Source organism: Neoarius graeffei, chromosome 11 (assembly GCF_027579695.1).
Source record: "Neoarius graeffei isolate fNeoGra1 chromosome 11, fNeoGra1.pri, whole genome shotgun sequence".
Classification (NCBI taxonomy): Eukaryota; Metazoa; Chordata; class Actinopteri; order Siluriformes; family Ariidae; genus Neoarius; species Neoarius graeffei.
Window position 1 is genome coordinate 71,405,915 of NC_083579.1, and position 144,179 is coordinate 71,550,093.

The following is a 144,179-nucleotide window of genomic DNA, read 5'->3' on the forward strand; positions in this document are numbered from 1 at the left end:
ATATAAATAATAATGTAATTAATTAACTAGTTAATTGCAGAAATTAAATCAAAAATAAAATCTCGGGAGCCGAAAGAGCCGGCTCCTTATAGTAAGAAGAGCCAAAAGAGCCGGCTCCCGAAAAAGAGCCGAAATTCCCATCACTAGAAACGGGTAAAAGGAGCGTCCTGCACGCTGTCCCTGTCTGTTGTGGCAGCCCACAGCACAACAAGCAAACACCATGGTTATTTATAGAGTGCTTACTGACAAATTAATCTATTCTAGGTGTCTGTAACACGTTTTTTTTTTCAAGCTGGTTCTCCCTCTCTGTCTGCAGCGTTAGTATGTAGCTTGACGTTCAAAACGGCGGACACCGGGGCATCACGTGACCCTGTGATGTCAGGTGAAATACCTCAATTAGTGGAAAAATAAAAATGTGGATCTCCTTGTACATATCCTGGCAGCCTGCTTGTTCAGTCTTTGTCATTTGCCCTTAAAATATCCGTTATAAACTGATATGTTGGTTTTTGCCTTGAGAATTTCTTTCTTTCTTTCTTTCTACCACAGATGCATACTTTTTTTGGCCACACGAAAATGTTTCTGGACCTCTGACCATCGCTCCCATATGTGGTTTTTCCCCAAACTGTTGTCACAAACTTCAAAACCCACAATTATGTATTATGTTTGTGTATGCGAAACATAATGTGTAGGGGAAGCCATGGTCTAATGGTTAGAGAAGCAGCTTTCGGACCAAAAGATTGCCAGTTTGATTCCCTGGACCAGCAGGAATGGCTGAAGGGCCCTTGACCAAGGCACCCAACCCCCCAACTGCTCCTCAGGCACCTCTGGGTATGTTGCCTGTCACTCTGGGTAAGGCTCAGACCTTTGTGCATGACAGTGTCACGGTGCACAAAGTGAACTCCATGCCGTTCCTGCATAGAACCCTGACCTCAACCCCACTGAACACCTTTTGGGGTGAGCTGAAACACTGACTGCACCCCAGACCTCCTCACTCAATATCAGTACCTGACCTCACTAATGCCCTTGTGTCTCCAGAAGAGTGGAAATTATTATAACAGCTAAGGGAACTACATCTAGAACGGGATGCTCAAACAGGCACATATGGGTGTGATGGTGAGGTGTCAGAAGAACCCTTAACTCCGGACTTTAAGTATGTGATGACATGTACACACAGAAAATAAAGCACATTATTGTACCTTTAGGGATACAACGGCGTGTCACTTTGGTAGTACCCTCTACGGTACTTGTTTGTACCCTTTTTATTACTGCTTGGGAACATGTTTTTAGCCTTGAAAAGGTACACCTTGAGGTCCAATAATGAGCCCTAGTGGGTACATTAGTGGAGCTTGTACCTTAGGGGACAGAAATGGACCCCTACTGTACCCCTATTTCTGACAGTGTATTACATTATGATAATATAAAGAAGAAGATTTGTCACATTTATCCCATCTGACGCAGTGAACACACACACCCAGAACAGTGTGCAGCTGTCCAGGGAGCGGTTGGGGGTTAGTTGCCTTGCTCAAGGGCTGTTCCGCCATGGATATAGAGGGAGAAAAAAGTGCTGTTCATTCACATACCTTTTCCTTCTGGTCTAGGGAATCAAACCAGTGACATTTTGGTCCCAAAGATGCTTTTCCAACCTTTTAGGCCCTATATGTGGGGTGGTGTAGTGGTTAGCACTGTCACTTCACAGCAAGAAGGTTCTGGGTTTGAGCCCAGTGACTGACAGGGGCCTTTCTGTGTGGAGCTTGCATGTTCTCCCCGTGTCTGCGTGGGTTTCTTTCAGGTACTCTAGTGTCCCCTAAAGACATGCGATTAGGTTAATTGGCTCCTCTAAATTGTCCATAGGTGTGAATGGTTGCGGGCTGCAACCTGCAGACGGTCCCATCATCTCCGCTCTCTGTGTTGCCATGGAACAAGATCCTCCCAGGCCAAGCAGTGTGGATTGACATCATGAACTGACCACCAGTCTAAACAAATTCTTAGCGAAAAGCTCCAAGGTCATGGACTATGTGTTTCTTCAAGCACCCTGTGCCTTGATCTTGGAAAGGATACTCAACTTGGAGCGATGATGACAACCCAATATATAAATATATGCATAAAACACATTTGACATTGCTATTTAATTAGTTCACAAGAGCAAACTCTAGTACACACTTACCCACTTCCATTTCTGACTTATGGCTGTCCATCGATATTCCATACCATACCATACCATCTTTATTTATAAGCGCTTTCACACAACCACAGTTGAAAACAAAGTGCTGTACATGAGGAGTACGATTTAAAACATAAAACATAAAAACAGGTAAGACAATAAAATACAGCTAAAACAAGACCACAAAAAATAAAATAAATAAATAAAACAAGTAAGATCAAATCAATATCTCAGGCTGGGTTGAAAGCCAGTGAGTAAAAGTAGATTTTAAGATATGTTTTAAAAGTGGACACAGAAGAAGCCTGTCTGATATATAGAGGCAGACTGTTCCACGTCTTAGGGGCAGAAACTGAAAACGCTCTGTCCCCTCTAAGCTTCTGCTTTGATTTTGGTACCACCAGGAGCAACTGATCAGCAGACCTGAGCGACCGAGCAGGAACGTACGCTTGAAGCAGCTCTGAAAGGTAAGGCGGAGCAAGACCATGTAAGGATTTAAAAACAAATAAAAGAAGTTTAAAATGAACTCTAAAAAACACAGGGAGCCAGTGAAGCGAAGCCAGGATGGGTGTTATGCTAACTCTCATACGTGAACCAGTTAAAAGATGCGCAGCTGCATTCTGAACCAGCTGGAGACGTGAGAGGGATGACTGGCTAACTCCAAGATAGAGTGAATTACAATAAGCCAGCCGAGATGTAATAAAGGCATGGATTACGGTCTCAAAGTGCTCTCTGGAAAGAACAGGCTTTACTTTCGCCAGCTGCCTAAGATGAAAAAAGCTGGACCTCACGACATTAGCAATTTGATGGTCCAGCTTAAAGTCACTGTCAGTCTTCAAGCCCAGGTTAGTGACTTTGGGCTTTCGATGTAGTGCCAAGGGGCCCAGGTCTATAGGGGGACACTCACAGGAGCCACTGGGACTAAACACCATCACTTCAGTTTTTTTGTCATTAAAATTTTAAAAATTAAGGGCCATCCAGGATTTTACATCATTGAGACGTTCAAGTAGGGGTCTAATTGAGTAGTCATCCTTTCGTTTCAATGGTACATAAATTTGGCTGTCGTCAGCATAACAATGAAAAGAGATACCGTGCTTTCTGAGAATAGAGCCCAGAGGAAGTAAATAAAGTGAAAAAAGCAGGGGCCCTAAGATTGAGCCCTGTGGAACTCCACATACCAGGGGAGCGGAGGAGAACTCCGAATCCAAAATGTTTATGCTCATGATTCTATCTGACAGATAGGACCTCAACCAGTCCAGAGCAGAACCACGAATGCCCACAAGATGCTGTAAACGATATAATAAAATGTTATAGTCCACAGAATCGAAGGCTGCAGTTAAGTCAAGCAGGACAAGAATCACATGATCCCCAGAATCTGATGCTACAAGGATATTTAACAAAGCTGACTCTGTGCTATGAAGGGTTTTGAAACCCGACTGGAAGATCTCCATGATATTATGCTCATCCAGAAATGATTTTAATTGAGCAAAAACAACCTTTTCCAGAATTTTTGAAAGGAAAAGACCTCGTCATATTCGACAATGACGAGGTCCTCCTCTTTGTTAGGACATAGCCTGCGCAAAGGATTTGTTGTTGACGATGGTGATGAGGGTGCGCAGTCCTCGTCCGTACCGCTTTGCTTCCCGCCGGGGATTCAGGTGGCAAGCGAGGGAGCAGGACGACCAGGGCCGACGGGGGGGTTGGCGCCTCCAATGATGGGCGGCACAGTGGTGTAGTGGTTAGCACTGTCGTCTCACAGCAAGAAGGTTCTGGGTTTGAGCCCAGCTGTATGGAGTTTGCATGTTGTCTGCATGAGTTTCCTCCGGGTGCTCCGGTTTCCCCGACAGTTCAAAGACATGCAGTTAGGTTAACATGGGGCGGCCTTGGGCTGAAGTGCCCTTGAGCAAAGTACCTAATCCCTGCTCCCCAGGCGCTGTAGTATGGCTGCCCACTGCTCTGGGTGTGTGTGTGTGTGTGTGTGTTCACTGCTTCAGATGGGTTAAATGCAGAGGATGAATCTCACTGTGCTTGAAGTGTGCATGTGACAAATAAAGGTTTCTTCTTCTTCTTTCCTGGGAGGATGGGGGTACGTGTCTGTGTTGGCCACTGGACTCGTTTGGACCGCCTGGCTTTCAGCCTGTGTTCACCCTTCCACCAGTGGTTCCAGGAATCGCCCCCCTTGCGGGCGTTGAGGTCGCAGGGACTCCCTTTTAAACATAAGCACTGAAAATGACCAAATCTATTTTTCACTGTGAAATTGTACTCTGGATAATAATGGTCCATCATCTGTCAGTGCTGCTCTGTGGAACCAACCCCAAACCAAATCCCTCCTCCCTGTACACTGGACTGAGCTCACTATCTGTCCAAATGGGAGCCATTTTGGGATTTGAGCCCATGTTTTTTTGTTTTTTTTTTTTTGTTTTTTTTTTTCTCCAAAGCCCCGCCCTTTTAGCTGTCTGGGACGCCACTGCTTTATCATCATCATCATTTCACCAGGTTCAGGCAAAGCGCCTGGAGAGCAGAAAGCGCACGCGTGCGCGCACACACACCCATACGCGCACCGACTGCTGTCAGCTGGACGTGCTGTAGGAGGGGAATCAGTTCGATCCCAGTGAGTCCTCCATGGGCTGCAGTTAGAGAGTGGCTCAGGCTGGAGGGATTTACTTCACTGAGCTGTGGCCGCTAAGTTTAAACGCTGGAGTCGCGTCCGACTCTCCTGTGGAGCAGATCCCGCACAGACGCATCGACCCTGCCTCCTCCTGTCTCACCGGGGGCTGGAAAGAAGCGAGAACAAAGCTGTAAGTGTAAGGACCTTCTATACTTTTGACCTGAGATGTCTGCTGCTGTTTTGAATTGAATTTAAACGCACTGTTGGTGCAAAGCAAAAATAATGGCACCCACAGAACCCCTCAAGTCCTGAGAGGTGATTGTTTGTTTTTGTTGAATTGTTCATTATTATCAAGTTATTATCTTGTTGGAACACAAGCCATGGCCAAAATGGTTAGAGAAACCGCTTTGGGACCAAAAGGTTACTGGGTCGATTCCCTGAACCAGCAGGACTGGCTCAAGTGCACTTGAACAAGGCGCCTAACCTCCAACTGCTCTGGCAGCCAGAGAAAAACTGATGATGTGATTATCAGTTTGGGCATTGAACCCAGCTATAACTAACTAAACTAAAGCACACAAGATAATTATCTTGTGCAACAAGATAAAATAATAATAATAACCTGTCATGACTTTAGGGGCTCCACAGACACCAAAAGGTAGATAACAGCTTTTTTAAAAAATTAATTAATTTATTAGTTTATTTATTTAATGACCACATTCCTATACAACAATTCAAATCCCTGGCTCATTGTTAAAACGTGTACAATAATATACAGGCTATTAACTGGAGCCATGAAGCTTTTTAATCTCTAAACTGTCCACTTTCCGAACACATTAAGTCTAAATTGATATTTTTTTTTATAGTTTGAATTGGTTTGGAGTTTGCAGCTTTGGATTAAACCCATCTGATTCAAGCGTCCAATCAAACAGGCTTACAGCTACAGGAAATCAATCATAAAACTCAATCATAAATATAATAACTTTGATAAAAGTGAGCTGTGAGTTGTGATTTCCACCACTGTAACAATAAGGATATATTTTAAAACCCCTGGATTAGAGTACATTGTTACATGTGTATGGATTTACTTTCTCACTTTCTCACCACGTTGTTGAAATTTCTTTGTCCAGATGGTGTAGCTGTACATTTGAATACAAAAGTTTACGTACATCCCCTTCACTCTCAAAGAACAAAGGCTGCTAAACTGTATCTCTGGTACCTTTTTAATATGTGATTATGTATTGTATCATTCCCTATATGTGGATTTCAGGGACATAATCATACTTTAATTGCCTTTTTGAATAAAGTTTCAAAAGTACCAGAACAATCAAAGAAAGAACTCAGTTTTCAAGAACCTCTTGGGGTCCAAATTTGATTTGAAGAAGGTAATGTATGACATCCAGCAGAGTTATAACCGATATGCAGAGAAGAGAAGAGAAGAGAAGAGAAGAGAAGAGAAGAAAAGAAAAGAACAAAGCTTGACCAATTACTCTGGCAGAGTTTGAACAGAGATGTAATAAAAAAGAATCGAGGGTGAATGTTACAGCTCATAGGAACTGAAAGCTGTACAAAAGAGGGTGGAGGCAGTTATAAAGACAAAAGCTGGGCATGCATGTTATAAGAGAATATTATATCACTTTCAAATAAGGGGGTGAAAACTTTTGAATGGATATCATTTGTATAAATTCCACTGTTGGTGTCTTAGCATGCAGTATGTGACATTTCTTTGAAACAAAAGGAGTATCTGTGAAAACTAACACACCGAAAGCAACCTGTCGAGAATAAATTCCCTCGTCTATTTTTTATGTCCTAGGGATATTCAAACTTTTGCACTTTATTTTCCACCCCACCCATAACTCTGCATCATGGTGTTTTTTTTCTTTGCATTTTTTTTTTAAAGTGCTGACCGGTCTGATCAGGATGCTCATTACAGACACTCGGCCTTAATGCTTTCGGTTTGTGTTTGGGTGTTAGTGGGTGGTGCGCTGACTGGAATTCAAGAAAACAGAGTACAGCATGTTCCATAACACATCAAGTGAACTAATGGTGGTGTGTGGATGCTTTCTTTCCTCCGAGTCTCGAGCTGTCAGGATTCATTCAGCCAGAGTCTTGTGTTTCCATCCAACCTGACACTCAGATACTAATCTAGAAAACCCCTCTGAGTACCAAGTATGATTTCTTCCAGCTCTGGAGTTATACACATGGGATGTTATCTCCAAGAGGTCATCATCAAATGTAATAGCTGCTATACTCTAATAATTCATGCACGGTTTGGGAGTACCAGACAGCACGTCTTCCAGACCGTGATATTAATGATTGCCAGGACACCTCCAGATGAAACCTGACAGGCGTCAGCATGCACACACTGGCAGCAGCAGCTTCTTGGGTACCTCCCCAAACTGTCTCCTACAAGTCCTTTTTTTTTTCCTTGCCTGAATGTGTGTATTCTTTGTCTGTGTTTTGGCAGTTTGGGATTCCTCAGATTTGTGTCCAATCAGTTACACCGTGCTAGTGTTTGAATTGATGGTTGTTTTCAGTACCATGCATAAAAGTGTTCTGAGAGTCCTTGTGGTGGTGTAAAAAGTTGATAACCAGTGGGTGCAATTATCAGTTGGGACAATCTCATGCCCTTTTGCCATGTCTAACATGGTGCCAATCCTCAATTGACCATTGGTATGAGAATTTGCCTCTCGAAAGGGCCATTGGGAGCAAATGGAGAGCCGTTCTCCTCCATTACCGGGGTGTGTCACCTTAATAGCATCCTGCAAAAACAAACCAGTTCTCGATCTCTCTGAAAAACAAAAGACATCTGAACGTTATAATATTTAACAGGAACATTTTAAAATCAATTTACACCATAATAACAATCAGAAGGTCTTGATTGATTGTTTATTTTTCTATAGCAGCAGCTTTGGTAGTAATTCCACTGCAAGGCAAAATACAAGTTTATATCAAAGTGCTCTTTCTGGATTAACAACTAATGAAGGGACTTGTATTGCAGATACTGTACTTAAACAACTAAAAAAAACATATTATTGTTGATATGAAGCTGTGGCTGAATGGTTAGAGACGCAGCTTTGGAACCTAAAGGTTGCTGGTTTGATTCCCAAGACCAGCAGGCATGGCTGAAGTGCCCTTGAACAAGGCACCTTACCCCCAATTGCTCCCCAGGCTGTTATATGTTGCTCTGGATAAGAGCGTCTGCTAAACATCACTAATATAATGTAATCAGTTGAAGAAGAAGAAGAAAAAACTTTGTCACATATACACCACAGCAAAATGCTTTTCTTTGCATATCCCAGCTTGTTAGAAAGTTGGGGTCAGAGCACAGGGTCAGGCAGGATACAGCGCCCCTTGAGCAGACACGGTTAAGCATCTTGCTCAAGGGCCCAACGGTGTGTGAGAACCCACAACCTTCTGATCAATAATCCTGTAAAGCCATTCCTTTAAGCTTTCCAACATGGATGGGAGGATCTTTACAGTTTCTCAGTAACATGACAAGCTCTGTTTTTATCTTTTTAACTTCAAGAGAGAGAAAAACAGAGAGCCTGGTGAAAGAATGACTGTTTATAGCGACAGTATAGCTGTCCATGACAGATAAAATGAAAACCTGTTTGCACTGTTGTCCTGTGGGAGGCATTTTGCTAGCATGGTTTGTTTCCAGTCAATTCAATACAAAGTTATTCAGACTGATCATCTTTCAGCCTATGCTGAGACGTTTCTGTCCTGGTGGGAGTCATCTCTTCTGGGATGACCCCACCCTCATCCACAGTGCACAATGGTTGGAGGAGTGTGTAAAAAATGTAAACCTTCACATTCACCAGATCTCAATGCAGTTGAAGACTTATGGGAGCTTTTGGAGTGATGTGTTGATAAAGCTCTCCACCACCATTATAGTTGGCCTCCATCGATCAGAACTGACCATGGATAATGCGCCCGAGTTGATTTGGCTGCGTCTGGAGCAGCGCCATGTGTGGCTGACAGAGGTGGACAAAGAACCCGACTTCATTACTGAAGTCAAAGTACAGATCCCACTGGTCAAATGTTACTCTGATACAAGTGAAAGTTGTCCAGTACAAATTTTTACTTAAGTTAAAGTACTGAAGTACCTGCTTTTAAAAATACTTAAGTATTAAAAGTAAATTTTCTGTCAACGCATCGTTGTATTATTGACACAACGCTTACAAAACCTAATGCCGTTACCAAAGACAGAAATGTGAATTCACAAAATGAACGCATGCTGTGCATCATGGTGGTTTAATGTTAAGCTAGCTAGTCAGTGAAGCTCCGCCTGACATGCTAGCAAACTCTTTTCAAACTCGAAATCATATTGTGTAGCTAACACTACTAGAAAAGAAAGATTTCTACATTCTGTTTGTTTGGCAGGATTATGCTAAAACATATTTCTGAAAGGACTTCAGATAAGTTAACGTTATTCATGTTAGCGTAACTCCGTTTTTACATGCTAACTAACGGTGTCCAAGTTAACTAGCTATGTATTAAGGCCTCTGCATGCTTTTGCGACAAGGCTTTCGCAGATAGCTTTTCGCAGACAGTTGTAATTTATCGTTGAGCGGGGAGTAATAGGCGTGCGCGATGTTATTCACCGCTACAACGCAAGGGGGCGCGAAGTCGCGAAATCGCTAGGAGTAGTTGGTGGGTGTGGTTAGCGGAGTGTTTATCCTCCGGTTACTTATAATGACTAGAACTGGAGTCGTATGGATGTACGTACTTCCTCACTTGCTCGATCAACCGCTCTTCGTGCTGCTCCATCTTCGCTTGTGTTTTTAAAAATGGCGGTCGTGAAAACAAACCAAACCGGGAAAGTAGGGAAGCGGAAGTGCGTGTACAGCGGATGTAGAGTGGACCAATCAGAGCCCTCTTGTCTGCAACGCTTCTGCGGTGGTCACAATTTTTGGGAGGTGCGCGCAGAGCGTCTGCGAAGGGGGGGGGGTACGCAGACGCTATCTGCGACACCGTCTGCGAAGACTGCGTTGTCAGCATAAATTGGCCTTTAATGTTAGCCGTGGACAAGGCTACGGCAACTTGGCGAGCAAATCTATAGAAAGTCAATTGACTAACCAGACTGCATAGCTATTGCAACGCTATCGCTAGCTCTAAAAGCACAGACAACTTTACTGCAAGCTTTCTCTTGGAATAAAATGTTTACAGACCTCAATATGCTTCCACAGGTCGGATGGCGAGTTTTTGGAGGCCGTGATGTGGTTCGTTTTCGGCAAACATTTAAAACAAAACGAATCTTTAATCCTTTCAGAAAACTGAAACATGGGTTCATGGGCCATGGGGGCGTGCATTCTCCAGAAGAACCGCCTCCTTCCATTCTGCCATCAACTGATCGTGTTAAATAACGCTGCTGAGAAATCACTGAACTTGATTTTATCCAGTCTATGGATGTTACGTGACCCTCGTGATTACTGATAGTCTGTCTCAGTGTCACCTGCAAAAAAAACAATCACGTTTTCGAAAAGAAAAGAAAAAAACATCCACTTTCAAAGCTGCTTCATAGTAACGAGTAACGAGGACTTTGATAGAAATGTAGTGGAGTGAAAAGTATGATATTTGCCTTTCAAATGTAGTGAAGTTAAAGTCATAAGTTTCCAAAAAAAAACCAACCTTCAAGTAAAGTACTGATACTTAAAAAGTGTACTTAAGTACAGTACTCAAGTAAATGTACTTCGTTACTGTCCACCTCTGGTGGCTGATGAGTCCGATGCGGGAATGACCATCCCTGCTGCAGTGGTTGCAGATGTGTTTTTCTCTGGACGACTGTAGAAGGCTCGCTGTTTCCTGTTGCGTCTGCGCTCTGCCACCACCATTACCAAAGTACCAATTGAGGGGATATATTTTCGAAGAATAATTTTCATCCTTTCAGTACAGTTCCTTGAGACTTGATGCCAAGATGCAATGAAGCTGTTCTTAGAGCTTGTCATGGCACCTTACTAACTCACACATGATGACTTGTGTTGTTTATTTCCTTTAATTTGGTATCTGCTTGTATGCTAAATAATAGTGTGTTTATACATGTGCATGCATGTGGTGGTTAAAGTATGGGGCTACTGGAGGAAAAAAGATGCCTTGAATGTAAATATGAATGGGGAAGTCATGGCCTGTTGGCTAGAGAAACAGCTTTGGGACCAAAAGGTCACCCGTTCAATTCCCTGGACCAGCAGGAATGGCTGAAGTGCCCTTGAGCGAGGCATCTAATCCCCAGGATGCTCTGGGTATGTTGTCTATCGCTCTGGATAAGAGCATCTGCTAAATCCCTGTAATGTAAATATCTCAATTAAGCAGTTACATCTTTTGCTCATCCCATGGGGCCACTGATTTATATTGTAGGTACAACACCACCATCCCCACCACAGGCATCCGAATCTCACTACAATCTCATCAGTTATCCACATGTATCTGTAGACACATTTTACTGGACTGGGGTGAGTTTCCCAAAAGCATCGGAGCACAAAGATCATTGTTAAATGGTAGAGTGAGCATCACAATGAACACTCTCTCTCCTAGTTAAGATGCTCTTAGCGTTAAGAGGTTTTTGGGAAACCCACACCCGTTTATCAGTCCCACAGTGACACTCTGGTTTTAGATACTTGCATGTGTGTGTGGTTTCATGGCACCTCGTCCGACATGCAAGGCGACATGGTGGTACACCTCACAGCAAGCAGGTTCTGCGTTCGAAGTGGGGTTTTCATGTTGTTCCTGTGCCCATGTGAGCTTCCTCTGGGTGTTTTCGGTTTACTGAGTCCAAAGACGTGGATTAGGTCAACTGGCTCCTCTAAAGCTGGGCATACACTGTGCGATTTTTTCAATCGCGATATTCAGCTGCTGCTCACACTGTACGAGTGAATCGCAGGGGTAAACAGCACGCAGCTTACGATTCCTGTTCTCACACTATACGATCCGATGCTCGGATGCGATGCTCAGGATTTCAAACAGGTTTGATTTTCATCCGATCGATCGGGAGGAGGTCGTGAGGTGTTAATCGCTTGTCGTTACCCCATGTATACTACCCGATCCGAGACGCACGATTGAGCCAAAACTCAGCCCGATCTCCAAAATAGTCGCACAGGTGAAAATCGTGTCAAAATCGGGCCAAAAATCACACAGTGTATGCCCAGCTTAAATTGCCCGCAAGTGTGAGTGTGAATGGCTGTGTGTCTCTGTGTATTAGCCCTGCGATAGGTTTGCGACCTGTCCAGGGTGTACCCCGCCTCTCACCTGAGGTCAGCAGGGATTGGCTCCAGCTCATTATCAAGGAATGAATGAACAGCATGCAATTTCAGTACACATAGTAATGCTTGATGTTATAATATGTAGTTATGGAAGAGTAATGATTTATATTCTATCCACGTTCACTGGATATGAGCAGTCACGCACTCTGATTGGCTACACTACTACAAGACTATCAGCTCATATACCATGAGTAGAGAAAAACAAAATGGCAGGGCGCATCGAGCCAGATATATCACTTTGTTATCAAGTATTTAAAGGAGAACTGAAGTAATTTTTCAACTTGCTTTATTTCTTAATTAACGTGTTATTCAATTACGTTTTCGGTTTTAGTCACCTTATATCGTGACTCGTATTGACAACTAATTGCAATTGAATATTATACTTATCGGCCTATTTGGTTTTTAGCCGTGTTGAATTTAGTTCGTTTGGTCCACGGCAGGCGTCGCTTATCTGCGCGATCTTCACGAGACTTGTGCGAGACTTCGAAACGTGAAGTGTCAGCCAGGTGTCAGCGCCACCATTTTGAAAGCTGTTTTCCAAATGAAATATTGCACAAAAACGAGTTTAAATGACGATTACTGCCTACTTTTTTCAAACTTTCCTGATCGCTCTCAAAACAAACAAAACTTCTGGCTTGATTACGTCAGCATTCGAAAGAGGGCGTGCGCATCTTTTGACAAAATTGGCAGATGTTGGTCACTTTGATTTCCGCTGTACATTTTACTTCCGTCCTACGATGTCTCGCACAGGTCTCAACGAATCTCGTTTACGGCCATTGCTTTGACATATGGACTGATATATTACAGAGCATATTTCAAACACTCATAACTTGCTATAGCAGCGACAAAATAGCGATCAAAAATGCATTCCGATATTTAATAAAATGAGAGAAATAGAATTTTGATGATAATAAATTTGCCTTCAGTTCTCCTTTAAAAGAAACTGAAATAGCTAAAAGAATATAGTCCTCTCCCCACCCCCCAATATCTCCTGTTCCACACTCCAGCCCAGTCAGTGGCAGTAATGCACCTTTAAGTTGGTTTGTCAACTGACAAAAAAAAACCCTCAAGAAGAAGAAAAACAAAATGGTGGAGTGATTTGCTGAAGCAACCGAGGATGAAATAAAAACTCTACTCGAAAACAAAACCCCCAAAAATAAAAAAAGCAACAAAATATGGAATAAAAGTATTTGATGGTAAGAGCTAGGGCTGCGTACCTAAACGTAACATCAGGTACAGGTACCGGTACAGAGGTTTAGGTACAGGTCCGGATCTGTACCTGTACCTGAACAATTTGACAAATTAACATGTGTTCTTCTGAACTTCTTCAATAATGACAGAAGCATTAATAAACTGTTGACAACTTGTCAGTATCTTTATTCAAAGAAAACCGAACATAACTAGGTTTCCTACCTCACTTCTCAGTCACCCTCTCAGTCTCACACTTAGTTAACTTGGGACAAAAAGTCATAAGTTGTCTCACAGGGAGAAGTGACTACACTAGAGTACTACAGACTACAGAGTATAGACAACATATAGTTCAAACTTTCAAAGTACCTGAGAAGTTGTCTCACAACGAGAAGTGACTAGAGTACTACAGAGTAGTACAGACAACATATAGTTCAAACTTTCAAAGTACCTGAGAAACCCTGACTAATGATGGTGTTAACAGTTAAACTAGATATTTTAAACAAAACTATGAGGCCTAATGCCTTATCTAAAGTTGTAAACAGAGTAGACGGCCATATGCCTGTGACATAGTGACAGTGTTATCCAAAGTGGTCTAAGTGTTCTTGTTGAGGAACAGGAGAACGTTCACGTTCTCTGGATCCAGGCAGGCTCTTTCAGCGGAAACTATATCTCCAGCTGTGCTGAATACCCTCTCACTGGGAACACTGGTTCCAGGCACAACCAGGTACCGCTTGGCCAGGCTACTCAACAGTGGAAGGCTTAGGCTCCTTTCCTTCCAGAAGGCCACGATGTCATCGGTGGAACAGAGTTTTGGGAGGTTTTTGTAGGTGTGTATTTCCTGTTGTGCCCTGATTCTAATAGGCAAGGGTGGTTCCACATGAGTAACCTCTACATCCTCATCTTCATCTATGAAGATCTCCTCCATAGCTGATAGCTTTGCCAGCTTCGCAGGGACTTCCTCGTCCTCATGACTGTCCTGTGTCTCCGTCTCCGACTGCGTGGCTGTGACGTCCTTGGGCTCCTTTTTGATGTGGACCTCTTGTCTGGCTTCAATGGCAGTAACCACTCTCTCCCAGACTTCATCTGTTGCCATTCCCTTGAATCTGGGATCCAAGGCAGTGGCTTCTTCCAGGAACTCCATTCTTTGTGTCTCCTGGTAGCGCGTTTCCAGGTCATTTAGGATGGCAGCTTTGATGTCACAAGCGAATGCATCGTCAGCTTCTTCGTCTGGACTGAGGTGTTTTCTCAGTTTGTCCATCATGGGGAGAACTTGACCACTGGTGGGGCGTTTTTCTGCTGACATGGCCACTGTGATTAGGTAGGGAATCTTCATGACACGAAGGAAGGTCTGGATCTTTCCCACATTGTCACTATCATTGCATTTTTGCAGCTTCTTGAATCCCTCCTTGTTTTTCAATCTTTCATCCATGGAAGCGGCAACTATTGCAGGATACAGCGTCTGGAATCTCTCCACCATGATGTATGTACTATTCCACCTAGTCTTACAGTCCAAGAGCAACCTGTGGTTGGGGAGATTGAGAGTCGTTTGTTTCTCCTTGAGCACAATTTTGCCCATGTACGAACTCCTGAAGTATGTAATTGACGGCCTAATCATACCTACCATGGCAGAGACAGATGGCACAGCCATCACCTTCTGTGTTGCCAAGTTAAGGGTGTGGGCAAAGCAACCCATTGACAGACGGACTCCGGCCTTTTGCGTGGCATTCACCATAGCCTTGGCATTATCAGTAGTCATAACTTCCACTTTGCCGGTCAAGCCGAACTCCTCCAAGCAATCTTCTATTTCTGTGGCAATGTTTTCTCCCGTTTGTGCTACTTCTGCTTTTAGGGTTTGCAGTACTTTTACATTCAGCTGCCAGTCCTTGATGTAATGGACAGTGAGGGTGAGAAAGTGGTCTGTGGCTCTTGATGTCCACCCATCCCTGTCAGTGTAGCGCACTCAACATCATTCAGATCTGACTTTAGGGCCTTCAATGCGACATCGTACATGCTGGGGATAATCCTTTCCGCAACGTCATCTCGGCTTGGAAGTTGGTAGGCCGGGTTTAGCTCCTGTACTAGCGCCTTGAAATATGGGTCTTGTACTGTTGAATATGGCCTCAAGGCCTTAACTAGATAATGACACGCCCTTATTGTGATCCGGTGTTTCCTTTCTTCAGATATTTTGGCCTGCTTGGCCAAAGTAAAAGGTGTTATCCTTGTCACAGGGCTAGCACTGGCTGAACTGCCTGACGTACTGGCAACAGCACCACTAGCACTGACGCTTCCTGAACTAGACTCCATTGAAGGAGGGGGGGGACCTCAAGCTTTGATTTTGAGGTGGACTCAGGTGGAGTCGCACTGGAAGCATTGTCCTCGGCTGAAAGAACCAAAAAATGTAAAAAACCAATGACTATTAAAACATAGAATCAGATTTCTTCTATTAACATATGAAAACATAAATGATCTGATAGTGACTGACACCATTGGTATAGAAATGCCACAGGAACAAAACGTGTTATTCCAGAATGTAAACTCTGCGCTCTGTTGACAGTAGTTATGGTGGAAAAGGACAGCAGTGAATGTATATTATATTACACCATTTTTTGGCAAAAATAGGTAATGTTACCGAGATTTTTTTAAACACCATTCAGTCTGGAAAAAAACGTGCTGCTTCTTGTACAATTATCTAGCATGACAAATGGCCCGCTAATAGCGCCCCCCCCCAGCGGGGCCAGTTATAGCCCCAGAGTGGGAGACAAGCCGCTGGCAAACTCCCTTGCTGCCAAAACTCCCCGCCTGAAAGATCTGTTGCGTATTAGTTACGCTGTCCCTAGGTATCACTTTGGTCACGTTTGGTGTCGCATGAGGCCATGAGGTTAGGAGATGAAAACTAAAACATTTTAATTTGGCCCATGTTTTATCTCAGAATTCTACTACATTCTTAGCTTAACAAAACAAAAACTTACCCTTAATGTTGAACTTGGATGCAATGATCGTTCCAGACTCATATGGAGTTGTCTCAATCTTGTGATGCCAGTGTAAATGTTTTGCTATGTTAGACGTTCCACCGCTGCACTGAATGGTGGCATTACAGAGGTTGCACCTTGCGTTCTGGCCCCCTGAAAGCTTTGTTACGTGATCCCAGACCTTACTGATCTTCCCACGTGGCATGACAAACAAATTCACTCCGCGCAGTCCGCTGCCTTTAACTTACGCGCCAAAATTACACAAAGCAACAAAGACCGCCAATGCCAGCAAAGGAAAAAAAGGCTGACCTGCTTTTGAGTCTTTTTGACCAATCAGAACGCTGGATCAGCCAAGCTCTCGCAATGTCTCGTGAGACTGTGGCGAGAGGATCTCAAATCAAAGATGGCTCTGATTTCAAGTTTCAGCGCGGCATTTTACGTCTTTTCCAGTGCTAAATTTTCATCTTTGTGGTAGGATTTACCACAAAGGATTTCTTCAGTCACAAAATAAGCATATACTTGGTGTAAATTTATATCGGTACAGTACCGGTACTTCATGATCCGGTATTTTGGACCTGTCCCGAATCGATTTTCACGGTACAGTACCGGTACACAGCCCTAGTAAGAGCGTATCTTTTTTTTTCAAGAATGATTATTATATGACAATTATTCACAAATTGCTCCTGTCGTTTCGCCGGTTTGTTTACATTCTAAGCGGAAATTATTTTGTCGGACGTTTTGTGTAAAGTTTTTATTTATCGAATTTGCAAAAAATAAAAATGCCAAAATCCAGTGAATCTCGTCGTACATGGCTTATAGCCAACTTGGTGTTACATGCTTCGTCGGCTATCAGCTCATGTACGACTCGATTTCGTGGAATAACTGTTATATGGCCTCACTGTTCACTCACCCAGATGAGGACGAGGATGGGTTCCTGTCTGGTTCCTCTCCCACTACTGTCTATGGCTTTCTCATTAGGGATCTCATTCTACATGCAATGCTGCTTTGTGACATTGTCTATTCATGAATGGTGTATGGAAATAAAATTACACTGAAATTGAACTGATTGACAATGTCAGTTTAAAACTCCTTACTGTGAAAGACTGCAGTTCTTCCTGACATTGACTGACTGACAAAGCTCTCTAGAGATATCTAAGATATCTGTCTTGTGAGATGAGTCCAAATCACAAGGTTGCTAATGCTCCAATTTGATCTCTTGATTTGTTGCAGGATTTTGGGTGCATGACAAATTAACCAGGTAAACCAGTACTCAGCATTTCACGTCAACATTTTGGTCTTGTAATCTATGTTTAAGTTTAACACCTGTAACCTTCTTTAAGGGTTTTGTATCTTTTGGAGGAAAACGATGAAGTTGCTGTTGGCCGTGGCCTCCATGCAGATGCTTCTGGCTCCAGTGTTCATGGTGAGTGCTGTGACATGTCAGAAATGACAAACTCGCATGAGTCATTGTAGAAGTTTACAATTTAATTATGTCTTTATTCAAAGCTATACATACTGCATATTCCAAATGTTCTGGTGCCAGGTATGACGTCATTAATCTTGTTCGTGACTTTAACAAGTGTAGTTACTACTCACATAAATGTGTGTTGTGTTCTGGCTTGTGTACAAAACGATTTACACTTTTACTGCCTTGTTAATTTGAATATATTTGGAAATATTTTCACATAACTGGAATAAACGTGATATTTAACAGTTATTCTATGAAATCGAGCTGTACATGAGCTGATAGCCGATGAGGCACGTAGCGCCGAGTTGGCTATAAGTAATGTAGGACGAGATTGAGTGGAATAACTGTTTTATTCTATCCACATTCACTGGATTTTGAGAAACTGAGCATTTTTATTTTTTTGCAAATTTGATCAATGAAAACTTTGTACAAAACGTCCGACAAAATCATTTCTGCTTAGAATGTAAACAAACCAGTGAAATGACAGGAGCAATTTGTGAAAAATGCTATAATAATCATTCTTGAAAAAAAAGATACGCTCTTACCATCAAATTCCATATTTTGTTGCTTTTTTAATTTTTATTTTTTGGGGTTTTGTTTTCGAGGAGAGTTTTTATTTCGTCCTCAGTTGCTGTGGTAACACGCTCTGCCAGTTTGTTTTTCTTCTTCTTGAGGGTTTTTTTTGGAGGTTGGAAAACCAACTTAAGGTGTATTACTGCCACCGACTGGGCTGGAGTGTGGAACAGGAGATAATCTCGTCTCATCTCATCTCATCTCATCTCATCTCATTATCTCTAGCCGCTTTATCCTGTTCTACAGGGTCGCAGGCAAGCTGGAGCCTATCCCAGCTGACTACGGGCGAAAGGCGGGGTACACCCTGGACAAGTCGCCAGGTCATCACAGGGCTGACACATAGACACAGACAACCATTCACACTCACATTCACACCTACGGTCAATTTAGAGTCACCAGTTAACCTAACCTGCATGTCTTTGGACTGTGGGGGAAACCGGAGCACCCAGAGGAAACCCACGCGGACACGGGGAGAACATGCAAACTCCGCACAGAAAGGCCCTCACCGGCCACGGGGCTCGAACCCAGGACCTTCTTGCTGTGAGGCGACAGCGCTAACCACTACGCCACCGTGCCGCCCACAGGAGATAATCTTTTCGCTATTTCAGTTTCTTTTAAAGCTGTACTGCCTTTCAGATTTTTCAAGTTTAGGTCATAAAAAGAATTTTCCCCGACACCCAATTATTTTTGTTTAGTGACCGAAAGCTACTGAATTTGAATCACAGACTTCCAATTTTATTAGTTTTTTAAAAATAGAACAATTAATGAATTTACAGCCACGTGGCCCTAAATTCTCCGCTATTTTTTCCTGCTTCACCATGACAGAATCCAAGATACTATATCATGCATCATGTGGTGGGCTTTCCCCGTTCACGCAAGGCATTGTGGGATACAAATTTGAAACAAGAGAGAAAAATGGAGGACGTGAGTGTGCGAATGAAATGTGAAAGACTGACAACAGTAACGGAAAACGAGAAGAAAAGACGTTATGTTATGTACGAAGGAAAGGAAACGCAGGACCAAACTAATAAATATCGGCGGTTAGCGAGCACCTCGGTGTGATCAGCTGTTCGTTTAGCGACAGAATGATGGAACTGTCAGTGCACGCTCAAAGGTAAACCTGCGCATGCACACACGGACTTCTTCTGTCTGCTTGACTGCGCGAAGCAAACGATTTCATGCGCATTATTTGCTCAGGAATCCCCTCAAATTAAATAACCTCCCAGCCACAGAATGGCCTGGGTTTTTATCTCCTGCCCAAACGAAGTTTGGCGGGGGATATAGAAACGGGTTCCGTCCGTCCGGTCATGTTTTCGTTTCCGGGCCATATCTTTAAAACTACTGAAGATATCTTCATGAAACTTTGTATACATATCAAGCAACACGTGAACTGTTGTCTTTTGCTTTTTTGGATTTTTGAAAAAAACTTTTACATCAAAAATAGATTTTGATTTCATTTCAAAGAGCAATGTTCGTTTCCAGAGCATATATCCAAAACTATTCATGATATGTATTTGAAACTTGGTATACATGTTAACAATGTGATATAGATGTGCCTTTTCATCCTAAGAAATTTTAATTTTTCATGTTTCCATGGAGGGCGGCAGGGTGGTGTAGTAATTAGCACTGTCGCCTCACAGCAAGAAGGTCCGGGTTCGAGCCCCATGGCCGGCGAGGGCCTTTCTGTGTGGAGTTTGCATGTTCTCCCCGTGTCCGCGTGGGTTTCCTCTGGGTGCTCCGGTTTCCCCCACAGTCCAAAGACATGCAGGTTAGGTTAACTGGTGACTCTAAATTGAGCGTAGGTGTGAATGTGAGTGTGAATGGTTGTCTATGTGTCAGCCCTGTGATGACCTGGCGACTTGTCCAGGGTGTACCCCGCCTTTCGCCCGTAGTCAGCTGGGATAGGCTCCAGCTCGCCTACGACCCTGTAGAGCAGTATAAAGCGGCTAGAGATAATGAGATGAGATGTTATGAGATGAGATGAGATGTTTCCATGGAAACAGTTTCAGACTTGGTCTCTCAGGTTAGTCTTAGGGGTAGGTTTTGTTTCCAGAGCAGAACTTGAAAACTATGAGTGGTATGGTCTTGAAAGTTGGTATATGTGTTGATTAAGTAATGTATTTGTGCCTTTTGATACTAAGAAATGTGAGAAATGTTAATTTTTAGCTCACCTGGACCAAAGGTCCGCTGGGTTTATGCCAAGGGCTGCTGAGGTCAGTGTAAAGAGGTAGGGTTGGTTTCCTGCAGCAGAACTTGAAAAATGTGACAAATAATATCTTGAAACTTGGTATATAGTTGGTATATAGGGTGCGGGATATAGATGACTCTATCTTCTTGTTTTATTTTTTAGATATTACAGAAATAAACATGTATCACAATGATCAAATTTCAGAGAGAACTAAATTTCACCGATTTTACGAAATCGAAAGGCCGTCTATTTTTCAATACTTGATAACAGCCACCATTTTGTTTTTCTCTACTCACGGTATATGGGCTGATATTCTAGTAGTAGAGTAGCCAATCAGAGCATGCGATTGCTCTTATCCAGTGAATGTGGATAGAATAATACTGCATATGCAGTGGATGTGTAAAATGAATGCATTTTGGTTTTTGAGATTTTTCTACAATTTGTGTACAGATCGTGTAAGTTCATAATGCACTAATTAACCCTAATGTATCTGCTGCGTTTTTAGATGCCGAGCACTGATTACTGGGCCGAATGGGGGTCGTATGGAGAATGCAGCCGCTCGTGTGGCATCGGTGTAACCGTGAGGATGAGACGGTGTGTGAGTCAGCGGTAAGCAGACAGCTCTCATGCATATAATTGGGTAGCATCGTGCCTGTAAGTGTCTGTTTGTGTGTTGGTGAGAGATCCCTGGGTGTGTCAGCGTTGCCTCAGGCATGGATTTGTTTTGATGGACAGATTTATTTCGAAGACATAACAGTTTTTTTGAGAAAAGCTCACACTTTAGCCAAGCTGACATGAAATATAAAGGGAGTGGAGCATGAAGTGGCCAGACCTGAGAATTCTCTCTTTCAGCCTTTCTGTTCATGCACGCTTTCTGAAAACAAAAAAAATCCTGAAGTCATCAGATCTATTGTCTGCATCCAGGAGCTCGTTTTTCTTCGCTGTTGAATGTGGAGGAAGATAAAAGCAGACGTTTCCTGTCTACGGTCCTTAATAATAGACATGCAAGTGCAAGTCTTTGTATAAAGAAGAAATGAAGTCGAATCAACTTATTTTTGTCCTGTATTATACATTTTACATCGACTTTACAAAAACGAACAGGTTTTCAGATGTTTAACCAAGAACTAAAATTAACAGGATTCCTTTAAGGAAATAAAGCTGGCACTTGTTAACAGTTTGTTTTATTTTTATTGGCAGTAATGTTGCAATTACAAAACAGTACGGTTGTATGAGAAGGCTGGTTCAGCATAGCGTTGTGCCCATAAATCTTGCCCGAGTTGGAATCTGGCTTGCATGTTCTCTCTTGCATCTGATGATGAGTGTAATGCTTTTAAGGAGAAGGTGGTGTTTGTTAACCCAGTACTCTCCTAATCCTCTCTTCTCCCCTCCATAGTGCCGTATATTGCATTAAATGTCTCGTTGAAACGTTATGAAATATTCTGTCGTGCCTTTTTAGGATTAATGTTGCAACACGATCCTCAAAGCTACATTAAAAGTAAATCCAGTTTAGTTTCCATGTTTGTGGTGAAACTGGTTTCTTATTACATAAAAATCAATGTTACCAGTCGATATTTGCTCTGCCAACTGATTAAGTGACTCCTGTTAGGATTTAGACATTGGGAATGGGAATACATTGTATGTGTGTGGGTGTTTATATACTACTGAGGACCAAATGTCCCCACAAGGATAGTAAAATCTGACAATTTTGACCTTGTGGGGACATTTGGATGGTCCCTACAAGGAAATTGCTGCTGTTGTGTTTAAAAAAATAAAAAAATAATCCAAAAAGTTTCCTTTTCTTGACTGAGTTTAAGGTTAGGGTTAGGTGCAGGCACAGTATTAATTAGCTGCGATAATTATTATGTCAATGGAAGGTCTTCATAAGGATAGTTTGACAAACGTGTGTGTGTGTGTGAGAGAGAGAGTGTGTGTGAGCGTGTGTTCGCATATTACCTGTCACACAAGCATTGCATAGTAACGGCATGTAAATGTGTCAGAGATTCTCAGAAAGAGGCATTGCAAAACCCGGAGTAGAAATTCAGTTCCCCAACACCTAACTTTGCCCACACACACACACACACACACACACACACACACACACACACACACACACACACAGTCTCTTAGGCAGTGTTCCCAAAGCATTTCTGTGTTATGTGATACCAAAGAACAATGTCCATTCATGGTAGTCAATCATATGCCATGTTTGCTGCTGTAGTCACTGTGGAGTCTACAGCTAGGTGAAGGGCATGGAGCCAGGAGAGGAGCCGTGATGGGTGCGGAGCAGCGACTGAAGCAGTGTGACCCCGTCTTTGTTGCTGTACACAAGGAATTTGTTGAGCTCTCATTGTGCTTAGAGATATGATAATAAGATAACCAAGACAAGCACACACACACAATTTTTAATTTCAGCCACCCATTTGAACTAAGTTATATCCTAGAGGCCAGGATTAACCTGCTCAGAGAAAGCACACTGCTCTTTATGCCGCTTTTCCACTACAAACGCGGCTGAGTTGGGCTGAGCCGTGCCGTGCTGAGTTGGGCTGAGTCGGGCTGAGCGGGGCTGTTGGAGTTGCATTTCGACTACAACCGCGCTGAACCGTGCTGGCTGGAAGTGGGTGGACACATTGGGTGGAGTTAGCGAAAGTGGGTGGACGTCACGTGATGTCGTTAAGCAGCGCAAACAGTGACATCAGTGAGCTTTTAAGCGGTAGTCTCACGACCCGAATAGTAAACAATAAACATGGAGGACATGGAGTCGTTAGTGTTGCTGGTCTTGGTGCTGTGGCTTGTTGTCACCGACAACGCGGACAGATACTGGCAAGAGCGTATAGATGAGGCGAGGCGCATAAGGCTTCAGAAATTCTCGTAATTCGTAATTATTCTTCTTCCGGGTTTGCGGTGTTTACAGATCCCAGCGTGCTCGCGGGGCGTGTGTGGGCATGTGAGGACACTCCTCCTCACCAATCAGTGCACAGGGGAGTGTCTGCTCACGCCCCCAGCCTCACTCGGCTCAGTTTGGCTCGCTTCAGCCCCACTCCAAAACCGTGCGAGTTTTAGGGGCTAAGCAGGGCTGAAGCGAGCTGAGTCGTGCTGGTTTTTGGTAGTCGAAACGCGAGCCGTGTCGGGCTGAAGTGAGCTGAAGCGAGCTGAAGTGAGCTGAAAAAGGGTAGTGGAAAAGGGCCATTAGAGTACTTGTGTATACAGGGGCTTACATAAGTCAGAAAACAAGGCAGTGGAAATTTCATATATACCTGTTTGTCTGTATCTGCTGTTAAATTTTTATTTAAATAATGTGCTTGTTATATCAACATAATATATGGGAAGCTATGGTTAGCCTAAAGGTTAGAGAAGCAGCTTTGGGACCAAAAGGTTGCCGGTTTGATTCCCTGGACCAGCAGGAATGGCTGAAGTGCCCTTGAGCGAGGCACCTAACCCCCAACTGCTCCCCAGGCTGCTCTATGTATGTTGTATGTACATCGCTCTGGATAAGAGCGTCTGCTAAATGCCTGTAGCATAACAAATAGTTGGATTGTGTTTCACAGTTACATTACATTCAATTACAGGCATTTAGCGGACATTCTTATCCAGAGCAACATATAATATACCTGGAGCATTTGGGGATTAGATGCCTTGCTCAAGGGCACTTCAACTATTCCTGCTAGTCCAGGGAATTGAACCGGTGACCTTTTGGTCCCAAAGCTTTAGGCTATGGCTTCTTAGGGTTCCTAGTTATTTGGTTTCTGCAGCGCAAAAAAAAAAAAAAAAAGCTCAAGAACCCTGCTTTATGGAGTTCACAGCAATGAGGGTGAATACTTAAGCAGTCTGAACCTTTTTTTTATTTGTGAATAATTTTACAAGCTATATTATTAATCCCCCCTCCCCCCTCAATATTATAGGTTAACTCCATTTACAGATTACAACACTTCAAAATATAGAGAAAAAACCATTCAAAGGGAGGGAATACTTATACAGAACTAATCTAATGTAGTTGCACGAACATATTACGCTGACTAATGTATGGATGTCTTTGTATAACAGTATCAGTAAATTTCAACATCTTCAACATTTGAAAATCCTCTGTGTTTATCCGCCACTTATTCATTGTTATTCAGTGATGAAAACTTTGTCCTTTATGTGGAATCTTCTCTGCTTTCAGGACTGATGGAGGCCACAGTTGTGTGGGACCAGATAAATCCTATCGCACGTGCAATATTCAGGTACACGCTCCCTCAAACTGTATGACCCATATGTCCAGTTAAATGTCCATATGTTTGGAACCAAACTGAAAATCTGGGATTTTTTCAGTTAAAATTAGAAATAAACAAAGTTTAAGCATTTCAAAATGCGTAAAATGAAGAAAGTACATGTTCAATATTTATTATTCAAGATCCTGCATTATTTCTAGGTCCCTATTTAAATGTAAGTGAATTAGTGACACTGAACATGTTAAGAAGAAGAAGCAGTCCTTATTTGTCACATGTCCTCCTCTGCATTTAACCCATTTGAAGCAGTGAGCACACAAGTGAGAAATGAGCACACATACCCAGAGCAGTGGGCAGCTATACTACAGCATCCAGGGAGCAGTTGTGGGTTCAGTGCCCTTGCTAAAGGGCACTTTAGCTATGATACAGAGGAAGGGGAAAGTGCTGTTCATTCACTCAACTCCCCTCACGTTTTTCCTGCCGATCCCAGGAATCAAACAGTGACCCTTTGGGCCCAAGGCTGTTTCTCTAACGTTCAGGCCATGGCTATATGTTAACACCTTTGTACAAAAGATCATATTTTCTTTGAGTCTTATCCGTTCCATTAAAGCACGCAATCAGCTGAAACTCCAGTGGATTTGATACAACATGAATAATCAGGTTTTACAAACTAGGAGTCCATCCTTGTGTCTGAAATTGCTCATTCGTTCACTACTCCCTATATAGGGAATTACTATATAGAGGACTATATACTGAGCTCATTGGTAAAATGAAAAAACACTTTTGGACACTACTCCATCACGCTGGTATTTACATCATTACTGTCGCACAATTAAAACGTGCCAGATCAGTCGGCTGGTGGGTTTTCAAAATAATAAACACATGCATGTGTTTTTGTGATAAATCCGTATTATACTGAGCGTATTTCCCACATTAATCAATACAACGTACCTGCAGCTTTCAGTTCTTTGGTTTTTTTTTAAATCAAGGCTGAATACTTTCTTCTTTGCCGCTGCCTTTTATTAAATCAAATTTGAGAATTTTAATTTGATTTCTTTCAGCGTGACCGCAATGTATGATGGGATATATTGCTTTGGTTAGTGACCATCGGTTGTACACTACTTTTCATGATGCATTGTGGGATACTTTGAGTGCACTATATCAGGTGTAAATAATCCTCACTAAGGTTTCAGACAGCACTACAAAATGGCGTCCTCACTATTTAGTGCCCTATATAGTGAGGAGGGAGCGATTTCGGACACAGGGCATGTGATGTAATTATAGCAAAAGTAGATAGCAAATATTAAGTAAGTGTGAAATTCGTGTACTTATTTCTGTCTCAGGTTACCATTGATAATATAATATAATGACCAAAGTATTACATTTTCAAAATTAAATTTCTAAAACGGGGTGGCACGGTGGTGTAGTGGTTAGCGCTGTCGCCTCACAGCAAGAAGGTCCTGGGTTTGAGCCCCGGGGCTGATGAGGGCCTTTCTGTGTGGAGTTTGCATGTTCTCCCCGTGTCCGCGTGGGTTTCCTCCGGGTACTCCGGTTTCCCCCACAGTCCAAAGACATGCAGGTTAGGTTAACTGGTGACTCTAAATTGACCGTAGGTGTGAATGTGAGTGTGAATGGTTGTCTGTGTCTATATGTCAGCCCTGTGATGACCTGGCGACTTGTCCAGGGTGTACCCCGCCTTTCGCCCGTAGTCAGCTGGGATAGGCTCCAGCTTGCCTGCGACCCTGTAGAAGGATAAAGCGGCTAGAGATAATGAGATGAGAATTTCTAAAACGAATGCAAACTAGAACGATTTTCACTTGTGGTCTCAGACTTTTGGACCCCACTGTATGTCTTTGTACATTTGAAACATGCAGACGTGTCTCTGCCTGCTTTAGTTTCCTCCGATTCTTTATCAGTCAAAGTTCATCTTTTCAACACTGCCTCTCTGTGTCTCAGCCTCCATAAATATTAATGGTATCTTTCCTTTTTCATGCTTCCTGTTTTGTTTCTTTGCCTTATATTTCTTGCTAGGACTGCCCCGAGGGTTCCAGAGATTTCCGAGAGGAGCAGTGCTCTCAGTTTGATGGCACTGATTTTCATGGAAAATACTACAAATGGTTAGCGTACTATGGAGGTGTGTATGTGACACTCTGTGGCACTCAAGGCTTCACTGTATATACATGGGAGTGAGTTTCATCAAAATTTTGCAGCCATAAAATCTCTCGATTAGTATCTCTAATAGTCTCTCAAAGTACTTTCATGCTTATGGGAACTTTGGGTTTTGTTTATTCCCGTCTTGAGAAGTGTAAACCAACTGAGGACATTTTAACTTCTCAAGAGCCAAAAGACATTCATTGCTGTGGGAATTTGTTTTACTTTGTTCGAATAGCAACTTGAGCTGGAACAGCTGCCTAAGCTGAAGCCCATAAGAAGACAAAAAAGTCTTTTCCAAATTTCTTCTTCTGCTTTTCCAAGCATAAATATCAGCAATTTGCTCTTGTATTTGCATTTTCTCTTCTCCAGCGGAGAACCAGTGTGAGCTGAACTGCATCCCCAAAGGAGAGAACTTCTATTTCCGTCACCGGAGCTCGGTAATGGACGGCACACCCTGTCAACCGGGAAAGAGGGATATCTGTGTGGAAGGAGTGTGCAGGGTGAGCATGGATGACCCAATACCCATTAATAATTCTTCATGATTTGTTTAAGAAGTTATAAGGCATGCTTGTTAAACATGGATAAAACAGGTTATAAAGAAATGTGTTTCTTCTTAAATGTATTGAATCTCACACTGAAAATATGAAAGAAATCTAAACTTAAATTGAAGTGAATATGTTCTAAGAAAATAATCCCTCAGCAAAGTGTAACGCATGGTGTGTTTTCATTTATTACCTCCGCCAAGGAGGTTGTTTTCGGTAGCGTTGGTTTGTTTGTTTGTTGGTTTGTCTGTTAGCAACATTACGGAAAAAGTTATGAACGGATTGCTCTGAAATTTTTTCCAGAGGTGTGACTGGGCAGAAGTAACAATCCATTAAATTTTGGCGGTTATCCGGATCACCTTCTGGATCCCGGATTTTTTTAAAGGATTCTTGGCGGAGGTCTACGCTCTCCGAGTGCTTTTCTAGTATTGTACTTTGTTTTTGTTTTTTTTTAATTTGCCAGAATGTTTGGGAACTCTTAAGTGGTTACCAGTGGAGAATATCACTGAATTATCACTGTTTCACTGGGGTATAAATACGAGGTGATACAGAGGCCAAATTCCAAATTCGTTATTCATCAACATGGGGAATATTGAAATAGTATTGGCTGGCATTGAGTGGTATATCAGATATATTCCATTCAGCTAGCATGATATTGAAAGAGTCGAAGATGAGTAGCTGAATGGAATATATATGATAGACCATGAAAAAAAGCCAGCCAATATTATTATTATTATTATTATTATTATTCATACACACTCTCTTCATATCAACATTCTCGAAGGCCAGCGCTAGCTTATCCATGAGTTAGCGCTGTCAGAGTGGCAATGAAATCACCTTCCAGCCGGTGTAGCGTTCATCAGGAGGGTTAGCGAATGTTAATAAAGCAGTCAAGCCAGTGTGATCAAGAGCAAGTAGCACAGGCTAACGACCAAGAAACTAAGATTTATGTCTCCAGACTCTTCTTCCACGCTGCTCACAACAGTATTTTTCACTCACACATAAGCATTTAAGTGGCCTAGTGGCTAGCGTGCCCGCCTCTCGATCGGGAGATCATAAGTTCTACTCGTGGTTGGATCATACCAAAGACCATCATAAAATGGTACCTACTGCCATCTGGCAAAGCATGCTGCAATAAAGATGTGAGTGGGGAGTCAAACTCTTGCGGTTACCAGAGGACTAGCCCCCCATTGTAACCCCAGCTATGTAATATAGGTAAACCTGGCAGCCATGTTTGTGTACAAACTGTCACAGTTGCTCACTAGCGCGGAAGTTTTACCTCTCCGCTGTGTCTCTTTTCCAGTTTTTCGATGTCTGTTGGTCTGTTTTTCTCTTGTAAATATGCATGAAGACTATATAATGAAATTTTGGTAGCCTTTCGGGTGTTCAGCGCATCTTTAGTTTCAGTTTATTTATTTAATGATTAATTATAGCATAGCTAATCCTAGCAGTAGCACTGGATTAGCCTTATCTTCTCTCTTTCCCGGCGAACAAAGAAATGGTTCTGCGCATGCACAGCAGAAAAGTTTTGTCACTGAATATTCGCATCAGCGCCGACATGTGACCTCGTGTTGTCTTGACAATGTGCAATATTATAGCAATATTGCATGCTCATTTTCCATTGGGGAGAGTGGCGTAATACATGGAAGATAAATGATATGATAACAATATTGCATGCTGTCGAACCAAATGAATTAAACCCGCTAGAAGGGAATAGAATACATGTTTTTATCCCATGGAAGAAGTGTCCTGTATGTATAATAATAAAGAATATATAAATAAAGTAAGACAAAAGTGTACTGTCCATCTGAAATCAGGCAATGCCTCTGAAATATACATGCCTGAAAATGGCCAAATCCACTATTAGGGCAATAGTTAAAATGTCGAGAGTACATTTATGAACCTGGCTGGAAGAGGACATATTTTTATTTTGTCTCTAGACACAGTGAGAAAGGTTAGAGAGATTAAAATTTCTCCAAGGATCACAGTTGGAGATTTGAAGAAGCATTTTGGAGTCACCAAGTGTCCAAATATACAATTAAATAACACCTCTGTGTCTTTTTGTTCACCTAACTACAAACGTAAGTTCCTGAAGTTCACTATACACTACTTATGCTCACTTTGTACACAGCGTCTGGGATGTGACAGCATGCTGGATTCTGGGCAGCAAGAGGATGCATGCCTACAGTGTGGAGGGAATGGCCAGTCCTGCCACTTCATCAGGAACACCTTCACCATGCAGGCTCTACCCAATGGTAACACCCACACGCAACCCTAATCACCAGAGATCTATGGTGGTAAATGCATTAAATGTTTTTTTCTTTATGCCTGTTAGGTTATAATCAAATGTTCATCATCCCTGTTGGTGCTACCAGCATCCGTATCACTGAGAATGTACCTACTCGTAACTACTTGGGTGAGTGTGTGTGAGAATTTAGCTGTGTTATGGCAATCACTGTTAACCCTCTGGAGTTCAAGTGGATGGTATTCCTACTGCACATACTGTTTTATAGTTATTGATGTTGAAATGTTGAAAGCTTGCAGTGAAGAGATTGTGTAGTAGCAGTCCTAGGAATAGAAGCAGCTGCATGAGTAATACTAATAATGTTTGCAGTATTAGTAGTGCTAGAAGCTGTTATATAAGGGCTGTTTCACAATCAGGGTATACTTTTCAGGTCCACAATAGTCCAAACATCAAACCTATTTGTGTTTCTCTGCTGTCAAAATTTATCTTTAACTGCGCAGAATTTCAGAGTTACAGGTCATATAGTGGTCAGGTTACTTGTGGTGAGAAGATGGCATATAGTGTACTCGTATTTCTAAAGTTGACCCACGTTCTTATAGTCCACAAGAGTAAAGTATACGAAGTGAAAAACCTTTGAAATGTATGCGATTTTAAGTACAAATTTTCAAGTCCTGTGCAGCAATGTGTCTACATGGTGGTATCTGTAATAATAACTAAAGTGGTGACAATCCTTGTGGTTTTCCGGAGAGGACACTTTTTTGACAGACTCACATTTCAACCACATGTGAAGCTCTGCTGCAATTTTCTCACATCTGTTTCAAGTCCTGTTTTTTACTGTGCATCAACAGAGTCTTCTGCTTCTAAATTGACAAATATTTTCTTTAAAAAATCATTTGCAACCTCATAATATGGTGAGTTTTCCAGAGAGGACATTTTTGACAGACAAAGGATACTCTTGGAGGCACTTAGTTTACAAAAAAAATTTAACTTCTACTTAAATATCTTACTATTGTGAATGAAAGTATGATATACATCCCAAAGTAAAACCTAGTTAGTGCTAAAAAAATGCAAATCTGAATTTAACCAGTAAAATCTAAGTGTCATAATTAAAGTAGAATAAAATGAAATGACTATGTAGCACCTTCACTCAGTTTAAACTTATATGTAACGAGTGGTCTGCTAACGTGGACTAGGTTCGGTTGAGGGGGAGCAAATTGACAAATTAAATACTGTAAATATATGAACAATTATACAACTCATCTCATCATCTCTAGCCGCTTTATCCTTCTACAGGGTCGCAGGCAAGCTGGAGCCTATCCCAGCTGACTACGGGCGAAAGGCGGGGTACACCCTGGACAAGTCGCCAGGTCATCACAGGGCTGACACATAGACACAGACAACCATTCACACTCACATTCACACCTACGGTCAATTTAGAGTCACCAGTTAACCTAACCTGCATGTCTTTGGACTGTGGGGGAAACCGGAGTACCTGGAGGAAACCCACGCGGACACGGGGAGAACATGCAAACTCCACACAGAAAGGCCCTCGCCGGCCCCGGGGCTCGAACCCAGGACCTTCTTGCTGTGAGGCGACAGCGCTAACCACTACACCACCGTGCCGCCCCCAATTATACAACTTTATTAACAAAATTCAGAGTTACAAAATACCTCTGTTCAGCAAGTATCAAAAATTAACACAAATAAAAGAGAGCTCTTTCAAAGTAACAAATAAAATAGAAAAAATGTAATTGCGTGAAAGTGTGACCAATGTTTGCGTAAGAGAGTGAGGTTCCTGGTTATCTGTATCATGTGGTGTAGACTACGTTGATCTTTAAAATCCAAGGGTCCCAGGTTCTTCAAACCGGTGTACAGAGTTCGCTCAGGATCCAGTGGGACTGAATTGCCATCGAAACTCATCCGTAGAAAAAAAACCCAAACAATCGGAGTTCTCGAGAAACGACCAAAAAAAAAAAATGCTTCAAGCTTCGGAACGGCCAATAGTGATACAGTCCTGAAAAATAAACCTATTTTCAGTCAATATGCTTCGAAATAACCAAAAGTTTCCACTTTATGTTTCTTTACAGATCAGTATGCTTCAGCTGCACTTCTCACATGTGTCTTGAATGTATCGGAGAATGAGAAAAAAAAGAAAAAAATCCCCCCTTACAGGAAGTGACATCAAAATAAAAGACTTCCGGAAAATGTTTACTTTTAACTAGACTACAAGATAATGAAATACAAATAAAATATATGCAATTAAATTTATTTCCTTCTGGTTCCTTCTTAGTTTTTTATTTATTTTTTTACTTAAAATACTTTGGCACAACTTATATTGGAATTGCCTTTAGTAACCAATTTTAAGGTCGGTTACACCCTCCCCCCTTAAATCACCCTGAGTCCCTTCATGGGTCTCAATAAAGTTAGATCCTTAAGACTGAATGAGTATCTAGCTCATTATATGAGAGCAAGGCTTTGTTAAATCCCTCTAGCAATGTATGGACAAAAGAAATAAGGAGATTGCCTTGCTGAGGATAGTGAAAGTGACATGGAGTGCTCCTAGATCTTTCAGATCTCCTTCCAGGACAATCTTCAACAGTTTCGTTAAGTACTTCACCTTCATCAGGTACCTCATCGCTTAGCGTGTTCTGTGGTTTAGGTGCTCCAGGGATCTTTCTCTCCCCTTCCTCTCCACTTTGCCCACTTAGGTTTCCAAAGGCGGAATCATCTTGAAACTCTTCTACCATCTCTGTCAAACAGTCATCAACAGCTTCAGTAGATGCTTTAGGCACAGGTTTAGTTTCATTTTCAGTAACAACTTCCTTTTCAGCTTCTTCAGCAGGATTTTCCACTTCGGCAACAGGAACAAGTGAGACCTCGTCATCCATAGATGGGACAGGTAAGTGATCATCGTGATTTTCTGGTCTGGCTGTCTGGACAGCCGTGAAGCCATCCTGACTCTTTGGGATCTCATACACTTTGGTAAATCTTTTGTCAGTAAGAGGTGGAGGATTTTCTGACCAACAGGATAAGTTGTCATCCTCTGATTCCAAAGTTTCTTCCTCTGATGCTTGAACTGGATTGTTCCTGGTTCTGGGTCGTCGTACTGCCCTAGTCTCAGTGGACTCTTCTTCCTGCTCTTCAGCCAAAACTCCACAGGGCAGCAGAAGGTCTCTATGTAGAGTGCGGGTTGGACCATCTATACCCTCAGTGAGGGTCTATACCCACATACACAGGTAAGTAGTTCACCTGTTTGATCACTCTGTTCACAATAGATTCCCACCAATCGGCCAGTTTATGCTTATTCCGTAGCCGCAGGTTTCGAACCAGGACTCGGTCTCCCTCTTCCAGAGCAGACTCCCAGACAGATTTATCAAATCATTTCTTATTCCTGACAGCAACCTTTTCAGCATTCTTTATGGCGAGTTGATAACTGTCTTTGAGATGAGACTTCAGGTTTCTCACATACTGTGAGTGAGATGTAGACTGAATTCCTCGAACTGGCAGTCCAAATGCAATGTCAATGGGTAGCCTGGGTCGTCTCCCAAGCATCAGTTCATATGGGGAGAACCCGGTGACTTCATTTTTTGTGTAGTTATATGCGTGAGTGAGTGGTTTGATAAAGTCACGCCATCTGCCCTTCTCTTTATCTTTCAGTGTTCCCAACATACTTAAGAAGGTCTGGTTGTATCTCTCAACAGGATTACCTCTTGGGTGATAAGGACTGGTCCTCACCTTTCGAGTTCCTGTTATTGTACAGAGCTCTTTGATTATGTGTGACTCAAAGTCTCTGCCTTGGTTGCTATGGAGTCTTTCAGGGAAACCGTAATGTACAAAGAACTGCTCCCACAAACATTTTGCAACTGTATAGGCCTTTTGATCTTTTGTTGGTATAGCTACCGCATACTTAGTAAAATGATCAGTAATTACAAGTATGTCTTTGGTGTTTCTGCTGTCAGCTTCTAAAGACAGGAAGTCCATGCATACCAATTCCATCGGCCTTGTGGTCTGTATATTGACCAGAGGTGCGGCTTTCTCCGGATGATGCTTCCATCTGATGCACCGACCACAGGACTTGACTTTCCTCTCGACATCAGAAGCCATTTTTGGCCAGTAAAATCTGGACCTATTTGGACCTATCATTTTTGGCCAGTAAAATCTGGACTAAGTCAAGAGTGCGCTCAATTCCAAGATGTCCCATGTCATCATGGAGACTTCTGAGTACAGTCGATCTTAACTCTTTAGGTAGCACAAGCTGACAAACAGGTTGGGAGTCACATTGCCAGTTTCTGTACAAGACACCACTTTTTAGTTCCAAACGACTCCATTCTTTAGCCATTAGTCTGAGGTCAGGAGAGGCAACCATAAGATGAGGTGTGACTTGTTCACCAGATTGCATCAGGGAGATGACTTGACCTACGACGGAATCAGCCTTCTGGTGTCTCCTAAGCTCATTCTCAGAAAACATGGGGATTGTTACTTGTCCATCCAGACAATCATTTTCTTCAAAAACATCTGGCATGGCTTCAGGATGGACTATGAAAGATTCGACCAACGTCATGGGCTGGGTGTCTTGGTAAGTATGATAGAGGAAATGTTTGTGACAGGCAGCGGAAACCACATCAGCAGGTAGGTCTGCAAGGTTGAATGACGATGACAGGTGATGAGATGTGAATTGCTCAATTCTCTGACTTTCTTCCAGTGATACAGGGTCACCTATCACTTCACCTTGAAGGTGTCGAGAAAGTCCATCAGCATCTTGATTTTGCTTTCCCGGTCTGTACTTTATATTGAAGGAGAATGTTGAAAGAGCAGCTAACCAACGGTAGCTTGCTGCATCCAATTTTGCTGAGGTAAGAATGTAAGTTAAGGGCTTTTTGTTGGTTATGACAGTGAAAGTGTTTCCATAAAGGTAATCATTAAATTTTTCGACAATAGCCCACTTTAAGGCTAAAAATTCCAATTTGTGCGCAGGATATTGTGATTCGCTATGTGACAGTCCTCGACTAGCATAGGCAATAACACAGCTTTGACTGTCTTGCTCTTGATAGAGAACTGCTCCCAGTCCAGTGGTGCTGGCATCTGTGTGGAGCACAAAGGGCAACTTTTGATCAGCAAACCCAAGGACTGGAGATGATGTCAGTTTCTCAATGAGGGTTTCGAACGCCTGCTGACAAGAAGGGGTCCAGCGGTCTGCAAAAGGTTCTTTGGGATGGAAATATTTTCCCCCGCTGCTTGTCTTGTGCTTATGCCCTTTACGTATAGGTGGGTATCCGGCGGTGAGGGCATTCAGTGGTTTCACAACCTTAGAATACTCCTTGACAAAACGGCGTTAATACCCGGAAAAACCTAAGAAAGACTGAAGTTCTTTAAGATTTTTAGGCACTGGCCAGGTGGTTATTTTTAGGCACTGGCCAGGTGGCTCTTATCTTCTCAGGATCAGTGTGAACTCCATTCCTTGAGACGATATGTCCCAGATAGCGGACAGAGGTCTGGAAGAATTTACACTTCTCTGGGGATAATTTGAGCCCGTTCTCCCTAAGTCGGTTCAGTACATTGATCAGTCTAGTTTCATGCTCCTCTAAAGAACTAGAGAATACAATCAGGTTATCTATAAACACTAACACCTCTTTCAAGTTAATGTCTCCCAAACACTTCTCCATTAGTCTTTGAAAGGTGCTGGGGGCATTAGTTAATCCCTGGGGCATACGATTAAATTCCCAAAACCCAAATGGACAAACAAAAGCAGTTTTGGCTTTATCTGACTCATCCATCTCGATTTGGTAATATCCGGATTTTAGATCCATGACTGAAAACCATTTAGATCTGGAGAATGCAGAAAATGTTTCCTCCACATTTGGCAGTGCGTAGGCATCTCTGATGGTTTGGTTGTTTAATTTCTGGTAATCCACACACAGTCTGACATCTCCACTCTTTTTCCTGACGACAGCGAAAGGGGATGAGAATGGAGATTCAGACTCCTGTATGACACCAGCTTCAAGGAGGGTTTGAAGGTGCTTTCAAACTGCTTCGTAGTCCTGGGGGTGTATGGGCCTAGACCGCTGTTTGAATGGCGTTTCATCTTTGAGCTTGATACAATGTTTCACTCTAGTTACATGACCAAAATCTAAGTCATGATGGGCAAATACGTCAGAGAACTGATTTATTTTCTGCGTGATTCTGTCCTTCCAGGACTCTGGTAGTGGAGAATCACCAAAGTCAAACACCAAGTCAGAGCTTTCAGCTGAACCCGACTGCTGGGAGGATAACTAACAACACTTAACCATTTTAGGCTGATTAAGGTCTGAAGAGGGATTGTAAATGATCTCATGGGGAACAGTCAGCTCAGCAATGACAGAGTTTGTGGGTAGAGTGATGTCATGATCCATTTCATTCCTGACCCAAACAGGTAATTTGTAAGGGTGCTGTAATGGCAAAGTGACAAGGCAAGTATCCACAAAGATTCCACCTGGCAAGGATGAAGATGTTTGTTCGATCAGAGCACATCTCTCAGCAGTGATTTTGTTTGTGCTCACATAACTTTCAAGAGGAACCTTACATCCAGCAGGAATAACTTCTGGTTTCTTCCCTTTCATCATTAGCATACCAATGTGTCTACTGGCATGCTGCTTCTGCCGAAGTGCCAGCATTCTGAGGACTTGCGCATAACCAAGCAAAGCTGAAGTTAAATTGGAAGTCTTTGATCCACAGTGCTCATCATATAACATGCCAAGTGTATTGGTGCCAATCAGGACGGGTATGTCCTCTCTGGAGTGAATATCAGGGATGACTAAAGCCAAAGTAAGTATTTCAGGCTCAGATTCTATGAACTCTTTGGGAAAAGCTATATTAAGTTCTACATATCCTAAGTATGGGACAAACTGTCCGTTAGCTCCCTCAACCTCAAGGAGATGGTTCATGGAGTTAATGGGCTGGTGCGACAAGTGGTTTATGTAGAACGACCAAGATACTGTGGTCACCTGAGAGCCTGTATCAAATAAACTGTTGCAGTTCACCCCAGAAACAGTGACATTAGCAGTGCACTTATGACCAATAAGCCCTATTGGTAGACTGCTCTGACGCTCTGAACCTGCATAGCTAATTTGTGCTTTAGTCTTTGCTGTTGGTGTGGGACAAGGGGTTTTATTAGTTTCTGTTTGTCCCACAACAGAAACTAATTTTGGTTTAAATGGGCAGAATCTGAAACACCATTGACTTTGTCCCAGGCCCGCTGCTTCTCCCCCAGTTCTTTCCGTTTCACATCAACAAGCGTTGAATTTAACTGGCCACTGCATGCAGATGAAATGTGGCCGTCTTCTCCACAATTGAAACAATACCATGGTTTCGGTCTTTTGGGCGCCTTCTCCCCATGGGCGGGTACTACTTTGTCAGTGTTAGTCTTGGTCTCAATTCTGTTGACTTGTTTCTTTTTAGCAGCATCCTTTGACGGGGAAGCTGTCAGGGATGCAAGCTGAGCTTTAAGTTGAGCAATCTCTTTCTTCATTTGTTTGGCACCAGCAGATAGTGTTTCTGTGGGCTGATTGTCCATGTGAAGCTCATCTACACTGCAAATCACACACATGGTGGGTTTTAGACTGGGCTTTGGTCCTTGAAATGCCCAAGTGCTGCGACATTCGGCTAGATTTGGCAACTAGTCTATCCTCTTCAGTCCTCAGTAGGAGCAACAGATCAGGGAAGGAAGGTGGAGCATTCCTTTTATGCTCTAACTGGTGATTAGTGATCAGGTGGTTATTCCAGCAACCTTTACAGAATTGCTTCAATAACTGGTGGTCAAAGTCACTTGCTACAGAGCCTCTTCTTCGCACAACAAGGTTAAGGGCCGTTTGTAGTCGGCTCAAGTAAGACGAGGGCTTCTCACCAGCATCCTCATGGGTGCTAAGAAATTTTGCAAATAGCTCATTGCCATCTTCGACAGTGCTGTAAGCAGAATTCAGGAGGTGAAGATAGACCTTAACATCAGAATGAGGTCCTAAGTGTTTGATGATATTCGCAGCTGGAGGTAACAAGCTCTCCACAACTTTTCTAGCTACCTGCCTTGCACCTACACTTGGGTCTGAAAGAAGGAACTCTGTGTGATTGTGCCAAGTTTCATAGTCAACTTCATGACTGGGGGTAGGCAGTCTGCCAGAGAAAAATCTCAGTTTACTATTATGAGAATGCATGGTCTCATTTCCTCGAACAATGTGTTCAACTACCACCTTTTGCACTTCAGGAGTAGTAAGCTGATTCAAAGGAAACATATAAGTAGGTCTCCTGCCTTGAGGAGGAACTTCGACATCAAGCAGAATCGGAGGACGAGTGCCATCAAGAACTTGAGCCATTGCAACTGACGGTGGGGCTGAGCTAGTATGATCAGGAGATGCTTGACGTTCATCAAGTCGCTGCTGGACTCTGCATTGCAATGCCTGAGCTCTCAGTTGAGTTAGAAGGAATAGAAGGTGTTGCTTCATTTTCAAGAGAACCTTGAATTCGAGCGAACTCATCACTCAGCAATGTCTGCAAGTCCATGCCACTCAATTTAGCAATATCTTTTAGAGAGTCCAGGTAAGTCTGAGTTAAATTAGTGCTTACATGCCTTGAGTACTCACTAGAAAGGAGCTTAATGCAGTGAACAGTGTTAGGATTATCTGGGGAGGGCCTATAGGATGGTAAGGTACCAAGATTTTGTATGGCAACCCCTGACTCAAACTCAACGATGACTGTGTTCTGTAGCTCTGGGTCAGAACTACTAACTTTGATCACCCTTGAGAAAGGCCCATGTCCCTCTAGAAACCTGAAAATCTCCCCATCAAAATCACTATCACATAAGCCACTTACTATGACTGAGTTGGGTATTTTGATATTCTGATCTATCACCACATCCATTTCCGATAAAGGTTTTATATTCAAGCTTATGACTCCAATGAAAAAATTAAAAGGAAAGGAGAAAAAAGGAAAAAAATATGAAATGTGCTTTACAAAGATAAATCTTCGCTAACAGATAATAGAAATTTGTCAATACTGCCCCCTCTTGGCTGGCTCGCCAAGTTTTGTGTAGCACCTTCACTCAATTTAAACTTATATGTAACGAGTGGTCTGCTAACGTGGACTAGGTTCGGTTGAGGGGGAGTGAATTGACAAATTAAATACTGTAAATATATGAACAATTATACAACTTTATTAACAAAATTCAGAGTTACAAAATACCTCTGTTCAGCGAGTATCAAAAATTAACACAAATAAAACAGAGCTCTTTCAAAGTAACAAATAAAATAGAAAAAATGTCTTTACCCGGGTAGTTATTGCGTGAAAGCGTGACCAATGTTCGCGCAAGAGAGTGAGGTTCCTGCTTATCAGTATCATGTGGTGTAGACTACGTTGATCTTTAAAATCCAAGGGTCCCAGGTTCTTCAAACCGGTGTACAGAGTTCGCTCAGGATCCAGTGGGACTGACTCGCCATCGAAACTCATCTGTAGAAAAAAAACAACAATCGGAGTTCTCGAGGAACAACCAAAAAAAAAATGCTTCAAGCTTCGGAACAGCCAATAGTGATACACTCTTGAAAAATAAACCTATTTTCAGTCAATATGCTTCGAAATAACCCAAAGTTTCCACTTTACGTTTCTTTACAGATCAGTATGCTTCAGCTGCACTTCTCACATGTGTCTTGAGTATATCGGAGAATGAGGAAAAAAAAGAAAAAAACGTCCCCCCTTACAGGAAGTGACCATCAAAATAAAAGACTTGCGGAAAATGTTTACTTTTAACTAGACTACAAGATAATGAAGTACAAATAAAATATATGCAATTAAATTTGTTTCCTTCTGGTTCCTTCTTAGTTTTTTTTTTTTTTTAATTTTTTTATTTTTTACTGAAAATACTTTGGCACAACTTATATTGAAATTGCCTTTAGTAACCAATTTTAAGGTGGGTTACCAGTACAACTACAAGGTAAAACTGAGCCTGCATTTGATTCCATCCATTACCTGTAGCCACTTATCCTGTGCAGGGTCGCGGGTAAGCTGGGGCCTATCCCAGGTAACTATGGGCGAGAGGCAGGGTACACCCTGGACAGCTCGCCAGGTCATCACAGGGCTAACACATAGAGACAAACAACCATTCACACTTGCGGTCAATTTAGAGCCACCAGTTAGCCTAACCTGCATGTCTTTGGGGGAAACCAGAGCACCTGGAGGAAACCCATGCAGACACAGGGAGAACAAGCAAACTCCACACAGAAAGGCCCTTGTCAACCACTGGGCTCAAACCCAGGACCTTCTTGCTGTGAGGTGACAGTGCAAACCACTACATCACTGTGCCACCCCTGGATTTAACTCATACAAACACATTTATAAGAACTTATAAGAGACATTACTACTGTAGGTAGGGCTGGTGTATCCCTGTAAAATAAGGTATAAGAAACTCCAGCATATGGGGGAAGCTATGGCTTAATGGTTAGAGAAGCAGCTTTGGGACCAAAAGGTTGCTGGTTCAAGTCCCTGGACCAGCAGGAATGACTGAAGTGCCCTTGAGCAAGACTACTCTGGGTGTGTTGTACTTCACTCTGAATAAGAACATCTACTAAATGCCAGAAATGTAATATATATGTTATTCAAAAAGATGATTGTGAAACAGTCCAAAGAAAAGTTTAACCTCTTTTGAAAGCTAGAACCATTGTCCAAGTGATACTTGTACTGTTAGAATAGTATTAGTGGTGGTACCACGGGCGATTGCTCTAAGACAACAAGGGAGGCTCAGCCTCCTGTAAAAATGACAAACATCGTGTAGGATGAATTGCGCTAAGCTTATGTTATAGCCGACCTTATAACATTGCTATTTCAGATCCAGAATCATAGAAATATATGTGCTCAACCCAACTACAGTGCGAAATCATTCCGTTATAACTTTCCCCAGTTCGCCTAATGTGTGCGTGAGTTTTTCCCCCTCGTGACAATGCGATGCAGCCCAGCCTCAGTGGACTCCAATGGCATTTGGGAGCTATGCGCTTTTCAATATCAAAATGCAAGATGATTATTGGACAAATACTGCGAAAACGCCCGCCCACGGACTCCCACGGACTCCCAGCCTCACAGTGAGAGGGACATGGCAAAGCTTTCCGTGAGGAGACTGCTGATTGGTGAAAGCGGCCGGATATTTTCTTTGATTGACAGCTCGTTTCAAATATAGACAGGCAGCGGTGAATTTCAGTTCAGTCCCATGCGGATTCTCAAGTGGTGTGGTGTATTGTAAGAGATCAGCTTACATTTCGATTTCATTCATTACATACAGTTTCTACCAGCTTTTTTAGTTTGTATATATTTTCATTGTAATAGTGTTGTCAAGTTTGCTATCTTAGTTCCAGAAATTTTGTTTATTTGAGTGACTGAACTTGAACTTGAGGGGGCTAGTCAGCTAGCAAGAAAGCTGCGCACAGAGGCCAAGCATTGTTGATTTAATTTTGGCGAAGCCATTTGCCAGTCTTCCTTTCGAGGAAAAAATTAAAATTAAAGAGCAGGGTAGACCAACGCCTCAAATTGACTTGGTGAAAAAGGTAGGGAATAATACTCGTTCCTTTCAGCTCTCCTGGTACGAGAAAGTGAATTGGCTAACAGCAAGTGACCCACATCAACAACAGTAAATAGGTTACTTTAGTAATATGTCATGGATGGACCAAAAATATAGAATCTATTTAAAATGTTTATGCTGAGTATATTATATTGGAATATATATTTCTCTGGATATGAATTAAACACAGCTACAATTTGGAAAACATTTTTAAACAAAAACACAGCCGAGAACATTTCACACTACAGACCTGGATTAAAAGTGAAGGGTTATCAAAATTGTCAATAAAACATTTCTCAGTCAAAATAAGTAAAATATAGGGAAAGTGTGTTTGAATGAAATGTGTGGCACCCAGCTCTGTGTTTGGCTCCCCAAGGTCAGTGCTTGTGCCTATTCCAGAACACTCTGCTGTTACTGCTGAGGTTCCTGACAAAGAGCTGCTTTCAATAATGATCAATTTTTAAACAACATGCCACAATTTTAAAATATAAAATGTTAAAATATATCCCCCCCCAACACCACCATCATGTATATTGGGGAGTAGGCTAATGAGCCAAAAGAACCGGTTATTTCACAGTTTGTGACCCTGCCAACAATCAGCCAGATCAGAGGCAAGAGTATGGGCAAAATTGATGTGTTTTTTCTTTTTTCTTTTAAAATCTGGAAATATCGTAACCGACCAGCCTCCCCTGTTTGAAAGACTACCAGCCACCACTGGGTGGTACCATTATAAGTATTTCTTACTGACTGTGAACACTTACAGCTGTCAAGAACGTGCGTGGTGAGTACTACCTTAATGGGCACTGGGTGATCGAATCCTCCCGGAGCACCCCCATCTCTGGCACTATGCTGTACTACCAGAGAGGAGCAGAGGGGGAAATGTCTCCCGAGACCATCACTGGCAGTGGACCGACCACTGAGCCTTTGGTGATTGAGGTAAGATCTTCCAAGTCCAAATGTCCTAATGGTCTTTGACTAGATGTTAGGAACAACCTGGATTCAGAAAACCTTCCAAAGCATGGCTTTGAGTTGTTGAGCCTTCTTTGTCTCCACTCAGCTGATCACTCAGGAACCCAACCAAGGGATCCAGTATGAGTATTACCTTCCCAACAGTCACCCGAGAGAGGGCTACTACTGGAGCTATGGTTCTTGGTCTGCTTGCAGCAAGGAATGTGGCTCTGGTCAGTATCAAACTTCAGCAAGAACATTATAAGATCATTTTCACATATACTGTATATCAGAGCATGTCAGAGTCAAATAACTTGCTGATTTCAAAAATGTTAGGATATGATGATAATTGTAATAATTTTTGTATATATCATGCATCTGTTTAGGTTACCAGTCCCGTCTGGTCTTCTGCACTGTTGATAATGAAGCCTATCCTGACTATTTGTGTGCATCTCTGCCTCGCCCTCTCAATAACCAAACATGCAATGACCAACCATGTCCCCAAACCCGCAGGTAGGTGATTTAACCAATCGTGATTTTAGCTTTTTGTGAATTCTGATGACAACTACTTGCACCAGAACTAATTTAGTGGTTTCACACCAATGTGGGTGAATCACAGCTGTTGCATTTTTTATTGATAATTAATGAAACAACTTATATTGGTTTTCTCCAACTTAAATATTATTTTGAGTAGATTCATGATATACAGTTTCTTGCAAAAGTATTAATCCCCCTTGGTGTTTGTCCTGTTTTGTTGCATTACAAGCTGGAATTAAAATGGATTTTTATGGGAGTTAGCACCATTTGATTTACACAACATGCCTACCGCTTTAAAGATGCAAATAGTTTTTTTTTAATTGTGACATAAACAATAATGTAAAAACAGAAATCTGGAGTGTGCATAGGTATTCACCCCCCCAAAGTCAATACTTTGTAGATCCACCTTTTGCTGCAATTACAACTGCAAGTCTCTTGGGGTATGTCTCTATTAGCTTAGCACATCTAGCCACCTGGGATTTTTGCCCATTCGTCAAGGCAAAACTGCTCCAATTCCTTCAAGTTAGATGGGTTGAGTTGGTGTACAGCAATCTTCAAGTGATGCCACAGATTCTCAATTGGATTGAGGCCCGAGCTTTGACTGGGCCATTCCAAGACATTTAAATGTTTCCCTTTAAACCACTCCAGTGTAGCTTTAGCAGTATGTTTAGGGATAATTGTCCTGCTTGAACGTGAACCTTCGTCCCAGTCTCAAACCTCTGACTGACTCAAACAGGTTTTCCTCCAGAACTGCCCTGTATTTAGTGCCATCCATTTTTCCTTCAGTCCTGACCAGCATTCCTGTCCCTGCAGATGAAAAACATCCCCACAGCATAATGCTGCCACCACCATGCTTCACTGTAGGAATGGTGTTCTCAGGGTGATAGGAAGTGTTGGGTTTGTGCCACATATGATGTTTCCCATGATGGCCAAGAAGTTAAATTTTAGTCTCATCTGACCAGAGAAGCTTCTTCCATGTGTTTGGGGAGTCTGCCACATGCTGTTGGGCAAGCTCCAAATGTGTTTATTTTTTTCTTTGAGTAATGGCTTTTTTTTTCTGGACGCTCTTCCATAGAGCCCCGCTCTATAAACCCATTTCACAACACTACAAAATGTGGAAATGTTCAAGGGGGTGAATACTTATGCAAGCCACTGTACTGTAATTATCTTTAAAAAATAAAATAAAAATACCCTCTTGGTGAATTGCTCCCGTTCTGTAAGGCTGGCGTATGTGTACCCACCACAAATATGGACCACCAAGGAAGAAAGACATGTCTATGATCAGGTCTACAGGTAACCCAGCACGAGGAAAGCTGATGGCAGCAGAATGTGATCTCAAACACTAACTGATGTCTAACTAAGATTCCTAAAGAAACTACTAGTGTTTAGCATTTTGGGTGCATTCATGGGAGAATCAGAGTGCTTCTCGAGATTGATAAGTTCAGAAAATTATGATGTCCAGGCGAGTAACCCATTGCACACTTGAAGTCTCTTTCGTGCCATGTCAAGATTCCAGGCTTTCAGGAACTTTTAGTACTAACAGAGATTCCTAGAAGAAATTTGATAGGTTTGGGATTAACCCTGGACCAATTCTTTACACATTCTCCATACTGAAACTGCTTCCATGCTATGTCCAGAGCTTCAAAGAACTTGTAAACATCTTGAAGCCATGAGATAGTTCCTGAAGACGCTGACATAATGAGTTCATAGGTTTACTGACTACTTAGTTATTCCAGTGACATGTGTTTGAGCTCAGTCTGTATTGATGTCTTCAATCAATACAACATTGGAGAATTATTAGACAATTGGTGCATAATGGTGCATGTGCCTGTTCTTCCACATGTGGAGATGAACTAAGGCCTGGGGCAACTGTCCAGCTCAGAGCTTTGCTATAATCACCTACTCCCACTGGCTGTGGTATGTTTCCATGAATGAGAAGGAACAGGAGTGCTGTTTCTCCTCACTGGATGCTTACATAATTCCCTTATCATGAGCCATATTATTGGCCTGTGCATAACTTATTAACACCAGCCCTGGAGCTCTGAGCTGGGTTGCTGTCTGTGTGCTGTAGAAAAGCCACCTGAAGTCGTACTGCTGATTGTGGGGCTTTAGGTGCAGGTACCATGGGTGTATTTTATGTGAATCTGTAATCTACAGATCCACTCTGGTGACATAGTGGTTATTTTTTAAGAAAGTTTGGTGATGAATTACAATAACCCCAATTCCAAAAAAAGTTGGGATGCTGTGCAAACTGTAAATAAAAACAGAATGTGAAGATTCGCAAATCAAAGAAACCTGATATTTCATTGAAAAGAGTATGAAGGCAACATGAAATGATGAAACTGAGAAATTTTGTTGTTTTTTGAAAAATATATGCTCATTTTGTATTTGATGTCAGAAACATGTTTCAGAAAAGTTGGGACAGGTGCAACAAAAGACTGAAAAAGTTGTTTAATGTGAAAAAAAAAAAAAACCAAAAAACTAATTTGGTTAATTGGCAACAGGTCAGTAACATGACTGGGTATAAAAAGAGCATCCCAGAGGGGCGGAGTCTCTCAGAAGTAAAGATGGGGAGGGGATGGACTTCGCCTCAGTCCATCGTAAAAGAGCTCGGGTCCAGAGAAGGTGGCAGTGTTTCTGGATATTATTTATATCTGGTTTTAACTTGCATTTGTGGATGCAGTAATGAAGTGTTTTCACAGACGATGGTTTTCTGAAGTGTTCCTGAGCCTATACAGTGATTTCCACGACAGACACGTGTCTGCTTTTAATGCAGTGTCTCCTGAGGGCCTGAAGATCACAGGCATCCAATGTCAGTTTTCAGCCTTGTCTCTTGCATACAGAGATTTCTCCAGATTCTCTGAATTTTTTAATGATATTATGGACCATCGATGATGTGATCCCCAAATTCTTTGCAATTTTACATTGAGGAATGTTATTCTTAAATTATTTCACTATTTGCCCACGTAGTCTTTCACAGAGCGGTGAACCCCTCCCCATCTTTACTTCTGATAGACTCCACCTCTCTGGGATGTTCTTTTTATACCTAATCATTTTACTGACCTGTTGCCAATTAACCAAATTAGGTTTTTTGTTAGCATGAAACAACTTTTTCAGTCTTTTGTTTCTCTTGTTCCAACTTTTCTGAAACGTCTTGCTGACATCAAATTCAAAATAAGCATATATTTTTAAAAAAAAACAGTAAAATTTCTCAGTTTCAACACTTGGTATGTTGTTTTTGTACTATTCTCAATGAAATATAGGGTTTCGGTGATTTGCAAATTATTGCATTCTGTTTTTATTTGTCATTTACACAGTATCCCAACTTTTTTGGAATTGGAGTTGTATATTGAGAGCATGTATATATTATATATGCATATTAAGCTGCACATAGGCAGGAATTAATGTTACAGAAGACCTAAACCATTATGTTGATGCACTATACTGTTATTTTGACTAATTAACTTATTTTAAGTTTTTTTTTGTTATTTAGACATAATGTGCCATTATCACATATTTATGTACTTATTACAACCATCATCTCATTATTTCGACTTAATAACTTAAAGCAACAAGTTGTTAAGTTGAAATCACATTATAATATCTTCAAATAGAGTTATGTCATTATTTAGCCTTGAGATAATGTTAAATCACAACATTATAATATTATGTATGAAATATTTAAAAGTTAAGGTTATCGAGATCTATTTGGTGACCGCAAAATATTCATGGCAACTATTGTATTTTAAAATGAGTGAGACAGAGGGCCCGTTTACACGAGGACGCTGTCGGGTAAAAACGACTAAATATTTTATCAGAAGTGCCTTTCGTCTACACGGGGACGGCGTTTCCGAGGCTGAAAAACGGAAAAAATTGAAAACGCCTTCCAGAGTGGATAAGTTAAAAACAGCCCCCGTTGCATATCCATCTAAACTACCCAATACGCGAAACTCTGCTCGGATCTGCTCACGTCGGGTATGCGTTTACATCATACATATGTCATATACTGTACATGCCAGCCCGGGAAGTAAGAAAGTAAGTAAAAAAGTAAGAGCATGTCTGATTACATCGATCCAACGGACCTTCAAGCTGCTCTGGCAGCTTTAATAAACGTCCAGGAGTCCTTCGAACATCTATATCGAATCTGCACATATACCGTTAATGAACAGAGGCGGGTATAGTATGCTCTTACTTTTTTACTTACTTTCTTACTTACCATAGCCAGAGTAGTCAAAGTTTTTGCGGCGCAGATGTGCAGATCAGACAAGACAGAAGACGCTGCGCATGCGTGCAGACATAGCGGAGGTCTTTCACAGCACCACCTAGCCGCCTGGCATGCACATCCAATTGAATTCCACACATTTATGCGTCACCGTATAGACGCAGATTTCCTCCTTGAAAACGGTCGTGTAGACACGAAAAAAAGTGAGAATGAAAACGGACTTTTGCGTTTTTGTTTCAGACCGTCCCCGTGTAAAGCGGGCTAGAGAGAACTCAGTTGAATCAGATTGTTGTGGCTACAGAAACCTAAGCATGGAGAATATTGATAATATTACACATGGCTAACTTGTAATGAAACATAACTACATACTGGAGTCACTGGTTTTGCGACAGGGATGCCATTAGTCTGCTTTAGCCCGTATATACTTTTCCCCACCAAATAATACACAGACTCAGGGCCACATGTAAAGCATGATGCTCCCACAGCATATTAAATCAACAGCTCATGACTTTTGTACCTTGCCACTACATACAGTGGTGCTTGAAAGTTTGTGAACCCTTTAGAATTTTCTATATTTCTGCATAAATATGACCTAAAACATCATCAGATTTTCACACAAGTCCTAAAAGTAGATAAAGAGAATCCGGTTCAACAAATGAGACAAAATTATTATACTTAGTCATTTATTTATTGAGGAAAATGATTCAATATTACATATCTGTGAGTGGCAAAAGTATGTGAACCTCTAGGATTAGCAGTTAATTTGAAGGTGAAATTAGAGTCAGGTGTTTTCAATCAATGGGATGACAATCAGGTGTGAGTGGGCACCCTGTTTTATTTAAAGAACAGGGATCTATCAAAGTCTGATCTTCACAACACGTGTTTGTGGAAGTGTATCATGGCATGAACAAAGGAGATTTCTGAGGACCTTAGAAAAAGCATTGTTGATGCTCATCAGGCTGGAAAAGGTTACAAAAGCATCTCTAAAGAGTTTGGACTCCACCAATCCACAGTCAGACAGATTGTGTACAAATGGAGGAAATTCAAGACCATTGTTACCCTCCCGAGGAGTGGTCGACCAACAAAGATTACTCCAAGAGCAAGGCATGTAATAGTCGGCGAGGTCACAAAGGACCCCAGGGTAACTTTTAAGCAACTGAAGGCCTCTCTCACATTGGCTAATGTTAATGTTCATGAGTCCACCATCAGGAGAACACTGAACAACAATGGTGTGCATGGCAGGGTTGCAAGGAGAAAGCCACTGCTCTCCAAAAACAACATTGCTGCACGTCTGCAGTTTGCTAAAGATCACGTGGACAAGCCAGAAGGCTATTGGAAAAATGTTTTGTGGACGGATGAGACCAAAATAGAAATTTTGGTTTAAATGAGAAGCATTATGTTTGGAGAAAGGAAAACACTGCATTCCAGCATAAGAACCTTATCCCATCTGTGAAACATGGTGGTGGTAGTATCATGGTTTGGGCCTGTTTTGCTGCATGTGGGCCAGGACGGTTTGCCATCATTGATGGAACAATGAATTCTGAATTATACCAGCCAATTCTAAAGGAAAATGTCAGGACATCTGTCCATGAACTGAATCTCAAGAGAAGGTGGGTCATGCAGCAAGACAACGACCCTAAGCACACAAGTCGTTCTACCAAAGAACGGTTAAAGAAGAATAAAGTTAATGTTTTGGAATGGCTAAGTCAAAGTCCTGACCTTAATCCAATCGAAATGTTGTGGAAGGACCTGAAGCGAGCAGTTCATGTGAGGAAACCCACCAACATCCCAGAGTTGACGCTGTTCTGTACAGAGGAATGGGCTAAAATTCCTCCAAGCCGATGTGCAAGACTGATCAACAGTTACCGCAAACGTTTAGTTGCAGTTATTGCTGCACAAGGGGGTCACACCAGATACTGAAAGCAAAGGTTCACATACTTTTGCCACTCACAGATATGTAATATTGGATCATTTTCCTCAATAAATAAATGACCAAGTATAATATTTTCGTCTCATTTGTGTAACTGGGTTCTCTTTATCTACTTTTAGGACTTGTGTGAAAATCTGATGATGTTTTAGGTCATATTTATGCAGAAATATAGAAAATTCTAAAGGGTTCACAAACTTTCAAGCACCACTGTAATAATCCATGACCATGAGATCAATGTATTGCCTGAATGTAATATTAATTCATGGACACGCCTTATTAAAAATAACAACCATATCACCTCAGTGGCTTTGTCATGTTCTGCGCACTCAGTGTTTGATTGCTTTGGTGTGCCTTGTGTTTGGGAAGGTATAAAATACATATGCGTCATCTACGGCAGCGGCACAGCCTGTAACTTTGCGTTCCTAGCTTTACTGAAACTGTGAAAAACTATGAAAAACTGAAACGTAGTCTGAAAAACGTTTTGTTTACTTGACTTGAATTTTGACATTTTCTTATGAAGCTCATCAGATGACTGATAGAAAAAGTGTTGAGTAATTTGAACTACGAACCTAAAGGTGATGATATATGGGGCAACTTTTTGTGCAATATTGCCTGCGATGGGCAACCAGGTGAGACACAGGGCAACTAATTACGGCAACAGACAATCAGATGAGAGCAAATTTATGGCCAGGGAGACAGACATCGCAAAGACAGACACTGGAACATTTGCAGCTGTCACTGTTGTCTTGACTTCAGCCTTTATTTCACTCAAGTATCACTTCTGGAATAAAACTGAATAGATACTCTGGTCAAAAGATAATTTGCCATTATTTTAACATTAAGTCAAAACAGCCACATTATTCTGTTAACAGTAAACACTTTAAATCTCTTTTAAAAATGCTACTTGCCTCAATCACATATGCTATAACTAATAACTGACACATACATCACAAAAGCATCATCGTTTAATTCTCATCTCAGCAAAAAAGACATGGTCCAGGAGATGCTGCTGAGGAGAAAAAGGAACTGACGGAGCTCCTGAAAGGCTTTCTTTCTTTTTTAGATCACAAAGTTTGTACTGTTTCGCCCTCGGGTTCCACAAGTATTCGTGCTCTGTGTGTAAATTAGATCAGACGATAAATTAGACAATCTCTATTACAACTCACAAAAAAAATCACGAGCTGCCCATCACTTTTAACTTGACGCAAGAGAGCTAACGTTATCCTACATAGCTAGTGATAACTTTCAGCTAACTATGTTAGCAAAAACCACCGCTAGTTTGCTAAATCCCATTTAATCTCTAATGGAGCGGTGGTTCGCTAACAGCAGTTTACACTTAGCTGAAAAAAAATCAACATTTTAATTACAGTCTGAGCACATAAAAGTAGATGAGCTTTAGATGAGGTAAATTCACCACTTTGGGTTAACACAGAACAACTTACCAGCATAAAAAGATATAAATTGTCTCGTTTTTTTTCTTCACGTTTCTGCTGGAGATGCTGGCATCCAGAGGTGGACAGTAACGAAGTACATTTACTTGAGTACTGTACTTAAGTGCACTTTTTGAGTATCTGTACTTTACTTGAGTATTATTATTATTTTTTTAAACTTCTGACTTTAACTTCACTACATCTCATCTCATCTCATTATCTCTAGCCGCTTTATCCTGTTCTACAGGGTCGCAGGCAAGCTGGAGCCTATCCCAGCTGACTACGGGCGAAAGGCGGGGTACACCCTGGACAAGTCGCCAGGTCATCACAGGGCTGACACATAGACACAGACAACCATTCACACTCACATTCACACCTACGGTCAATTTAGAGTCACCAGTTAACCTAACCTGCATGTCTTTGGACTGTGGGGGAAACCGGAGCACCCGGAGGAAACCCACGCGGACACGGGGAGAACATGCAAACTCCGCACAGAAAGGCCCTCGCCGGCCACGGGGCTCGAACCCGGACCTTCTTGCTGTGAGGCGACAGCGCTAACCACTACACCACCGTGCCGTCCCACTTCACTACATTTGAAAGGCAAATATCGTACATTTCACTCCACTACATTTCTGTCAAGGTCCTCGTTACTCGTTACTATGAAGCAGCTTTGAAAGTGGATGTTTTTTTTCTTTTCTTTTCTTAAACGTGATTGTTTTTTTTCCCAGGTGACACTCAGACAGCCTATCGGTAATCACTAGGGTCACGTCACGTCCATAGACTGTATAAAATCAAGTTCAGTGATTTCTCAGCAGTGTTATTTAACACGATCAGTTGATGGTGGGATGAAAGGAGGTGGTTCTTCTGGGGAATGTACTGTACGCACCCATGGCCATACCTAGAACCCATGTTTCAGTTTTCTGCAAGGAATAAAGATTTGTTTTGTTTTAAATGTTTGCTTTGTTTGCCGAAAATGAACCACATCACAGCCTGTAAAAACTCGCCATCCAACCTGTGGAAGCATATTGAGGTATATAAACGTTTTATTCCAAGAGAAAGCTTGCAATGAAGTTGTCTGTGCTTTTAGAGCAAGCGGTAATGTTGCAATAGCTATGCAGTCTGGTTAGTCACATGACTTTCTTTGGATTTGCCCGCCAAGTTGCCATAGTCTTGTCCACGGCTAACGTTAACACATAGCTAGTTAACTTGGACACTCTTAGCTAGCATGTAAAAATGGAGTTACGCTAACATGAATAACGTTAACTTATCTGAAGTCCTTTTAGGACTATGTTTTAGCATAATCCTGCCAAATAAACAGAATGTAGAAATCTTTCTTTTCTAGTAGCGTTAGCTACCCAATATGATTTCGAGTTTGAAAAGAGTTTGCTAGCATGTCAGGTGGAGCTTCACTGACTAGCTAGCTTAACATTAAACCACCATGATGGCACAGCATGCGTTCATTTTGTGAATTCGCATTTCTGTCTTTGGTAACGGCATTAGGTTTTGTCAGCGTTGTGGCAATAATACAACAATGTGTTAACAGAAAATGTACTTTTAATACTTAAGTATTTTAAAAAGCAAGTACTTCTGTACTTTTAAGTAAAAATTTGACTGGACAACTTTCACTTGGATCGGAGTAACATTTGACCAGTGGGATCTGTACTTTGACTTAAGTAATGAAGTTGGGTACTTTGTCCACCTCTGCTGGCATCTTTGTTGAACATTTCAGAAGCTTTCAGGTGGTCATGTGATTCGCTGCGAGCACTCTGATCGGATGATCTTAAAATGTTGCCCAAAATGATCAAAATCATTCAGATAGAAAGTTACGTTGCCCGATCTCAATGGGAAAGTGTCGAAGCGGAATTGCTCGGCAACATTGCCCAAAAAGTTGCCCCGTGTATCATCACCTTTAGTCATTTTTACTCTATGTTCTTTTACACTATTTTTAATGTTCCTATAAAGGTGTATACTTTATTTTTTTGTTGTTTAACTGAACCAACATGTGATACTGGTCCAGTGTTCAGGTGTGTGCTGTGCTGCTTTGGGTTAGATCCGTGGGAGCTGCATGTACTGGCAGAGCTTTGGGCATAGTTCATATTATACTCATCATCATCATCATGATTGTCCTACGCTCATCCTTGTGCTGATGTTCGTTTGCTTTTTGGTGTGTGTGGGTCACAGCTGGAAGGCCAGTGAATGGAATCGGTGCTCAGTGACGTGTGGTGGGGGCACTCAGGTACGCCGAGTGGAGTGTATCTCTCATGACGTGTCTGGACGGCGGCTGGTAGAAGACTCTTTGTGTGAGGCTTACACTCCCAGACCTGTCAGCCAGCAAACCTGCAACGTGCAGCATTGTGCACAGTACAGCGTGTCTTCATGGAGCCAGGTAAACATGTGTGTCCTCAGGTAAACTCTCGTCCTGTGTCTTACATGCCCAGATTATATAAAAGCGCAACACTAGGTGTATGTCTATAGGCTATATGAGATTATTTTAGTGATTTATAACATCCTGAGAGTCTGAATTCTGGTACTGAGTGTCCCACGATGTAAATTCTCAATCTCAGCTATAATCATGTTTTTGTTTGGAGCTACTGATGTTGCAGTATTGAGACTTCCTGGCTTGTGGGGTCAATTGGTGATTTCCTGCTATTCAGTGCAGTGAAAAATAAAACTATTTATCTAAATTTTGAGGTCAGCAACCTCTTGAGCAAACCCGAGTTCCCAGAAAGAACAGACATTATTATTATTATTATTATTATTATTATTATTATTATTATTTCAGTACAAGTCAAAACAAAGCACACTACATTTAAGTTTTAAACACCTTTGACCGTTTTAAAGGAGCGGTTTTTAATTTTAGGGCTGTCTATGAAGTAAATTGCAGTCACAATGAAAGTATTCCCTTTCACCCCATTGCCCCTACTCCCAGTGTAGGAACTATGAGTTGCCTTCAAGGTAAAAAGAGCAGAGCTGAGAAGGTCTGTAACAGCTGGGCGGAGCTAAATTCAGGGCCAGAAAACTGTAAACAGAAGTGTGAAATCAGGTGTGGAAGAAACTGAATAAATCAATATTCACAAACCAGGAGCCTCATTTATTTAACCTCATTTATATGCATAGTTTTGCGTGTAAACTGTGCACACTCGTGATTCTATGCACTGAATAGGATTTATCAAGTGTGGGGTATTTATTTATTTATTTATTTTATTTTTTAAACCATGAGAGTTTGCGTGTATTTCCACACACTCCTGATCATGCGTGTGCAAGAACCCTGAGTGTAATAGCAAGTACGCTGACTATGTGGAACTTTTATGTCATGCACTGTCTATCATGTCAGCATAACTGAGAGAGATTTCAGTGCTCATAATTTGCAGACAGATGAAAATATAAAGTAAAATTGCATAAAAGGTAACATTTAAAGATTGAGTGGGATTATGTTTGAAGATTTGGCTCGTGCAGCTTTTGCGGTGGAACAAATGTGTTTTTAGCATCACTGGAAAGCCTTAGGCTGAGAGTAAGGAGTGGAACATCAGTCAATTTTGTTTTGTTTGCCCAGTGCGGTTTTAGTTGATCTCTATTTTTTAAGAGAAATTAGAGACGGCGCTGGCATTTCCCACCCAAATACAAATTGAACTAGAAAGGCACTCAGTAGAGTGGATACCTCCACCAAACCACATATTTGGATTTGCATCAAAATTTCTAATCAATTGTTCCTTAGCCCATGGCCCACCTTTTGTCAATTTCATCAAAATTCATTCACTACTTTTTGAGTTACATTGGGAAAATCAAACAAACAAACAAACAGAGGTGAAAACATAATCCTCTAATAACAAAGTTGGCAGAGGTCTTACTGTCATTCATATCGGTCACAGTGCAATACATTACATTTCCAAAACCAGCAACAGAAAAGACAGCAAAAGTGAATTTTCACGCCATTGCAAAGTTTATAAAATGTAATTGGGGAAATAGAATGCGCACACATACTTGTATATACACTGATCAGCCATAACATTATGACCACTGACAGGTGACGTGAATAACACTGATTATCTGTCTGTGAAGATTCTCAATCATCCAGGTCATAGTAAACTGTGGGTGGTAGATCACCCTAACGGGCAATTCTTTGATCACCCTAATGACTCGCCGTTCACACCCAGCCTCCAGTGATCCACACCAACATGATGCCTCAATGACACCTTAGATGAGCTGGTCATCAGAATTCTGATTCTGATCCAGGAGAAGATAAATATCTGATACTCCCTATTAGTCAGACAGAACTGAGGAAGCCTTTTGGACGAGAGGTGAAACGTTTTCAAGAATTTTCAAGCAAGTCCAGTTGCCCATTTCTGCCACCCACAGAACACTGATTATCTCATTACAGTGGCACCTGTCAAGGGGTGGGATACATTAGGCAGCAAGAGAACAGTCAATTCTTGAAGTTGATGTGTTGGAAGCAGGAAAAATGGGCAAGCGTAAAGACCTGAGCGACTTTGATGAGGGTCAGTTTGTGATGGCTGGACGACTGGGTCTGAGCATCTCCAAAATGGCACATCTTGTGGGGTGTTCCCGGTATGCAGTGGTAAATACCAAAAGTGGTCCAAGGAAGGACAACCAGTGACAGGGTCATGGGTGTCGAAGGATCATTGATTTGCATGGGGAACGAAGTCTAGCCTATATGGTCCAATCCCACAGAAGAGCTACTGTAGCGCAAACTGCTGAAAAAGTTAACGCTGACTAAAACAGAAAGGTGTCACTATTAACTTTTTAAATACAGGGTTAGTCAAAATTATATTCACACTTAGATTGTAGAAACCAATTGGACCTGTAGTGGAAGTTCATCAATGGCGTACTGCTGCACCATCTGTAAGTAGATGTCTGACGTCACTGTTGGGGTGTCAAAAAAGTAGGGCCCAATTACGCCAGCAGCGGTCACGGCGCACCACAAATTCAGGAGAAAAATAATTCATTAGTATTAACATAATTTTGACTAACCTTGGATATATACTAGCAGGTTACCTGGCGTTGCCTGGGTTTTGCAAAATTCTGGGTTGCCCCCAGACTTCCATGTCAAATTTGGTGAAGATCCGTCGAAAAATGGTGACGTTAACCCAAGACAAACAAAAATCCAAACGTCCACCACCCATGGGCCTACTAGGGACCCCCTGGGGCCCATACACAAATTTTGTTTATATTTGTAAAATTCCGGGTCATCCCCGGACCTACTTGCCAAATTTGGTGAAAATCCGTCGAGAAATGGCGACGTTAGCTCAAGACAAACAAACAAGGAAACAAACAAATTTTGCCACTTATTATATAGATATATATAATATGTGCAAAAGTCTTAGGCACGGGCGGCACGGTGGTGTAGTGGTTAGCGCTGTCGCCTCACAGCAAGAAGGTCCGGGTTCGAGCCCCGTGGCCGGCGAGGGCCTTTCTGTGTGGAGTTTGCAGGTTCTCCCCGTGTCTGCGTGGGTTTCCTCCGGGTGCTCCGGTTTCCCCCACAGTCCAAAGACATGCAGGTTAGGTTAACTGGTGACTCTAAATTGACCGTAGGTGTGAATGTGAGTGTGAATGGTTGCCTGTGTCTATGTGTCAGCCCTGTGATGACCTGGCGACTTGTCCAGGGTGTACCCCGCCTTTCGCCCGTAGTCAGCTGGGATAGGCTCCAGCTTGCCTGCGACCCTGTAGAACAGGATAAAGCGGCTAGAGATGATGAGATGACGAAAAGTGCTCTCTTATGGAATATGCAGCTCAGATACAAACACTTTTTTTCAATAACATTTCATTTTGTGCTGGAAAACCCCCCCGAACGTTTGGAATTCTAAAATGTTTTTGTACTGACTCGATAATGTAGAAGTCATAAAATAGAAATCTATAACAAAGTTTGTATGAAAGAAATAGGGTGCCTCAGACTTTTGCACAGTACTGATATATAGTTGTTTACCATATATGGTGATTTGAGGGCGTTTCTTTATGCAAATGAGTGTAGCGAGTGGATTTATCAATGGCCAGTGTGTCCAGCTGTGCGTACATGTTTGATAAATACCGATTTTTCTTGTGCACACGGGGGCTTGCACACACATTTAGAACTTCTTTCTGTACACTTTGATAAACGATACATCAGATCTATGGCAAATAATTTCAGATTTATTGCAGTTTTACGCCGGAGAGATGAATTTACTGTAAACACGTTATACCTCCCTCATCTCTGCCCTCTCTGATTATTTTAAGTCATACAAATGATTAATTACTGATCGTCAGTCAGTTCTCTGGCTGATAAATGCACATTTTATTTCCACAAAGGAAACTAGCCATATTGCTTTATAGTGCAAATGAATATTTCCTCTGTTCCTATGGCATAGTCTCATCTCATCTCATTATCTCTAGACGCTTTATCCTTCTACAGGGTCGCAGGCAAGCTGGAGCCTATCCCAGCTGACTACGGGCGAAAGGCGGGGTACACCCTGGACAAGTCGCCAGGTCATCACAGGGCTGACACATAGACACAGACAACCATTCACACTCACATTCACACCTACGGTCAATTTAGAGTCACCAGTTAACCTAACCTGCATGTCTTTGGACTGTGGGGGAAACCGGAGCACCCGGAGGAAACCCACGCGGACACGGGGAGAACATGCAAACTCCACACAGAAAGGCCCTCGCCGGCCCCGGGGCTCGAACCCAGGACCTTCTTGCTGTGAGGCGACAGCGCTAACCACTACACCACTGTGCCGCCCCCTATGGCATAGTATAAATTATTATTTTATAGGTCTAGAGATGCTTTTAAACATGACAGGCAGGCTGTACCTTTAATTCAGGTGTAATTGTAAACACTGCAGTATATAATTTTATGTTTGTGCCCATGCAGTGCTCTGTGACTTGTGGCTCTGGAGAGCAGACCAGACAGGTGATGTGTGTGGGTTCGGCAGGAGGAAACCATGTTGCAGATTACATGTGCGCCAGTCTTCACAAGCCACCAAGCACGCAGACGTGCGAGATGCCTGTCTGTTTAACCCGGATTGGCTGGCACATTGGTGACTGGGGGCTGGTGAGATGTGCACTAGCACTTAAAGCACTAGTTTCAGTCATTGTGTGTTTATGTATACATAGCAGCTCATAAGTTCTATGCACTCTCTCTCTCTCTCTCTCTCTCTCACTTTCAGTGTTCTAAGAGCTGTAGCTCGGGGCTTCGGGAGCGGCAGGTAATCTGTTCAGACTCCCAGAGACATATTTATGGGGTGGAGCATTGTAATGCTTATCCAAAACCATCTACTGTGGAGAGCTGCAACACCCAGCCCTGTTACAGCCCCCAGGGTACGTTTCTACCACACACACACAGAACATAGGATTTTATCACCATTAGTGAGCTTGATGGTTTAAAGCACACATACAGTGCTGTACATACTTTACTATTTTATACGTGCTCTCTCATCACCAAACTCAAACACACTCATGTTCCTGTAAACATTAAGGGTGCGAATCGTTCTCTTTAAAACGATATGGTACACATCTCAGTACCTACTCTTTAACTCTTTAATCTGTATATAGTTCACTGATACTGTTAAACAAGGACTGATTCAATACACTTCAACTCACTAGTGATCCAGTACGAATCGGTTCAGATGCAGTTTGATTCAGTTCATTTAAATTAAGTTTACAGGAACCTGTGTAGGACAGAAGGCTTTGCACTTCCTGGTTGGGCTTTCAGGCGGAGCGGTTTTTTTTTTTTTTTGGGGGGGGGTGTTCATTAACTTCAAGAGAGAGAGAAAAATATGCTGGTGAGGGCCATTTCACAACATTAAAGGGGAACTGAAAGCAAATTTTTTATTATCAAAATTATATTTATCTCAGGCGGCACGGTGGTGTAGTGGTTAGCGCTGTCGCCTCACAGCAAGAAGGTCCGGGTTCGAGCCCCGTGGCTGGCGAGGGCCTTTCTGTGCGGAGTTTGCATGTTCTCCCTGTGTCCGCGTGGGTTTCCTCCAGGTGCTCCGGTTTCCCCCACAGTCCAAAGACATGCAGGTTAGGTTAACTGGTGACTCTAAATTGAGCGTAGGTGTGAATGTGAGTGTGAATGGTTGTCTGTGTCTATGTGTCAGCCCTGTGATGACCTGGCGACTTGTCCAGGGTGTACCCCGCCTTTCGCCCGTAGTCAGCTGGGATAGGCTCCAGCTTGCCTGCGACCCTGTAGAACAGGATAAAGCGGCTAGAGATAATGAGATGAGATGAGATATTTATCTCATTTTAATAAATATCGGAATGCATTTTTGATCGCTATTTTGTCGCTGCTATAGCAAGTTATGAGTGTTTGAAATACACTCTGTAATATATCAGTCCATATGTCAAAGCAACGGCCGTAAACGAGATTCGTTGAGACCTGTGCGAGACATTGTAGGACGGAAGTAAAACGTACAGCGGAAATCAAAGTGACCAACATCTGCCAACGTTGTCAAAAGACGCGCGCGCCCTCTTTTGAATGCTGACATAATCAAGCCGGAAGTTTTGTTTGTTTTGATAGGAAACAGGAAAGTTTGACAAAAGTAACCAGTAATCATCATTTAAACTCGTTTTTGTGCAATACTTCGTTTGGAAAACAGTTTTCAAAATGGCAGCACTGACACCTGGCTGACACTTGATGTTTCAAAGTCTCGCACAAGTCTCGTGAAGATCGCGCGGATAAGCGACGCCTGCCATGGACCAAACGGACTAAATTTAACACGGCTAAAAACCGAATAGGCCGATAAGTATAATATTTAATTGCAATTAGTTGCCAATACAAGTCACGATATAAGGTTACTAAAACCGAAAACGTAATTGAATAACACGTTAATTAAGAAATAAAGCAAGTTTAAAAATGACTTCAGTTCTCCTTTAAATGTAACAGTAAACTGTGAACATGTAGGTGTCTTTTTCTTTTTTTCTTTTTTTTTTTTTAAATCCCACTACCCTGTCTATGGGCAACGAGAGCACCTGCAAAACAATTTCGGGGGTTGTCATTCCTTTGAGCTCTGAAAGAAATTTGAGCTCTCTTTCTCACACTCTTATATGCTCTCTCTCTCTCTTACACACATTCTTGTACTTCTATCTTTGTGTGGCCACTCATTGACATCATGCACTCCTGAGCCCCTTACTCTAACCTTAACCATCACAGCTAAAGAAGAAGTCTTTATTTGTCACACGTACACTCAAGCACAGACTTAAGCACACAGTGAAATTTCTCCTCTGTATTTAACCCATCTGAAGCAGTGAACACACACATGCACACACAAGTGAGCAGTGAGCACACACACATACCCAGAACAGTGGGTAGCTACGCTACAGCGCCTTGGGTGCAGTTGGGGGTTAGGTGTTCAAGGGCACTTGTTCAAGGGCACTTCAGCCCAACCTTCAGGCCATGGCTGCCCCATGTTAGCCGAACCACATGTCTTTGAACTGTGGGGGAAACCGGAGCACCCGGAAGAAACCCACGTAGACATGGGGAGAACATGCAAACTCCACACAGATACCCCTTTTCCACCAAATCAGTTCCAGGGCTGGTTTGGGGCCAGTGCTGGTGCTGGTTCACAACTCGTTCAACTTGCGAGCCAGCTGAGAACCAGTTTGCTTTTCCATAGCTTGGGGTGCTAAGGGGAGCCACGTCATTACGTCACTGTATACGTCAGTTACGTCGCTGTGTTTGCATAAACCTTGGCGCAAGCATCGAAGTAACAACAACACGGAGAAGAAGAAGAAGAAGAAGAAGAAGCAGCAACAACAACAATACTGGATGACTGCTGCTTTACTGCATCCATGATATCTCATCGCTTGTTTAAAAATGGCGACCTTTCACGGTCTTGCTATTGTTGTTGGTCTTAACAGCTGGGCAATTCCATGTAAATGTCAACCTCACCATGCAAAAATAAAGCAACATGTAATACATCAAAACCACTCCCAGAGATATCACCTAGGCCTGTATTTTACAGATGTGAATAAGTTGAACCAATTTGTAACCAACCTAATGTGTCACTGTCAGTCTTTCTTTCTTATAATGTAAACCCCAAGCTAAAATCAACTTTGATCATGTACAATTCTATATTATTGCCACAAGCCACAGAAATGTATGCTAAAATCCACAAAACAGCAAAACAATAGCCATCCTAAATATTATTTAAGAACTTTGATAGTTTTAGCTGATATTTAGAGAGTTTTTCAAAGGGTTATGGTGGTTAAATTGCTGATTTTCTAAACATACGCCATGTCTATTTCAGACGCGTCACATCCGTAACGGAATTTCGTCACATCCATAATGCTGACTTTTCCTTCCGAAACTCTGCATGAAATACAAAATATTTTAAACAAAGATTTTTTAATATTCACCTTGGACCCCTCTATCAAATGGATATCTCCATTTCGACATTAGGTTTACAATTTCACAGAGTTTGATAAAAATGTACAGTCACCCATGAAAAGTGATACTTTTTCTGTCACATCCATAACGCATCTTTTATTGGCATTTTCTGGCATGCCCTAGATGTACTATGGGAATTGTTCTTGTTCTATCACTTCTCCAGTATGGTACAGCTTTAAAATATGCAACACCTATTTAAATACTGGGAGACGATAAAACATGCACTGGGTCATTTGTTGCCATTTTGAGTTCAAGTGTCACGTCCATAACGCTGGAATTGCTCATCTCCGCCCCGCCGCTGACGTAAGCGGTTCTTTCCTCTGGCCCAGCAAAGAGCTGGTGCTAGCCTGGAACCAGTTTTTCTGGCCCCAGAGCCAGTTCTTTGTCAGTGGAAACAGAAAACCCGGTTCCAAATTAAGCACTGGCCCCGAACCAGCCCTGGAACTGATTTGGTGGAAAAGGGGCAAGAAAGGCCCCGTCGTCCGCTGGGCTCAAACCCAGAACCTTCTTGCTGTGAGGTGACAGTGCTAACCACTACACCACCAATGCCTAACCTCAGTCCCTACCCTAACCCTAACCTCAAACTAATTCTACCTTGAACCCTAAAATAAAGTCTTAACCCTCAAACAGCCCTTTGAAGAAATGAGGACCAGCCAAAATGTCCTCACTTCTCAAAAAATGTCGTATGTCGGTAAGACACACACACACTGAGAAGGGTGCTTCAGTTTTAGTATCAGTATCTAACTGTCTTACATTTCGATTTGAATCAGAACTTGACTGGTAAACTGACGTGGCCTTATGTTAGACCGATTTTCTGTTCTGAATCAGGTTTTTTTTACATTCTTTGTGGACACAGATCATCTTTAATAAGTCAGTGTTTTAACATAAATATGTTAAATATGCAATCGAAAGCTTGTCCACAATCAAAATCAATGTTGGAGGTGCTTAGCAAAAATAACTGATTGATGTGCATACTGACCTGCAGCATTTTTGTTTTGTTGCTCGTATTAAACAGTGGTGCCCAGCATGCAAGACCCAAGAGGCTATGAGAACACCATTGTCGGGTTCTACCCCTACAATCCTGAGGACACCACCACAGGTTCCCCCCTCAACTCTCATCCAGCTGTGATTTGCTCCTCACACCTCAGTTCTGCTGCCTCACATCTCTCCCTTCTCCTGTTTTTCCCAGCAGTGCACTGCATCACTCCTCTGTCCTGGCACTAATTAACCGGCCCTGATTGGCATGCTTATGGGGGGGGGTCTGTCTGTGTGATTAAAATAGTTCAGAGGCACTCGACTGGGGCTTTTCTGCTCTCACCATGGCCTGTGCAAGTCCTCTGATGACCTCTCGGTTGTCGACATGTCTCAGTAGCTTCTCGGATTGCTGTTTTGTGAACTACTCTCAAAATGAAAAGGTTTCTGTTTACTATAATTAAATTATTATGTGCCTGCATGTGTCTGCATGCACATCTGTCTCATCTCGGTCTTTTGTTCTGTCTGTTTTCTGCTCAGGCCACTTTCTTTCTGACTGTCTGTATTAGTTTCAGTTTCTCTTTACGCTTTGTATCCTTCTGACCTCGGTCTCAGTTTTCGTAATGCATTCATGTCTCCTTTCGCTTTCAATATGATCTCAATATTATCATACTGCAAAGTAATCCAAGTGTACTGTTTCTTTCTCAGTAAGTGTGTCTTTCACTCTTTTCTCACCATCTCACTCAGTTAACCAGTGGGACGTTCCTTACTGTCATCAGACTGCGTTTGGATGTTGTCATGATGGCGTGACTCCAGCCAGTGGACCTCATGGGCAGGGTTGTTATCAAACATCATCCTGTGCCCACACCAGGTACACAAGACATGATTTTAAATAGGGTTAGACAAAATAGCAAGCTAGCATCACAATATTTGGGTTTTTTTCTGACTTTAATGGAAATGCAGTCTAAGAACTAGATAGATACTGTGACTAAAGTCACAGTAATTTGTGCTAGCGCTTACAAACTAGGACTTCTGGTCACCGTACCCTATAGATCCGGAATGGTAAGAGACAGAGAATGATGCTTAGTGAGGCGAAAAAAGGCCGTTTTTCATGGATCATTCTGGTTTGGTGATCTGGATCAGCACCAAAAGTCATAGCAACTTAATTCAGCCCAGACGTATTCTTCATGGTGATGATTGGTTGAAAACTGAGGGAGAAATAGCATCCTAAAAAACATTAGGAGAATAATAACAACACTGGTCTACAGCCAAAATGCTTCTGAAATAAATATAGTCAAACTTTACTAATTCTGGGTCGCTGAGAACAAAAATGAAACTTCAAATTGTTCATTGGCTCTAGTTTTCAAGATTTGCTCGATGAATAAATCTATGATTGGGTTTGGATATTACTTATTTTTTGGCCAAAAAATGAATGATGCAATCTGAAGCCGGTATTGCATCATACATGATATCATGTTATTCCTAGAAGTCCCTGATGATGCAATCATAAGTCAACTTGCATCACTCTGCTGAACAAATTGCCCTATATCAGCTAAAAAAAAAAAAAAACATACAGTGCTATGCCCTCGAGATTAAGTCTTTGCTTGACAAGCTTGACAAGAGATGCTCTGTTTCTTGAATGCAAGAGAAAAGATGCCAAAAAGCACTGAGTACGCACTGAATAAGGACTAAACCTATTCAGTAGTTATACATAATTGTTTTTTGCCATTTGGTTCATGATACATTTTATTTACATAAACTTTTTGCTATGTAGTGGATGTTCATTATGTCTAACTATTACAGATATTTTAAGTTCGTTTCTTAGACAAGGATTTTTTTTTTAAGCTTGTTACCTCGTTAACAGTTTCGGCGAGAATCTCCCGCCTTCTTCAGAAACAGTCACCAGATGTTGAGTGGTGACGTGCCTTATCAGCTGATGTTGCGTTACGGAAGAGGCCAGAGTCATTCGCGTTGAAGAAAATAGATTCCAGCATTGGATTTTAGAGGCAGTGGAGATACGTAAGCGGGCGCAGAGGACGATGAACCGGGATGAGGGAGCGTACGCGCTGTCACACACCTGGAGCGCCATCCTGGAGGAGCGACCTGACAGCAGGAGGCGTGAACTACCTGTCAAATTGGGCGGGACGTTCACGCCTCCGTAACGCAACATCAGCTGATAAGGCACATCACCACTCGACATCTGGTAACTGTTTCTGAAGAAGGCGGGAGATTCTCACCGAAACTGTTAACGAGGTAACAAGCTTAAAAAAAAAATCCTTGTCTAAGAAACGAACTTAAAATATATAAACTTTTTGCTGATTTTCTAGTGTTGCGTAAAGAGAACAGGTGAAATATCATGTAAACCAAACATAAACACATGAAGAGACCTAGGTTTACAATTTATACTTAAAACGTTCCTGTCTACACAATGTACATAAGTATAAAATGTAAAATCTTAAATATCTTGGAAGTCGTAGCCAATCAGCTGTTTTAATTGTCTCATTTGAATTCAACACACCAAATTTCATAAACAAACAGCCAATTACATCTCTGAAGCAGACAACTTCTGAAAAATTGCTGACCAGTGTAATAAGATTTAATAATAATAATAATAATAATAAAGTAGAAAGATCCTTAGTGAGAGTAACAGTTTGCGCTACCGCTGCTAGCGCAAATTAACTAGAAGAGCACTTGGTAGAGTGCATACATCCGTCAAGTCATATATTATTATCATCATCAAAATCAAATCACTTTAACCTAGGATAATACTAAAGCTGTCCACCAAATTTCATCAAAATCCATTCACTACTTTTTGAGTTACGTTGGGAAAAGATAAAAGTTTCCTGGATCCACATATATATCCAGATTTGCATCACAATCTAATCAATTGTTCCTTGGCCCATGGCTCATCTTTCTTTCAAATTTCATCAAAATCCATTCACTACTTTTTGAGGTACATTGGGAATGATCAAGCAAACAAACAAACAGAGGTGAAAACATAATCTAGGTAATAACTACCCAAAGACTCTTGACTTGAAATTGAAATCAAACAAGTTACTGAAGCCTAAAATATGACACATGAGGTAAAAACAGTTTGTGCCACAAACCACATCAGCATTGCAGATAGACCTAATATTCTTCACATCTTATTCAAAAGGTTTCATCATTTCTGGAAACCTGTAACTAATTTTTGATCAAATGAACTGTGCACAGTTTCCACTGTCGTACATGCGACTCTCAGTCCAGAAGATTTGGTATAAAACAGTTGTGACTGATATGTAAAACACCATGTGTGCACCATGTTTCTAGATCTGGTCTGAAACGAGTTAAAGCACAGTCCAAATCCTCACGCTGTAAGTGCATCCATTTTAATTTTAACTACATTAGTTGAAGTTGGAGTTCTGCTCAACCTTCTATCATTCGAAAAATGGAACTTAATTTTTACTTGTATAATAAAAATAATTCTCTCCACATTCACTGGATATGTGCAATTGTGCACTCTGATTGGCTACTCTACTACTAGGATATCGGCTTATATACCTTGAGTAGAGAAAAACAAAATGGAGGAGCGTGTTGCTGAACTAACCGAGGATGAAATACAAACTCTATTTGAAAACAAAACTCCAAAAGTTTTTTCAAATATTTAAAAGAAACAGAAATAGCTTAAAGAATATAGTTGTTCATATCTCCTGTTCCATACTCCAGCCCAGTCGGTGGCGGTAATGCACTTTTAAATTGGTTTGCCAACTGCCAAAAAACCCTAAAGAAGAAGAAGAAGAAAACCCTAATGTCAGTAACAGCATTGAGAGCAAATCTATGATTGAGACCGCCAGCTCGAAACAGCCTCCAAACATGGCCACTCTAAACTACAACTCCCAAGAATCACAGCGCCTTCTGTCTCCTGCATATTAATTACACCTGTCTCTCATTTCCTAGTCAATTAGCTCCGCTACTTAAAGGAGATGCACAGAACCTTTATTTTTAAATAAATTTCTGAGTGGATAGTATCTCCATCCTTGACTCTTGTCTGCTGCATAAATGGGAATAAAAAATATATATTTTTGAGAGTTAAAATCGACCGCAAAGTTGGTATTCGAGCTGCCCCGCTGAGCCAGCCAGCCCTGAGTGCGTGACGTCACTGCGGTAACCGGTTTTAAGGCCGAGGCCTTTTACAGCTATAGACCAAAGTCATATAAATAAAAATTTATGGTGAAAGTAAGAAATACCGTTACCGACTTGCTCAACTAAGACTGATTTGACTTCATTGATTGTGGGTTGACTCATTAAAACAGGATGGGTGTTATAACTTATGCAACATACATGTACATGCATGCATTTTCACTGATAAAACGTAAAAGGCTAATTAAATAATCAGATGAACTGAGACAATCACATTCTGAAGCAAATTAAATAATCTTATACTGGTAACTTAAACACACAATACAAGTTACATATATTAATCTAAATGCAGGTAAACAACGTGTTGTTTTTGTTGCTTTGTATCCAAATGAGAGTCGGAGCTTACCCGTCTGTGTTCTCGCTTCTTGAAGGCCGATCTTGTGGCTGACTGTTTTGAAATAATCTGACTTTCAGTTGTTCGTTCAGTTCTCCGTCCATTCGCTTCTTCCACGTAAGGGTGAGATGGCAGCAATATCCAGCAGAGAAATCAGATGGCTGCTCCACTCATTCTCCATTTTCTCCATTACTGAGGACTCCACCATTACTGCTCGGCTCAGGCAATTACTAAAACCTGGGACGGAACAGAACGCCACCGGTTTTAGCGGGGAGGTCACTGTCCGAGCGATATGTCCCGTCCTGTCCCGGGTTTTACCAACAACCCTCAGCTCACACTCCGGGAAAACTGGTGCAACTGAACTTGCTTTCCTTTTAAAAAAATAAATAAAATAAATACTTTCCTTTTCTTATAGTTTTATTTAATTGTTGGTACTGCACCCTCTTTCAGTACGGGCTTATAGCCAACGCTCCTCAACAGATCAGAGGTTTCATACGAGTCTTCAGTAAAATGTGCAGAGCAGAGGAGAGACCACTTCATAGCCGCCCAGTGTGCCCATGAACAACTTGCAAAATGCGTCCAAATCTTTGCAGTTTGAACATTCTTGGGCCATGAATGCAACGTAAATCCACCTTCTGTCATGTTGCTGCACCGGCCAGCAACACATCTACGTGGCATGGTAATAAATTAACTCAAAAATGCAGGATCGGAGTTGCAGTCAGCTCTGTGTTTTAGTATAGCGGAAATGGCGATGAGACCGGTAGACTTCCTGTTGTGATGTTATGGACGTCAAGGTCCTTCACTCAGACCGCTACCTATACTGTATGAATTACTTGAATCGTAAAAATGACTATATTAGATTTATTGTTAATGCTTAAAACTATTCCTGTGCCATTCTTGAGGTCTCAAGGCATTTATAAACGAAAGTGAGGCCATGGTTCTGCGTATGTGCTTTTAACCCCTCTCTCACTCACTCTAGTTGCGAAGTATCGTTCGGTGTTTCTCTCCTGTCGTACTGAGCCGTTTACTTTCTGCCTGTTTTCTCGTTATCTCGACTTTGTTTACGTTCTCCTCGACCTCGTCTTCTCGTCCAGCCCATGTTGTTCTGTCAGCCGATCAACCGACCCTTGCCGTTTTTCTGGTGACGATTCTTGACCTCCGATTTGGCTTCGTTTCCAATTTGCTTCTCCTGCTCTCCCCTGCGCCTGCATCCGTAAGTGCCTGCACCCTGACACCTTAAAAAAAAAAAAAAGGGCACCAAAATATGGAATGAAAGTATTTGATGGAAATAACGTGCCTTTTTAAAAAAAAATTCAGTAATTATTATTATAGCATTTTTCACAAATTGCTCCTGTCATTTTGCTACTTTGTTTACATTCGAATCAGAAATTATTTTGTTGGACGTTTTGTATAAAGTTTTTATTTAGCGAATTTGCAAAAAATAAAAAAGTTCTGTTTCTCAAAACCCAGTGAATGTGGATAGAATAAAAGTTATTCCACTCAATCTCATCATACATGGCTTATAGCCAACTCAGTGCTCTGTGCCTCGTCGGCTATCAGCTCATGTACGACTTGATTTTGTGGAATAACTCATCTCATCTCATTATCTCTAGCCGCTTTATCCTTCTACAGGGTCGCAGGCAAGCTGGAGCCTATCCCAGCTGACTACGGGCGAAAGGCGGGGTACACCCTGGACAAGTCGCCAGGTCATCACAGGGCTGACACATAGACACAGACAACCTTTCACACTCACATTCACACCTACGGTCAATTTAGAGCCACCAGTTAACCTAACCTGCATGTCTTTGGACTGTGGGGGAAACCGGAGCACCCGGAGGAAACCCACGCGGACACGGGGAGAACATGCAAACTCCACACAGAAAGGCCCTCGCCGGCCCCGGGGCTCGAACCCGGACCTTCTTGCTGTGAGGCGACAGCGCTAACCACTACACCACCGTGCCGCCCTTTGTGGAATAACTGTTAAATATTTTAGAATTGAATTTCTAATTTGTCAGTTTAAATTTAAATATTACATAGGCTACATCTTAAATAAATAAACATCTTAAATTAATAAACAAATACACACTGAAATCCCTTTCACATGCTTGGGGATTCGGCAAATGATAAATACAGTACGTGTTGCCAGGTGCCTTTTACATGTTCACTAAAGAAATTGAAACAAGCACGTAAAGTTTCACGTGTTCATATGGCTCCACTTTTATTAAAGAATTGTATCTCTGAGTGTTTTTTTTAATACATCTCATATGCATGTCTGTTTGTGGCTGCTCCCCCCCCCGTGTAATGATCACATCTCTTAGATATGGCTGTTGTCAGGACAGTGTGACTCAAGCACATGGACCCAATAAGGAGGGCTGTCCTGAATATGTCTCTCTAGTCCCAGCTGTGAGTATCAGCTATTGTTTGTGGATTATTCTGTATAAAGGTTATCTCTAGTTTTTCTCCCTACATCTGTCTCTTTCTGTCCCCTCTTCCAGTCGGGGCATGAGGTCTGCAGTAGATCCACATACGGCTGCTGTTTTGATGGCGTGACTGCAGCTCGTGGTGCGAATGGAGAAGGCTGTCCTGTTCCACCTAGCAGGAGTAAGTTATGAACATAGCAGCGAACGTGCATTGTTGTGTTTCCCCACTTGATTTTTCCATAGTTTAATTGGTACAGTGCTCAGCGTAAATGAGTCCACCCCCTTTGAAAAGTAACATTTTAAACGATATCTCAATGAAGACAAACAATTTCCAAAATGTTGAAAAGACAAAGTTTAATATAACATCTGTTTAACTTATAACGTGAAAGTAAGGTTAATAATATAAACTTAGACTACACATTTTTCAGTTTTACTCAAATTAGGGTGGTGCAAAAATGAGTACACCCCACAACAAAAACTACTACATCTAGTACTTTGTATGGCCTCCATGATTTTTAATGGCAGCACCAAGTCTTCTAGGCATGGAATGAACAAGTTGGTGACATTTTGCAACATCAATCTTTTTCCATTCTTCAACAAGGACCTCTTTTAGTGACTGGATGCTGGATGGAGAGTGATGCTCAACTTGTCTCTTCAGAATTCCCCAAAGAAAATAATTTCTTTCCACCACAAAGGTGAAGGCTACAAGAAGATCAGCAAAGCTTTACTTATCAGTCAGAATACTGTAGCAAAAGTGGTACAAAAATTTAAGAAAGCTGGAACTGCAACCATCAAACAGAGACCTCCAGGTCGTCCATGGAAGTTAACACCTCGACAGGAGCGTCTTCTGATGAGAAGGGTTGAAGAAAATCGGCATGCAAGTTCACTGCAGTTTTCTAAAGAAGCAGAAAGCCAAACTGGGGTGACTATTTCCCGTGACACAGTACGGCGTACGCTGCAGAGGAATGGCATGCATGGATGCCGTCCACGAAAGAAGTCTCTCCTAAAGCCCAGGCACAAAAAAGCCCACCTAGAGTTTGCCAGGGCCCATGCTGACAAAGATGAAGACTACTGGGACTCTATACTCTGGAGTGATGAGACCGAGATAAATGTTTTTGGAACTGATGGCTTCAAAACTGCATGGCGTCGCAAAGGTGAGGAATACAAAGAAAAATGCCTGGTGCCTACAGTGAAACATGGTGGTGGCAGTGTCCTTATGTGGGGCTGCATGAGTGCTGCTGGTGTCGGGGAGCTGCATTTCATTGATGGCATCATGAATTCACAGACGTATTGCTCTATACTGAAAGAGAAGATGCTACCATCACTCCGTGCCCTTGGTCGTCATGCACTTTTCCAACATGACAATGATCCTAAACACACATCTAAGGCCACTGTTGGATTTCTGAAGAAGAACAGGGTGAAAGTGATTCAGTGGCCAAGTGATCTGAACCCAATCAAACACCTATGGGGAATTCTGAAGAGACAAGTTGAGCATCACTCTCCATCCAGCATCCAGTCACTAAAAGAGGTCATTGTTGAAGAATGGAAAAAGATTGATGCTGCAAAATGTCGCCAACTTGTTCATTCCATGCCTAGAAGACTTGGTGCCATCATTAAAAATCATGGAGGCCATACAAAGTACTAGATTTAGTAGTTTTTGTTGTGGGGTGTACTCATTTTTGCACCACTCTAATTTGAGTAAAACTGAAAAATGTGTAATCTAAGTTTATATTATTAACCTTACTTTCCCGTTATAAGTTAAACAGATGTTATATTAAACTTTGTCTTGTCAACATTTTGGAAATTGTTTGTGTTCATTGAGATATCATTTAAAATGTTACTTTTCAAAGGGGGTGCACTCATTTACGCTGAGCACTGTAGTTAATAAACTGGCAATTTAGAGTGGTGTGTGTGTGTGTGTGTGTGTGTGTGTACACTAAATGGCCAAAAGTTTTGGAAACCTGACCCGTATGTGGTTCTTCCCCAAACTGTTTCCACACTCCAAACTGTTGGATGCTTTTGTATGCTGTTATCTACTGTACATTAGGGATGTAACCAAATACGGATACATTATTCGGGATGATGCATTCTAAACAGGTACAAAGACATGAAAATATACACTATAGACTATTATACATCCAGGACACTTTTTCGATGGAATTAAAACATGTATTCTGTTCCCTTTTAGAGGGTTTCATTCATTCGGTTCGATAGCATGCAATATCGTTAGCATATTGCTTATCCTACATGTATTACATCACTCTACCCAATGGAGAATGAGCGTTGAATATGGTTTACGATGTTGCATGGTTGTCAAGACAACATGACGTCACACATCTGAGACATAAAACTTCTGCGCTAGTGAGCGACTGTGACAATTTATAAACAAACATGGCCACCAGGTTTGCTTTGTTAAATATGGGAGATTTTGAGAGAATTTTGACAGAGAAAGATGTGTTGAACACCTGAAAGGAATGTGTATCTATAATAATAATAATAATAATAATAATAATAATAATGGCTTTTTTCATGGTATATCAGATATATTAATCTTCAAGTCATTCAGTATCATGCTAGCTGAATGGAATATATCTGATATACCACTCAACGCCAGCCAATATTATTTAAATGTTTTCCAGTGTTTCCTTGGGTACGTTCATGTAGAAACTATGATTAAATAAAGCAGCTCATCCAGAACGCTGCAGCCTGCTTGGTCTACAACCTCCTTCGTTCTTCCCGTGTCACCTCTCTGCTTGCCGCCCTTCATTGGCTCCCCGTTGCAGCTCGCATCAAATTTAAGACGTTGGTACGAGCTGACCAGGCTGTCAAGGGGTCAGGTCCAGCATACCTTCAGAGACTGATCTGACCCTATGCTCTGCTGTTACTGGTCGCCTGGCCCCTCCTCCTCTCCTCTCCACTCCTGCCCAGCCCACTCAAGACTACTGTCTGTCCTGGTTCCCCATTGGTGGAATGACCTTCCCATCGGGATCAGAACTGCCGACTTCCTGTCCACATTCAAGTGCAGACTGAAGACTCACCTCTTTGGGCTGCACCTCTTCCCTGCTTCCCTACCCGCTGTATAACTATGTTTCGGTCTAGGCCACCCCAGGCTGTGTACTGTCTAGCCTGGTCATTATGATTTGGCATTAGCCATTTGGGGTTTATTTTTCTTTATTTATTAGTACTTTGTTGGCTCATTTTGTATGGTTGTTTTTTATTTCCTTGGCTGTTTGCTAATTGTTGTTACTTCAAAAGAATATTACACTATTATTCTGTCATTTGTTCATTTGGCACTCAAACTTTCTTGTCTAGAAGTTCAGCACTTATTGTACCTGACTTCTGCATTTGTTGTACATTGCTCTGTATAAGAGCATCTGCTAACTGCCTGTAATGTAATGTAAAGATGTTTCAGGTTTAGGCCCCGCCCACTTCAAATACAGCTATATATACATACAGTTATTTGCAAAAGTATTCATCCCCCTTGGTGTTTGTCCTGTTTTGTCGCATTACAAGCTGGAATTAAAATGGATTGTTGGAGAGTTAGCACCATTTGATTTACACAACACGCCGACCACTTTAAAGGTGCACGTTGTTGTTTTATTGTGACGCAAACAATAATTAAGATGAAAAACAGAAATCTGGAGTGTGCATAGGTATTCACCCCCTTTTGTATAAAACCCCTAAATAAGAGCTGGTCCAACCAATTCACTTCATAAGTCACATAATTAGTTGATTAAGATCCACCTGTGTGCAATCAGAGTGTCACATGATCTATCACATGATGTCTGTACAAATCAACCTGTTCTGGAAGGACCCTGACTCTGCAACGCTACTAAGCAAGCAACATGAGAACAAAGGAGCCTCCAAACAGGTCAGAGACAAAGTTGTGGAGAAGTATAGATCAGGGTTGGGTTATAAAAAATATCCCAAACTTTGAATATCCCAGGGATCACCATTAAATCCATTATAGCAAAATGGAAAGAATATGGCACCACTACAAACCTGACAAGAGAAGGCCGCCCACCAAAACTCACAGACTGGGCAAGGAGGGCATTAATCAGAGATGCAACAAAGACACCAAAGATAACACTGAAGGAGCTGCAAAGATCCACAGTGGAGATGGGAGTATCTGTCCATAGGACCACCTTAAGCAGTACACTCCACAGAGCGGGGCTTTATGGAAGAGTGGCCAGGAAAAAGTCATTGCTTAAGAAAACATATTTGGAGTTTGCCCAACAGCATATGGCAGACTCCCCAAACTCATGGAAGAAGATTCTCTAGTCAAATGAGACAAAGATTGATCTTTTTGTCCATCATGGGAAATGCCATGTGTGGCGCAAACTCAACATCCTGAGAACACCATTCCTACAGTGAAGCATGGTGGTGGCAGCATCATGCTGTGGGGATGTTTTTCATCTGCAGGGACAGGAAAGCTGGTCAGGACTGAAGGAAAGATGGATGGCACTAAATACAGGGCAGTTCTGGAGGAAAACCTGTTTGAGTCAGCCAGAGGTTTGAGACTGGGACGAAGGTTCACGGTCTAGCAGGACAATGACCCTAAACATACTGCTAAAGCTACACTGGAGTGGTTTAAACGGAAACATTTAAATGTCTTGGAATGGCCTAATCAAAGCCCAGACCTCAATCCAATTGAGAATCTGTGGCATAACTTGAAGGTTGCTGTACACCAACACAACCCATCGAACTTGAAGGAGTTGGAGCAGTTTTGGCTTGAGGAAAACTGTTTTTTAACTGAGTTTTGCCTTAAAGTGGTAGGCATGTTGTGTAAATCAAATGGTGCTAACCCTCCAAAAATCCATTTTAATTCCAGCTTGTAATGCAACAAAACAGGACAAACACCAAGGGGGATGAATACTTTTGCAAGGCACTGTATATTTGGAGCACAAAATAGATTGGCATTGCAGTACACCTAATGGATAGATTAAAAATGCTCAATAATAGACAAAATTTTCATCATGACTATTTAGCCAGTGTGAGGACGTGTATATATTTTTAAACTTTAAACACTGAATGCTAAGCATTCAAATATTATAGAAAAGATGCACTAATTAGAGAGGATATTTATCTGTATTTTCTGTGTCGCTGTTTCACCAGATCAGCGTGCGCCATGCGATCTGCCCCACACTGCCGGGTTGTGTGATGACTGGACTGCTCGATATTACTATGACCCTGTCTCCTCCCGCTGTGCACACTTTTGGTACGGCGGCTGCCATGGCAACAGCAACAACTTTGCCACTATGGAGGAGTGCCAGCAGACATGCCTGAGCCAGAGGCCAGTCTCCACGTCATCCAGCACCGTCTGGAGCCAAATCTGGCCGGGTGCTAACAAATCTCAGCATTCCCATCGTCGCTGGGTTCAGACGGTGGGGCGTAGGCCGGCACCCAGAGACGTGCAGGCTAGCAGCCCTAATAACAGGTAAGAGTGCCATGCAGGAGCCCTCTGCTCCCGCACAGTGGCCTCTGTACCAACCTGAGGAGCCTGACGCTGCTCTCTGCTCTCAGAGATGGCCACACACACACACACACACACACACACACACACACACACACACACACACACTGCGTTAATGTGCGCTCATGCACAACATGGACACACTCGCACACATTTAAGATCTGGCCCCTTTTTGTACACACACATTCTTACTCAAGACCTGCTGAGATATTCAGATAACAATGCACACGCTGATTTACACACAGACTCAGGATGTACTCACTCACGTAGCGCTGCATGTAGTGGCTGAAGTGCCCTTGAGCAGGGCACCTAACTGCTCTGGGTATGTTGTACATCGCTCTGGATAAGAGCATCTGCAAAGTGCCCTTAACCCCTTGGCTGCCACCCATAATTAATTGTAATGTGCCGGGCATATAGGACAAAAATAGGTCAAAATTGGGATATTTTGATAATCTTTCTCTAACTTGTTCAGAACTTTATATTTTTTAATATTTGATAGAAAAATCACAAAAAACACTGTTGTAGAGTAAAAATAACTTTAGTAATCAAAAACATCCAAGACAACGGGTCTTGTTAATGAGAACCTGTCCATAAACATGAATTACTAGTACAACCCCGATTCCAAAAAAGTTGGGACAAAGTACAAATTGTAAATAAAAACGGAATGCAATGATGTGGAAGTTTCAAAATTCCATATTTTATTCAGAATAGAACATAGATGACATATCAAATGTTTAAACTGAGAAAATGTATCATTTAAAGAGAAAAATTAGGTGATTTTAAATTTCATGACAACAGCACATCTCAAAAAAGTTGGGACAAGGCCATGTTTACCACTGTGAGACATCCCCTTTTCTCTTTACAACAGTCTGTAAACGTCTGGGGACTGAGGAGACAAGTTGCTCAAGTTTAGGGATAGGAATGTTAACCCATTCTTGTCTAATGTAGGATTCTAGTTGCTCAACTGTCTTAGGTCTTTTTTGTCATATCTTCCATTTTATGATGCGCCAAATGTTTTCTATGGGTGAAAGATCTGGACTGCAGGCTGGCCAGTTCAGTACCCGGACCCTTCTTCTACGCAGCCATGATGCTGTAATTGATGCAGTATGTGGTTTGGCATTGTCATGTTGGAAAATGCAAGGTCTTCCCTGAAAGAGACGTCATCTGGATGGGAGCATATGTTGCTCTAGAACCTGGATATACCTTTCAGCATTGATGGTGTCTTTCCAGATATGTAAGCTGCCCATGCCACACGCACTAATGCAACCCCATACCATCAGAGATGCAGGCTTCTGAACTGAGCGCTGATAACAACTTGGGTTGTCCTTCTCCTCTTTAGTCTGAATGACACGGCGTCCCTGATTTCCATAAAGAACTTCAAATTTTGATTCGTCTGACCACAGAACAGTTTTCCACTTTGCCACAGTCCATTTTAAATGAGCCTTGGCCCAGAGAAGACGCCTGCGCTTCTGGATCATGTTTAGATACGGCTTCTTCTTTGAACTATAGAGTTTTAGCTGGCAACGGCGGATGGCACGGTGAATTGTGTTCACAGATAATGTTCTCTGGAAATATTCCTGAGCCCATTTTGTGATTTCCAATGCAGAAGCATGCCTGTATGTGATGCAGTGCTGTCTATGGGCCCGAAGATCACGGGCACCCAGTATGGTTTTCTGGCCTTGACCCTTACGCACAGAGATTCTTCCAGATTCTCTGAATCTTTTAATGATATTATGCACTGTAGATGATGATATGTTCAAACTCTTTGCAATTTTACACTATCGAACTCCTTTCTGATATTGCTCCACTATTTGTCGGCACAGAATTAGGGGGATTGGTGATCCTCTTCCCATCTTTACTTCTGAGAGCAGCTGCCACTCCAAGATGCTCTTTTTATACCCAGGCATGTTAATGACCTATTGCCAATTGACCTAATGAGTTGCAATTTGGTCCTCCAGCTGTTCCTTTTTTGTACCTTTAACTTTTCCAGCCTCTTATTGCCCCTGTCCCAACTTTTTTGAGATGTGTTGCTGTCATGAATTTTCAAATGAGCCAATATTTGACATGAAATTTCAAAATGTCTTACTTTCAACATTTGATATGTTGTCTATGTTCTATTGTGAATACAGTATCAGTTTTTGAGTTTTGTAAATTATTGCATTCCGTTTTTATTTACAATTTGTACTTTGTCCCAACTTTTTTGTAATCAGGGTTGTACTTGAAAACACAATGTACACCAAGGGTCCATGTATTCCAAGTAACTGGGTCCCATTTTTATGATGGTCTTTGGTATGACCCGACCTTGAATAGAACTCCCGATCTCCCGATCGAGAGGCGGACACTAGGCTAACTCGTGGTAATCTGCCACTGTGAAGTAAAAGTAATGTGCCATGTAAGGTACATAAAAGGAGATGTTTATGACGAGTAGCGTACACCATAAGGCACAGCGGTAAAATATTTCATGACGTACGTGACCCGTTCAAGGGCATTGATGGGGTTAATGTAATGTAATGATGTGAAACTGAACCAGGGATTTGAACCAGCAACCTTTTGGCCAAAGCTCCTCTAACCATTAGGCCATGGCTTCCCCCATCAAAATCAAATCACTTGAACCGAGGACAATACTGAAGCTGTACACCAAATTTCATCAAAATACATTCACTAATTTTTATCCCCCGCTGGCCGAAAGGCCCAAAGGGGGATTATGTCGTGGCGGTTTCTGTCTGTCCCGGGAAGGGTGCTCACCTTTTGAAATCAGCTCCTCTCACAATTTTTGGAGGAATTTCACGAAACTTGGCAGGATTCTTTGTTATATGCTGGTAATACCCATATTATAATTTCATTAAACTGGGTCACATTTTACAGAGTTACAGCCCTTGATTAACAAAATTATACTTTGACAATTTCATGAGAGTATTTTCCTTCTGAAATCAACTCCTCTCTCAGTATCATGGTGCTGATATTCATGAAATGTATTTTTGACATATGACATATTACTAACTTGATTGGGTGGAAGTTGGAAATCAATTGCACGTTCTCAGCCCATTTTGATCCAAAATTGTGCTTGCATTACGGTCATGTGGCGCTCCTTACTATCATCAGAAAGCTAAAACATTTTCATTTAGGACTTTTGGTGAAGTCCTGTCCCTTTTTTACAACTTGGTTTTGTGGATGTTTAGTATTTCTGTCATCTCACTTTAATATATATATATATATATATATATATATATATATATATATATATATATATATATCAGTAGCGGCTGGCTTTTGTAAAAGTGAGGGAGGAAGGAATGCTTGGTTGAAGGTCACGGGCCCCAATGCGACCGCACCTGCTGGACCGGCTATAGTTATACGCACGGGTTGAGTTGATAATAGTTGAAAAACCTATCATTTTAACGGGGTGTGTACACTTTTTATAGCTGCTGTACACATTACTTTCAGGTGTTCAACACATCTTTCTCTTTCAAAATTCTCTCAAAATCTTCCGTATTTAATGAAGCAAACCTGGCGGCCATGTTTGTAGCTCAGCCCATGGAAGGGTTTTGCAAGCAAAACATTCACCACGTCCTCTGTTTCCATTACTTTATTCATAGAATATTTATAACATAGTCAATCCACTTCCACCTCGCCGTTCTCACTCTGACTGCCGAAGTGCCCGAGGCACCGGATCTAGAAGTTAAGTTTGATAAGATAACCCCTCCCCCCAGGCAGCTAAGGCCTCTACTTATTGGTTCATTGCGCAACTAGGGCTGCAGCCTATTGGTTGATATTTTGTAGCACTTGTCAGATCTCTTAGCTAGTCCCACCCTCTTAGAGGAGGATTTTCCTCCTCTCTCTCATTGAAGTCTATGTTAACCACGAGCCGCCAGTGCCGGAGACTGTTTGAATCGGAGTGAATGGGAGCCGAAGGGAGGAAGATCCTCCGTGCAGTAATTTCTAATAGCGAGCGATAGGGGGTGCTAATGTAATTTCACCCAGAGAAACGAATATAATGTACATGTCGTATTTGGCAGTAAAATAGTAATATTCAAGGACAGCAATTCATTAAATTGGTCAAGACAATTTCAACTTTTTATTCTTAGAATTTTTAAGGAGGATCTTCCTCCCTCTCCTCACTGGAGAAGCCACCTGTGATATATATATATATATATATATATATATTTTTTTTACTTTTAATGCAACATGACACTTTTAACTTACAACCAAGAACTAGAAGGGCACTCGGTAGAGTGCACACCTCTTCCAAGCCACATATTGTCAACATCATTACATTACGTTACGTTAAGGGCACTTAGCAGATGCTCTTATTCAGAGTGATGTACAACATACCCAGAACAGTTAGGGGTTAGGTGGCCTGCTCAAGGGCACTTCAGCCATTACTGCTGGTCTAGGGAATTGAACCAGCAACCAGCCAAAGCTTCTCTAACCATTAGGCCATGGTTTCCCCCATCAAAATCAAATCACTTGAACCTAGGACAATACTGAAGCTGTACACCAATTTTCATCAAAATACATTCACTAATTTTTATCCTCCACTGGCTGAAAAGCCCAAAGGGGGATTATGTCGTGGCGGTTTCTGTCTGTCCTGGGAAGGGTGCTCACCTTCTGAAATCAACTCCTCTCACAATTTTTGGAGGAATTTCACGAAACTTGGCAGGATTCTTTGTTATATGCTGGTAATACCCATATTATAATTTCATTAAATTGGGTCACATTTTACCAGAGTTACAGCCCTTGATTAACAAAATTATACTTTGACAATTTCATGAGTGTGTTTTCCTTCTGAAATCAACTCCTTTCACAATTTTTGGAGGAATTTCATGAAACTTGGGAAAAGGCCTTGTTATATGTTGGTAGTACGCATATTGTTATTTTGTTCAATTCGGTCACATTTTACCAGAGTTACAGCCTTGTACTTTGACAATTTCATGAAGGTGTGCTTGCCTTCTGACATCAACTCCTCTCACGATTTTTGGACGAATTTCTTGAAGCTTGGCAAAAGGCCTTGTTATATGAGAGTAATATGCAGATTGCGATTTAATTTCGTTTGTGAAAATTTTCCCAGAGTTTTGACCCTTAATTAAATAACTTGTACTTTGACAATTTCATGAGGGTGTACGTTCTTCTGAAATCAACTCCTCTCACAATTTGTGGAGGAATTTCACCAAACTTGGCAAAAAGCTTTGTTATATGACAGTTATATGCATATTGAAATTTCGTTTAAGTTGGGCTATTTTACCAGAGTTATGCCCTTGATTATTAACAAACTTGTACTTTGGCAATTTCATCAAGGTGTGCTTGCTTTCTGAAATCAACTTCCCTCACAACTTTTGGAGGAATTTCATGTAATTTGGCAAAAAATTTTTTATTCCCCACTGGCCGAAAGGCCCGAAGGGGGGATTATGTCGTAGCGATGTCCGTCTGTCTGTCCGTCCATCCGTCCCGGGAAGAGTACTCACCTTCTGAAATCAACTCCTCTCACAATTTTTGAAGGAATTTCACGAAACTTGACAGGATTCTTTGTTATATGTCGGGAATACGCATATTGCAATTTCGTTCAATTCGGTTGCATTTTACCAGTTATGGCATAGTTGCCAGCAGGGGATATTGTGCTCTCAGAGCACTCTTGTTGGGGACAGAAAAAAGAAATTCCTGGGTCCACATACATATTCGGATTTGCATCAAAATCTAATCAATTGTTCCTTGGCTCATGGCTCACCTTTCTTCTAAATTTCATCAAAATCTGTTCACTACTTTTTGAGTTACGTTTGGAACAGGTAAACGAACAAATGGAGGCGAAAACAAAACCTCCAGCAAAGTTGGCAGAGGTAATGAACAATTAAGTTGTGGCGACTAAATTTTTTTAAGAATTAATAGTCGGTGTAAATAGTGATAACCTGTTCTCGAGGTTCACACATAAGCAAACAAAAAATTGCCTGAAAACAGTTTGGTCATTGCTACCATTAAAATATCTGAGTGAAATTTTATGACTTATAGTTTAAAATGTTAATGTGCTGACCCACCTTCATGCAAGTGGTTTTTAAAGTGTTAAAGGACCTGATTTGGTTGAATATCACCTATTTTCTGCATCATTGGTCACACTGATATGTGCCAGCCCTGATCTTGTGCCTCATTTTTGCATTCATATGACAATCATAGCTTAGGCTGAAAAGAATTCATATTCTTTCATATATATTAGTCATTTCATTGCAGCTCTGGTACAAGGTTTTTATGTATATACATATAGTACGTCATGTATTGGGGATGGCTTATAGACCTGCTTAAAAGTTGTACACACTTTAATCAGGGTCATGTATTAACACACTCTACACATTTCCCCCTCTGGCTCTGGACACTCACTTTGCACAGAAGATGTTGACGACAGTCACTGCTGCCATGTTGGACATGGCTGAGCTTTCTGGGACTGCTGTAGAAGTTTGCCTGTTCCTCTACATTCGCACTTGACTTTATGGTTTGCGTGTTAGTGTTAGCCTGGTAGTTTAGTCCCATTTAATCCTGTGTAATTCTCCTTCACCATGGTCTTTCGCAACACCGTGTATGTATGGTGTACAATGGCCTGTCTTTACTGATGTCATTCATTGCACCTAATAAAGGAACCTGCTGTGATGCCCCACCATTTCTGCTTCTGTCTGTGTCTCTCGTGTGTGTGTTCAAGGTGTGGGGCAATATAAATACACTCTCGGACCTCAAAAGTGGGAGTAGAATTGTGGATAAAACATGAACCACAGTAGCAATTCTATTCAAAGAGTACTATTCATAACAACCTGAAATAATTCCCCCCACCCCTAACGTTACTTCTGTTTAACTTGTAGATATAAATTAGGTTTCTCTCAGCACCTTTTTGCGCCTGTTACCTACAGATTTTTTGTGACTAATGTATTCCTGTCACTTTTCCATGTGGGCTATATTCAGAGTCTAAAGTTACACTCTACCAAGGTTGCCAGATATTTCTTGAATAAAAGCATCTGAGACAGCGGATTTTAATAGCTGATATAGATGACTTGCAACCATGTGATCAAAACGTGCTACCTCTTGAGCGTCCGCAATGATGGTGGATATACAAAGCAACTCGGATGGCGGCTGCTGAAAGTGTCTGTAAACAACGCTGAATTTTCTCAGTATTACCACGATTTGAACGTTTGAGCGAAGATTCAATACAAAGAGAAGATAAAGATGTGGTTTGACCCATATTATTTAAAAAAGTCAGATTTTTCTGACGATAAGACGCTTCTACCGACCATCAAGTACCCAAATATCGCATTCTATCTGGTTTGGCTGTAGAAAAATCAAGTCCGACCTTGGACTTGCCCATGTTCTGAGTGGGTGCCCAGTCTGGATTGTTTCTATCGTATAATTTTGCTGGCGCTCCTCGAAGCGAAACGGTAATACACGTGTTAAAATTATAACAACGATCGACCGAACCACGACAAGAGAACGCTCGTTTTATAGCAAGATTCTAGCAACACGAAATAAAATTCTTCCATGATATTATCGAGAAAGCTTTTGAATCTCACCTGAGATAAAATGATGACTACAAACACGAGCTGTTTTGGTTTGAGCCTCTGTTAGATCAGCCCTGCTGATGTTGTTCAGCCGTGCTCGTCTGCTCTCCGTACTAAGCCTCAGAGTTTCCTCGCCCTCTTTCCGAATCACGGATGGAATTCTAAAAAAATTGGAACGTGCCATGGTCACGAGTACTGTTGTGATCACGACCATATACAGCACAAAGATATGGCATAGCGAAAAGAACGCTTAAAGTGGCATTCCACCATTGGATGTATTTTTTTGGCATAAAATACAATATATTTTATGACAACATGACTAGACAGAGAAATCTTTTAGCTTCAAAATGATATATCAAACATAATTTTTTGACAACGACAAGTATATTAATTTTGCGACCAAAGTCACCTACCCTTTTAATTTCCGCGCGGTAGTGAAACGTGATGTCATCGGCAGGTTCCCCTTCTTGTTGGCACATATTATCAGCAATGGCAGATAGAACGCGATAAAAATAATACCAATAAATCTAGCTAATACCAATAAATCTAGCTAACTGAAAGATTAACTCAAAATTTTTCGCAATTTTTTTGGCCCCCATATACGAGGAGAAATGACTCTCTCACTTTGGGGGTTTCCTGGTCTAAAAATAGACCGACACGTGATACACAAGAAGGGGAGCCTGCCGATGACATCACGTTTCACTACCGCGCGGAAATTAAAAGGGTAGGTGACTTTGGTCGCAAAATTAATATACTTGTCGTTGTCAAAAAATTATGTTTGATATATCATTTTGAAGCTAAAAGATTTCTCTGTCTAGTCATGTTGTCATAAAATATATTGTATTTTATGCCAAAAAAATACATCCAATGGTGGAATGCCACTTTAAAGCAGTGGAAAAACAAAGACAGTTGCGGACGCGTGATTGTTTTGTATGGAATGTCGCTTGACCTCGCGTTTGTATATCCACCAACATGGCCGACATCCGGGTTTCTATTTTGCTTTGACATCACTTGCAAGTCAAGGATACCACTTTATTTGTAACACAAGCAATTGCCTTTAAGCATGGAAATAATTCAGGGATAGAAAATACCGACTGAAGTGGCAGATCATGTTTTTTTTTTCTTTGCCATCAAATGTAATATGATTTAACATTAAAACTAGAAACAACAAAAATTACAAAGCTACTTATACAATGATGCATGAAAGAGAAGATAGCGAAAATGGCAAGCATTAAAATGAACAATAGGTGTCCATGTTGCCAGTACAATACTGCATGATTAGTCCAAGTTGTAATTATTACATTAATCACTGCAGGTTTGGTTTAACACTATGGCTTTAACCATCATTATTCCATAGCTTATAAAATAGCACTTGATGCAGCACATACTGTTTTTTGTTGTTGTTGTTGTTGTTGTTAAAAGTTAATTGTGCACACAAATGAATGTAGTCAATATAATATCCACTCACTGGCCACTTTAATAGGAACCTGTTCTTGATTCTAAGATCCCTGTTCTTGGCTGCAGGAGTGGAACCCAGTGTGGTCTTCTGTTCTGCTGTTGCATGCTGAGATGCTTTTCTGCTCAGCACAGTCGTAAAGAGTTGCTATGAGTTACTAGATCCTTCCTGGCCAAAAAGCTTGAACCAATCTGGCCATTTTCTGATCTCTGACCTCTCTTATCAACAAGGCGTTTGTTTCCACCCACAGAACTGTCACTCACTCACTCACTCACTCGATTTTTTTTTTTTGCACCATACTGTATAAATTCTAGAGACGGTTGTGTGTGAGAACCCCAGCAAGAGTCCTTACTAGAACTAGAAGATATGACCACATCACCCCTATCGTATCCACACTGCATTGGCTCCCAATCAAATTTCACATTGACTGATTTTATAAAATACCATTATTGACCTATAAAGCACCAAATGGTCTTGCGACACAGTACGTGAGTGAACTTCTGGTCCTTTATGACCCGCCACGCCCACTTAGATCAAAAAAGTCCTTCCCGTACCATATGGCGCATTGGGTGGTGCCGATCTCCGTTTCTGTAGCCCTCGGCCTCTTACGATACCTATTACATAACTAGGGTTACAGTGGGGCGTGTCCTCTGGTAACCACAAGAATTTGACTCCGCACTGGCATCTGTATTGCAGCGTGCCTTGCCAGACGGCAGTAGGTACCATTTTTATGATGGACTTTGGTATGACCCAACTGCGAGTAGAACTTGTGCTCTCCCTATCGAGATGTGGACACGCTAACCACTAGGCCAACTCGCGGTACTTAGAGCAAAAGGTGCAGGCTATTTGTTGGTACCTCAAATAGTGAAAGCTACATCAGGAGGCAGAGCCTTTTCTTACAAAGCCCCACAGTTATGGAACAGCTTTCCAAGTAGTGTTCTTTCACACAGATAGATACCAGGAGACCAGCAGTTTCTGAAATACTCAAACCAGTCCATCTGGCTCAAACCAACACCTATGCCGCAGTGAAAGAAAGTCACACTTTGAGATCACAACTTTTCCCTTTCTGATGTTTGAACATTGTGAACATTAACTGAAGCTCTTGATTTGTATCTGCACGATTTGATGCACTGTGCTGCCGTCAAGGGATCGGCTGATTAGAGAACAGCAGATATATGAGTGTTCCTAATAAAGTGACCAGTGAGTGTGTGCTAAATATAACTGATGAAATTGTCATGTGTGTAAATGATATTTTATCATGCTTTTTATTGTGTTATTTTGAATTGATGATACTATTAATTAAGCAATCAATCAATGTTTTTTTTGCATTGACCTTGCCTTGAGTGGTCGTGCTTGGGAAAAAAAAAAAAAAACAGTCCAGGTTCAGAATTGCTTGTTTTTAAGACAAACTTCTGGTTTAGACAGACTTCACGTATCACGCTTAAGTGTGTAGTTACGTCTAACGTGTGAATCCTGATGTGCACAATTTTAGTATTAACTCCTCACTCTGAGCATGCAACTCAACTCTGAATACAGTAATATGGTAAATAATAAAAAGACAGCTTCTGGTAAAAGTTTTGATGCCATTCTGTAAGTGTGAAATTACCCTGTATTTCGAGAGCATGTTGTTCATTCATGTCACTCAAGTGTCCCAGAATTTGTGTTGGTTTAGAGCATAAAACAAGCCACAGCTGCAACAGTGAATTTCTACTTAAGCCTTGTGGACAGCATGGCTTCATAAAACACGCCACTTAGAGCAATTAACAAAACACAATTTGGTGACGGTCAGCCTTTTGTTCCACCTGGCAAACCTATACTTCCTGGACTCGCACTTTTACTTTTTATTTAGCTTGCGATCCTGAGCTTAGTGGCGTGACGTGAACAGAATAAAATGCATGACTAGGGCGTATGTAACCTCTGTCCTGCGGAGTCTAAAGGAAGTTTGCTCTTTAGACTGAAACAGAAGTCCGAGTTTCTGTGGCTGTAGCCAGGACAAGGCTGATCTTTATGCTTACTTTGGTGGCTTTTTGCACATGCTGTTTTGTGGCCAATAGTACAGCATAAAGTAAATTTCTCCCCTTCTCTCCCTTTTTCTGTCTCTTTTTTCTTCATGCATGTCTTTCCTGTCAAACCTCTTTGTCTTGCCTCTTTTTTTCCTTCTTTCTTTCTCTTTTGGCCTCCCCTGCTTCAGTTGGCCTGCTGTGGGTGTGAGTATAGACAAGTCGGACCCATCTACGGTGGAGGGTATAGTGGGCCAGTGGGTGGTGTTGCCGTGCAACGTGAACCCGCCTCCATCTTCTACTGTGACAGTCGAGTGGAGAAAAGATGGTGTTCTTCTTGACCCCTCCAGGTTAGTGCAACATCAGTTCTTCCATTAAACCTGGTCATATTGGTCTTGTTCATGTTTCTTTCTCGAGCAGACCTCATCGTCTGGTACGTGATAAGAATAATTTATTGAACATGTTCTTACATCAGAAATATGATATATTCATTCCTTTTACTTTGAAGGCTAATAATACAAGCACTGGGAATATACGAACAGCTTATGTCAGTGTTCTCTAGATCATCCATCCATCCATTATCTGTAGTTGCTTATCCTGTTCAGGGTCGTAGGCAAGCTGGAGCCTATCCCAGCTGACTATGGGCGAGAGGCGGGGTACACCCTGGACAAGTCGCCAAATCATCGCAGGTTCTCTAGATCATTAAATGTTTAATGAAGCAATATTGAGGAGTTTAAAAAGCAATCCCTGAGCATTTATAAAGTAGTTTATATCAGTATTTCCAAGTGTATATGAGATCTTATATAAAGCAAATGGCCTCATGCATTGTTTACATATTAGTTAATAGTATTTATGAAAGCATTTGATCCACTGAGTCTCAATTTCTGATCATGGGTTTATCTTAATGTGCTTGTTTTAATTTATCATTACTATAGTAACGTATGGTTTATGGGATGTCTAAGAGGGGTACCTCTGACGGTGGGACATGTTGTGCTCTGTAGAGTAGTTCACCTGTAATTGGTCCTCATCTGGCACTCAGCTCTCACCTCGGCTCCAAGTAGCTGTTTGCATGCAACAGTGGCCACACCCTGGGCAATGGCTTCGAGTGGCTGGCTAAACTTGGTGAGGGTAGCCGATGGGTCGCAAACCCTCGGTGACTTAGGGCTTTTCCACCCAGGCATGTGAAGACTGGCTCTGGCGGACTGGGCAGATGAGGTACCAACGAGACCCAACGGCCAGAAAGGCGGTGTCACCAGGAGCTGTGGAGCGCCTAGAGCAGGGTGGGACACGTAGGAGTCCTGGTCATCCACTGCAGCAGGAGGGGTCTCCAGATGTAATGGTCTCCGTGCCACTGGGTCAAGGTTCCTTCTGCCAAGAGAGTGGGTTGACCCAGTGCAGCGGCTCTTCCACTTAAAACAACTCACGCGCAAGTGTCCGTGAACTCAGTCTACCAAGACTATAGTAACATTCACAGGGACTTGGATGGCAGGTGCACCATATACAGTTCTGTGCAAAAGTCTTAGGCACATGCAAAGCAATGTTGTAGACCAAAAATAGCTGAAAAATAATGAAATGAAATGTTTCAACATAAAGAAATACAAGAAATAGTAATCAGTAAGCCATAATAAATGAAACAGAGTCAATATTTGGTGTGAGACGACCCTTTGCTTTAAAAAAAAAAAGTAGTCGCAAGTACAGTGAGTGCAGTTTTATAAGGAAATGAGCTGTAGGTTTTACTGAGCATCTTACAGAACCAGCCACAGTGACCCAGTTCTTCTGGACACTTTGTCACACTCGCTTCTTAATTTTGCCCCAAAACACAGTCGCTTTCATTATGTTTTCTTTTTTAATCTGAAAAGTGCTCTCTTATGGGATATGCTGCTCAGATACAAACACTTTTTTTTTCTGTAACATTTAATTTTGTGCTGGGAAACCCCCTGAACGTTTGGAATTCTAAAATGTTTTTTGTACTGACTCGATAATGTAGAAGTCATAAAATAAACCTCTATAGCAAAGTTTGTATGAAAAAAAATACAACCCCGATTCCAAAAAAGTTGGGGCAAAGTACAAATTGTAAATAAAAACAGAATGCAATAATTTACAAATCTCAAAAACTGATATTGTATTCACAATAGAACATAGACAACATATCAAATGTCAAAAGAGAGACATTTTGAAATTTCATGCCAAATATTGGCTCATTTGAAATTTCATGACAGCAACACATCTCAAAAAAGTTGGGACGGGGCAATAAGAGGCTGGAAAAGTTAAAGGTACAAAAAAGGAACAGCTGGAGGACCAAACTGCAACTCATTAGGTCAATTGGCAATAGGTCATTAACATGACTGGGTATAAAAAGAGCATCTTAGAGTGGCAGCGGCTCTCAGAAGTAAAGATGGGAAGAGGATCACCAATCCCCCGAATTCTGCGCCGACAAATAGTGGAGCAATATCAGAAAGGAGTTCGACAGTGTAAAATTGCAAAGAGTTTGAACATATCATCATCTACAGTGCATAATATCATTAAAAGATTCAGAGAATCTGGAAGAATCTCTGTGCGTAAGGGTCAAGGTCGGAAAACCATACTGGGTGCCCGTGATCTTCAGGCCCTTAGACGGCACTGCATCACATACAGGCATGCTTCTGTATTGGAAATCACAAAATGGGCTCAGGAATATTTCCAGAGAACATTATCTGTGAACACAATTCACCGTGCCATCCGCCGTTGCCAGCTAAAACTCTATAGTTCAAAGAAGAAGCCGTATCTAAACATAATCCAGAAGCGCAGACGTCTTCTCTGGACCAAGGCTCATTTAAAATGGACTGTGGCAAAGTGGAAAACTGTTCTGTGGTCAGACGACTCAAAATTTGAAGTTCTTTATGGAAATCAGGGACGCCGTGTCATTCGGACTAAAGAGGAGAAGGACGACCCAAGTTGTTATCAGCGCTCAGTTCAGAAGCCTGCATCTCTGATGGTATGGGGTTGCATTAGTGCGTGTGGCATGGGCAGCTTACACATCTGGAAAGACACCATCAATGCTGAAAGGTATATCCAGGCTCTAGAGCAACATATGCTCCCATCCAGACGACGTCTCTTTCAGGGAAGACCTTGCATTTTCCAACATGACAATGCCAAACCACATACTGCATCAATTACAGCATCATGGCTGCGTAGAAGAAGGGTCCGGGTACTGAACTGGCCAGCCTGCAGTCCAGATCTTTCACCCATAGAAAACATTTGGCGCATCATAAAACGGAAGATATGACAAAAAAGACCTAAGACAGTTGAGCAACTAGAATCCTACATTAGACAAGAATGGGTTAACATTCCTATCCCTAAACTTGAGCAACTTGTCTCCTCAGTCCCCAGACGTTTACAGACTGTTGTAAAGAGAAAAGGGGATGTCTCACAGTGGGAAACATGGCCTTGTCCCAACTTTTTTGAGATGTGGTGTTGTCATGAAATTTAAAATCACCTAATTTTTCTCTTTAAATGATACATTTTCTCAGTTTAAACAGTTGATATGTCATCTATGTTCTATTCTGAATAAAATATGGAATTTTGAAACTTCCACATCATTGCATTCCGTTTTTATTTACAATTTGTACTTTGTCCCAACTTTTTTGGAATTGGGGTTGTAGTCACCCTAAGACTTTTGCACAGTACTGTAAAAATATGTTGTTCTTAATATGTGAAGTTTTCTGTGAGGAGACGTTTATTTCTCCAGTGTCAGCACTTTGTAACAGTCAGAAGAAAAGCTCTTCCTTCAAGTTTTCTTACATGGGAGTATCTTCATGATGAAGAACTTTGCAGTTTCTCTGTAACATGACAAGTCACATTTTTAGTCTCATTAATTTTATGAGAAAAAAAAACAAGAGGCAGGTAAGGGAACAACGGTTTATCATACAAGGCATAGCTGTGTTGCCTTGAAACAAGGAAACATGAGGAAACCAAGATACGACTATGCAAAGGACTTATGTAGTGAAAATTCATTATGTCTGATAATTATAACTATTCTTTTAAGTTCGTTTCTTAAGACACGTATTTTTGTTACCTCGCTTGTTGACAGTTTCGGCGAACACTTCCGCCTTCTTCAAAACAGTCACCAGATGTCGAGTGGTGACGTGCCTTATCAGCTGATGTTACTCTATGGAGGCGTGAACGTCCCGCCCAATTTGACAGGTAGTCCACGCCTCCTGCTGTCAGGTCGCTGCCCCAGGACTGCGCTCCAGGTATGTGACAGCGCGTACGCTCCCTCGTCCCGGTTCATGGTCCTCTGCGCCCGCTTACGTATCTCCACTGCCTCCAAAATCCAACGCTGATATCTATTCTCTTCAGCGCGAATGACTCTGGCCTCTTCCCAATTCATAATATGATTTTGTCGTTTGCAGTGGTCTGAAATGGCTGATTTTAAGTTTTCTTGGCTTGCTTTTTCTTTTTCGGATCTTGTGAGTCTTTTTGTTGTTTCTTTTTCACATTCTAATTGGTGTTCTTTCCTGCGAGTGTGGAAGCATCTGCCCGTTTCACCAATATAGACTTTATTGCATGACCGGCAAGGAATTTCATATATGATATTGCATTTATTGTCCAGTTGTATTTTATCTTTGGGGTGAACTAGCAGCTGTCGGAGGTTCTTGTATGGTTTGACCGGGGTGTTGATGTGGTATTTCCTCATGGATCGTTGGATGCGTTCTGTAACTCCTTTTATGTATGGTAATGTGACAAAGCCCCGGTTTGTTTTTTCTGTGTTTTTTCTTGTCTGTTTGTTTCTTTCCTTTTTTTGTGTCTGTGATTTTCCTTTTCGAATTGCCCATGGTGGATATTGGCAGTTTTTTAATGCCTGTTGGATGTGTTGTTCCTCCTCCTGTCTGTCTTTCTCCTCCGTGATGTTCTGTGTTCGGTCGTATAGTGTTCTGATTACTGACATTTTGTGTGCGATGGGATGTTCAGATGTCCAGAGAAGATATTGGTCGGTATGTGTAGGTTTTCTGTATGTTGTAATTCTGATGTTCCCTTCTTCTGTGTGGTGTATTTTTAGGTCCAGAAATGCTATTGTCTTGTCAATTTCCTCTTCGTGTGTGAATTTGATGTTGCCTGTCTTGTCTATGGAGTTTAGATGATCCGTGAGTTGTTGTGTGTGGCCTGTTTTGGTTATTTCAAGAATGTCATCAACATATCTTTTCCAGAACCTCCGACAGCTGCTAGTTCACCCCAAAGATAAAATACAACTGGACAATAAATGCAATATCATATATGAAATTCCTTGCCGGTCATGCAATAAAGTCTATATAGGTGAAACGGGCAGATGCTTCCACACTCGCAGGAAAGAACACCAAATAGAATGTGAAAAAGAAACAACAAAAAGACTCACAAGATCCGAAAAAGAAAAAGCAAACCAAGAAAACCTAAAATCAGCCATTTCAGACCACTGCAAACGACAAAATCATATTATGAATTGGGAAGAGGCCAGAGTCATTCGCGCTGAAGAGAATAGATATCAGCGTTGGATTTTGGAGGCAGTGGAGATATGTAAGCGGGCGCAGAGGACGATGAACCGGGACGAGGGAGCGTACGCGCTGTCACACACCTGGAGCGCAGTCCTGGGGCAGCGACCTGACAGCAGGAGGCGTGGACTACCTGTCAAATTGGGCGGGACGTTCACGCCTCCATAGAGTAACATCAGCTGATAAGGCACGTCACCACTCGACATCTGGTGACTGTTTTGAAGAAGGCGGAAGTGTTCGCCGAAACTGTCAACAAGCGAGGTAACAAAAATACGTGTCTTAAGAAACGAACTTAAAAGAATATGCAAAGGACTTAATAAAAGAAAATGTATTTGTAGCAAAGAGCTGGACTACACGACAAAAACCTCATGAGGTAACCTGACTGGCAAAAATCATGAAGCATGAGAAGTAAGAGATGAGAACCAAGAAACAAGACCGTATGATGACATGAAGAGAATAAACTCGAAATATATACACAGTGGAATTTACGAATACAGAAGGAGAAAATAAAACTAAAAACAATAAAAGAGCACATGGAAAAATGAGAACAAATGATATAAGCAATCCTCGTCATGCTAGGACCCTCTGTGCTTTCTTAAAGAGCTAATTTGTGACAAAAACAGGTACTATCTTGTTTTGCAGATGTTTCACAACTGATATAACTATAAACTGATAAAACTGTTAGTTACATAACCAATTTATTTACAGTGTCTTGCAAAAGTATTCATCCCCCTTGGTGTTTGTCCTGTTTTGTCGCATTACAAGCTGGAATTAAAATGTTTTTTTGGGGGGGTTGGCACCATTTGATTTACACAACATGCCGACCACTTTAAAGGTGCAAATTGTTGTTTTATTGTGTCACAAACAGTAATTAAGATGAAAATCAAATCAAATCAAGTTTATTTGTATAGCGCTTTTAACAATAAACATTGTCGCAAAGCAGCTTTACAGAATTTGAACGACTTAAAACATGAGCTAATTTTATCCCTAATCTATCCCCAATCTATCCCCTATTGCAATCTATCCTCTATTGCAATCCTGCAATTACAGCTGCAAGTCTCTTGGGGTATATCTCTATTAGCTTAGCACATCTAGCCGCTGGGATTTTTGCCCATTCCTCAACGCAAACCTGCTCCAACTCCTTCAAGTTCAATGGGCTGTGTTGGTGTACAGCAACCTTCAAGTTATGCCACAGATTCTCAATTGGATTGAGGTCTGGGCTTTGATTAGGCCATTCCAAGACATTTAAATGTTTCCCTTTAAACCACTCCAGTGTAGCTTTAGCGGTATGTTTAGGGTCATTGTCCTGCTGGAACATGAACTCGAAGGTCCCAGTCTCAAACCTCTGGCCGACTCAAACAGGTTTTCCTCCAGATTTGCCCTGTATTTAGTGCCATCCATCTTTCCTTCAGTCCTGACCAGCTTTCCTGTCCCTGCAGATGGAAAATATCCCCACAGCATGATGCTGCCACCACCATGCTTCACTGTAGGAATGGTGTTCTCAGGGTGTTGGATTTGCGCCACACATGGCATTTCCCATGATGGACAAAAAGATCAATTTTAGTCACATTTGACCAGAGAATCTTCTTCCATGTGTTTGGGGAGTCTGCCACATGCTGTTGGGCAAACTCCAAAAGTGTTTTCTTAAGCAATGACCTTTTCCTGGCCACTCTTCCATAAAGCCCCGCTCTGTGGAGTGTACGGCTTAAAGTGTTCCTATGGACAGATCCTCCCATCTCCGCTGTGGATCTTTGCAGCTCCTTCAGTGTTATCTTTGGTGTCTTTGTTGCATCTCTGATTAATGCCCTCCTTGCCCGGTCTGTGAGTTTTGGTGGGCGGCGCCTTCTCTTGTCAGGTTTGTAGTGGCGCCATATTCTTTCCCTTTTGCTGTAATGCATTTAATGGTGCTCCCTAGGATATTCAATTTTTTTTTTAAAATAACCCAACCCTGATCTATACTTCTCCACAACTTTGTCTCTGACCTGTTTGGAGGCTCCTTGGTTTTCATGTTGCTTGCTTAGTCATTTTGGAGAGTCAGGGTCCTTCCAGAACATGTTGATTTGTACAGACATCATGTGACAGATCATGTGACACTCTGATTGCACACAGGTGGATCTTAATCAACTAATTATGCGACTTATGAAGTGAATTGGTTGGACCAGCTCTTATTTAGGGGTTTCATATGAAAGGGGGTGAATACCTGTGCACACTCCAGGTTTCTGTTTTTTTTAAACTTAATTATTGTTTGCGTCACAATAAAGAAACAATTTTCACCTTTAAAGTGGTAGGCATGTTGTGTAAATCAAATGGTGCTAACCCTCCAAAAATCCATTTTAATTCCAGCTTGTAATGCGACAAAACAGGACAAACATCAAGGGGGATGAATACTTTTGCAAGACACTGTAGTTTTTTTGCAAAACTTGTTCATGTGAGTAGCTTTAATGAAGGTTATCGCCTTTCTTTTTAAAAAAATCTTATTGGCGTTCCCTTTGTGACTTTATTTTAAACATGCAGGCATATACAGCAGCCAAACGGCTCGCTTTTCATGGGCCCCGTAAGGATTAAGGACTCTGGCTGGCTGCTATGTGTGGCCACACGAGACCGTGAGAGAGATCACCGCTACATTTACCTATCTGTCTCAGGTAAATCTAACCTACTGCTCTTTGGTAAAGGAGTTATTCTGAACTGAATTTGGGAGAAAGACCACAAATAACACTCTTCCTTCCTAATATATTTAACAGATATTCCACAAAATTGAGTTATACATGAGCTGATATAAGCCGTGTACGACAAGATTGAGTGGAATAACTGTTTTATTCTATCCACATTCACTGGATTTTAAGAAACAGCATTTTTATTTATTGCAAATTTGATAAATAAAAACTTTATACAAAACGTCTGACAAAATAAATTCCACTTAGAATGTATTTTCCGCTTAGAATGTAACTCACTTGGAGAAAAGCGCTATCTTCCCTCTTCCATATACATGAGCTCACAGATGTCTGTGATTGCCTCGTGTCCCTGTGATTGACAGGAGTGTGTGTGAGAACGCCATCCCTCCAACACAGAGAGCAAAATTGCCGGCATCATTGCGATTCGAAACTTGCAATGATGAGATGAACGCTGCTCTGTTGCGCCAAAAGCACAACTTACGGACTTTTTGTCAAGGGTGAAAACACAGTGTGCGTAATTAAAATGTTAAAGCATAAGGACTACATGAAGTCATCCTGTCCTTGGAAATTCATATCCTTGTTCATTTCCCTACTTAACTTGCTTGTATGTTTTTATATTACCTTAGCTGACTTGTTTAGACTCGTCAGTTAGGTTTCTGGGCATCTAAAGCTTCGGACATGGACAATACAAACTGCACTGTATTTATTGAGTTCAGATGAAGATGATCTTTGCGCTACAGTGCTTCTGAGAAACTTCCAGAAAAGCCTTTTATTAGATTACACACGGTTTGTGCACTGTAAACATACAATATATTTAAGTTATTTCATGAAATCGAGTCATACATGAGCTGATAGCCAACGAGGCACATAGCATAGGGTGACCAGACGTCCCGGTTTTACCGGGACAGTCCCGATTTGGGGTTGTGTGTCCCGAGTCCCGACAAAAGTCTGTCGGGACACGGATATGTCCCGGTTTTCGCCACTTGCAACATTTGCGACTGAGCAGCGTGGGACTCATTAGCGGAGAAATGTCTGCATTTACTATTTTGATAGCCTAGTAAACTAGACCCACCTGCCTAGCGGCCAAAAATATTTTTGCCTACGAGTGGGTCTAGCCTCGCACCATATCAACAAAACACCCCGGGCATCAAATCGTGCCCGCCAATCACAACGCAAGGTTTTTGTTTGGATTCTTTGGGCGGGCTTTTGCAGGAGTGACGACAAAGCTGCGCGACGCTGGAGAAAGCGCAACAGGAAAGATGGCTACGGCTAGTGAACAGCGCTAGTTTGACTCCGCTTTGGAATCAGTTTTAGAAGAATTAGACTTGGAGTTTTCGTTGAAACATGAGCAGGAAGAGGCTCTCCGCTCATTCCTTTTCAAGAAGGACGTTTTCACTGTTTTGCCGACCGGCTATGGCAAAAGTCTGATCTACCAGCTGGCTCCACTCGTAGCCAAAAGGATGGGGCTAGTTTGTGCAGTACGAAGAATTAATAAACAGCTTTGAAACATTACTTTTTGATTGTTTCTTATTTTCCCGTTATTTTAAATTTAAGGGAAATTATTTCACCAAACACCACTAAATAAAAACTCTCAAAAACAGTTTAAGCAAACCCTTGAAAAAACACTTGGAAAAAAAAAGTGTATGTTAAGTATGTGGTACAGACTCCAAACTTGTGGTCATTCTCTCCAAACTTCTTAATATCTAGAACCTGTTAATTAATACGCATTTTGAAAAATTATTTATTTCAAGGCCTCCCCCACTGCTTTCTGTCGCTCTGACTACGTCACAGTCACTGTTGCGCTGATTGGTCAGTGCGTTGGCCTATACGCACAGAGACAGTTTGAAAGACAGCGGGTTGTTCCTCCCACACCCTTCGGAAATGTCTACGAGCGAGGCCAGACTAAATATTCACATTTAGTCTGGATTGCCAGGCTACTATTTTGATGAATTGACAGGAATCGCAAACTTTCCTGGTTACTGCCCCCTGGCCCTGTGGCATGGGTGTTTATTTAGCCACATTATTCCAGACAACAGAACGTGTTGCGATGCAACAATAAAATAAACATTAACTGGCGCGAATGTTCTTTGTCTAGCAGCTAGCAGCAGTAATCCCGCAGCAATTATGCCGAAAAGAAAATGTACCTTTTCTAAAGGTTTACAGGGCACCTACCCCTTCCTCCGAGAGGTGCAGAACAATGCGCACGAAGCCTACTGCACACACTGTAAGTGCTTTGTTCTTGTACTGAGTTGGGTAGCCTATGTTGCAAATGATGTGCGCTCCTGTGGGGGCTTTCCTTGGGCTGTCACCCCTCTCCTCCTTTACTGCTGTTTTGTTTGAGTGTATATTTACGGAAGCCGCGAGAGGCCCTTCATATAATCTTTTTTTATTCACCTTGTTATCCCGAGATAACGACATAATTAATTCAGGATCTCGAGAAAACAACACAACTAATTCGAGATCTCGAGAAAACAAAACCGTTATTTCATGATCTCAGCTGGATCACTGTATCTCCGTCGGTAGAGACGAAGCCGGGCCAGTCTTCTGCGGAGGTGCTGCGGACTAATTTTGAAATTATCCCTTATTAAAAGACTTAATGCAATCTCTCCCTGTGTCAACCCCTGATCAAAATATTGCCTTATTAGGTGATCGATTATTCCAGACATTCTAATGACCAAAGTTGCGTCTATACAGAATGAGAAATAGCCCCAAAGTCAGCATATCACAAGTCTCTTGGTGCACCTGAATGAACCATTTCTCAGCTGTTTACTCGAGATCATGAAATAATTGTTTTGTTTTCTCGAGATCTCGGAATAATTGTGTTGTTTTCTCGAGATCCTGAATTAATTATGTCGTTATCTCGGGATAACAAGGTGAATAAAAAAAAAAGGATTATATGAAGGGCCTCTCTCGGCTTCCGTATATATTCTCAAATCACTTGTCTCTTTTTTGTTTCTGTTTAACATACCATTCTGACAGTTTGGCCATATTGCTGTGTTGAACAGTTTGTTGCACCTTCCATTAAAGTGTTCACTTTTGTACACATCTTCTTGCTTTATTCATTCAGTTGTGGGGAATGGTTAGTAAGGTTGATTCTGACCTAGGCTATGTTGAGGTCACATATCTACTTTTTAAGTTCATGCTATGGTGCATACAATCTTAGAGATATAGCCTACATGTGCATATGCATGCTTCTTGGTGTTCTCACAAACAGGTGAAATAAATCAGTTTAAATTTGGCCTATGGACATAGCCTGGCCTATTCTCAGCCATTACAAAATCTGTGGTCTGACCATAATTTAACTGATCTGTATACCACTATGCTACTAGATAACAAAATGCCTGTTTGTTTTATTTAATGTGAGATGTTGATAAATGTGAGCTTCAACAAAATGATAAGAGCACCTCTCTGAGTGTCACGTTTACGTAAAAAAAGGTGTGCGTGCACGAGCATGGTCGCGCGCAAAAGTGTCCCGGTTTCAGACTAGGGAAATCTGGTCACCCTAACATAGCACCAAGTTGGCGATAATCCATGTATGACGAGATTGACTGACTGGAGTAACTGTTTAATTCTATCCACATTCACTGGATTTTGAGAAACAGAACACTTTTTTATTTGTATTTTTTGCAAATTTGATAAATAAAAACTTTATACAAAACGTCTGACAAAATAATTTCCGCTTAGAATACTGGCGAAATGACAGTAGGGCAATTCCATGTAAATGTCAACCTCACCATGCAAAAATAAAGCAACATGTAATACATCAAAACCACTCCGGGAGATATCGCCTAGGCCTGTATTTTACAGATGTGAATAAGTTGAACCAATTTGTCACAAGAATTGTTCCCTTCGCCTTAATATGTCAGTCTTTCTTTCTTATAATGTAAAACCCAAGCTAAAATCAACTTTGATCATGTACAATTCTATATTATTGCCACAAGCCACAGAAATGTATGCTAAAATCCACAAAACAGCAAAACAATAGCCATCCTAAATATTATTTAAGAACTTTGATAGTTTTAGCTGATATTTAGAGAGTTTTTCAAAGGGTTATGGTGGTTAAATTGCTGATTTTCTAAACATATGCCATGTCTATTTCAGACGCGTCACATCCATAACGGAATTTCGTCACATCCATAACGCTGACTTTTCCTTCCGAAACTCTGCATGAAATACAAAATATTTTAAACAAAGATTTTTTAATATTCACCTTGGACCCCTCTATCAAATGGATATCTCCATTTCGACATTAGGTTTACAATTTCACAGAGTTTGATAAAAACGTACAGTCACCCAAGAAAAGTGATACTTTTTCTGTCACATCCATAACACATCTTTTATTGGCATTTTCTGGCATGCCCTAGATGTACTATGGGAATTGTTCTTGTTCTATCACTTCTCCAGTATGGCACAGCTTTAAAATATGCAACACCTATTTAAATACTGGGAGACAATAAAACATACACTGGGTCATTTGTTGCCATTTTGAGTTCAAGTGTCACGTCCATAACGCTGGAATTGCTCAGTAGCAATTTGTGAAAAATGCTATCATAATAATTCTTGAAAAATAAAAAAAGAGATGTTTTTACCATCAAATACTTTTATTCCATATTTTGTTGCTTTTTTTTATTTTTGGGGGTTTTGTTTTCGAGTAGAGTTTTTATTTCATCCTCGGTTGGTTCAACAACATGTGCCGCCATTTTGTTGTTTTTTTTGGCGGTTAACAAAGCAACTTAAAGGTGCATTACTGCCACCAACTGGGCTGGAGTGCGGAACAGGAGATATTGGAAACAAAAAAAACAAAACAAACCAACCTATCTTCTTTAAATTATTTATGTTTCTTTTAAATACTTGATAACAAAGCTGTCATTTTGTTTTTTGCTACTCACGGTATATGAGCTGATATCCTTGTAGTAGAGTAGCCAATCAGATTAGATTAGATCAGATTAGAGATTAGATAGAACTTTATTGATCCCTTTGGGAGGGTTCCCTCAGGGAAATTAAAATTCCAGCAGCATCATTACAGGATAAACAGAGAATAGAAAATAGAGAAAACTTCTAGATAAATTAAATTAAATTAAATTAAGTATGTACATGTACAAATATAAAAAAGAATAAGATATGGGAAAAGAAGAAAGGAAAAGAAAAAAAAAGTCCAGCAGGAGAGGTATTACACATTTATATTGCACATTGAGCATGCGATTGTTCATATCCAGTGAATGTGGATAGAATAAAAGATATATTCTCACTTCTCCTGCTAATACAGTGTTTATTAGGACACATGAACATGCACTTGAGTGTTTTGCTCTGAATAATTCGTACATCCTGTTTTTTTTTTTTTGTGGTAGACCGGGCAGGTGAACCAGATTCTGCAGACTCAATTGTTTCTCCCAGGTACTCGATATTAAAACACACACATCAGCACCTGTATACACCAAAACAGCCACTTTATTGTACACTTGCTTCATTCTGCTTTATCTTAGGTTCAGTATCGACCGATCAGAATCTACACTGGTGAATGCACGTGCAGGTCAGAGTGCCAGGCTACACTGCACCATCCTCCCTTCTTCAGCTGCTAATTCAGTCATCATACAGTGGACAAAAAATGGAGCCATTCTCAACACACTCAGGTATGTGTGTATGTACAAAAGGGTGACAAATTAAAGTAAAAACTAGTCAAGTCAAGTTTGTTTGTATAGCGCTTTTAACAAAAGACATTGTCCCAAAGCAGCTTTACAGAATCTGAATGACCCAAGACATGAGCCAATTTTATCCCTAATCTATCCCCGATAAGCAAGCCTGTGGTGATGGTGGCAAGGAAAAACTCCCCCAGACAACACAAGGAAGAAACCTCGAGAGGAACCAGACCCAAAAGGGAACCCATCCTCACCTGGACAACAATAGATAACATGACTATAACATTAACAGTTTTAACATGAAGTCAGTTTCGTTGATGTTATAAACTCTTCATTGATGGAAACTTGAGTGCAAAACTGTTCATGACAACTGCAGTCCTAAAGTTAGCAAGTCAACTGTAGTCCTCAGCCATAAAAGCATTACTGTAAGAGTCCAGAGCGTCTTCCAAGTGTGACTTTCAACTAGTGGCTGTGTTATACTGTTAGGGCATTTTGTTAGCATTGTTAAGTGCTAACTGTAATTATCTCATCTCATTATCTCTAGCCGCTTTATCCTTCTACAGGGTCGCAGGCAAGCTGGAGCCTATCCCAGCTGACTACGGGCGAAAGGCGGGGTACACCCTGGACAAGTCGCCAGGTCATCACAGGGCTGACATATAGACACAGACAACCATTCACACTCACATTCACACCTACGGTCAATTTAGAGTCACCAGTTAACCTAACCTGCATGTCTTTGGACTGTGGGGGAAACCGGAGCACCCGGAGGAAACCCACGCGGACACGGGGAGAACATGCAAACTCCGCACAGAAAGGCCCTCGCCGGCCACGGGGCTCGAACCCGGACCTTCTTGCTGTGAGGCGACAGCGCTAACCACTACACCACTGTGCTGCCTATGTTAAATGTATTATGTCATAATATGATATGAATTATTATATTAATTTTACTGAAATAATATACGAATTAAAAAAGTAACACTCAAGCTCAAACCAGTGAGATTGGAGCTGTGAGGTGGCAGCAAACTCCGCACAGAAAGGCCCTCCCCGGCCATGGGGCTCGAACCCAGGACCTTCTTGCTGTGAGGCGACAGCGCTAACCACTACACCACCGTGCCGCCCTAACTGTAATTATGTTTTGTTATTTTGGACTGGAATTCAGTTGCTCTTGAGGCCATTGGTTATATTCATTTTTCCTGAGATCCTTGTACATGAAACATACCCAGGATCAATGACCAGAATGAAAATACTTTAAGGTCAACTTATTTATAATGGTGAGTTTACTTGGTGCAAGGTGTGAACCCAGGTCTCCAGCAATCAGGGGCGTGAACTTGACTCGGTAAGCCACCCATAGAGACAGGCGAGGACCTCAATGCAGAGGAGGCCTAAAGGGCTAAGGATTAATAGGCTGACTAATAGCCTGGGCTGAGACGATAATATATTTCTTTATGTATATACTTGTATATGTACACTGAGAGTTTCGGTGAGCTCAAGAGTTGGCTAGAGAAGCCAGAGAAACGACCAGGAGAGTCTTACCAGAGTTACTGGCTGAGACTTGAGCCGCCACCACCACATAGCATGACTGACCCAAGACTCAAGACTGGGTGATTGGAGAGCTCTCTTGAAATAAACTTCAACATAGGTGGAGCTGATTACCAGTGATTATAAGTAAGAAGGAGCTCTCTGACTTCCTCTAGTGTTGGTACCAAGCTAAGCCAGCTGTCTCCTTACATCATTTGATTACCTTGCCCATTACGGAGCAAGCAGGGCGAGGTATGTTTTTTTCGGTCGGGTTTCTTTGTTTCTTCGTTTTCTTTGTTTTTTTTTGTTAGCAATATTACGGGAAAACAGCTGGACCAACTTCATGAAACTTTCATGATAGATGGGCATTGGCCTCAAATAGAACCTCCAACATTTTAAGGGTTATCCGGTCAAGGTCACAGTGACCAAAAAGGAAAAAAAAAAAAAGCTCTGAGCTTAGACTGCAGGAGAGCTGCCTCGGAAAGACTCCTCCCACAAACATGCTGATTGGATCACTACGTACCTGCCTCATTTGCTTACACTGTGCTGTCATTGGATGGTTTCTTGGTCCGTTTACATACGAAAAGGAAGGGGTTTTGGCCACGCCCACTTTTAAACCCCATTGGTAAAAACTTCCCCACTCTGGTGATTTATTATGATTACCTCGCCTGCTACAGACGAGACTAAAGAAATCGCTTTCAGACATCTCGTCTCGTCTCGTCTTCTTCCGCTTTATCCGGGACCAGGTCACGGAGGCAGCAGTCTAAACATGGAAGCCCAAACTTCCCTTTCCCCAGACACCTCGGCCAGCTCCTCGGGAAGAACACCGAGGCGTTCCCAGGCCAGCCGAGAGACATAGTCCCTCCAGCGTGTCCTGGGTCTTCCCCGGGGCCTCCTCCTGGGGGGACATGCCTGGAACACCTCCCCAGGGAGGCGTCCAGGAGGCATCCGAAAAAGATGCCCGAGCCACCTCAGCTGATTCCTCTCGATGTGGAGGAGCAGCGGCTCTACTCCGAGCTCCTCCCGAGTGACTGTGCTTCTCACCCTATCTCTAAGGGAGCGCCCAGCCACCCTGCGAAGGAAACTCATTTCGGCCGCTTGTATCCGCGATCTTGTTCTTTCGGTCATTACTCAAAGCTCATGACCATAGGTGAGAGTCGGAACGTAAATCAACAGGTAAATTGAGAGCTTCGCCTTTTGGCTCAGCTCCTTCTTCACCACGACGGACCGGTAAAGTGACTGCATCACTGCGGAGGCTGCACCGATCCGCCTGTCGATCTCACACTCCATCCTTCCCTCACTCGTGAACAAGATCCCGAGATACTTAAACGCTTCCACTTGAGGCAGGACTTCTCCACCAACCTGGAGAGGGCAAGCCACCCTTTTCCGGTCGAGAACCATGGCCTCGGACTTGGAGGTGCTGATTCTCATCCCAGCCGCTTCACACTCGACTGCAAACCGCCCCAGTGCATGCTGAAGGTCCTGGTTTGAAAAAGCCAACAGGACAACATCATCCGCAAAAAGCAGAGATGAAATCCTGTGGTTCCCAAACAGGATTCCTTCCGGCCCCTGGCTGCGCCTAGAAATTCTGTCCATAAAAATTATGAACAGAACCGGTGACAAAGGGCAGCCCTGCCGGAGTCCAACATGCACTGGGAACAGGTCTGATTTACTGCCAGCAATGCGAACCAGACTCCTGCTCCGTTCGTACAGGGACCGGACAGCCCTTACCAAAGAGCCCCGAACCCCATACTCCCGAAGCACCCCCCCACAGAATACCATGGAGGACATGGTCGAATGCCTTCTCCAACTCCACAAAGCACATGTGGACTGGTTGGGCAAACTCCCATGAACCCTCGAGCACCCTATGAAGGGTATAGAGCTGGTCCAGTGTTCCGCGGCCAGGACGAAAACCGCATTGTTCCTCCTGGATCCGAGGTTCGACTATTGGTCGAATTCTCCTCTCCAGTACCCTGGAGTAAACCTTCCCCGGGAGGCTGAGAAGTGTGATTCCCCTATAATTGGAGCACACTCTCCAGTCCCCTTTCTTAAAAAGAGGGACCACCAGCCCAGTCTGCCACTCCAGAGGCACTGTCCCCGACCGCCACGCGATGTTGCAGAGGCGTGTCAACCAAGACAGCCCCACAACATCCAGAGACTTGAGATACTAAGGGCGGATCTCATCCACCCCCGGTGCCTTGCCACCGAGGAGCTTGCAAACCACCTCAGTGACTTCGGCTTGGGTAATGGACAAGTCCACCTCTGAGTCATCAGCCTCAGTCTCCTCAATGGAAGACATGATGGTGGGATTGAGGAGATCCTCAAAGTATTCCTTCCACCTCCCGACAATGTCCCCAGTCGAGGTCAACAGCTCCCCACCCGCACTGTAAACAGTGTTGGCAGAGTACTGCTTCCCCCTCCTGAGGCGCCGGACGGTTTGCCAGAATTTCTTCGAGGCCAACCGATAGTCCTTCTCCATGGCCTCCCCGAACTCCTCCCAGTTCCGAGTTTTTGCCTCCGCAACTGCCTAAGCTGCAGCACACCTGGCCTGCCGATACCCGTCAGCTGCCTCAGGAGTCCCGGAGGTCAACATGGCCCAATAGGACTCCTTCTTCAGCTTGACGGCATCCCTTACTTCTGGTGTCCACCACCGGGTTCGGGGATTGCCGCCATGACAGGCACTGGAGACCTTGCGGCCACAGCTCCGAACAGCTGCGTCCACAATGGAGGTAGAGAACATGGTCCACTCATACTCAATGTCCCCCGCCTCCCTCGGAAGCTGGGAAAAGCTCTCCTGGAGGTGGGAGTTAAAGACCTCCTCAACAGAGTGCTCGGCCAGACGTTCCCAGCAGACCCTCACCATACGTTTGGGCCTGCCAGGTCTGTCCGGCTTCCTCCTCCGCCAGCAGATCCAACTCACCACCAGGTGGTGATCAGTTGACAGCTCAGCCTCTCTCTTCACCCGAGTGTCCAAGACATAGGGCCGGAGATCAAATGAAACGACAACAAAGTCTATCATCGACCTCCGACCTAAGGTGTCCTGGTGCCACGTGCACTTATGGACACCCCTATGCTCGAACATGGTGTTTGTTATGGACAAACTGTGACTAGCACAGAAGTCCAATAACAAAACACCACTTAGGTTCAGATTGCGGAGGCCGTTCCTCCCAACCACGCCCCTCCAGGTGTCACTGTCGTCGCCCACGTGAGCATTGAAGTCCCCCAGTAGCACAATGGAGTCCCCAGTCTGAGCACCCCTCAGTACCTCTCCCAGGGACTCCAAGAAGGCCGGATACTCTATACTGCTATTCGGCCTGTAGGCACAAACAACAGCAAGAGCCCTCTCCCCAATCCGAAGGCACAGAGAGGCGACCCTCTCGTTCACTGGGGTAAACTCCAACACATGGCGGCTGAGCTGGGGAGCTATAAGCAAGCCCACACCAGCCCGCCGCTGCTCACCATGGGCGACTCCAGAGAAGTGGAGAGTCCAGCCCCTCTCGAGGAGCTGGGTTCCAGAGCCCAAGCTGTGCGTGGAGGTGAGCCCGACTAGCTCTAGCCGGTACCTCTCAACCTCCCGCACAAGCTCAGGCTCTTTCCCCCCCAGCGAAGTGACATTCCATGTCCCAACAGCTAGCCGCTGTGTCCGGGGATCAGGTCGTTGAGGCCCCTGCCTTCGACTGCCACCCAATCCACACTGCACCAGTCCCCTACTGCTACCTCTGTGGGTGGTGAACCCACAGGAGGTCGGACCCACGTCACCTCTTCGGGCTAAGCCCGGCCGGGCCCCATGGGCAAAGGCCCGGCCACCAAGCGCTCGCATATGAGCCCCAACCCCAGGCCTGGCTCCAGGGTGGAGCCCCGGCTGTGCCATACCGGGCGACGTCACGGTCCTCGATGGTTTCTCCATAAGGGTTTTGGTGAACTGCTCTTGGTCTGGCCTGTCACCTAGGACCTGTCTGCCTTGGGAAACCCTGACAGGGGCATAATGCCCCCAACAACATAGCTCCTAGGATCATTCAAGTACACAAACCCCTCCACCACAATAAGGTGGCAGTTCTAGGAGGGGGCTTTCAGACATGTTTATGCTTATTACAGAGGGAAAGTGCGTTCCACTGAGCTCTAGCGCCAGGCCATTTCCGGGAAATAAGAGTTTGGGTCATGGCGACAGCGTGTGTATGTCAGCCTTGGTTTGGAGGTTTCAGTTTCGAAAACTGTAAGAGTAGAATAATATAAAGTACAGACACCATCCATCCATCCATCCATCCATCCATCTTCTACCGCTTATCCAGATTCGGGTTGCGGGGGTAACAGCCTAAGCAGAGCAGCTCAGACTTCCCTCTCCCCGGCCACCTCCACCAGCTCTTCCAGGGGAATACCGAGGTGTTCCCAGGCCAGCCGAGAGATGCAATCTCTCCAGCGTGTCCTGGGTCTGCCCCGGGGTCTCCTCCCGGTGGGGCATGCCCAGAAAACCTCCCTTGGGAGGCGTCCAGGGGGCATCCTAATGTAACAGATGTTGCGTTGTGTTGTTCACCAGTCTTTTTATTCTAAAGAAATGAGACAAATACACTGCTGAGGACGGGCTGCAAACGTCCAGTGGCATTGGCGCTTACATTTCCAAAACGAACTGAGAGGCCAGCGCCTCGTTCCCATAACCATCCGCGCTCTTAAAGGACCAGCGCAGAATTCCCCCACCACCACACACAATGGCAAGTGGAAAAAAAAAAAAAAAAAAAACCGTTACACTAACAAGGTGCCCGAACCACCTCAACTGACTCCTTTCGATGTGGAGGAGCAGCGGTTCTACTCTGAGTCTCTCCCAAATGACCAAGCTTCTCACCCTGTCTCTAAGGGAGAGCCCAGCCACCCTGCGGAGAAAGCTCATTTCTACCGTTTGTATCTGCGATCTCATTCTTTCGGTCACTACCCATAGCTCATGACCATAGGTGACAGTGGGAACATAGATGGACCAGTAAATTGAGAGCTTTGCCTTTTGGCTCAGCTCTCTCTTTACCACAACAGACCGGTTTAGCATCCGCATCACTGCTGACGCTGCCTCGATCCATCTGTCCAACTCCCACTCCCCCTTACCCTCACTCATGAACAAAACCCCGAGATACTTAAACTCCTTCACTTTAGGTAGCAACTCCCCCCTGACCTGGAGTAGGCACTCCACCCGTTTCCGGCTGAGCGCCATGGCCACGGACTTGGAGGTGCTGATCCTCATCCCAGCCGCTTCGCACTCGGCTGCAAACCGTCCCAGCGCATGCTGTAAGTCACAGATTGATGAAGCCAACAGGACCACATCATCCGCAAAAAGCAGAGACGTGATCCTGCTGCCACCAAACCAGACACCCTCCGCCCCTTGGCTGTGCCTCGAAATTCTGTCCATAAAAGTTATGAACAGAACCGGAGACAAGTACAGATACTTGGTATATTTTACTTTTGTGATTTTTTTAAATTGTTCATTTTTGGATTATGCTTCATTTTTGTGGCTACTGCCTCATAGAGCAAATATATATATATATATATGCTACATTTACTGTATGGACATGGTATCAGAAAACAATTTTATTTATAAGCAGTAGCCACATGGACCTATAGGGTACTTTTTTTTTTTTTTTGTGATATCTTCCTTCATATTCACCATAAGTGCTACCTGGCGAGGTTTGTTTTGCCTGGCAACACTTGTTATAATTTGATCTGTAGTGTGCATATGTACCTTTCAGAAACATGACTCTGTAAGTGATTACATTGACTCCTATATCAGTGGCGAAGCATTACTATTAGAGCTGGGACTTGAGCTCAGCCGAAACGTAGCCAGACACCAAAAAAGCAACAGGGCAAAGGATTTTGCAAGGGATTAGCGGCAGGCTGCCAGGTCACTCCATTGTGTGTAGCTGTCAATGTTGATTTTAAAAGTAACTAAGTAAATTACATCAGGAAATGAATACTTAATTCTGAGTGAAAAATACTGTAGTGAGCATGCAGCATGGAAGAAGAGTCTGGAGACAGAAATCTTAGTTTCTCGGTCATTAGCCTGTGCTACTTGCTCTCAATAGCACTGGCTTGACCGCTTTATTAGCATTTGCTAACACTACTGATGAACGACTCCACAGTTAAGCTCGAGTTGGCCTTCGAGAGGGCCAAGGGCGATACATTTTTGGTCCTTCCCACTGTAAAGCAAAATCTGATTGGTTAATTCATCTGTCACTTCCTACATACACTGCCATGGCCTTCTGTCCCAGCAATGAAGTCCTAACCAGTGAGTGAGCAACTCTAAACTCTTCTCAGCCTGGAGACAACAAACAAAACAATCTCATTGGATAACTCGATTTTAATGTTTTCAGGACAGTAGCCTTTTCATTTCTGAAGCAAATTTGATAGAAAATGAGGCCAAATTATAAGAGAATAATTATAATGAAATTATGAAAGAATGAAAGAAATTAAATATAACATTTGAGATGCTGATATGTTTGAGCCTTCTTTGTAGGACTAGAAGGCCCTGACGGTTCCCCTCTGTCCTGTATATTATTACAACACTACTAGAACTAGTGAGATTCTGTTATGCTTTGTCAGTAAAGAGTTGAACAGGAGGAGTTGTGCTGTCTCATCTTATCTCATTATCTGTAGCTGCTTTATCCTGTTCTACAGGGTCGCAGGCAAGCTGGAGCCTATCCCAGCTGACTACGGGCGAAAGGCGGGGTACACCCTGGACAAGTCGCCAGGTCATCACAGGGCTGACACATAGACACAGACAACCATTCACACTCACATTCACACCTACGCTTAATTTAGAGTCACCAGTTAACCTAACCTGCATGTCTTTGGACTGTGGGGGAAACCGGAGCACCCGGAGGAAACCCACGCGGACATGGGGAGAACATGCAAACTCCGCACAGAAAGACCCTCGTCGGCCATGGGGCTCGAACCCGGACCTTCTTGCTGTGAGGCGACAGCGCTAACCACTACACCACCGTGCCACCCCGAATGCCATCATACTTTTCTAATCCTCTGTCCTTACACTTTCCCATGGTGGAAAACACACATTTGTCTCTTTTTGTCTCTGATTGTTGTAAAACACTGACACTGGAGTCTTGTGCCATTATTATGTAAATATCTCCTCACAGAAAACTTCACTGTATCATCTCATTCATCTCATTATCTCTAGCCGCTTTATCCTTCTACAGGGTCGCAGACAAGCTGGAGCCTATCCCAGCTGACTACGGGCGAAAGGCGGGGTACACCCTGGACAAGTCGCCAGGTCATCACAGGGCTGACACATAGACACAGACAACCATTCACACTCACATTCACACCTACGGTCAATTTAGAGTCACCAGTTAACCTAACCTGCATGTCTTTGGACTGTGGGGGAAACCGGAGCACCCGGAGGAAACCCACGCGGACACGGGGAGAACATGCAAACTCCGCACAGAAAGGCCCTCGCCAGCCACAGGGCTCGAACCCGGACCTTCTTGCTGTGAGGCGACCGCGCTAACCACTACACCACCGTGCCACCCCGAATGCCATCATACTTTTCTAATCCTCTGTCCTTACACTTTCCCATGGTGGAAAACACACATTTGTCTCTTTTTGTCTCTGATTGTTGTAAAACACTGACACTGGAGTCTTGTGCCATTATTATGTAAATATCTCCTCACAGAAAACTTCACTGTATCATCTCATTCATCTCATTATCTCTAGCCGCTTTATCCTTCTACAGGGTCGCAGACAAGCTGGAGCCTATCCCAGCTGACTACGGGCGAAAGGCGGGGTACACCCTGGACAAGTCGCCAGGTCATCACAGGGCTGACACATAGACACAGACAACCATTCACACTCACATTCACACCTACGGTCAATTTAGAGTCACCAGTTAACCTAACCTGCATGTCTTTGGACTGTGGGGGAAACCGGAGCACCCGGAGGAAACCCACGCGGACACGGGGAGAACATGCAAACTCCGCACAGAAAGGCCCTCGCCAGCCACAGGGCTCGAACCCGGACCTTCTTGCTGTGAGGCGACCGCGCTAACCACTACACCACCGTGCCACCCCGAATGCCATCATACTTTTCTAATCCTCTGTCCTTACACTTTCCCATGGTGGAAAACACACATTTGTCTCTTTTTGTCTCTGATTGTTGTAAAACACTGACACTGGAGTCTTGTGCCATTATTATGTAAATATCTCCTCACAGAAACTTCACTGTATCAAATATTACAAATCTTTCATTGTGAAATAACAGTAATTTTTTAATCCATGCTCTAGTCTGAGATTTAATCCATTACTAGTCTGAGATCATATGGAGCCTCCAACATACATGTCCCTGTCAATGAGCTGTTACTATAGAAACAATAACCTGTTCGAGTGAGTGCATTAATATAAACCTGGAATTTGTCTTGTGGCCAGAGCTGCTGTCAGAGCTGCTGTTATAGCTAATTACTGAATACCTTCTGACCAATCAGAACAGAGAATTCAGTAGTAGTGATCATTTGTAAAGAACGTGAAAATGTCACCACACTAATGGCATGAGCACGAAGATCATCATTAGTAATCAGAAAGTTTTAGACTGAAGAAACTTAGACCTTTCCCTGAAATACTGCAGTTGTAATAAAGTTGTTCGTCAACTGTGGACATTTAAACAAAGCCTTTTAATTAACATATAAGAAAGTCTTGCGTAAAGTTAGGACCTTTTTGTATATAAGGCCCTTGGTTACATTTACGTTACAGGCATTTAGCCAGGCTTGTAGTACTCGAGTCTGACTCGTGCCCTAATTTTAAGGACTCGTGACTCGACTTGGACTTGAGTACTGATGACTTGGACTTGGACTCGGACTCGTGCATTAACTGCAATTGGACTCATAAATTGGAGACGAGGACTCTGATTTTTTCTTTATTTTTTGTAACATGCCATAACAATTTGGCATAAGATATTTATATGTACTTTAATTTTTGTACTAATTTCGTGCAAGAGTGTCACACCTGTGCACTTTGGTGCGTGCATCAGATAGACTCTCGGGCACGATCCGGACAGCGCGCATACCAAGCGAATTCTCGCGCACGTGCTGTAAACGATTCACACCTGCACAGGATTAAGGCGCAATCAGCGTGGCAATATAAAAACTGTGAAAACGTACTTACTTTGCGAAGCATTGAGTTGCATTGCTGACACATTACTAAGCCTTATTTCCTTGTTTGTTTTCCTGATCCCTGATTTCCTGTTTCTCGTCTTTGATTCTGCCGAGTCTAAGATGGCCTGTTTGTGCCTCACTCGACCAATAGAGATCTTGCAGTCACGTGACCGGAAAGTACACAACCGCCATCTTGTCGGTCAAAAACACCGCTGAATACTGCTGCACTCGTGTACAGAATGGATCAATTTCAACCGATGGACTACACGGTTCATTTTTCTAATGAACAGATAACTAGATATATGTCTAAAATAAACGATCTACAGATTAGTGACCCTTATGGCTTACCGGATGAAGTTTTCACGACCGGATTTTGAACTGCCAGCGGAATACCCGGACGTGTATAATTACCTCATTAACTTTCCCTCGCTGTTCAGTGGTGAAGCACTGCGTGCTTATAAATCTCTGGACAGTTATCTTTACAGAAATTCAGGATTTGTCAGCGACTCAGATGTGGCATCTTGTAAACAAGAATCCTCATTGGATGGGTAAGTCACTTAAGTATTGAGTATAGCACTGACCAGCCGATTATAGAATAGAATAAGGTAATTCCAGCTGTAATTCCAAATCGTCCGTCTTGTTTACATGGATCTGGTGTTGGAGAGGTAGAGGCTTGGCAGTGGAGGTTTGAGTGGCTGTTTTCTGAGCTTAGTCAACAGGCCGGCTCTGCCTGCAGCCTCGCTTTTGCTTCTGCTCCCGGCGCCGCCTCCTTCGCTTTGCTTCCGATAACAATCCACGGAGACCCCGCTGGTCTCGCTATCTCGTCCGGAATGTTGTGCATGCGATGGAAATCGCTACAAACCGTCATTTTCTGCTGGAAACCAATGTCCAGTAAGTCCATACGGTTGTAGTGGATATTGAAGTCCGGTACAGACGAACAACACGCAAAAATACACACAAAAAACATAAAAAACGTGCACAGGTAGGGAGAGCTTGTAGCCGCAGCCGTTGTAGTAGAATTGTATATAGTAGGGTTTTCCAGAAGAAAAGGTAGAAGTAAAAGCAGAAGTAGAAATAGAAGGTGGAATATGGCGTTTGACCGACAAGATGGCGTCTGTCACAGTCTGGATCGGCTGTGACGTCACATGCAAGTGCTCCATTGCCTGTTTCATTGTTTTACGATTTTGCCTGCCGTTCTGGATTGTTTACGTGTTTTCTCTTGTATTAATAAACACACCTTCTGCACTTACATCCATCTCCCAACCATCTCTGACAGAATACTTCACACTCCCTGACAAAGAGAAGCACATTCACCTGTTCATACGGCATGTTCAGGAACAAAGTAATGTTAATGGCGCTGAAACAGCCACCGTCAAATGGTGCGGTTGGAGTCTTGGTCTTGGACTCAAGTCGGATCAATAGTAGACTCGACTCAACTAGAAAATTTTTTTAATGACTCAGTCTTGACTCAGACTTGAACACTGGGGACTCAAGACTGGACTTGGACTTGAGGTTTAGTGACTCGACTACAACACTGCATTTAGGAGATGCTCTTATCCAGAGCAAAGTACAACAAGACCTTGACATACCCACAGCGGGCAACCGAGGGAACAGTTAGGGGTGAGGTGCCTTGCTCAAGGGCCATACTTCAGCCATTCCTGCTAGTCCAGGGAACTGAACCAGTGACCTTTTGGTCACCAAGCTGCTTCTCTAGCCTTTAGGCCATGGCTTCCCCATTTAAAGTACTAAAGTTTTTGTTTTTTGCTGTTTTACTTCCACTCTCCTGTTTAATGTTAACACAGGCACTCTCAACACTCTGATGGCACCCTGGCGATTAACAACCTCACAGCTGAAGATTCAGGCGTCTATACCTGCACAGCTTCCAGCAGACAACAGCTGGAGCAACTGCAAATCCAGCTCAGAGTCTCAGGTTTGTAATCTAAACGTATCTGTCGTGTCTGTACGTTCTGTAGAATGTGAATGGCACAGCTGTGTTTCTACTCTTTTCCTCTAGGGGACCTGAGGATCACCAAAGCTCCCAGTAATGTGCAGGTGTCTCAGGGCAGTGTGGTTCGGCTCCCGTGTATAGCATCTGGAGAAAACGTCAACATAGCTTGGTCCAGGTTTGTAGAGAAACAAGTCTAATTTGTAATAAAATGTTTTGTTTTAAGTGTGTTGATTTAGCACTTGTAGATTAAATAGTAGTAAAGCAAGTAATTTTTTGTTTATTATTGTATACTTTTGTTTTTCCTCATTTCCCATGCAGGAACGGTGTGCCAGTGAGACCTGATGGGCATCGGGTGCAGGTGTCAGCAGATGGCACTCTGACTCTTTATAATGTGGGAGCTGTGGATGAGGGCTCGTACACCTGCAATGCCTACGCTGGCACACATGCTGTCAGCGCCACTGCTGAAATTCGAGTAACTAAAGGTATAATGTTTCCTGTTTGATATTTTTTTCTTTTCAATTCAGTTTAATTTATTCTATTTATTCCTAATCTCAGAAAACATAACAGTGACTTGTTCACATTGATAAACAATGCTGGAAGAAAAGAAAATATATGGTATTAGTTTTATGTTGTCATGTTAAATGTCTCATCTCATCTCATTATCTCTAGCCGCTTATCCTGTTCTACAGGGTCGCAGGCAAGCTGGAGCCTATCCCAGCTGACTACGGGCGAAAGGCGGGGTACACCCTGGACAAGTCGCCAGGTCATCACAGGGCTGACACATAGACACAGACAACCATTCACACTCACATTCACACCTACGGTCAATTTAGAGTCGCCAGTTAACCTAACCTGCATGTCTGTGGACTGTGGGGGGAACCGGAGCACCCGGAGGAAACCCATGCGGACACGGGGAGAACATGCAAACTCCGCACAGAAAGGCCCTCGCCGGCCACGGGGCTCGAACCCGGACCTTCTTGCTGTGAGGCGACAGCGCTAACCACTACACCACCGTGCTGCCCATGTTAAATGTATTATGTCATAATATGATATGAATTATTATATTAATTTTATTGAAATAATATACGAATTAAAAAAGTAACACTCAAGCTCAAACCAGTGAGATTGGAGCTGTGAGGTGGCAGTGCTGCCCCCTGCACCATGTACATACATACAGAGTCTTGCAAAAGTATTCATCCCCCTTGGTGTTTGTCCTGTTTTGTCGCATTACAAGCTGGAATTAAAATGGATTTTTGAGGGGTTAGCACCATTTGATTTACACAACATGCCGACCACTTTAAAGGTGAAAATTGTTTCTTTATTGTGACACAAACAATAATTAAGATAAAAAAAAACAGAAATCTGGAGTGTGTACAGGTATTCACCCCTTTCATATAAAACCCCAAAATAAGAGCTGGTCCAACCAATTCACTTCATAAATCACATAATTAGTTGATTAAGATCCACCTGTGTGTAATCAAAGTGTCACCCTCAATCAAATCAAATGGTGCTCACCCTCAAAAAAAAAAAAAAAAAATCCATTTTAATTCCAGCTTGTAATGCGACAAAACAGGACAAACACCAAGCAGGATGAATACTTTTGCAAGAAACTATAGTTGCTGATTAACACACTAAACTCTTCTTTCCAGATCCTGACGGGGGTCAGAGCCTGTCTCCTGACTGCGTGGACGAGCCAGAGTTAGCCAACTGTCTGCTGATAGTCAGTGCACGCCTGTGTGGACACAAGTACTATTCCAGCTTCTGCTGTGCCAGCTGTTACAACTACTCTATAGGAAAGGGCAGACATGGAAGACATGGCTAGGGATGAACGTCCACAGCTATCACTCTCACCTGCTCATCTGGACTGTTATGTCTTTTCCGCATACGCCACTAAATGCTGGGAAACTCCACTCCTCGTGTGGCCCAAACGGACCCCACATCATCCACTGTGCCTTTTCATTTTTACACTGTTCTCTGTTTAGAGGAACTGACTTTCAGAAATCTGAGCCCAGATCAACAGGGAGAGAGAACAATTCTGCCCCAAGAGTACCGAGGACCACTTTGGCATGTGCAAATTTAATGTATTATAAAAGCAGTTGAATATTTTACTTCACCTCATGGCTGACCAACATGTTTTTAATTTTTATTATATATACACATTTTTATTTATAATGATATACTGTGCTTTTATACGTATGTTTTGTGTCATTATTGTCATGGTATTTTGTCTTGAGAAACTGCATAAAGGACACATAATAAACACACAAACATTGATGGTTAGATTCTTCTTAATGGTCTGTATTCAAGTTCACATTAACAGTTCTAGCATTTGCAGTCACTCATAACAGTCAACGTGTCTTGTTCCCAGTGATGTTTGACATGCTGCTGTAGGACATAGGCCCAAATTTTGCCACAGGCAGTACATTTTATATACTTTATGTGCACTCAGCTTATTTTAAATGATAATCATCCTACAAGGGCTCAAGTTACTACTACTACTACTACTACTACAAGAACACAAACAATTCAGTTCAGGATCTTGGTGGATCTCAGGAACATCAGGAGCAAGGTCGTAGAATTCATCTTGGAGTCCATCGCAGGGTTCCATTCATACAGTCATAGACAATTTATGCTGAGTTTACCTTACCTCAGAAATGCAAAGTTGGAATCTCATAATTTTTTTTTATCTCAAACTGGGGAAAAGACACATGAATGCCCCCACATTTTTTTTTAAAAAGTAAAACTCCAGCAAGTTAACTGTGATGAGGGATGTATATTTTTCTCCTTGAAACAGCAAAGTGTATCATCAGTATTATAGATTTAACAAGTGAATCTGGCACAAGTCATTTAAAGGTCAAGAAGTGCTACTTTGATTATTAGCTCATCCGATGGGCAGGTGATGAGCTTATAGCATCATGTGTTGTCCGTTGTCTATTCGTTGTCTGTCCGGCATTGTCCACATTTCAAGAAAATTGCTTCTTCTTCCTCAATTCTTCACCGATTTTGATTCTTTCTGACATGAAGGTAGGGGTACCTAGGGTGCATATAACTTCTACCCATCCATCCATCCATCCATCCATCCATTATCTGTAGCCCCTTATCCTGTTCTACAGGGTCGCGGGCAAGCTGGAGCCTATCCCAGCTGACTATGGGCGAGAGGCGGGGTACACCCTGGACAAGTCGCCAGGTTATCGCAGGGCTGACACATAGAGACAAACAACCATTCACACTCACATTCACACCTACGGTCAATTTAGAGCCACCAATTAGCCGAACCTGCATGTCTTTGGACTGTGGGGGAAACCGGAGCACCCGGAGGAAACCCACGCAGACAGGGGTAGAACATGCAAACTCCACAGAGAAAGGCCCTTGCCAGCCGCTGGGCTCGAACCCAGGACCTTCTTGCTGTGAGGCAACAGTGCTAACCACTACACCACCGTGCCGCCCATAACTTCTACCCAGATTTGCTTAATTAGAATTATTAATGAAGTTATGGACTAATTAAGCCCAGTTCAATAACAATAACTTCTTCTTGGTCAATTCCTTGCCATTTTGGATTTTTTTTTCTGGCAAATAGGTTGGTATTCCTATATATAGCTTGTATATAGTGTATATAGCTTGCAACATTTATTGCGCAAGATGGCCCACTTTTGATCGTTCCTTCTGGACTAGACGGGGCTGGAGTGAGCTACGCCGTCATTGACGGTCTCGTTGTTAATTCTGTTAGCAGCCATGTTGATTTGATGTCATATGATGAACTTGGGCTTGAAGAGGTCCCAGATTTTTCAGAATAGGAATTCCAAGTTGAGGGGGCATTTTCTTTCGTTGATCTTATTCTGAGGATGGAAATTTGAGTTATACATTTTAGTCAAATGCACCAGTAGCCAATAAGCCCATCTGTATGCTTTTGGGAGGAACCTGGAGGAGACTCACATGAACATGGTCAGAACATGCAAAACTCCACACAGACAGGAACCAGAGCTCTGGCTTGAACCAGGGACCCAGGCACCATTGAACCAGGGACATGCTGCTCAGAATTAAAAAGTGTTTATTTAAAATCTCATATGTCCAGTAAACCTTTTTCACTTTCCAATTCACAATGAAATATTCGACCTTCTGTAAACAGTGTACTATGATCATTTAATTATTTGTTCATCCTTAAAGTCACAGATACAGAGGTTCTATAGTTTTCCCCACATAGTTTTGAAATAAAATAAAAACTTTTATTAGTATGGCTATTTTTACTGCTGATTTTATGGATTTCATCGAATTAACTCTAATCCCAAAATGCATGGTACAGTACTATTTTTTGAAATAGTGGGCACCAGAGGGCAGTAAATGTAAAAATTCAGCATTATTACCACTAAGGGGCGCTGTTCACACTGGTCATACTGTAGATATGCTGAAAACTGTCGACGTAAATCAGAAACAGGATAGAAGTCTTTGACTATGCTGTGAGTTAAGATTGTCTATGTTTAAAGATATAGAAAATTAAGCAGTTGTGTTAAGCAGCTGCTACTTTTCAAAAATCTCATATCTGTATTTGATTCTCTGCATTCTGACAGTTCAAGACCCTTCATCATGTGTAAGATATATCATCAGAATAGTTCTTTACAATCAAATGCATTTTTTCCTCTCTAGTATGAAAGCTGCTCTATAACCTGTTATACAACATAATTATGCTCGCACCTATCGATATAGTGTGGTATTTATAATGTGTCATGTTTGCTTCATCAGTAGTGAAGAACCTACAGATGTAGGCTGACATTTCCGGCTGAGAGACACAACAGGAAACAAACAGTGGAACCGAGATGGTGGTGGTGATGGTGGTGTATTGTTTGCACCAGAATTAGCTCACCACCTTCAATTAACAAGAAATAAATAAGTAAAATACAGTCAAATTTAACTGATTTTAAAGCAAATACAGTGTCTTGCAAAAGTATTCATTCCCCTTGCTGTTTGGCCTGTTTTGTCACATTACAACCTAGAATTAAAATGGTTTTTTGGGGAGTTAGCACCATTTGATTCACACCACATGCCTACCACTTTAAAGGTGAAAATTGTTGTTTTATTGTGACGCAAACAATAATTAAGATGAAACAGCAGAAATCTGGAGTTAGCATAGGTATTCACCCCCGTTCGTATGAAACCCCAAAATAAGAGCTGGTCCAACCAATTCACTTCATAAGTCACATAATTAGTTGATTTAGATCCACCTGTGTGCAGTCAAAGTGTGACATGATCTGTCACATGATGTCTGTATAAATCAACCTGTTCTGGAAGGACCCTGACTCTGCAACACTACTAAACAAGCAACATGAAAACCAAGGAGCCTCCTAACAGGTCAGAGACAAAGTTATGGAGAAGTATAGATCAGGGTTGTGTTATAAAAAAAAATATCCCAAACTTTGAATATCTCAGGGAGCACCATTAAATCCATTATAGCAAAATGGAAAGAATATGGCACCACTACAAACCTGACAAGAGAAGGCCACCCACCAAAACTCACAGACCGGGCAAGGAGGGCATTAATCAGAGATGCAACAAAGACACCAAAGATAACACTGAAGGAGCTGCAAAGATCCACAGCGGAGATGGGAGTATCTGTCCATAGGACCACTTTAAGCAGTACACTCCACAGAGCGGGGCTTTATGGAAGAGTGGCCAGAAAAAAAAGACATTGCTTAAGAAAACACGTTTGGAGTTTGCCCAACAGCATGTGGCAGACTCCCTAAACACATGGAAGAAGATTCTCTGGTCAAATGTGACTAAAATTGATCTTTTTGTCCATCATGGGAAATGCCATGTGTGGTGCAAATCCAACACCCTGAGAATACCATTGTGCTACACCTACAGTGAAGCATGGTGGTGGCAGCATTATGCTGTGGGGATATTTTTCATCTGCAGGGACAGGAAAGCTGGTCAGGACTGAAGATGGATAGGATGAAATACAGGGCAATTCTAGCAAAAAACCTGTTTGAATTGGCCAGAGGTTTGAGACTGGGACGAATGTTCACATTCCAGCAGGACAATGACCCTAAACATACTGCTAAAGCTACACTGGAGTGGTTTAAAGGGAAACATTTAAATGTGTTGGAATGGCCTAATCAAAGCCCAGACCTCAATCCAATTGAGAATCTGTGGCATAACTTGAAGACTGCTGTACACCAACGCAACCCATCGAACTTGAAGGAGTTGGAGCAGTTTGCCTTGAAGAATGGGCAAAAATCCCAGTGGCTAGATGTGCTAAGCTAACAGAGACATACCCCAAGAGACTTGCAGCTGTAATTGCAGGAAAAGGTGGCTGTACAAAGTATTGACTTTTGGGGGGTGAATACCTATGCACACTCCAGATGTCTTTTTTTTCATCTTAATTATTGTTTTGTCACAATAAAACAACAATTTTCACCTTTAAAGTGGTAGGTATGTTGTGTAAATCAAATGGTACTAACCCTCCAAAAATCCATTTTAATTCCAGCTTGTAATGAGACAAAACAGAACAAACACCAAGGGGGATGAATACTTTTCCAAGACATGGAATGGTATGACATTATCTGGAGAAAGAATGTTTTGAAAATGATACAGATCATTATAACACCCTATCTGAATGCTTTTTTGTTATAGTGTTTGATAAATTGTAGAAAACATCCATCCATCCATCCATCCATCCATTATCTCTACCACTTTTCCATCAGGGTCATGGGGAAAGTTGGAGCCAATCCCAGCTGACTTTGGGTGAGAGGAGGGGTACAACCTGGGCAGATCGCCGATTTATCACAGCGCTTGTGGAAAACATAGTAAGATTTGATAATGTCTTAATTATTATTTTATTGTTTAATTCAAGACTTCTGCATGCAGTAGATAATATAAATCTAAAGAAATGCTTTGGATTGATGGTTCAGTTTAAGATCCTGAGTATACTTAATTCAGTGATATGTTATTCAGAAACATTGAAAGCAAAAAGGCCATTAAATGTAATCAGTATTTCCAAATCTTTACACAGTATTTAATTACCAATGATAAGGTAATTAACACAATAAATATGTGTATTGGGTCAAATGACATAGCATTGATGTCATCAAGTTAGCAAAGACATGAATGAAGAAGCATGCAGGCAGTCCAACCTCTTCACCATGTACCTTCAGATTTCTGTATTACATTCTCACTAATGCATGGGGTTGCTTTCAAAATGGCATGTCTGCATGTGTTTCTCTACTTTATAACTCTCACATGGCTTTTTACTAACTGTAAGATCATAAAGTTGTTAATGTAGCATTGGTCTGAGAAGTTTTATCAGTAATTTCCACCAGATTTATTTTATCACAGGTCAACAGCTCATACAGGTCCATCAGGACACAAAGGACCTGGTTCTGTCCAAAGGATCACCGTTGAATATCTCCTGCTCTATAACTGGCATGAGTAATCCAGACCTGTTCTGGTACCGCTGGAATGAAACAGCAGGGTTTACGCTGGTCTTCACCTCTCGAGGTGCTTTAATGATGGACCCAGCCAGCGAAGGCCAGTTTAAATCCAACAGACCTACAGACCTTCAGATGTTTCTGGAGTCTGATGGAGTGAGTGAGATCGGCTCTACAGTGTGGTACTGTGCAGCCAGTCCCCACAGCATCACAGTGTCATCACAGAGCTGTACAAAAACTACTAGAATTAAGACTTGTTTCAATTAATCACTTTTGCGAGCATTTTTCTTTGGCACCTTAACTGAGAAAAACATGACTGTTTTGAGAAACTGAGAAAGAGTAGGCTGAAGTTTCAGACTGAAAGATTCAACAGGAAGAAGGCAAACACAAAAGGAGATTCTCATGATGGGGGTGTTCGCTATCTCACAGTGTGTTTCCAAGTTACATAACAGTTCATTTTGCAAGTGAGATCAATTACATTAATCAATTTCAATTACATTCCAGTTCCATTCCATTCCATTCCTTAATTTATCCCAGAGCTGTACAAAACCCACAAGTCATTAGGATTGGGCTTCTCGAATAGATAGTTTTGTCGAGATCACATGACCTTCACTGAGTCAAGCACGGCTGTAGTTGATGCAGTCAAATGTTTGCTTTGTCAGTGAAGAATCTGTGAGTGTAATGTGAAGCATGAAGGTGAGCGAGTCAACAGGAAGCTGCAAACAATAAAACTGAAATTCTCTTTTTGTAACAGAGATGGTGGTGTTGGTTTACTCACAGCTCGTTTTTATTCATTTTTATGGAATAAATGTTTCTACTTTACAGTAGTTTAAGGTGAAAAAAGTGAAATAAAAGGAATTTGAGAACATTTTGCTGTGAAGAACATGTTTCACTGGTGATCGTTCAGGAAACCTGGCCTTTGCATGTTTATGTGAATCTGCTGAAGTGCTTTGGATTATCATCTCACAAAGAACCAACAATGGTCTAGTTTTAATCGTGCAGATACAACTTGCTTTGAAATATCCTGATTTTCATGTTTACTGTCCTAGAAAGGTTTCCAGAAACTCTGAAACAGAAAATAGTCTGAGAAGTAATGTACATATTCAATTCTCTACATGTGACACACATTGAGGAAGCACAGTATAGCCAGAGATCGGCTCTGCAGTGTGGTACTGTGCAGCCAGACCCCACAGCATCCTAGTGGCATTACAGAGCTGTACAAAAACCACAACATCTCATTCAGCTTGGGTTTTATGCTCAAATATACGGTTTGAAATACAGTTTTAAATTGTTCATCAGTACAATACCTTAACAGACACAAGCCTGACTGATCTATAAAGTCACGTTTGCTTTATTGAAATAATCCAAAGTTTTTGGAGTCTCGATTTTGAATTTTGTTAGTTGTGATCTCACATTAAAGGTGAAAAAAAGATCTGCTATGACTGATGTTAGTTTAATTTTTGACATCATGAAAAGCTGCAATTTTAATAGTTGTGTGTAGACTTTTATATCCACTGTAGTGAAATGGAGTGTGTGTGTGTGTGTGTGTGTGTGTGTGTGTGTGTGTGTGTGTTTTCTAGGGGTGATAATATCCTGTCATGACTTCCAGACACTTTGAAACGAGAGAAAAACATCACCTGAGATAAACCCCAGCGTATGTAATTCTCCGGCTGTGACGCAGGGTGAACTCGCACAGGGTCCCACCCCATTGCTCAGTAACAGCCTGTTTCAGCACAGAGCCCGAGTTACTACAACTGCTACTGCATGTTGTCCTAATGATCATGATGCGTTTGCAATTAACCCTGTTTATTCTGACAGTAAACCGGCTTTCATGTATATGTAAGCTAAGAATCTAATTAATTCATCATTATTGAGAACTTTTACATCAACAATATCAAGCTCATTACATTTTTTTAAATATGCACAGTTATGCAGGTCATACAGGTCCATCAGGACACAAAGGACCTGGTTCTGTCCAAGGGATCATCGTTGAATATCTCCTGCTCTATAACTGGCACAAGTAGTCCAGACCTCTTCTGGTACCGCTGGAATGAAACAGCAGGGTTTACGCTGGTCTTCACCTCTCGAGATGCTTTAATGATGGACCCAGCCAGCGAAGGCCAGTTTAAATCCAACAGACCTACAGACCTTCAGATGTTTCTGGAGTCTGATGGAGTGAGTGAGATCGGTTCTACAGTGTGGTACTGTGCAGCCAGACCCCACAGCATCACAGTGTCATCACAGAGCTGTACAAAAACTACTAGAATTAAGACTTGTTTCAATTAATCACTTTTGCGAGCATTTTTCTTTGGCACCTTAACTGAGAAAAACATGACTGTATTGAGAAACTGAGAAAGAGTAGGCTGAAGTTTCAGACTGAAAGATTCAACAGGAAGAAGGCAAACACAAAAGGAGATTCTCATGATGGTGGTGTTCGCTATCTCACAGTGTGTTTCCAAGTTACATAACAGTTCATTTTGCAAGTGAGATCAATTACATTAATCAATTTCAATTACATTCCAGTTCCATTCCATTCCATTCCATTGCATTCAATTCCATTCATTATTTTATCCCAGAGCTGTACAAAACCCACAAGTCATTAGGATTGGGCTTCTAGAATCAATAGTATTATATATATTTCACATTGTCAAGATCACATGACCTTCACTGAGTCAAGCACGGCTGTAGTTGATGCAGTCAAATGTTTGCTTCATCAGTGAAGAATCTGTGAGTGTAATCTGAAGCATGAAGGTGAGCGAGTCAACAGGAAGCTGCAAACAATAAAACTGAAATTCTCTTTTTGTAACAGAGATGGTGGTGTTGGTTTACTCACAGCTCATTTTTATTCATTTTTATGGAATAAATGTTTCTACTTTACAGTAGTTTAAGGTGAAATAAAAGGAATTTGAGAACATTTTGCTGTGAAGAACATGTTTCACTGGTGATCGTTCAGGAAACCTGGCCTTTGCATGTTTATGTGAATCTGCTGAAGTGCTTTGGATTATCATCTCACAATGAACCAACAATGGTCTAGTTTTAATCGTGCAGATACAACTTGCTTTGAACTATCCTGATTTTCATGTTTACTGTCCTAGAAAGGTTTCCAGAAACTCTGAAACAGAAAATAGTCTGAGAAGTAATGTACATATTCAATTCTCTACATGTGACACACATTGAGGAAGCACAGTATAGCCAGAGATCGGCTCTGCAGTGTGGTACTGTGCAGCCAGTCCCCACAGCATCCTAGTATCATCACAGAGCTGTACAAAACCCACAACATCTCATTCAGCTTGGGTTTTATGCTCAAATATACGGTTTGAAATACAGTTTTAAATTGTTCATCAGTACAATACCTTAACAGACACAAGCCTGACTGATCTATAAAGTCACGTTTGCTTTATTGAAATAATCCAAAGTTTTTGGAGTCTCGATTTTGAATTTTGTTAGTTGTGATCTCACATTAAAGGTGAAAAAAAGATCTGCTATGACTGATGTTAGTTTAATTTTTGACATCATGAAAAGCTGCAATTTTAATAGTTGTGTGTAGACTTTTATATCCACTGTAGTGAAATGGAGTGTGTGTGTGTGTGTGTGTGTGTGTGTGTGTGTGTGTGTGTTTTCTAGGGGTGATAATATCCTGTCATGACTTCCAGACACTTTGAAACGAGAGAAAAACATCACCTGAGATAAACCCCAGCGTATGTAATTCTCCAGCTGTGACGCAGGGTGAACTCGCACAGGGTCCCACCCCATTGCTCAGTAACAGCCTGTTTCAGCACAGAGCCCAAGTTACTACAACTGCATGTTGTCCTAATGATCATGATGCGTTTGCAATTAACCCTGTTTATTCTGACAGTAAACCGGCTTTCATGTATATGTAAGCTAAGAATCTAATTAATTCATCATTATTGAGAACTTTTACATCAACAATATCAAGCTCATTACATTTTTTTAAATATGCACAGTTATGCAGGTCATACAGGTCCATCAGGACACAAAGGACCTGGTTCTGTCCAAGGGATCATCGTTGAATATCTCCTGCTCTATAACTGGCACAAGTAGTCCAGACCTCTTCTGGTACCGCTGGAATGAAACAGCAGGGTTTACGCTGGTCTTCACCTCTCGAGGTGCTTTAATGATGGGCCCAACCAGCGAAGGCCAGTTTAGATCGAACAGACCTACAGACCTTCAGATGTTTCTGGAGTCTGATGGAGTGAGTGAGATCGGATCTGCAGTGTGGTACTGTGCAGCCAGTCCCCACAGCCTCACAGTGTCATCACAGAGCTGTACAAAAACTACTAGAATTAAGACTTGTTTCAATTAATCACTTTTGCGAGCATTTGTATTTGGCACCTTAACTGAGAAAAACATGACTGTTTTGAGAAACAGTGAGAAAGAGTAGGCTGAAGTTTCAGACTGAAAGATTCAACAGGAAGAAGGCAAACACAAAAGGAAATTCTCATGATGTGGTGTTCGCTATTTGATAGTTTGTGTTTCCAAGTTACATAACAGTTCATTTTGCAAGTGAGATCAATTACATTAATCAATTTCACTTACATTCCAGTTCCATTCCATTCCATTCCTTAATTTATCACAGAGCTGTACAAAACCCACAAGTCATTAGGATTGGGCTTCTCGAATAGATAGTTTTGTATATATTTCATATTGTCGAGAACACATGAACTTCACTGAGTCAAGCACGGCTGTAGTTGATGCAGTCAAATGTTTGCTTCATCAGTGAAGAATCTGTGAGTGTAATCTGAAGCATGAAGGTGAGCGAGTCAACAGGAAGCTGCAAACAATAAAACTGAAATTCTCTTTTTGTAACAGAGATGGTGGTGTTGGTTTACTCACAGCTTGTTTTTATTCATTTTTATGGAATAAATGTTTCTACTTTACAGTAGTTTAAGGTGAAAAAAGTGAAATAAAAGGAATTTGAGAACATTTTGCTGTGAAGAACATGTTTCACTGGTGATCGTTCAGGAAACCTGGCCTTTGCATGTTTATGTGAATCTGCTGAAGTGCTTTGGATTATCATCTCACAATGAACCAACAATGGTCTAGTTTTAATCGTGCAGATACAACTTGCTTTGAACTATCCTGATTTTCATGTTTACTGTCCTAGAAAGGTTTCCCGAAACTCTGAAACAGAAAATAGTCTGAGAAGTAATGTACATATTCAATTCTCTACATGTGACACACATTGAGGAAGCACAGGGTCCCACCCCATAGCCAGTAACAACCATCTCCACACTTACCCACTGCTAATGTATGTTTCTCTCCTCAACATGAGGTGTTTGTGGTTTATTCTCTGCATTCTGACAGGACAATGGCTACTGACTTCATGTAAGCTTATAATGTCGTCAATACTGCATTATTTAAAGCAGCTTTAGAACAACTCCAATAATTTCAAATAATCTTTCAAATAATACATTTCATCATCGCAGGTCTGCAGGTCATACAGGTCCATCAGAACCCAGAGAACCTGATTCTTTCTCCTGGATCATCACTGAGCATCTCCTGCTCTATAACTGGCACTGATAATCCGTATCTTTACTGGTACCACTGGAATGAAACAGCAGGGTTCACACTGGTCTTTACTTCTTTGGGTACTGATTCAGTGACTCCTGCCAGTGAGGGTCAGTTTAAAGCTCACAGACCTAATTGGCTTCAGATCATTCTGGAGTCTGATGGAGTGAGTGAGATCGGCTCTGCAGTGTGGTACTGTGCAGCCAGACCCCACAGCATCCTAGTGGCATTACAGAGCTGTACAAAAACCACAACATCTCATTCAGCTTGGGTTTTATGCTCAAATATACGGTTTGAAATACAGTTTTAAATTGTTCATCAGTACAATACCTTAACAGACACAAGCCTGACTGATCTATAAAGTCACGTTTGCTTTAATAAAATAATCAAAAGTTTTTGGAGTCTGCATTTTGAATTTTGTTAGTTGTGATCTCACATTAAAGGTGAAAAAAAAGATCTGATATGACTGATGTTGGTTTAATTTTTTACATCATGAAAAGCTGCAATTTTAAGAGTTGTGTGTAGACTTTTATATCCACTGTAGTGAAATGGAGTGTGTGTGTGTTTTCTAGGGGTGATAATATCCTGTCAAGGTTTCCAGACACACAGCCAAAAAAGAGAAAAAAATCTCTGACTAAGGCACTCCAGATTAAAATGTCTTTAATATTTTAGACAAGTCCTACATGGACTTTTGGCTGTGGATCTAGAATACCTTGGATTAAAGAGCACCCAAACCTAAAAAAAGACTCTAAACCATTGGAAAAAGAGCACGCCATAATCTAAAAAAACTAAAGGTTTCCAGACACTTTAAAACGAGAGAAGAACATCACCTAAGATAAACCCGAGTGTATGTAATTCTCCAGCTGTGACGCAGGGTGAACTCGCACAGGGTCCCACCCCATTGCTCAGTAACAGCCTGTTTCAGCACAGAGCCCGAGTTACTACAACTGCTACTGCATGTTGTCCTAATGATCATGATGCATTTGCAATTAACCCTGTTTATTCTGATAGTAAACCGGTTTTCATGTATATGCAAGCTAAGAATCTGATTAATTCATCTTTATTGAGAACTTTTACAACAGCAATGTCAAGCTCATTACATTTTTTTAAAATATGCACAGTAATGCAGGTCATACAGGTCCATCAGGACACAAAGGACCTGGTTCTGTCAAAGGGATCATCGTTGAAGATCTCCTGCTCTATAACTGGCACGAGTAGCCAAGACCCGTACTGGTACCACTGGAATGAAACAGCAGGCAAACAGAAAAGAAGATTCTCATGATGGTGGTGTTCGCTATTTGATAGTTTGTGTTTCCAAGTTACATAACAGTTCATTTTATAAGTGAGATCAATTACATTAATCAATTTCAACTGCATTCCATTCCATTCCATTCCATTCCATTCCATTCCATTCCATTCCATTCATTAATTTATCCCAGAGCTGTACAAAACCCATAAGTCATTAGGATTGGGCTTCTCGAATCGATAGTTTTGTATATATTTCACACTGTGGAGATAACATGACCTTCACTGAGTCAAGCACGGCTGTAGTTGATGCAGTCAAATGTTTGCTTCGTCAGTGAAGAATCTGTGAGTGTAATCTGAAGCATGAAGGTGAGCGAGTCAACAGGAAGCTGCAAACAATAAAACTGAAATTCTCTTTCTGTAACAGAGATGGTGGTGTTGGTTTACTCACAGCTCGTTTTTATTCCAGTGATGCTTGTTCTTTACTCCGATATATTTTCAATCACAAACTCATGAAATATTTTCTGTATAAAACATCACTAAAAACTCAAACTGGATTACAATTTATTTTCTGAAAAAAAGAGATGCTATTATCACCACTGTTTTTATTACTTTATGAACAGATTATGGAATAAATGTTTCTACTTTACAGTAGTTTAAGGTGAAAAAAGTGAAATAAAAGGAATTTGAGAACATTTTGCTGTGAAGAACATGTTCAGATTCCCCAAACCACCGAACATGTTTCACTGGTGATCGTTCAGCAAACCTGGCCTTTGCATGTTTATGTGAATCTGCTGAAGTGCTTTGGATTATCATCGCACAATGAACCAACAATGGTCTAGTTTTAATCGTGCATATACAATTTACTTTGAAATATCCTGATTTTCATGTTTACTGTCCTAGAAAGGTTTCCAGAAACTCTGAAACAGAAAATAGTCTGAGAAATAATATACATATTCAATTCTCTACATGTGACACACATTGAGGAAGCACAGGGTCCCACCCCATAGCCAGTAACATCCATCTCCACACTTACCCACTGCTAATGTATGTTTCTCTCCTCAACATGAGGTGTTTGTGGTTGATTCTCTGCATTCTGACAGGACAATGGCTACTGACTTCATGTAAGCTTATAATGTTGTCAATACTGCATTATTTAAAGCAGCTTTAGAACAACTCCAATAATTTCAAATAATCTTTCGAATAATACATTTTCATCATCGCAGGTCTGCAGGTCATACAGGTCCATCAGAACCCAGAGAACCTGATTCTTTCTCCTGGATCATCACTGAGCATCTCCTGCTCTATAACTGGCACTGATAATCCGTATCTTTACTGGTACCACTGGAATGAAACAGCAGGGTTCACACTGGTCTTTACTTCTGGAACTACTGGTTCAGTGAATCCTACCAGTGAGGGTCAGTTTAAAGCTCACAGACCAAAAGACCTTCAGATCATTCTGGAGTCTGATGGAGTGAGTGAGATCGGCTCTGCAGTGTGGTACTGTGCAGCCAGTCCCCACAGCATCCTAGTGGCATTACAGAGCTGTACAAAAACCACAACATCTCATTCAGCTTGGGTTTTATGCTAAAATATACGGTTTGAAATACAGTTTTAAATTGTTCATCAGTACAATACCTTAACAGACACAAGCCTGACTGATCTATAAAGTCATGTTTGCTTTAATGAAATAATTGAAAGTTTTTGGAGTCTGCATTTTGAATTTTGTTAGTAGTGATCTCACATTAAAGGTGAAAAAAAGATCTGATATGACTGATGTTGGTTTAATTTTTTACATCATGAAAAGCTGCAATTTTAAGAGTTGTGTGTAGACTTTTATATCCACTGTAGTGAAATGGAGTGTGTGTGTGTTTTCTAGGGGTGATAATATCCTGTCAAGGTTTCCAGACACTTTAAAACGAGAGAATAACATCACCTAAGATAAACCCCAGCGTATGTAATGCTCCAGCTGTGACACAGGGTGAACTCGCACAGGGTCCCACCCCATTGCTCAGTAACAGCCTGTTTCAGCACAGAGCCCGAGTTATTACAACTGCTACTGCATGTTGTCCTAATGATCATGATGCATTTGCAATTAACCCTGTTTATTCTGACAGTAAACTGGTTTTCATGTATATGTAAGCTAAGAATCTGATTAATTCATCTTTATTGAGAACTTTTACAACAGCAATGTCAAACTCATTACATTTTTTAAAAATATGCACAGGTATGCAGGTCATACAGGTCCATCAGGACACAAAGGACCTGGTTCTGTCCAAAGGATCATCGTTGAATATCTCCTGCTCTATAACTGGCATGAGTAATCCAGACCTGTTCTGGTACCGCTGGAATGAAACAGCAGGGTTTACGCTGGTCTTCACCTCTCGAGGTGCTTTAATGATGGACCCAGTCAGTGAAGGCCAGTTTAAATCAAGCAGACCTACAGACCTTCAGATGTTTCTGGAGTCTGATGGAGTGAGTGAGATCGGTTCTACAGTGTGGTACTGTGCAGCCAGACCCCACAGCATCACAGTGTCATCACAGAGCTGTACAAAAACTACTAGAATTAGGACTCGTTTCAATTAATCACTTTTGCGAGCATTTTTCTTTGGCACCTTAACTGAGAAAAACATGACTGTTTTGAGAAACAGTGAGAAAGTGTAGGCTGAAGTTTCAAACTCAAAGATTCAACAGGAAGAAGGCAAACACAAAAGGAGATTCTCATGATGGTGGTGTTCGCTATCTGACAGTTTGTGTTTCCAAGTTACATAACAGTTCATTTTGCAAGTGAGATCAATTACATTAATCAATCTCAATTTCATTCCGAAATTATTTCTCAGCCAAACAATTGCAATGAATTACATTATCCTGTTATACGATTAATCCCTGATGTGAGTGATGACAGTCAGAACTGTTGGGACCAGCAGTGAACTTTTCACTCTTGAGAAAGACAGGGTCAAGGATTTGAGATCATTGCCCAGTTAAGATCAAAGTTTGAAGTACTGCCCCGTTTAGCTGTCCTCACAACATTTAATGAGGTTGCATTAAAGAAACTTGGCCTTTTTTGAATTTTTCATTCTTTGGTCAACAAACCAGTTTGATGTGAATCTGGAGGAGTGCTATGGATTATCATCCAACAATGGTACGGTTTAATCCTTCTGGCAAAGGGTGCAAGGCTTTACTCTAAAATATCCTGATTTCCATGATAACGAGTCATTACGATGTTTCCAGGAACTCTTAAAGACCAAATGCTCTGATGTGTGATCTTATTTGCAATCCTCCTCCCCTGGTGCAGGTTGATGTAGTACAGGGTTCCACCCCATCACCAGTAACAGTCTATTTCAGCACGCAGCCAGTGCTACTGTATGTTACACTCTTTAATATGAAGCGTTTGTGTTTGATTCTGTGCACTCTGACAGTACAATGGCTTTTCACTGCATGTACGATTATCATATCATAAATTACATTTAGCTGTGAAATGATTTCATAGCGAATCTGAAATAATTCTTTGACACTATTGCAGGTCTGCAGCTTATACAAGTCCATCAAGAATCAGAGGACCTGGTTCTTTCACCTGGATCATCGCTGAAGATTTCCTGCTCTATAACTGGGACTAATAACCCATATCTTTACTGGTACAGCTGGAATGAAACAGCAGGGTTCACACTGGTTTTCACTTCTCTGGGTACGAGGCTGATGAACCCGTCCAGTTACGGTCAGTTTAAGTCTAACAGACCTACAGACCTTCAGATCATTCTGGAGTCTGATGGAGTGAGTACAAAAACCACAAGTCATTAGGATTGGGCTTCTCGAATCGATAGTTTTGTATATTGTGGCAGCGGGGGCGTGGTCAAGCACCGGTCTGTGACAGGAGGGCGGAGTCAGGGAAGGTAAGTGGCAGATTCACTTCACCTGAGAGCAATTAACCTGTGTTTGTGTGTCTTCCCAGGGACCGCGCCCTATTTAGGGAGGGAGAGCGAGAGCAGAGGAGATCTCTCCCGAACCAGACACCTGATGTGTGTGTGTGCGCGTGTGTCTGCGTTAAACCTATTGTGTTCCCTGAAAAGTGGAACAATAAAACTGTTTGTTGAACCTGATCTCTGTCCTGCCGTCCTCTGTGCTCCACCCACACCTAGGGAAAGCTACAGTGGTGCCGAAACCCGGGAAATGGAGCACCAACCCAGCAGCCCCATGGAATCCTCCCCGTTCACCGACCTGGTCCACGCCCTCGCCACGGCTCAGCAAAGCCAGCACCAGGCGCTCGTCACACTCCGAAAGGAACAAGAGTGGCGCTTCGATGCCCTGGTGCTGGCCCAGCAAGAAGATCGCAAGGCGTTCCGGCGTCTCCTCGCGTCGGCGGGGCCCACCAGCGCTCCGGCCGCGGGCCCGTCTCCCCTCACCTTAACTAAGATGGGCCCGCAGGATGACCCCGAGGCTTTCTTCACATTATTCGAGCAGGTCTCTGAAGCCTCGGGGTGGCCGATGGAGCAGCGCGCGGCGCGCCTCCTCCCCCTCCTGACGGGAGAGGCGCAGCTGGCTGCACTACAGCTCCCCGCCGATCGCCGGCTGGCCTACGCCGACCTTCGCCGGGCTGTCCTTCAGCGCGTGGGGCGCACGCCGGAGCAGCAGCGCCAGCGCTTCCGCGCGCTGCGGATGGAGGAAGTCGGCAGCCCGTTCGCGTTCGGCCAGCAGCTCCGGGACGCCTGCTGGCGGTGGCTGAGGGCCGAAGATCACGACGCCGAGGGAATCGTCGATCAGGTGGTACTGGAACAGTTCATCGCCCGCTTACCAGCAGGAGCCGCGGAGTGGGTCCAGTGCCACCGCCCGGCGTCGCTGGATCAGGCAGTCGAGCTGGCGGAGGATCATCTGGCGGCTGTCTCGGCGGCAGGACAGCAGATGTCGACATCTCTTCTCTCCTCTTCTCTTTCTCTCTCTCTCTCCCCTCCTTCTGTGTCCCGTCCTCGCCCCATTCCCCCACCGCGGAGGCGGGGGCCGGCACCACCCCTGCCGGCCTGCCGCACCCGCGGTGCCCTCCCGTTTCTCCCTTCTGTGTCTGTCTCTCCCCCACCTCAGGTGAGTGAGCCCCAGAGCACCGGTGCAGAGGGGAAGCCCGGGCCGGTTTGCTGGCGCTGCGGGGAACCGGACCACCTTCAACAGCAGTGCACAGCAATGGAAGTGGGCGCGGTGGTTCGGATCCCCGACGCGCCAGAGGCCGCCCTCGATCGGGCCGGAGCGTATCGCATACCGGTGAGTATCCAAGGGGCTACATATCAGGCATTGGTGGATTCTGGTTGTAATCAGACCTCAATTCGCCAAAGCCTGGTTCAAAACGAGGCATTGGGGGGAGCACAAGGGGTGAAGGTTTTGTGTGTGCACGGGGATGTTCACAGCTACCCTTTGGTGTCGGTCCATATTATTTTCAGAGGGGAAAAATTTATAGTGAAGGCGGCGGTTAATCCTCGCCTTACCCACTCGTTAATTTTGGGGACTGATTGGTTGGGATTTCGGGGTTTAATGATGCGCCTAGTAGAGAGTGGGTCCTGCCAGTTGACAGGGGGAGGTCCCGGTGTCGTTTTGGCGGGAGCAGCTGTCGCGGAGCCGTCTACGTCATCTCCGCGTCAGGGTGAGGAGCCACCGGCTCCTCCTCTCTCTATTGGGGAATCCCTCGCGGATTTCCCATTAGAGCAGTCGCGAGACGAGACTCTGCGGCATGCGTTTGACCAAGTGAGAGTAATCGATGGTCAAACGCTCCCGCCGAACGCCACCCCGTCCTTCCCCTACTTCGCGATTATGAAGGATAGGTTATACCGAGTGACGCAGGACACTCAAACTAAAGAGCGAGTCACGCAGCTTTTGATTCCAAAGAGCCGCCGGGAATTGGTATTCCAGGCGGCTCACTTTAATCCCATGGCTGGACACTTAGGGCAGGATAAAACACTAGCCCGAATAATGGCCCGATTCTATTGGCCGGGGATTCGCGGCGATGTCCGTAGGTGGTGTACGGCATGCCGCGAATGCCAGTTAGTAAATCCAGCGGCCATTCCAAAAGCGCCATTGCGCCCTCTACCGTTAATCGAGACCCCGTTTGAAAGAATTGGGATGGATCTCGTCGGGCCATTAGATCGGTCAGCACGAGGGTACCGCTTTATATTAGTTCTAGTGGACTATGCAACGCGATACCCGGAAGCAGTGCCTCTGCGCAATATCTCAGCACGCAGTATTGCAGAGGCACTCTTCCGCGTCATCTCCCGAGTTGGAATCCCGAAAGAGATTCTGACTGATCAAGGCACTACGTTTATGTCACGAACACTACGCAAACTGTATGGGTTATTGGGGATTAAGCCGATCCGCACCAGTGTATATCACCCACAAACGGACGGTTTAGTAGAACGGTTCAACCGCACCCTCAAAAATATCATTAAAAAATTCGTAAGTGAGGACGCACGTAATTGGGATAAGTGGCTCGAACCCTTGCTGTTCTCAGTGCGAGAGGTCCCTCAAGCCTCCACGGGGTTCTCCCCGTTCGAATTATTATATGGGCGTAAGCCGCGCGGCATCCTGGACGTGCTGCGGGAAAATTGGGAGGAGGGACCTTCACAAAGTAAGAATGAAATTCAGTACGTTATGGACCTGCGCGCAAAACTCCACACGCTCACCCACCTAACTCAGGAGAATTTGCGGCAGGCCCAGGAACGGCAAGCCCGCCTGTACAACAAGGGTACGCGCCTTAGAGAGTTCACACCGGGAGATAAAGTACTCGTACTCTTGCCCACGTCGAACTCCAAATTAATCGCCAAGTGGCAAGGACCCTTTGAGGTCACACGGCGAGTCGGGGACGTCGACTATGAGGTGAGGCGAACAGACAGGGGTGGGGCGCTACAGATTTACCACCTCAATCTGCTCAAACTCTGGAACGAGGAGGTCCCCGTGGCGTTGGTGTCGGTAGTTCCGGAGAAGGCGGAGCTGGGGCCGGAGGTTCAAAAAGGGAATTTGGCATCACGTACCTCTCCGGTCCCCTGTGGAGACCACCTCTCCCCGACCCAACTCACGGAGGTCGCCCAGTTGCAGGCCGAGTTTTCGGATGTGTTCTCGCCCCTGCCCGGTCGCACTAACCTCATAGAACACCACATAGAGACACCCCCGGGGGTGGTAGTGCGTAGCCGCCCTTATAGACTACCCGAACACAAAAAAAAGGTGGTTCGGGAAGAACTTCAGGCCATGCTCGAAATGGGCATCGTCGAGGAGTCCCACAGCGACTGGAGCAGCCCGGTGGTCTTGGTTCCCAAGGCCGACGGCTCGGTCCGGTTCTGTGTGGACTATAGAAAAGTCAACGCGGTGTCTAAATTCGACGCGTACCCAATGCCTCGTATTGATGAGCTGCTCGATCGACTAGGCACGGCTCGCTTTTACTCGACACTGGATTTAACGAAGGGATATTGGCAGATCCCCTTGACTCCATTATCCCGGGAGAAAACGGCCTTTTCCACACCGTTCGGCTTACACCAGTTCGTCACACTTCCGTTTGGGCTGTTTGGGGCGCCCGCTACGTTTCAGCGGCTGATGGACCGGGTCCTCCGGCCCCACGCCACCTATGCGGCCGCCTACCTGGACGACATTATCGTTTATAGTAACGACTGGCAGCGGCACCTGCAACACCTGAGGGCCTTCCTTAGGTCGCTGAGATGGGCGGGACTCACGGCCAACCCAAAGAAGTGTGCGATTGGGCGGGTGGAAGTACGGTATCTGGGCTTCCACTTGGGCAACGGGCAGGTGCGTCCCCAAATTAATAAGACAGCAGCGATTGCGGCCTGCCCGAGGCCCAAGACCAAAAAGGGGGTGAGACAGTTCCTGGGGCTGGCTGGCTACTATCGTAGGTTTATACCTAATTATTCGGACGTCACCAGCCCGCTGACTGACCTCACTAAAAAGGGGGCGCCAGATCCGGTCCAGTGGACGGAGCAGTGCCAGCGGGCTTTCTCTGAGGTAAAGGCTGCACTGTGTGGGGGGCCACTTTTACACTCCCCTGACTTCTCTCTCCCTTTTATGTTACAGACGGATGCGTCGGACAGAGGGCTGGGGGCCGTTTTGTCCCAGCAGGTGGAGGGGGAGGATCGCCCGGTCCTATACATCAGCCGGAAGCTGTCAGTGCGTGAGGGGCGCTACAGCACGATTGAGAAGGAGTGCCTGGCGATCAAATGGGCAGTCCTCGCCCTCCGGTACTACCTGCTGGGGCGCTCTTTCACCCTCTGTTCGGACCACGCGCCCCTCCAGTGGCTCCACCGCATGAAAGATGCCAACGCGCGGATCACCCGTTGGTATCTGGCGCTCCAACCCTTTAATTTCAAGGTGGTCCACAGGCCGGGGGCGCAGATGGTCGTGGCGGACTTCCTCTCCCGTCAAGGAGAGACCTAACCAGACACCTGATGTGTGTGTGTGCGTGTGTCTGCGTTAAACCTATTGTGTTCCCTGAAAAGTGGAACAATAAAACTGTTTGTTGAACCTGATCTCTGTCCTGCCGTCCTCTGTGCTCCACCCACACCTAGGGAAAGCTACATATATATTTCACACTGTGGAGATAACATGACCTTCACTGAGTCAAGCACGGCTGTAGTTGATGCAGTCAAATGTTTGCTTCGTCAGTGAAGAATCTGTGAGTGTAATCTGAAGCATGAAGGTGAGCGAGTCAACAGGAAGCTGCAAACAATAAAACTGAAATTCTCTTTTTGTAACAGAGATGGTGGTGTTGGTTTACTCACAGCTTGTTTTTATTCCAGTGATGCTTGTTCTTTACTCTGATATATTTTCAATCACAAACTCATGATATATTTTCTGTATTAAACATCACTAAAAATGCAAACTGTATCACAATTTCTTTTCTAAAAAAAGAGATGCTATTATTACCACTGTTTTTACTACTTTATGAACAGATTATGGAATAAATGTTTCTACTTTACAGTAGTTTAAGGTGAAAAAAGTGAAATAAAAGGAATTTGAGAACATTTTGCTGTGAAGAACATGTTCAGATTCCCCAAACCACCGAACATGTTTCACTGGTGATCGTTCAGGAAACCTGGCCTTTGCATGTTTATGTGAATCTGCTGAAGTGCTTTGGATTATCATCTCACAATGAACCAACAATGGTCTAGTTTTAATCGTGCAGATACAATTTGCTTTGAAATATCCTGATTTTCATGTTTACTGTCCTAGAAAGGTTTCCAGAAACTCTGAAACAGAAAATAGTCTGAGAAGTAATATACATATTCAATTCTCTACATGTGACACACATTGAGGAAGCACAGGGTCCCACCCCATAGCCAGTAACATCCATCTCCACACTTACCCACTGCTAATGTATGTTTCTCTCCTCAACATGAGGTGTTTGTGGTTGATTCTCTGCATTCTGACAGGACAATGGCTACTGACTTCATGTAAGCTTATAATGTTGTCAATACTGCATTATTTAAAGCAGCTTTAGAACAACTCCAATAATTTCAAATAATCTTTCAAATAATACATTTCATCATCGCAGGTCTGCAGGTCATACAGGTCCATCAGAACCCAGAGAACCTGATTCTATCTCCTGGATCATCACTGAGCATCTCCTGCTCTATAACTGGCACTGATAATCCGTATCTTTACTGGTACCACTGGAATGAAACAGCAGGGTTCACACTGGTCTTTACTTCTGGAACTACTGGTTCAGTGAATCCTACCAGTGAGGGTCAGTTTAAAGCTCACAGACCAAAAGACCTTCAGATCATTCTGGAGTCTGATGGAGTGAGTGAGATCGGCTCTGCAGTGTGGTACTGTGCAGCCAGACCCCACAGCATCACAGTGTCATCACAGAGCTGTACAAAAACCACAACATCTCATTCAGCTTGGGTTTTATGCTCAAATATACGGTTTGAAATACAGTTTTAAATTGTTCATCAGTACAATACCTTAACAGACACAAGCCTGACTGATCTATAAAGTCATGTTTGCTTTAATGAAATAATCGAAAGTTTTTGGAGTCTGCATTTTGAATTTTCTTCGTTGTGATGTCACATTAAAGGTGAAAAAAAAGATCTGATATGACTGATGTTGGTTTAATTTTTTTACGTCATGAAAAGCTGCAATTTTAAGAGTTGTGTGTAGACTTTTATATCCACTGTAGTGAAATGGAGTGTGTGTGTGTTTTCTAGGGGTGATATTATCCTGTCAATGTTTCCAGACACTTTAAAACGAGAGAAGAACATCACCTAAGATAAACCCCAGCGTATGTAATTCTCCAGCTGTGACGCAGGGTGAACTCGCACAGGGTCCCACCCCATTGCTCAGTAACAGCCTGTTTCAGCACAGAGCCCGAGTTACTACAACTGCTACTGCATGTTGTCCTAATGATCATGATGCGTTTGTAATTAACCCTGTTTATTGACAGTAAACTGGTTTTCATGTACATGTAAGCTAAGATTCTGATTAATTCATCTTTATTGAGAACTTTTACAACAGCAATGTCAAGCTCATTACATTTTTTTTAAATATGCACAGGTATGCAGGTCATACAGGTCCATCAGGACACAAAAGACCTGGTTCTGTCCAAAGGATCATCGTTGAAGAGCTCCTGCTCTATAACTGGCACGAGTAGTCCAGACCTGTACTGGTACCACTGGAATGAAACAGCAGGGTTCACACTGGTCTTCACCTCTCAACGTGCTTTAATGATGGACCCAGCTAGCGAAGGCCAGTTTAAATCGAACAGACCTACAGACCTTCAGATGTTTCTGGAGTCTGATGGAGTGAGTGAGATCGGTTCTACAGTGTGGTACTGTGCAGCCAGACCCCACAGCATCACAGTGTCATCACAGAGCTGTACAAAAACTACTAGAATTAGGACTCGTTTCAATTAATCACTTTTGTGAGCATTTGTCTTTGGCACCTTAACTGAGAAAAACATGACTGTTTTGAGAAACAGTGAGAAAGAGTAGGCTGAAGTTTCAGACTGAAAGATTCAACAGGAAGAAGGCAAACACAAAAGGAAATTCTCATGATGTGGTGTTCGCTATCTGACAGTTTGTGTTTCCAAGTTACATAACAGTTCATTTTGCAAGTTAGATCAATTACATTAATCAATTTCAATTGCATTCCATTCCATTCCATTCAGTAATTTATCCCAGAGCTGTACAAAACCCACAAGTCATTAGGATTGGGCTTCTCGAATAGATAGTTTTGTATATATTTCACATTGTCGAGATCACATGACCTTCACTGAGTCAAGCACGGCTGTAGTTGATGCAGTCAAATGTTTGCTTCATCAGTGAAGAATCTGTGAGTGTAATCTGAAGCATGAAGGTGAGCGAGTCAACAGGAAGCTGCAAACAATAAAACTGAAATTCTCTTTTTGTAACAGAGATGGTGGTGTTGGTTTACTCACAGCTTGTTTTTATTCCAGTGATGCTTGTTCTTTACTCCGATATATTTTCAATCAGAAACTCATGAAATATTTTCTGTATAAAACATCACTAAAAACTCAAACTGGATTACAATTTATTTTCTAAAAAAAAGAGATGCTATTATCACCACTGTTTTTATTACTTTATGAACAGATTATGGAATAAATGTTTCTACTTTACAGTAGTTTAAGGTGAAAAAAATGAAATAAAAGGAATCTGAGAACATTTTGCTGTGAAGAACATGTTCAAATTTCCCAAACCACCGAAAATGTTTCACTGGTGATCGTTCAGCAAACCTGGCCTTTGCATGTTTATGTGAATCTGCTGAAGTGCTTTGGATTATCATCTCACAATGAACCAACAATGGTCTAGTTTTAATCGTGCATATACAGTGGGGCAAAAAAGTATTTAGTCAGTCACCAATTGTGCAAGTTCTCCCACTTAATAAAATGAGAGATGCCTGTCATTTTCATCATAGGTACACTTCAACTATGAGAGAGAAAATGAGAAAAAAAAATCCAGAAAATCACATTGTCTGATTTTTAAAGAATTTATTTGCAAATTATTGTGGAAAATAAGTATTTGGTCAATAACAAAAGTTCATCTCAATACTTTGTTATATACCCTTTGTTGGCAATGACAGAGGTCAAACGTTTTCTGTAAGTCTTCACAAGGTTTTCACACACTGTTGCTGGTATTTTGGCCCATTCCTCCATGCAGATCTCCTCTAGAGCAGTGATGTTTTGGGGCTGTCGCTGGGCAACACGGACTTTCAACTCCCTCCAAAGATTTTCTATGGGGTTGAGATCTGGAGACTGGCTAGGCCACTCCAGGACCTTGAAATGCTTCTTACGAAGCCACTCCTTTTTCATTCTTTCCTTTACATGGATCAGTCGTCCTGGTCCCTTTGCAGAAAAACAGCCCTAAAACATGATGTTTCCACCCCCATGCTTCACAGTAGGTATGGTGTTCTTTGGATGCAACTCAGCATTCTTTCTCCTCCAAACATGACAAGTTGAGTTTTTACCAAAAAGTTCTATTTTGGTTTCATCTGACCATATGACATTCTCCCAATCCTCTTCTGGATCATCCAAATGCTCTCTAGCAAACTTCAGACGGGCCTGGACATGTACTGGCTTAAGCAGGGGGACACGTCTGGCACTGCAGGATTTGAGTCCCTGGTGGCGTAGTGTGTTACTGATGGTAGCCTTTGTTACTTTGGTCCCAGCTCTCTGCAGGTTATTCACTAGGTCACCCCGTGTGGTTCTGGGATTTTTGCTCACCATTCTTGTGATCATTTTGACCCCACGGGGTGAGATCTTGCGTGGAGCCCCAGATCGAGGGAGATTATCAGTGGTCTTGTATGTCTTCCATTTTCTAATAATTGCTCCCACAGTTGATTTCTTCACACCAAGCTGCTTACCTATTGCAGATTCAGTCTTCCCAGCCTGGTGCAGGTCTACAATTTTGTTTCTGGTGTCCTTTGACAGCTCTTTGGTCTTGGCCATAGTGGAGTTTGGAGTGTGACTGTTTGAGGTTGTGGACAGGTGTCTTTTATACTGATAACGAGTTCAAACAGGTGCCATTAATACAGGTAACGAGTGGAGGACAGAGGAGCCTCTTAAAGAAGTTACAGGTCTGTGAGAGCCAGAAATCTTGCTTGTTTGTAGGTGACCAAATACTTATTTTACTGAGGAATTTACCAATTAATTCATTAAAAATCCTACAATGTGATTTCCTGGATTCTTTCCCCCCATTCTGTCTCTCATTGTTGAACTGTACCTATGATGAAAATTACAGGCCTCTCTCATCTTTTTAAGTGGGAGAACTTGCACAATTGGTGGCTGACTAAATACTTTTTTGCCCCACTGTACAATTTGCTTTGAACTATCCTGATTTTCATGTTTACTGTCCTAGAAAGGTTTCCAGAAACTCTGAAACAGAAAATAGTCTGAGAAGTAATGCACATATTCAATTCTCTACATGTGACACACATTGAGGAAGCACAGGGTCCCACCCCATAGCCAGTAACAACCATCTCCACACTTACCCACTGCTAATGTATGTTTCTCTCCTCAACATGAGGTGTTTGTGGTTGATTCTCTGCATTCTGACAGGACAATGGCTACTGACTTCATGTAAGCTTATAATGTCGTCAATACTGCATTATTTAAAGCAGCTTTAGAATAACTCCAATAATTTCAAATAATCTTTCAAATAATACATTTTCATCATCGCAGGTCTGCAGGTCATACAGGCCCATCAGAACCCAGAGAACCTGATTGTTTCTCCTGGATCATCACTGAGCATCTCCTGCTCTATAACTGGCACTGATAATCCATATATTTACTGGTACCACTGGAATGAAACAGCAGGGTTCACACTGGTCTTTACTTCTTTGAGTACTGATTCAGTGACTCCTGCCAGTGAGGGTCAGTTTAAAGCTCACAGACCAAATTGGCTTCAGATCATTCTGGAGTCTGATGGAGTGAGTGAGATCGGCTCTGCAGTGTGGTACTGTGCAGCCAGACTCTACAGCATCCTAGTGGCATTACAGAGCTGTACAAAAACCACAACATCTCATTCAGCTTGGGTTTTATGCTCAAATATACGGTTTGAAATACAGTTTTAAATTGTTCATCAGTACAATACCTTAACAGACACAAGCCTGACTGATCTATAAAGTCACGTTTGCTTTATTGAAATAATCAAAAGTTTTTGGAGTCTGCATTTTGAATTTTGTTAGTTGCGATGTCACTTTAAAGGTGAAAAAAGATCTGATATGACTGATGTTGGTTTAATTTTTTACATCATGAAAAGCTGCAATTTTAAGAGTTGTGTGTAGACTTTTATATCCACTGTAGTGAAATGGAGTGTGTGTGTGTTTTCTATGGGTGATAATATCCTGTCAAGGTTTCCAGACACTTTAAAACGAGAGAAGAACATCACCTAAGATAAACCCCAGCGTATGTAATGCTCCAGCTGTGACGCAGGGTGAACTCGCACAGGGTCCCACCCCATTGCTCAGTAACAGCCTGTTTCAGCACAGAGCCCGAGTTATTACAACTGCTACTGCATGTTGTCCTCATGATTATGATGCATTTGCAATTAACCCTGTTTATTCTGACAGTAAACTGGTTTTCATGTATATGTAAGCTAAGAATCTAATTAATTCATCATTATTGAGAACTTTGACAAGAGCAATGTCAAGCTCATTAAATTTTTTTTTTAATATGCACAGGTATGCAGGTCATACAGGTCCTTCAGGACACAAAGGACCTGGTTCTGTCCAAAGGATCATCGTTGAAGATCTACTGCTCTATAAATGGCACGAGTAATCCAGACCTGTTCTGATACCGCTGGAATGAAACAGCAGGGCTTACGCTGGTCTTCACCTCTCAAGGTGCTTTAATGATGGACCCAGTCAGTAAAGGCCAGTTTAAATCGAACAGACCTACAGACTTTCAGATGTTTCTGGAGTCTGATGGAGTGAGTGAGATCGGTTCTACAGTGTGGTACTGTGCAGCCAGACCCCACAGCATCACAGTGTCATCACAGAGCTGTACAAAAACCACAAGTCATTAGGATTGGGCTTCTCGAATAGATAGTTTTGTATATATTTCACGTTGTCGAGATCACATGACCTTCACTGAGTCAAGCACGGCTGTAGTTGATGCAGTCAAATGTTTGCTTCATCAGTGAAGAATCTGTGAGTGTAATCTGAAGCATGAAGGTGAGCGAGTCAACAGGAAGCTGCAAACAGTAAAACTGAAATTCTCTTTTTTTAACAGAGATGGTGGTGTTGGTTTACTCACAGCTCATTTTTATTCCAGTGATGCTTGTTCTGTACTCTGATATATTTTCAATCAGGGAGGCACGGTGGTGTAGTGATTAGCGCTGTCGCCTCACAGCAAGAAGGTTCGGGTTCGAGCCCCGTGGCCGGCGAGGGCCCTTCTGTGCGGAGTTTGCATGTTCTCCCCGTGTCCGCATGGGTTTCCTCTGGGTGCTCCGGTTTCCCCCACAGTCCAAAGACATGCAGGTTAGGTTAACTGGTGACTCTAAATTGAGCGTAGGTGTGAATGTGAGTGTGAATGGTTGTCTGTGTCTATGTGTCAGCCCTGTGATGACCTGGCGACTTGTCCAGGGTGTACCCCGCCTTTCGCCCGTAGTCAGCTGGGATAGGCTCCAGCTTGCCTGCGACCCTGTAGAAGGATAAAGCGGCTAGAGATAATGAGATGAGATGATATTTTCAATCAGAAACTCATGTTGGGCGACACGGTGGTGTAGTGGTTAGTGCTGTCGCCTCACAGCAAGAAGGTCTGGGTTCGAGCCTTGTGGCCGGCGAGGACCTTTTTGTGCGGAGTTTGCATGTTCTCCCCGTGTCCGCATGGGTTTCCTCTGGGTGCTCCGGTTTCCCCCACAGTCCAAAGACATGCTGGTTAGGTTAACTGGTGACTCTAAATTGACCGTAGGTGTGAATGTGAGTGTGAATGGTTGTCTGTGTCTATGTGTCAGCCCTGTGATGACCTGGCGACTTGTCCAGGGTGTACCCCGCCTTTCGCCCGTAGTCAGCTGGGATAGGCTCCAGCTTGCCTGCGACCCTGTAGATCAGGATAAAGCGGCTAGAGATAATGAGATGAGATGAGAAACTCATGATCTATTTTCTGTATAAAACATCATTTTCTAAAAAAAAGATATGCTATTATCAGCACTGTTTTTACTACTTTATGAACAGATTATGGAATAAATGTTTCTATTTTACAGTAGTTTAAGGTGAAAAAAGTGAAATAAAAGGAATTTGAGAACATTTTGCTGTGAAGAACATGTTTCACTGGTGATCGTTCAGGAAACCTGGCCTTTGCATGTTTATGTGAATCTGCTGAAGTGCTTTGGATTATCATCTCACAATGAACCAACAATGGTCTAGTTTTAATCGTGCATATACAATTTGCTTTGAAATATCCTGATTTTCATGTTTACTGTCTTAGAAAGGTTTCCAGAAACTCTGAAACAGAAAATAGTCTGAGAAGTAATGCACATATTCAATTCTCTACATGTGACACACATTGAGGAAGCACAGGGTTCAACCCCATAGCCAGAAGCAACCATCTCCACACTTACCCACTGCTAATGTATGTTTCTCTCCTCAACATGAGGTGTTTGTGTTTGATTCTCTGCATTCTGACAGGACAATGGCTACTGACTTCATGTAAGCTTATAATGTTATCAATACTGCATTATTTAAAGCAGCTTTAGAACAACTCCAATAATTTCAAATAATCTTTCAAATAATACATTTTCATCATCGCAGGTCTGCAGGTCATACAGGTCCATCAGAACCCAGAGAACCTGATTCTTTCTCCTGGATCATCACTGAGCATCTCCTGCTCTATAACTGGTACGAACAACCCGTATCTTTACTGGTACCACTGGAATGAAACAGCAGGATTCACATTGATCTTCACCTCTCGAATTACTGGTTCAGTGAATCCAGCCAGTGAGGGTCAGTTTAAATCTCACAGACCTAAAGACCTTCAGATCATTCTGGAGTCTGATGGAGTGAGTGAGATCGGCTCTGCAGCGTGGTACTGTGCAGCCAGACCCCACAGCATCACAGTGTCATCACAGAGCTGTACAAAAACCAAAATGTCTCATTAAACTTGGGTTTCTCAAATGCACAGCTTTGTGTGCATTTTACATTATTGAGTCCACAGGACTATGACTGAATGAAGAAAAATTGTAATCGGTATAATCCTATTGTGGCAGCAGGGGCGTGGTCAAGTGTCAGTCTGTGACCGGAGGGCGGAGTCAGGGAAGGTAAGTGGCAGAATCACTGCACCTGATATTGGTTAATCTGTGTTTGTGTGTCTTCTCCAGTGACCGCGCCCTATATAAGGAGAGAGAGAGCAGAGAAAGGGAGCTCTCTCCCCTGCCAGGCAACTGTAGTATGTTGAGCGGGGTGGGTGGAGCACAGAAGTATGGCAGGCCAGAACTGAGTTTGCAAAAACTCTTTATTTTCAGCTTTTCAGCTTCAAATACTACTCCCAGTCACACACACACACACACACACACACACACACACACACACACACACACACACACACATCAGTTGCCTGGCAGGGGAGAGAGCTCCCTTCCTCTGCTCTCTCTCTCCTTATATAGGGCGCGGTCACTGGGGAAGACACACAAACACAGATTAACCAACATCAGGTGCAGTGATTCTGCCACTTACCTTCCCTGACTCCGCCCTCCGGTCACAGACCGACGCTTGACCACACCCCCGCTGCCACACCTATATTTTCTTCAACAGTGAAAAATATATGAGTGCAGTCTTAAGATTCAGCGTCAGAGATTCAACAGGACGCAAACAATAAAACATGAAATTATCATTTTGTAACAGAGATGATGATTATGTTGGTTTACTCATGTTTGTTCCAGTGATGCTTTTTCAAAGTTACTTGACCCCCCCCCTATAATCATTCACATCACACAATTGTGATATTATTTCTCTCTAAAACATCTCATCTCATTATCTCTAGCCGCTTTATCCTGTTCTACAGGGTCGCAGGCAAGCTGGAGCCTATCCCAGCTGACTACGGGCGAAAGGCGGGGTACACCCTGGACAAGTCACCAGATCATCACAGGGCTGACACATAGACACAGACAACCATTCACACTCACATTCACACCTACGCTCAATTTAGAGTCACCAGTTAACCTAACCTGCATGTCTTTGGACTGTGGGGGAAACCGGAGCACCCAGAGGAAACACACGCAGACACGGGGAGAACATGCAAACTCTGCACAGAAAGGCCGTCGTTGGCCACGGGGCTCGAACCCGGACCTTCTTGCTGTGAGGCGACAGCGCTAACCGCTACACCACCGTGCCGCCTCTCTAAAACATTTAAAACAAAATTAAACTGTCCTGTAATCACATTTTTTTCAGAAAAAAATGAAAGAAAAAGATGTTTGTGGTAACACTGATTTAGTACTTTATGAACAAATCATAGAACTAATCTTTTTGCTTACATTTTTGAGTTAAGAACAAATGTAAAGTAAAAGCAATCTGAGAACATCCTGCAGGTCCAGATTACATAAAACCACCTTCACTGACAATTCAAGAAACTTGGCCTTTGCAAATGTTTTATTCTTTGGTGAGCGAGCCTTGTTTATGTGAGTTTGTTGGAGTGCTTTGGATTATCATCCAAAA

The 144,179-nt window shown here is 42.5% G+C and overlaps 1 protein-coding gene and 2 gene segments (V, D, J or C); all 3 read left to right on the plus strand.

The window, feature by feature from the left end:
* Positions 1 to 4,658: 4,658 nt before the first annotated feature.
* On the plus strand, positions 4,659 to 113,609 carry paplna (papilin a, proteoglycan-like sulfated glycoprotein). 3 transcript variants are annotated; one of them, XM_060934697.1, is made up of 29 exons: positions 4,659 to 4,962; positions 17,413 to 17,440; positions 17,523 to 17,605; positions 20,917 to 21,020; positions 24,571 to 24,631; positions 26,648 to 26,750; positions 27,140 to 27,270; positions 29,444 to 29,567; positions 29,648 to 29,728; positions 41,887 to 42,059; positions 42,181 to 42,304; positions 42,458 to 42,584; positions 43,830 to 43,901; positions 52,372 to 52,576; positions 57,059 to 57,238; positions 57,354 to 57,504; positions 61,590 to 61,673; positions 62,294 to 62,417; positions 68,378 to 68,462; positions 68,555 to 68,660; positions 73,595 to 73,916; positions 85,126 to 85,284; positions 92,953 to 93,080; positions 98,459 to 98,504; positions 98,594 to 98,740; positions 111,200 to 111,327; positions 111,412 to 111,520; positions 111,664 to 111,827; positions 112,995 to 113,609. In XM_060934697.1, the coding sequence occupies exons 3-29, from the start codon at positions 17,549 to 17,551 to the stop codon at positions 113,165 to 113,167; spliced, it is 3,468 nt and encodes a 1,155-aa protein (XP_060790680.1). In that variant the 5' UTR covers positions 4,659 to 4,962; positions 17,413 to 17,440; positions 17,523 to 17,548; the 3' UTR covers positions 113,168 to 113,609. The 3 variants fall into 3 exon arrangements, with proteins under 3 accessions (XP_060790680.1, XP_060790679.1, XP_060790681.1); XM_060934696.1 differs by having other exon boundaries at positions 4,659 to 4,956; XM_060934698.1 differs by lacking the exon at positions 43,830 to 43,901 and having other exon boundaries at positions 4,659 to 4,956.
* Positions 113,610 to 118,528: 4,919 nt separating this feature from the next.
* Positions 118,529 to 119,270, plus strand: LOC132893984 (T cell receptor beta variable 30-like). The segment is given in 2 exon segments: positions 118,529 to 118,592; positions 118,672 to 119,270. Coding segments are annotated over 2 exon segments (417 nt in total).
* Positions 119,271 to 141,999: 22,729 nt separating this feature from the next.
* LOC132893985 (T cell receptor beta variable 30-like) lies at positions 142,000 to 142,675 on the plus strand. The segment is given in 2 exon segments: positions 142,000 to 142,178; positions 142,281 to 142,675. Coding segments are annotated over 2 exon segments (426 nt in total).
* Positions 142,676 to 144,179: the final 1,504 nt, after the last annotated feature.

What these genes read in the sequence shown, in the direction of transcription:
- paplna (XM_060934697.1), top strand. Translation starts at nt 17,549, where the DNA reads ATGAAGTTGCTGTTGGCCGTGGCCTCCATGCAGATGCTTCTGGCTCCA. An exon ending in GCGTGTCTTCATGGAGCCAG is followed by an intron (nt 52,577 to 57,058) that starts GTAAACATGTGT and finishes GTGCCCATGCAG; the next exon opens with TGCTCTGTGACTTGTGGCTC. An exon ending in AATCCAGCTCAGAGTCTCAG is followed by an intron (nt 111,328 to 111,411) that starts GTTTGTAATCTA and finishes CTTTTCCTCTAG; the next exon opens with GGGACCTGAGGATCACCAAA.